We start from the raw sequence: 144,179 nt of genomic DNA, 5'->3' as shown, positions 1-144,179 counted from the left end.
CTAAAATAATAAGAAAAGAACTAAGAACCCAAATAAAAAAGTAGCTTAAATAATAAGACTTTAAAAAATCCTTATATAACAAGTTATCCCAAGATAGGGAGATTCCAGAATAGGTTAATTCAGCTAGTGAATCATATAAAGCACCAGATTCTTTCTACTTTTCTTTTCTGTCATTTTCAGCAGTTGGGTATCCTCATGTTCTCAATAGAGCTGCAGCAGCTCCAGGCCTTGCACCCTCATGCATCAATATCTAGGGTCAAATAAAGTGGGTATTGCAATACCTAGAGTTCTTCTTATAAAACCTAAGAACTGTTCTTCAAACTTTCTTCATCTTTCTCCATGGAGGCATTCTCTTACATATCTTAGCCAGAATTGGAACATATGCGCTTTCTCAAGTCAATCACTGATAAGCAGAATAGAATCACCAACTTTGGTTCAGACTAATCAAGATTCTTCCCTACTGGGCTGGGGCTAGGCTGGTACCTAGAAAAACAAAGCAAACTGAAAAAGCCTGGATAACCAAATTTAGGGCTTTTTTGGCAAGGAAGGACACTGATGGGTAGGAAATTGGCATTGTCTGCCTCACCAATCTTTATTTTTTGCCAATCTTACAGGCAAAAGTGAGATCATGTATTTTTATTTGTTTCTTTGCTTTTTTATTCAGCTGGGCATTTTCTCCCATGTTGCTTGGCCATTTCTGGTTCTTCTTTTATGAGTTGGCAGCTCATGTCCATGGCTTATTTGTCAATTGGTATGCTCGTTTTTCTTATTGGTTTGCAAGAGCCCTTATTATTTTTCTAGTGGGATTATTTTTTCTTTCTTCGTTCCTTTACTCTGAATAAGGTAATCCTGGGTTCTCTATTTTTCTCACACCTACCTTCCAAATTTACCTTCTTGGACATGTCTCAAAAACTTTCTTTAAAAACACACACAGCCTTGGTCCAACACAGAATAGTTATTCACTGACTAGTCATCCTCCACTGTTCTGGATTATTCTTTTAAAATAAATGTCTCATTCTTTTTCCTATCTCCGTTGCAAATGCCCCCATCGTTTCTCCCTTTGGACAGTTGCCATGGCCTCCTCATTGGTTTTCTCACCTTAGCGCCTTCCTTTTCATTCTTCCTGCAGACCCTAGGTGATGTTAATGTTACCAAAACACCAAGATGTGGATGACACAGCTTTGTACCCATTGTTGCTCAGGCTGCCCTCTTGCTATATAAAGTCTGGACTTCTTATCCTATCATTAAGCCCATTTCATTCATTTCCAAACAACTCTTTTCACTGTTGCCTTTTGTTGTCATTATATCAAGTGACCATGCCCAATCCTGCTTTCTGCTAGTTCCATTTTCCTTCCTCCCAAGTCCCCTTGGTGAAATCTCACTCATTTTTCAGCGGTCAGTTCAAAAGCTACCATGTTGGCAAAGTCTTCCTAGATGCCTCAAGTGAGAATGACCTTCTTTTTTCCTTCAGTCAACCTTTTTCCAGTTTGGGTTTATGTATTTGAGACATCTTGCCTGTATCACTATTCCATATGTGTGGAGCTCTCTGTCATGCCCTGAGGGCAGGACTTCTGTCTATGCTTGTGTCCTCTTCCCTCCTGGGGTTCATATGTAGTGAATGTTCAGTGTGTGCTTGTTGAATCTATTAGTGCTCAGTAAATGTTTGACATTAACAATTCCTCTTGGTGTACAATTAACCCAGGGGGCAACTTAAATTTCATTGCCATTTAGCAGTTTCTAGAGCAAGGCTGATTGCCACTATATGCACAAAAGCTTTGGGGGAAAGAGGTGTTTTCCACCATCTGTTTGTAGTATGGATTTTCAAGCCTTAGTTTTGATTTTTTAGAAGACACCTCTGTAATGATAATTCAATTAATCGATCCTTTTGTGGAAGGGCTATTTAAGTGAATTCAGCCTTTAAATTACTACTACAAACAAATCTGTATAAATCATGCTAAATTATGGGGAATGAAGTCAAACATAGAAATTTACTTTTCTAGTTGCTTTAAGAAACTTTAAAAGACTTATAATATAATAACCAAGACAACTAGCTCTGTGTCAGGTACTATTCTAAACACTTTATATGCATTTATTTAATCCTCATAACACCTCTAAGAGATAGGAACAATGATCATTTTCTACCATCTTATGCCACTCGTAGTCTCTTTGCTAGAATACCTGCTGATCCGAAAGGCACAGTCAAAAACCCAGAAAAATGATAAGATATAAATTAAAAGGAACATTACAGAGTTTAAGGATTTGTGCTGCTACTATAAATATTCTGTTGCATGAAGATAAATGATTTGTGAATTTTAGCATCTATGATGTCATTTAATGAGGATGTGCATTCTAATTTCTCTGCTGTAACATTCTAACATCCAAGGATTTATCCTAGTCTGATAAACCCTTATATATCTCTTTCAAAGCAGGAAATCAAAGCCTTTGATTAATTTTACCTACCCCATCTAGAACTTGTATTCTGAAATGTGTGGAAAAACAGTTCTCAAAGTGTGTCTGTGCATCCCTGGGGATCCCTAAGACCCATTTAGGGAGTCCATGTGGCTAAGACTACTTTCATAATGACACAAAGATGTTATCTGGCTTTTTCACTCTCATTCTTTCACAAGTATACAGTGGAGTTTCCCAGAGGCCACCTAAGGCATAATACAGTAACATGTTAAATGCTGGAGCAGATCTGAGAATCCAGCTGACTTCTATGAAGCCGAACATTAAAGAGGTTTGCAAAAATGTAAAACAGTGCCACTTTCCTTATTAAATTATTTTTGTTTTGGAAAAATAGTTATTCTTCATAAAAGTACATTGTTTGCGTTAATCCATCAACATATGATGAGTTTACTATAGTTATTTAAAATTGGAATTTTCAGTTCTTAATATAGTCAATATTGATAGACATAACCCCCATAAACAAAGTTCTTTAAGATGCTCAATAATATGCAAGAGTGTGAAGGAGCCAAAAAGTTTGAGAACTGCATGTGCAGAGAAACTAGGACAAATCCAAGTCATGAGTTGTATCTAGATTAGTTTCTGAAATCATAATTTCAATTCTGTATATGTGCTCAAATATTTATAGCTTGAAATGTATTTTACCTTGTTAGCTCATATAGCTTGACATTTTATTTATGTACTTGATGGATATTTGTTGAACACTTGTGTACCAGATGCTGGGCTAAGCATTGGAAGTACCATGGGAAGAAAGACTGCTCTCATTGAGCTTGGCTGTGGCATTCACTCCTGCGGCTCTCCCTTCAGTGGTTGTATTGCCCCAGGGAGTTCTGAATCTAGAGAGGCAAGACACTGGTGTGGAATCTTTAAGCAAATCAGAAGAATGAATACAGCTCAGAGGTTACTATGCACAGCTCTCAGGATGAAGGAGCTCAGAGGATGGAGAAATCAGCATAGGCCAGTATGATAAGGGTTTCTGGGACTGGAATTAAACTCAGGACAGACAAGTTTAAGAGAGTTGAGCTGAGTAGAAGAGGCCAGGCTGGGTGTGGGAAGAGATGAGAAAGCTGGTAGAAATGAGATCTTTTCTCACTGTGTAGGGATCTAGGGGCCTGCCTGAATGGAGAAGGAGGATTCCGGTGAGGAACTCCTAGTCTAAGGCTGAGTTTTCTTCTGTAGCTGATGAAACCTTCATTACGTCTTCTAAGCTACCGGAAAGCAGCTCTCTTGGGTGTGCTTGGAAGTCTATGCTATCACCCAGTGTTTCCCGAACTTGCCAGATCCTCAACTTTCCCAAATAACAAGAATTATCTGGAAGTATTTCTTAAAGACACAGATTCCAGGGCCCCAGATTCCAGAAACAGTGATCAGGGGAGAGGCCTGGGTTTCTGTATATTTATCAAGTACTCTAGGTAATTTTCTTTTTTAAAAATTACAGACAAGGTTGGGAAATACTATTGCAACCCATTACCAGCCCTGAGGCTGCACTCTGGGAAACTTTAAAAAATACCATTGCTTAGGCTCTACCCACAGTGACCTAATTTAACAACAACAGAATGATAAAAATGAAGATAAACTCTCAATAATCAAAATTAAATTATAAGAGTTTTTGATCTATAATTGTTCCTTTAGTGGCCCTATGTTCTCCATACCCCCAGAATCATTACTTAGCTAGGAAAATCACATCTGGCCTCGTTAATGGTGTTTTTCTAGTTTTTAGATGCCAAGAATACAACATTGTGAACTAGGGCTGTGATTACTAGTGGTGGGGGAAGCAGCAGAGTAACCACTTGCTTTGGAAATAAAACAGGAAACATTCATAGTTGCTTTGGGCTGTAAATGTGTGTCCAGGTTACAGCAAAGGCTAAGAATAGCCCACAAAGGACAAGTGGGAAGTAGCCCTCATGGATCCACTGAACTGGAAACCTGGAGAGGAAGCAGAGAAACAAAATCACACCAGGGCTTTCATTGCTCCAGATAACTTTCTGAGTAAATGCAAAGTATGTACTGTTTGATGCCACAGTAAAATCAACTAAATTCTTTTTTTTTGAGATGGAGTTTCACTCTTATTGTCCAGGTTGGGGTGCAATGGTGCAATCTCGGCTCACCACAACCTCAACCTCCGGGGTTCAAGCCATTTTCTTGCCTCAGTCTCTCGAGTAGCTGGGATTACAGGCATGCGCCACCACGCCTGGCTAATTTTGTACTTTTAGTAAAGATGAGGTTTTACCATGTTGGTCAGGCTGGTCTCGAACTCCCGACCTCAGGTGACCCACCTGCCTTAGCCTCCCAAAGTGCTAGGATTACAGGCGTGAGCCACCGCGCCTGGCCGTCAGCTAAATTTTTACTGAAGAAAGTGTTTGTGTTTTTCCACTTATGAAACCATGGACTCCAACTTTGGGGAGGTGACAGAGCCAGAAGACATTTGAGAGGTCAGTTGGCTCTACCGCCTGCATTCTCTGTCTCTTTCTCTTTATTCTTCCTGATGCAATCTGGACCAGGCACTAGGAGATGTGAAATTTGGGCTGCCTCTGTCACTGACTGGCTGTGTGATCCATGCACAAGTCACCTGCCCTCTCTGGGCCTCAGCTTCCCTATCTGTTTAAAGAAAGGCATACTTTAGTCTGTTGAGCCCTTTCCACCTAGATCATTGCAAAAATATAAGACTCTGTCATAACATTGTTCTGGCATCTTCCTAGACAAAGGACACCTAGTGTATAAGAGGGAATGGTTGAACTCCAGCTAAAAAAAAAAAAAAGAAAAAGAAAAAGAACAAACTATACTTATGTGGCCAAACTGAACAGGATCTGCTCAGGGACCTAGAAAACAACCCTTAGCATTCAGGAAAACATAACTTATATACTGAAAAAGAGGAAGGGTCTGAAGCTTGATCTTTGTTTATGTATTTGCGTGTTTAAGTGTTTACTTTTTAAAATTTGAAATATTTTTTCCCAACTTTATTGAGGTACAATAGACAAACGTTGTTTATATGATCCATCCTTCCTTCCTTCCTTCTTTTTTTCTTTTCTTTTTTATTTTTTTGAGATGGAGTCTCCATCTTTCACCCAGGCTGGAGGGCAATGGCTTGATCTTGGCTCACTGCAACCTTCGCCTCCTGGGTTCAAGCAATTTTCCTGCCTCAGCCTCCCAAGTAGCTGGGATTACAGGTGCCTGCCACAGTGCCTGGCTAATTTTTTTGAGTTCTTAGTAGAGATGGGGTTTCACCATGTTGGCCAGGCTGGTCTTGAACTCCTGGCCTCAGGTGATCCACCTGTCTCAGCCTCCCAAAATGCTGGGATTACAAGCATAAGCCACCACACCCGGCTGATGTTTTGATATATGAATACATTGCGAAATGATTACCATAATCAAGCCAATTAACATACATCATTTCACATGGTTACCATTTTATTTTTGGTATGGTGAGAACCCTTAAGATCTGATCTCTTAGCAAATTTCAAGTATACAATACAGTATTATTAACTATAGTTGCCGTGCTGTACATTAGGTCTCCAGAATTTATTCATCTTAAAACTGAAAGTTTGTATGTTTTGACCAGTGTTTCCCTTTTTCTCCCATCTCCCAGGCCCTAGTAACCACCATTTTACTCTTTGTTACTATGAGTTTGCTGTTTTGTTTTTTTTTTTAGATTTCACATATAAGTGAGATCATGAAGCATTTGTCTTTCTGTGTCTGGCTTACTTCACTTATAATATCCTCAAGGTACATTCAAGTTGTGGCAAATGGCAGGATTTCTTTATTTTTTTTAGGTTAAACATATTCCATTACGTGAATATATATATATATATATATATATATATATCTCACAATTTCTTAATTTCTTTATTCCTTCATTGATGCACACTTAGTTTTTTTTTTTTTTTGAGATGAGTTTCACTCTTGTTGCCAGGTTGGAGTAAAATGGCGTGATGTCAGCTCACCGCAAGCTCTACCTCCAACTCCTGGGTTCCAGTGATTCTCCCGCCTCAGCCTCCCAAGTAGCTGTGGTTACAGGTGTGTGCCACCACGCTCACCTAATTTTTGTATTTTTAGTAGCGATGGGGTTTCTCCGTGTTGATCAGGCTGGTCTCGGACTCCTGACCTCAGGTGACCGGCCCGCCTCGGCCTCCCAAAGTGCTGGGATTACAGGCGTGAACCACTGTGCCCAGTCGGTTGTTTTTATATCTTGGCTACTGTGAGTAATGCTGCAGTGAATGTGGGAATGCCTGATTCAGCTCCCCGCTGGATGGTATGGTCTTGGGTTCGTGAAATATTCTCTAAGATCATTTTCTTTATCCAGGTCTCTGGATGAGGGATTATACTCCCCCACCCCCCAGTGCTATTCTTTATGACCTGCATTTCCTGAGCAAGAACATTTTGTGCAAACCCTTGGCCTGAATCATTCAGGTTCAAGAACATCTTGAACCTCTTCTTCCTTCTTCCTCCATCTTCCCAGCCCCGGTCCCTTGGAATTGAGCAGTGACAGTGAGGAGTCCAGAGCTGCCACACAGCTGCCATATGTCAGGCCTGGGAGTAAGGGCTTGGGGTCTGGTCCTTGTTCTTCAGCCTCTTATTCTCCCTGGGTCCTCAAGTGGGTCACTTGTCTCATCAAACCCAGACCTTTGAGTCAGCAGGTTAGAATGGATATGCAGTTCCATACATTAGGACTTCTTAAGGATATTTTATGAAAAATATACAGGTCCAGACCTCACTGTCAGAGATTCTGGGTCAGATAAATCCAAGACAAGTTGTGAATCACTGTTCTTGACCTGAGGCAACTGCACAGATAATTCTAGATGTCTTCCATATGTGCTGTGTGGCACCATTCACCCACCTATTGGAGCATGAGAGGATTTAAGCAAGTTTCCTCTTGCATGGAACTGTTGTCCAGGCCCACGGTTCTAAAAGTATGCCTATAGGTCTCCAATGGGCCATGAAGATCTGCCTGAAGGCCTCAGATGGAACCAAAAGTGAGCTCTTTCTTCACTGTTAGGAGGTTAATGACATCCATTTCCATCAAATGATAATTGGTATATTTGCATGTGATTAAGAGCTGCTTGCTAATATCTACTATCTGGATTTAGGGTCCCCTGGAAACAAAGCCTAAGGCAAGGACTTAGATGAGATATTTCCTTGGGAGGTAACCCAGGGAGTAGAAGAGGGGGAAGTGAAAAGCCAATAAAGGATGTCTTACTCCATTTTGCATTGCTATAAAGGAATACCATAGGCTGGGAAACTTATAAAGAAAAGAAGTTTGTTTGGCTCACGGTTCTGCAGGCTGTACAAGAAGCATGGCACCAGTATCTCCTTCTGGTGAGGACCTCAGGAAGCCGTCACTCATGGCAGAAGGGAAAGTGGAGCCAGCATTATACAGCAAGAGACAAATGGAAGGGAAGGGAAGGGAAGGGGTGGGGAGAGGAGGGGAGGGACTTTTTAACAATCAGACCTCATGGGAATGAATAGAGTGAGAACTCCCTCATTTCTGTGGAAATGGCACCAGGCACCATGCTGTTCATGAGGAATCTGCCCCCATGACTCAAAGAAACACCACTCACCGGGCCTTACCTCCAATATTAAGAGTATGTCATTGAATTGATCACTATTACGAGAAGCCGGAGCTCAATCCCTTTGGGGACCCTCTGTCAATCCATGTTGTTCAGTGGCTCTTAACTGGAAGTGGTTTTTCTTTCCTCACAGCATTGGCAATGCATGGGGGCATTTTTGGTTATCATAACTGGGAGATGCGACAGCATCCAGGGATACTGCTAAACATCCTACGATGCACAGGACAGCCGCCACCCCTACAACAAAAAAATTATCCAGCTCCAAATATCAATGTTTCCAAGTTTGAGAAAACTGTAGCCCATGCCTCAGAACTGTCTCTCTGAAGAACGATGAGCCTGGAGCATTTATCCATCAACTGCCATCCATCTCTGGGTCAGGCTTGACTCTGCAAATGTCACTATTTTCAAACTGCCAGGCTGCACTTGCATTAGGGCTTAGCAGACTTCCATGGTTTTGGAGAAATCCTTGAGGCAGAAGAGCAGAGGCATCATGACACACATAGGCAAGAACCTGTCCACATGTGTGAAACAGCCTAGTATGTGCTGAAATCAGGGCAATGCCCAGGGGCTGTGGCAAGGTATGATTTTCCCAGCTTAGTAATTATTCTAGGGCTGTAGAGAATATGGTGTAATTGCAGAAAAATTATGGACACAAAGTGTCATAATTTAATTCTAGACAGAGCCAAAGGCTGGAAATCCAGTATGGAACAAAGTGGCTCTATGGTGAAATTGTTAAAAACATGGTCTCTGGTACAAGCCCAAATCCTGTCTCCAACACGTCTTATATTTGTGACTTTGAGCAAGTTAACTAACTTTTCTGTCTCTCAACTTCCTCACCTAGACAATAAATTGGGGTTGATAATTGTTCCCACTTCATAAAGTTGTTGTGAGGACTAAATTGTGTGTGTGTGTGTGTGTGTGTGTGCATGTGATTATATATACATTTGATGTCACACTAATAGTGTCTGAAATTTGGTGAGCACTGTTTAACTGGTTGACTGTTTACATCAACCCAGGGCTGGGATTCTGGACTTGGGAGCTATAACATCAGCCTATCTTGGCCTTTTTCCATTGGTAGTACACATAGGAGCTTAGTTAAATGGAAAAATTCATTGAGCTCCTATAGAAGCCAGCCACTGTGCTAGGCTCTTGGCCAAGCTCTCAGTAATAAGAATAGGACTCTCTCTTTTTCCTCTTCTACTCTTTGTCTATGAACTGCTTTCCTTCCTTTGATTTTATGAAGTGGAGGTGAAGAGGAAGGAGCATAGGACTTGGAGAAATGAATTGCAATTCCTGGCTATACTTTATCAACCACTGGTTGTGATTTGGGAAACCACTTTGCTTTTGAATTCTCACATTTATAAAGTGAATATAATCTAATCTTGCTTCACTGTGTTGCTATGAGAATTAAATAAGGTGATATAAGCAAAATATTATAAAATTGATACATATGCTAAAAATTTTGTTTTAGTATTAGGGTGTACAAAAGTAATTGTGGTTTTACGGTTACTTTCAGTGGTGACAACCACAATTAATTTTTCACCAACCTAATAGAATGTCAGTGTTCTCAATTCTGTCTGGGCCTGTGGAGTTTTAAAATATACAATTTTTTGCATTCTAGTCCCAAGATCGTTGAGTGTACTTGGAAGGGGACCAAAAGGCATCATAATTAAAAAAAAATCTAGTCAATTTTGATGATCAGCCAGATTTGAGAACCATTAAACTATTCTGTGCTATGAAACAGGGATTATGCCTTATTCAACTTGGTATTCTCACTGGCTAACACAGTTTAGTATACAGTGTAATCAATGAGTGCTTTTTTATTTTAAAATAAAAGGGCAAATCTCGTTACTTAGAAAAACAGAAGAAAGTTACAGCACTCCAGGAGTTGCTCCACTCTCCGAAACTGCGAAACTGCATATTTGTCTTGAACCACCTTCCTTACATTGAATTTTTGGCTTGTCACTTAAGTACCTGAGCTAATTTATACCCACGAATATAATACTTGAGCAGTTTACACTACCTTATGCTCACAATCAGGATGAATGACAATCTTTGCCCTTTCTACTTCAAAGATGGCTGTGAAAATTAAGGAGACAATAGATAAGAAAGTGATTCTCGCTGGGCGCGGTGGCTCACGCCTGTAATCCCAGCACTTTGGGAGGCCAAGGCAGGTGGATCACGAGGTCAGGAGATCAAGACTAGCCTGGCCAGCATGGTGAAACCCCGTCTCTACAAAAAATACAAAAATTAGCTGAGCGTGGAGGCGCATGCCTGTAATCCCAGCTACTTGGGAGGGAGGCAGGAGAATTGCTTGAACCCAGGAGGCGGAGGTTGCAGTGAGCCAAGATCACACCATTGCACTCCAGCCTGGGTGACAGGGCGAGACTCCATCTCAAAAAAAGAAAAAAAAAAAAAGTGATTTTCAGGCTACAGAATGCTATAAATATATAGGGAATTCATGTTATTAAAAAGGAATATACACTAAGTAAACTTGTAGTTCTCTAAGACTCAATTATATTGTGACTGTTGAAGAGAGAAGATTTTTTTTTTTTTTTTTTAGATGGAGCCTTGCTGTTGTCAGCCCAGGCTGAAGTGCAATGGCATGATCTCAGCTTACTGCAACCTCCAACTCCCATGTTCCAGCAATTCTCCTGCCTCAGCCTCCCAAGTAGCTGGGATTACAGGCGCATGCCACCACACCTGGCTAATTTTTGTATTTTTAGTAGAGACAGGGTTTCACCATGTTGGCCAGGCTGTTCTTGAACTCCTGACCTCAGGTGATTTGCTTGCCTTGGCCTCCTGCAGGAGTGAGCCACAGTGCCCGGCCGAGAGAATATTCTTTAGTCAGATTCTTTATACTCACAGATTCAATACTGAGTTCAGTAAAGTGATTCAGAGACATGGAATTCTTTAAAATAAAGAAACATGGGAAGTTGAAATTATAAGATTGGGCAGAGGCATACTGGCTAAGACAACCCAAGAGAATATAGAAAGATCACAGTATTAATATCAGGAAAGTAAAATTCAAGGCAAAAGTTGTTGAATAGGTCAAAAAGAAATGCTGTATAATGATAGAATTTGTGACTCATAATGGAATATAACTGTCATGAATAGTTATGCACCAATGAACATAGCACAAAATATTAGAAGTAAAATCTTCAGAAAATATGAGAAAAATTTGACAGAATCAATATTGTAGTGGAAACATTTATTACACCTTTTTGGAACTTTGGCAAATCCAGTGGATACCAAGATAAAGAGAAAGTGAACATAATTTAGAAGTTATTTTTATAGAAATAAATTGAACCCTAAAAATAGAGAATAAACTTTTGATAAAGTGCTCATGGGACAAAACTTTATCATATCTTAGGCCTAGCAATGCCCTAATAATTTTTCCAAAGAAAAAATACTACTGATGTGGGCCGTTCAATATTGTTGCCACAATTCACATCTGGCTATGGAGCACTTGAAATGTGGCTTGTGTGAATTGAGATGAGAGGTAAGTGTCAAATACACAACATATTTCAAAAACTTGGTGCAGAGATTGCTGGCAAGGTGGCCAAATAGGAACAGCTCTGGTCAGTAGCTCCCAGTGAGATTGACACAGAAGGCTGGTGATTTCTGTATTTCCAACTGAGGTGCCCAGTTCATCTCATTGGGACTGGTTGGACAGTGGGTGCAGCCTACGGAGGGCGAGCTGAAGCAGCGTTGGTGTTGCCTCACCCGGGAAGTGCAAGAGGTTGGGGAATTCTCTCCCCTGCCCAAGGGAAGCCATGAGGGACTGAGCCTGGGGAACTGTGCACTCTGGCCCAGATACTGTGCTTTTCCCACTATCTTCACAACCCACAGACCAGGAGATTCCGTCTAGTGCCTATGCCACCAGGGCCCTGGGTTTCAAGCACAAAAATTGGGCAACCGTTTGGGCAGACACTGAACTAGCTGCAGGAGTTTTTTGTTTTGTTTTGTTTTGTTTTTTCCCCATACCTCAGTGGTGCCTGGAATGGCAGCAAGACAGAACCATTCACTCTCCTGCAAAGGGGGCTGAAGCCAGGGAACCAAGTGATCTGGCTTGGCCGGTCCCACCCTTATGGAGCCCAGCAAACTAAGATCCACTGGCTTGAAATTCTTGCTGCCAGGACAGCAGCAGTCTGAGATTGACCTGGGATGCTCGAGCTTGGCTGGGGGAGGGGCATCCACCATTGCTGACGTTTGCGTAGGTGGTTTTACCCTCACAGTGTAAACAAAGCCTCCAGGAAGTTTGAACTGGGTGGAGCCCACTGCAGCTCAGGAAGGCCACTGTTGCCAGACTGCCTCTCTAGATTTCTCCTCTCTGGGCAGGGCGTCTCTGAAAAAAAGGCAGCAGCCTCAGTGGGACTTATAGATAAAACCCCCACCTCCCTGGGACAGAGCCCCTGGGGGTAGAGGCAGCTGTGGATGCAGCTTCAGCAGACTTAAACATCCCTTCCTGATGGCTTTGAAGAGAGCAGCCAACCTCCCAGCACAGCATTTGAGCTCTGCTAAGGGTCAGACTGCCTCCTCAAGTGGGTCCTCGACCCCCATGTATCCTGACTGGGAGACATCTCCCAGTAGGGGCCAACAGGCACCTCATAGAGGACAGCTCTGGCTGGCATCTGGCAGGTGCCCCTCTGGGACAAAGCTTCCAGAGGAAAGAACAGGCAGCAATCTTTGCTGTTCTGCAGCCTCAGCTGGTGATACCCAGGCAAACAGGGTCTGGAGTGGGTCTCCAGCAAACTCCAGCAGACCTGCAGCAGAGGGACCTGACTGTTAGAAGGAAAACTAACAAACAGAAAGGAAAAGCATGTCCGCTCAGAGACCCCATTCGAAGGTCACCAACATCGAAGACCAAAATCTATGAAGATGGGGAGAAACCAGCACAAAAAGGCTGAAAATTCCAAAAACCAGAATGCCTCTTCTCCTCCAAAGGATCACAACTCCTCGCCAGCAAGGAAACAAAACTGGACAGAGAATGAGTTTGACAAATCGACAGAAGTAGGCTTCAGAAGGTGGATAATAAACTCCTCCAAGCTAAAGGAGTGTGTTCTAACCCAATGCAAGGAAGCTAAGAACCTTGAAAAAAGGTTAGACGAATTGCTAACTAGAATAACCAGTTTAGAGAAGAACCTAAATGACCTGATGGAGCTGCAAAACACAGCACCAGAACTTCGTGAAGCATACACAAGTATCAATAGCCAAATCGATCAAGAGGAAGAAAGGATATCAGAGATTGAAGATCAACTTAATGAAATAAAGCGAGGAGACAAGATTAGAGAAAAAAGAATGAAAGGAGTGAACAAAGCCTCCAAGAAATATGGGACTATGTGAAAAGCCCAAATCTATATTTCACTGGTGTACCTGAAAGTGATGGGGAGAATGGAAGCAACTTGGAAAACACTCTTCAGGATATTATCTAGGAGAACTTCCCCAACCTAGCAAGACAGGCAGCATTCAAATTCAGGAAATACAGAGAACACCACAAAGGTACTCCTCGAGAAGAACAGCTCCAAGACACATAATCATCAGATTCACTAAGGTTGAAATGAAGGAAAAACTGTTAAGGGCAGCCAGAGAAAAAGGTCAGGTTACCTACAAAGGGAAGCCCATCAGACAAACAGCGGATCTCTCAGCAGAAACTACAAGCTAGAAGAGAGTGGGGGCCGATATTCAACACTCTTAAAGAAAAGAATTTTCAACCCAGAATTTCATATCCAGCCAAATTAAGCTTCATAAGTGAAGGAGAAATAAAATCCTTTACAGACAAGCAAATGCTGAGAGATTTTGTCACCACCAGGCCTGCCTTACAAGAGCTCCTGAAGGAAGCACTAAACATGAAAAGGAACAACTGGTACTAGCCACTGCAAAAACATACGAAATTGTAAAGACCATCGACACTATGAAGAAACTGCATCAACTAATGGACAAAATAACCAGCTAGCATCATAATGACAGGATCAAATTCACACATAACAATATTAACCTTAAATGTAAATGGACTAAATGCTCCAATTAAAAGACACAGACTGGGTATATACCCAAAGGATTATAAATCATGCTGCTATAAAAACACATGCACATGTATGTTTGTTGTGGCACTATTCACAATAGCAAAGACTTGGAGCCAATCCAAATGTCCATCAATGATAGACTGGATTAAGAAAATGTGGCACATATACACCATGGAATATTATGCAGCCATAAAAAATGATGAGTTCATGTCTTTTGTAGGGACATGGATGAAACTGGAAACCATCATTCTCAGCAAACTATCGCAAGGACAAAAAAACAAACACTGCATGTTCTCACTCATAGGTGGGAATTGAACAATGAGAACACTTGGACACAGGAAGGGGAACATCACACTCCGGGGACTGTTGTGGGGTTGGGGGAGGGGGGAGGGATAGCATTAGGAGGTATACCTAATGCTAAATGACAAGTTAATGGGTGCAGCACACCTACATGACACATGTATACATATGTAACAAACCTGCACATTGTGCACATGTACCCTAAAACTTAAAGTATAAAAAAAAAAAAGACACAGACTGGCAAATTGGATAAAGAGTCAAGACCCATCAGTGTGCTGTATTCAGGAGTTCCATCTCACATGCAAAGACACACATAGGCTCAAAATAAAGGGATGGAGGAATATTTACCAAGCAAATAGAAAGCAAAAAAAAAGCAGGAGTTGCAATCCTAATTTCTGATAAAACAGATTTTAAACCAACAAAGATCAAAAGAGACGAAGAAGGCCATTACATAATGGTAAGGGGATCAATGCAACAAGAAGACCTAACTATCCTAAATATATATGCACCCAAAACAGGAGCACCCAGATTCATAAAACAAGTTCTTAGAGACCTACAAAGAGACTTAGACTCCCACACATTAATAATGGGAGACTTTAACACTCCACTCTCAATATTAGATGAACAAGACAGAAAATTAACAAGGATATTCAGGTCTTGAACTCAGCTGTGGACCAAGCAGACCTAATAGACATCTACAGAACTCCACCCCAAATCAATAGAATATACATTCTTCTCAGCAACCTCATTGCACTTATACTAAAATTGACCACATAACTGGAAGTAAGGCACTCCTCAGCAAATGCAAAAGAAAGAAAATCATAACAGTCTCTCAGACCACAGTGCAATCAAATTAGAACTGAGGATTAAGAAACTCATTCAAAACCACACAACTACATGGAAACTGAACAACCTGCTCCTGAATGACTACTGAGTAAATAACGAAATGAAGGCAGAAATATAGATGTTCTTTGAAACCAGTGAGAACAAAGACACAATGTACCAGAATTTCTGGGACACATTTAAAGCAATGTGTAGAGAGAAATTTGTGGCACTAAATGCCCACAAGAGAAAGCAGAAAAGATGTAAAATTGATACCTGAACATCAAAATTAAAACAACTAGAGAACAAGAGGAAACAAAATCAAAACCTAGCAGAATACAAGAAATAACTAAGATCAGAGAAGAACTGAGGAGACAGAGACACAAAAAACCCTTCAAAAAATCAATGAATCCAGGAGCTGTTTTTTTGAAAAGATCAACAAAATAGACCACTAGCCAGACCAATAAAGAAGAAAGGAGAGAAGAATCAAATAGATGCAATGAAAAATGATAAAGGGGATATCACCACTGATACCACAGAAATACAAACTACCTTCAGAGAATACTATAAGCACCTCTACACAAATTAACTGGAAAATCTAGAAGAAATGGATAAATTCCTGGACACATACACTCTCTCAAGTCTAAACCAGGAAGAAGTCGAATCCCTGAATAGACTAATAACAAGTTCTGAAATTGAGGCTGTAATTAATAGCCTGCCAACAAAAATAAGTCCAGGACCAGATGGATTCACAGCCGAATTCTACCAGAGGTACAAAGAGGAGCTGGTACCATTCCTTCTGAAACTATTCCAAACAATAGAAAAGGAACTCATTTTGTGAGGTCAGCATCATCCTGATACCAAAACCTGGCAGAGACACAACAACAAAAAAAGAAAATTTCAGGCCAATATCCCTGATGAACACTGATGCAAAAATCCTCAATAAAATACTGGCAAACTGAATCCAGCAGCACATCAAAAAGCTTATCCACCACAATCAAGTCAGCTTCATCCCTGGGATGCAAGACTGGTTCAACATATGCAAATCAATACACATAATCCATTATATAAACAGAACCAATGGCAAAAACCACACTATTACCTCAATAGATGCAGAAAATGCCTTTGACAAAATTCAACACCTCTTCATACTAAAAACTCTCTATTAAACTAGGTATTGATGGAACGTATCTCAGAATAACAGCAATAAATATACTAAACCTGAGTAAACTAAAGTCTACCCAAGAAATCAGAAAAACAAAACGCATATTATTCTCAGAGGTCTTATAGTCAAGTTTAGGAAAGTAGTCTCCAGTATAAAATGGATTCCCAACTGTCTCAGTACCAAGCATCTACTGTGAGCCAAGCAGCAGGATTACCCTTATTATCATTAATCTTTCCAAATAAAATACAAAGTTGCACATTATTGCCTACTTACTCCCATTTTACAGATGGGAAAACAGACACAGCAAGGTTAAGTGACTTGTTCAAGACCTTAAAACAAAATGAAAGATGTGTGATTAGAATTTTAGCTCTCATGCTCATGGGATTTCCAGTTCATCACACTGGTGCCATAAAATATTCAGCTATAGGACTGAGTGTCCATGGGTTATAGAATAGGAATGAAAGAATGGAAAAGCCTAAACAATTACATTTGACTTGATTTGATTGGCATCACTTGGTTTAGTTTTAGGAATGCTAGTCCCCTTCTTTATAAGACAAGGGAACAGCAATAGGTGATTGTTTAAGACCTTTTTTGGAAAGTAGCATTGAGAGGTGCTTTGGACAGGTTAGCTTTCCTGGTGTATGACAGTTGTTACTTGTTTCTGGTAGAAAAGTCCTCCTCCCATCATGGTACATTTGCACTAATGTGCATAGGGCACTCTGGGCATATGTCCCATTAAGAGATCTCTGGAATTTGGGTTGTTTATCCGAGTAATACTCTGTATCAGTCCATTCTCATGCTGCTATAAAGAACTACCTAAGACTGGGTAATTTATAAAGGAAAGAGGTTTAATTGACTCCTAGTTCTGCAGGGCTGGAGTGGTCTCAGAAAACTTACAATCATGGTGGAAGGGGAAGCAAACATGTCCTTCTTCACATGGCTGCAGGATAGAAAAGTGAGTGCCCAGTGAAGGGGGAAGCCCCTTATAAAACTACTAGATCTTGTGAGAACTCACTCACTGTCATGAGAACAGAATGGGGGAAACAACCCCGATGATTCAATTATTTCTACCTGGTCCCTCCCACGACACATGGGGATGATGGAAACTATAATTCAAGATGAGATTTGGGTGGGGACACAGCCAAACTATATCATTCTACCTCTGACTCTTCCCAAATCCCATGTCCTCACAATTAAAAACACAATCATGCTCTTCCAACAGTCCCCCAAAGTCTTAACTCATTCTGGCATTAACTCAAAAGTCCAAGTCCAAAGTCTCATCTGAGACAATGCAAGTCCCTTCCACCTATGAGCCTGTAAAATCAAAAGCAAGTTAGTTACTTCCCAGATACAATGGGGGTACAGGCATTGAGTAAATACACACATTCCAAATGGGAGAAATTGGCCAAAAAAGGGAGCCACAGGCCCTATACAAGTCCAAAATCCAATAGGGCCATCACTAAACCTTAAAGTTCCAAAATGATCTCCTTTGACTTCATGTCTCACATCAAGGTTACGCTGATGCAAGAGGTAAGCTCCCATGGCCTTGGGCAGCTCCACCCCTGTGTCTTTGCAGGGTACAGCCCCCATCTCAGCTGCTTTCATAGGCTAGCATTGAGTATCTGTGGCTTTTCTAGGTATATGTTGCAAGCTATCAGTGGATCTACCATTCTGGGGTCTTGAGGATCGTGGCCTTCGTCTTATAACTCCACCAAGCAGTGCCCCAGTGGGGACTCTGTGTAGGGGCTCTGACCCCATGTTTCCCTTTTACACTGCCCTAGCAGAGGTTCTCCATGAGGGCTCTGCCCCTGCATCAAAATTCTGTCTGGACATCCAAGTACTTCCATACATCCTCTGAAATCTAGGTGGAGGTTCCAAAAATCTCAATTCTTGACTTCTGTGCTCCTGCAGGATCAACACCACATAGAAGCAGCCAAGTCTTGGGGCTTGCACCCTCTGAAGCCATGGTCTGAGCTGTACTGTGGCTCCTTTTGACTATGGCTGCAGCATCTAGGACACAGGGCATCACGTCCCTAGGCTGCACACAGGAGTGGGGCCCTGGGCCTGGCCCACAGAACCATTTTTTCCTCCTAAACCTCTGGGTCTGTGAATGGTAGGGGTTGCCGTGAAGGCCTCTGACATGGCCAGGAGACATTTTCCTCATTGTCTTGGTGATTAACATTCGGCTCCTTGTTACTTATGCAAATTTCTGTTGCAGGCTTGAATTTATCCCCAGAAAATGGGGTTTAGTTTTCTATCGCATTGTCAGGCTGCAAATTTTCCAAACTTTTATGCTTTGCTTCCTCTTGAATGCTTTGCTGCTTAAAACTTTCTTCTGCCAGATACCTGAAGTCATTTATCTCAAGATCAAAGTTTCACAGATTTTTAGGGCAGAGGCAAAATGCCAGCAGCCTCTTTGTATAGCAAGAGTGACATTTACTCCAGTTCCCAACAAGTTCCTTATCTCTCTATGACACCACCTCAGCCTGGACTTCATTGTCTATATCGTTATCAGCATTTTGGTCAAAGCCACTCAACAAGTCTCTAGGAGTCCCAAACTTTCCCACATCTTCCTGTCTTCTGAGCCCTCCAAGTCTCTAGGAAGTTCCAAACTTTCTCACATTTTCCTGTCTTCTTCTGAGCCCTCCAAACTGTTCCACCCTCTACCTGGTACCCAGTTCCAAAGTCGCTTCTGCATTTTTGGGTATCTTTACAGCAGTGCCCCATTACCCAGTAGCAATTTACTGTATTAGTTCATTCCTCATGCTGCTATAAAGAGCTGCCTGAGACTGGGTAATTTATAAAGGAAAGAGGTTTAATTGACTTACAGTTCTACAAGGCTAGGGAGACCTCAGGAAACTTACAATCATGGTGGAAGGGGAAGCAAACAAGTCCTTCTTCACATGGTAGCAGGAGAGAAAAGTGAGTGCCCAGAGAAGGGGGAAGCCCCCTATAAGACCATCAGATCTTTTGAGAAGCAATTATCATGAGAACAGGATGAGGAAAACTGCCCCCATGATTCAATTATCTCTATCTGGTCTCTCCCATGACACATGGGGATGATGGGAACTACAATTCAAGATCAGATTTGGGTGGGGACACCGCCAAACCATATCATATTCTAATACTGTCTTCACACTTAGACACATTGCAGCTAAAGCTTCATTAGCCGTGAAATGGACTTCACTAGAATTGATTCTCTTTTTCTGCTAAAAGAAAGGGGAAAGCCATAAAAAGTCCAGAAAAATTTCAATTCATTGGAGAGTTCTGATCTGTTGAATTCATTTCAACACACATTTTTCAGGTTCCTAGTGTGTGCCAGCACCAGAAACAGAGCTATGATGAACAAGACAGAATACCAGCCCTGGGAGGGATCATACAGACTCCTAATCTGTCATTTTTCCAGTTGTAAGAATAGAGACCCTCCCAGTCAACTCAGGAGATAATCAACATTAGAGTGTTGTTTGGGTAGACAACTGATATACCAAGGAACTCAGAAGATCCTTCAGCCTGCTGTAAAGATAAACATAGCAATAAGGAGGAATAGAATATCAAACAAATATACCTCAAAAGACTGGATCATATGGGGTCACTGGAAGCTTCAAGGCCTTTCCAGAACACTACATGAGTACTGCAACTGTCTCAGCTACCAGCAACAATTTCTCTTTAAGGCTCAGATACTAAGTCAAACACTTTTCAATTCTAATAATTTTCTCTATTTTTCATATTGTCTACTCCTCCTTGGCTGTTATTTTAGCTTTCTTTACTCATGTGCATTGGTTTCTGGCTCTCTTACTGATTTCTTAGCCCTTTGTTTCTGGATTTTAAATGATCGTGGGATACCCTAATTTGTCCACTTCAATGATTCATTTAACTAATATTTAAAGTCCTCCTCTTAAGTGTCAATGTTGAGCTAGGTTCTGGGGATTCCAGATATAGTGAGAGAGTTGTGGGTCCTAGAGTATGTAAGAGAGAATAGAGAAGAGAGGAGAAGAGAGAGAGAGGAAGAGAAAGCAAGACCAACCAATAAACCAACATAATCCAATTTTTTATTTTAAGATGATTCTTCTTGGTGTGTCAAAAATACACCAGGGGTGAGGGAGGAGGCAGCAAGAAAGAGATAAGAACAGGTGGGAGCCTATTCCAGCAATACAGGTGAGAATGATGGTGTGGATTACAGTGTTAGCAGTAGAGATGATTCAAGAGAGGAAAAATGAGACAGCATATTAGGTAGTACAAGCCACTTACTGGTTGCCTAGATGCTGGATATTAGTGAAAGGGAGATTTCTGGTTTGATCAACTGAATCGATGGTGATAAAAGTTACGGCAGAAACCCAGAAGAACCGAGGTAAGTGGGGGAAGATGTTAAAATAATGAGTTTTGGGCATTTAAAATTGGCAATATCAGAAAAAAATGTTAAATAGTGTTTTTTTGACAGAGTCTTGCTCTGTTGCCCAGGCTGGAGTGCAGCGGTGCAAACTTGGCTCACTGCAACCTCTGCCCCCTGGGTTCAAGCAATCCTCATGACTTTGCCTCCTGAGTAACTGGGACTACAGGTGCACACCAACATACCTGGTTAATTTTTGTATTTTTGGTAGAGACAGAGTTTCACTATGTTGGCTAGGCTGGTCTCGAACTCCTCACCTCAAGTGGTCCTCTCACCTCATCCTCCCAAAGTGCTGGGATTACAGGCACAAGCCACTGTACCCTGCCAGAAAGTGTTAAATAGTTGAATTAGGAAGATTGGAGCTCAGAGGAGTTATCTGGACTGGAGATGTAAGTTTGGCAGTTGATATGGTTAGGCTATGTGTCCCTTGCCAAATCTCATCTTGAATTGTAGTTCCCATAGTCCCTATATGTCATGGGAGGGACCTGGTGGGAGGTAATTGAATCATGGGGGTGTTTACCCCCACACTGCTGTTCTCATGATAGTGTGTTAATTCTCACCAGACTTGGTGGTTTTATAAGGGGCTTTCCCCCCTTTTGCTCATTCTTCTCTTCCCGCCGCCATGTGAAGAAAGATGTGTTTGCTTTCCCTTCCACCATAGTTGTAAGTTTCCTGAGGCCTCCCCAGCCATGCTGAACTGCAAGTCAATCAAATGTCTGTCCTTTATAAATTACGCAGTCACAGATATGTCTTTATTAGCAGTGTGATAATGGACTAATGCAGCAGTTATAGCCGATAGATGGTACTGGAAGCCATGATCATAGAAGAGATAATGGAAGAAAAAATCCTCCCAAGAATGCTAAGTTCAGGTAGATGAGGAGGAAATGGCCAGGTAACTAAGAAAGGTGTCCCAGCGAGGTGGTATATGGAAGCCCAGAGAAAAGCATGTGCTAGGCACTGTGACAGACACTGGGAGGCTGAGTAAAACAAAGACCAAGTGATGTCCATTGGATTTGAAAACATGAGGTTTGTTGATGGATGATTGTAACAAGGTCAGTTTCCACTGGGTGTGGAGGTGGAAGGCAGAGCAGAGAGCATCATTGAGAATAAAAGGATGATGCTGAAGTTCTCTTCTGTGTTATGCTTCTAGTTTTATTCTGCTGCGCCCACCATAGTGGCAACCTCTGTTATGCATTTTGTGTGTGTCTTTTTAAAATTTATCAAAAAATACACAGGTAAATATCCAATTCCTTCTCTATTTTTTAATTTTCTAGAATAACATAGTAAAAGAGGAATAAGGTGAAGTGAGAATTTACACATATTGTGTAGATATATTTCTTGGTGAGTTTGGCTGTGAGTAAGGGATAGAGAGATGGTACAGAAACTGGAGGGGTGAAGATTTGCCTTTTCAAAAAGGTAGGCAGTAGAGCATGTTTGCTTGCTGATGGGAGTGGTTTTGTAGGGAGAAAGGAAGGACTGACTCTATTCCAGGAGAGAACATAACTAAGGAGGTACAGTCTTTTAGAAGGCAGGGATGAATTCATGGGATGGAATTCAGCACCCAAGAGGAGAGTTGGCCTTCATTAGGCCTGGGGACACTTCCTCCACCATAACAGGTTAAAAAGAAGAGAAGGTGAGTACAGATATTGTAAGCTTGAGCATGGGTGGTGAGAAGCTCAGAGTTTGCTTCTGGTGAATTCTGTTTTTTCTTAAGTATGAGGAAAGAAATGATATATGTAGGAGGAGATGTGGGAGAGAGAAGTTATTCACCTTGGGGAGTGGGAAGGTGATCCTGTCAGAGAAAGATGATCAGCTCTCTGGGCAGTGGTAAAGCCCTACTAATTCTTGGGATCACCACATTAACAAGAAACCCATCATCTCAGTTGTGCAATTGTTTCCTCTAGCAACATACAGCTGCTTGGGGACAGCCTCAAGGAGGAAGATGTCTGGTGTTTGCAGGAAAGTATGATGAAGGAGGATATGAGTGAATGAGTTGGTAGGATTTGCCAGGAAGTAACTGAAATGATTATTCATGAAATCTAGGATGAACAAGAGGGAAGAGAAGTCAGGAGAGCCATGAGAAAATTGTGGGGACGGGAGGATGACGTCAAAGACTTGTGGTGGGAGTGGTGGGGCTGTTCTGGAGCATGTGATCTGGACTGATGGAAGGTGGTGGTCAGGGAGTGGGATGTTTAAGCTGACATTTCACAGGTGATATTGTTTCTGCTGATGAGAAGATTCAAGCTGTGACTGTTGGAGTGGGCAGATGAGATAGAGTGGAGGAAAAGGTGGAATGGGAATGGCAACACCAGGGTGCTGGATGTTGAGACCAGTGATGATAATGACAGGAGTTGGGGTGGACAGAAAACTGAGCCAAGAGTTCAGGTTGTCAGGATTAGGGGTTGTGGTCGGGATGTCAGTAGTTTATAGCAACAATGAGAGGCTGTGAGTTTGCAAGAGCTTGAGTGTTTTATAAGAGCAAGGGGGAGAGATAGTATATACGGAAGAAGAAATGCAGAGCACAGACAGCTACCCCATCTCAAGACTATGAGGTTGTGAGTTATGAGAAAACAAACAACCTTCCTTTTGAGAGGGCTACAGGAGAAATGCTGTCTCAGAGAACAGCCAGATTTCAACTAAGGCAAAATATGTAAAAAGAACTTACTAAGAAAAGGGTGGAAATTTAGGGTGTTTGCTGATCCCAGAGCAGGCATCCAGAGGGTTACAGTGAAAGGATTTGTGGGGCAGGAGTTGGGTTAGGTTAGAGTTAGGTTAGAGGATGTTACAAAGCACCATGAAGATGTGAGTCCACTTACTCAATGTTTTCACTGTGGAACCAAGCTTACAAACTAGACTAACTCATGGGTAACTGGCCATTCTGTAGGATTGGTTAGGAGTAATCTGTTTCTGGTCAAATTCTCTAAAAGTCAGGCCGTGATGATGTGAATATAGAGTGTGGCTTTCTATGCTTAGGAAGTTACCCAGAACTATTTCCCTCAGCAAGGGTTGTGGACAGGGCAACAGGGTACTCCTGTGGACAGGGTACTCCTAGGGCAAATGAATTCCTGTGCAAAATGTAACCAGTTCCAACCCCTTTTCAAAGCAGAATTTTTCTCTATGGCATGGTCAGTATCTTGTGTTTAAACATATTTAATTAATGTGACATTATTAGTAGAGTCTAGTTCATATTAGTGTTGGCAATTATCAGCATAAATGTATTATTATGTTATCTTAAAAAGGCCATATAAAATGTCAATAAAACACCATTTCTCCCTTTAGATTAGCAAAAGTAATAAAGATTGGTAGCATCCATTACTGGTGAAGGTGTGGGAAATGGATTCCACTATATACTACTGGATGGGTAGTGAATTGTTTCAAAATTGTGGAGAATAATTTGTGACATCTGTTACAATTTCAAATGCCCATATCCACTGACACTGAATTCCACTTTGAGAAATCTAATCTACAAAAAATTCTCATTGTATTTTAGGTGCATAAAGTTATATTTTGGGGAATGCTGATTGTAGTACTGTCGAAATAGCAAAAAATTGAGAATAGCCTGCTTGTCTATCAATGGAGGAATGGTTTTAGAATTATGTCTTTACCAAGAAATGCTAGAGAGCCAAGAATTTGATGCACGACAATTATGGTAAAAAAATTTGCTTGTTCTACAGAAGATCATTAATGTTTTGTGACTATATAAGCTGTAACAGTGGATTGTTTTCATGTGTAGGTGCTATTGTTAAATACAGGGACTGTTTCCAGGTACAGAATATGAATCATAAGTTTGGATGGGCCAGGCACGGTGGCTCACTCCTGTAATCCCTGCACTTTGGGAGGCCAAGGCGGGCGTATCACGAGGTCAGGAGATCGAGACCATCCTGGCTAACATGGTGAAACCTCATCTCTATTAAAAATATGAAAAAATTTGCCAGGCATGGTGGCAGGCACCTGTAGTCCCAGCTACTCAGGAGGCTGAGGCAGGAGAATGGCATGAACCTGGGAGATGGAGCTTGCAGTAAGCCGAGATGGTGCCACTGCACTCCAGCCTGGGCGACAGAGCAAGACTCTGTCTCAAAAAAAAAAAAAAAAAAATTTACGATGGACATTGGATATGATTATGATGAAGGTCTGCGGTCCTAGAGCTACAGATGCATGGTAAGAAATTAGAACAAACTGGAGATGGGCCATGGACTCTGCCTAGGAGTGTTAGGAAAATACTTTGACTCCAAGCCTTAAAATACTCACATGGAGTTGGCGCTCACCTCATTCACACAATCATAGAGCTCCCTGGACACTGAACCTCTAAAGGGAAAAGGTCTACCTTGGAGCAGGAGCATCAGGGTTTGCTTGGGAGCACGAGAATCGAGCTCAGGGCTAGGCCTGGGCCAGGCCCCGGCAGCACTGCTACTTGGGAGGAGCCACTTCACTTTCGTATTAGTTATTAAAAATAGAATTTAGGCCTGGCACGGTGGCTCAAACGTGTAATCCCAGCACTTTGGGAGTCTGAGGCGGGCGGATCACTTGAGGTCAGGAGTTTGAGACCACCCTGGCCAATATGGTGAAACCCCATCTCTACTGAAAATACAACAAAATTAGCCGGGCCTGGTGGCACGTGCCTGTAATCCCAGCTACTTGCGAGGCTGAGGCAGGAGAATAGCTTGAACCCCGGGAGGCAGAGGTTGCAATGAGCCCAGATCACGCCACTGCACCCCAGCCTGGGCAACAGGATGAGACTCCGTCTCAAAAAAACAAAAACAGAAACAAAAACAAAAAACATAGAATTTGGATCCTTCGGTCAGGTTCTCCGAAATTCTTTTGAGGTGTCCATGGTCAACTGCTTCAGCTTTGTTTTGGTAACCCCCTGTCTGAAGTTGCATACAGGCTGTTCTTCACCTTGTTTCCAAGGCTGAGGAACAGAAAGTAGCCTCTGTTTTGAAGAGGTGGAAGTTAAGTATACATTTATTTTTTACTGTGACTTGTTCACGACCACATTTTACAAAATGCCTTGTTTCCTTTATTGTTTTTGCAAAGGAAAGTTCTATTAATATTGTTTTACTTTGAATATAGAATAGTCTTTTAAATTAGGGCTTATTTTGAAAAATTCTGACTTTAATTCAAATGTATGCCAATATCTTCCAAAGTAAGGTAATATTCAGAGACAGTTGTTTTGCTCAGAAGCTACAAATATTATTCTACCCATCTTTTTTGTTGACATATGACCTCACTTCTACAAATATGCCTCGGAGTAGCATGGTTGGATCATAAGGCAAGCATATGTTTAGCTTTAGTAGGTATTGCCAAACAGGTTTCCAAAATGATTGTAACACTTTCACTTCCTCCAGCAATATATGAGGTTTCCAGTTGCTTCACTTCCTCACCAACACTTGATATTGTCAGTCATCTCAATTTTAGTAACTTGGTGGGTGTGTAGTAGTTTTAATTTGGTGGTTATATGGCTTTAATTTGCATTTCCCTGATGACTAATGATACCATCAGGGAATCATTAGCTACTGGACATATGGATAGTGTGTTTTTTGAAGTCCTATTCAATTGTTTTGCTCATTTTAAAATTAGGTTGATTTGTCTTTTTAATTGATTTATAGGAATTTTTATACATAATATTGTGAATATGACTCCTTTGTCACAGAGCAAAGTTTTTTCCAATCTGTGGCTTTTCTACTCACTTTCATAATGGTGTCCTTTGATGAGCAGAAGGTCTTAATTGTAGTGAATAGCATTTCATTACTTTCATGGTTTGTGTCTTTCATATTCTGTATAAAATATTTTATCTATTTCAATATTACAAAAGTACTCTCCTATACTTTATCTCAGAAGCTTTATTGTCATGCCGTTTACATTTATATCTATAATCTATCTCAAATTAATTTTTATGTATGGTGTAAGGTGGGGGAGTCAAAGTTGATTTGTTTTACAGATATAATTATTCCAACAGCATTTATTAAAAAGGGCATTGTTTCTACACTGAGACTTTTGTCACAATTCAGATGATAATACCTGTGTTGATTTATTCCATTGACTATATTTTCTATTCTTATGCTAACACCCACAGTATTTTGATTACCTTTGCTATATAGTTAAGTTGACATCTGATAGTAATGTTACTGGCAGTGAACCCATGTAGGTCTATAGAATCCTCAATTCTTGCCTCCTCAGAAGAAAGAATTCAACAGAGGAGCACAAGGCAGGAGAGACTGAGGCAAGTTTTAGAGCAAGAGTAAAAGTTTATTAAGAAACTTTAGAGCAGGAATGAAAGGAAGGAAAGACAGTACACTTGGAAGAGGACCAAGTGGGCGACTTGAAAGACAAGTGTGCGGTTTGACTTTTTGACGTTGTTTTACTTTGGCATACTTTGGTTTTATGTTTAACTTTGGCTTTATATGTTGGCATACTTCCGGGGTCTTGCGTCACTTCTCCTTTGATTCTTCCCTTGGGTTGGGCTGTCTGCATGCACATGCTTGAGTCCACTTTCCCAACTCCAGGAAGCTGCTGATCACTAGTTTCAGGTGTTTTCTATGTAGCAGGAGATGGCCTTTCCCTGGCACTGGCTGTGACCAATTATTATTTTAGAGAGACAGTTAACAACGGCCTGACCATTACTGACCATTACCTGATTGTCACCTGACATTCCTGATGTGTGTGGCAGGAGGTGGGGGGGAGTGTGAAGTCGGGGAGAGCCCTCTTCTACCCTGCTTATGCCTGATGAGCTACCTACTATAACAGTAAGACTTGCAATTTGCTCATTTTCTTCAAACCTATTTTGGCTATCCTAGGTTCTTTGTATTTCCAAATAGATTTTACAAACATTTTGTCATTTTCCATACAAAAAAACCTGTAGTGATTTTAACTGTGATAACATTGATTCCATGGATCAATTTGGGGAGGATTTACATTATTTTATATTTAATCTTCCAACTCATGTGTGTGCCATCTCTCTCCATTAGGTCTCTACTTTCTCTCAGCAATATTGTATAATTTTCAGTGTAGAGGGTTTTACATTTTTCATCAGATATATTCCTAGGTATGTGATATTTTTGAGTGCTATTGTAAATGGTTTATTTTTCTAAATTTTATTTTCTAGTTGTTTGTTGATAGTATAAGAAATAGAATTAAGCAAATAACACAGGAACAGAAAACGAAATACCACAAATTTTTACTTATAAGTAGGAGCTAAACATTGAGTCCACATTGACACAAAAAAAGGGAACAACGGGCACTGGGGCCTACTTGAAGGTGGAGGGTGGGAGGAGAGTGAGGAACTAAAAACTACCTTTGCCTAGTACCTGGGTGACAAAACGATCTTTGCACCAAACCCTCATGACATGCAATTTACCTGCATAAAAAACCTGCACATGTACCTCTGAAACTAAAATAAAAGTGAAAAAAGAAACAGAATTGATTTTTGTATATTTACTTCATATCTAGCAACTTTGCTAAATTCATTTGTTTATAAATCTTTTGTATTATAATTTTTTAACTATAATATTTGTACCATCTGTTAATATACAAGTGTCACTTCATTTATCTTTATATAATTTATTTCTTTTTCTTTATTTCTCTGGCTAGGACCTCCAGTTCAATGTTGAATAGGATTGATGCTAACGGACATTTTTATCTTGTTCCTAACCAGAGGGAAAACCTTCTATATTTCACCACTGAGTATGATTTTAGTGTAAGTTTTTAACATATATGGTTCTTTTGTTTCTTAGTATAAACTATTTAAAGAGGGATGACTGTTGATGAGAAACACTTCTTCTGTTTTCTAGCAGTTTCTTTCACATGAAGGAAGCTCAGTTAGTTTAACTCCATGTCTTTCTTTGCTTTTGTTCACTTTGTCACAGGGATGGTGGAATAACTTATCTGCTTCATAAATCTGGGAGGAAAAGAGCAGGCATGTTCCTTTCAACTACTCTCTTTATCTTTCTCTTAGGAATCCCCTGTACTTGCCCAGGATTCAGTAATGCTATGACAGGCAAGCCTACCTAGATCTGAGATTCAGCTAGCAGAGCTGGTCTTTCTGGCTCTGAAGCTAAGCTGCATCCTCCAACTTAACCTTTCATAGTCATGAAGTTGATATTTTAATTTCCTATCTGCCTTAATATTTGTTTTACTCTTCAGTTTGTTCAAGAGCCTGAATGCAGAAAGAGGTAGCTCTTACAACTTCTGAAACTTTAATAGCGGTATTAAGAGATACTTTTACCTTTATTAGTTGCATTATATTCAGTATTTTAAAATAAAACAAATTTTAAATAAACTAGTCACAAAGAAGTTTTAACATCTGTCAAAGAAATATATTTTTAAAGTATGATCTTCATGGGCCATTTAATCCTCCTTCCTCTTCTGCTTATCCAGCTCTCTTTCCATTACCCTTTCCTTCTCCATGTTCTTCCTGCTGTACCTTAGCCAAGCTTCATCCCTGACAGAAAGCTACACAGTACCCTTCTCTCTTTGAAGTCCTAGACTTTTTTCTCAGCACCATCAGATCGGCACAGCTAATTTCTCCTGTAGATCTTTCTTCCCTGGCTGGCCAAGGGTGAAGCCCTCCAAAGCCAAACCCCACAGGATTGCTCCCTGGACTTACCACAGGAGTTCTACCACTTCGACATTCCCATAACATTCCTTGAATTAAATTAGTCCCTCAGGTCCTCTTTATCTTATCTTTGCATTGGGAATAATCATAGGATCAATCTCATAGAATACCTGTGAATATTGAAAGAGTTATTTGAATGTAAAAGCACGTAGACCAGTGAGTGCCTGGCTCTCAGTAAACTCCTATCACATGTTCACTATTCTTATTAGCTTATATTATTGCATTTATTGGGCTTTTAAATATGTTATTTTATACTTTTATCAGGATGTTTTGTGATAAAAATGTGACTTATTTTGCAACTTATTTTTTAAGCTTCATTAAAAACACATCTGGGTCTTGTGCTTTTCTTGCATTTCCTTTGTGCTAGTTGAATTTGCTATCTGAAACACCATAGCAAAACAATAATATTGAAATTTCAGTGTTTTTTTACCTGTGTTTCTGAAATACTATTAGTCTGATGGTTTTTGAAGTGTTGATATTCTAGATATAATAGATCTATCTTTATCATACAGAGATTTTACTTCTTTGAGTATTTGGAGAAAGAGATAAAGAAAGCTTCCCTCAAAAAAATAGAATGTAACTAATTTGGTCTCTGAAAATCTGGGTTAGTGTCCTGGCTACTGCATTTATTTATCAGGTGGGTGATTTTCATTTCTGATTCTGTTTCCCTACGTCAATGAAATGGAAACAATGATGCCTCATTTTAAATGCAGCATTTAGTTTTCTCCTGCATTTCAATATTCAGATTAAAAATACCAAAACAATTGTATTTACTTAATAAAAATACTATTTAAAAATAGTCAAACCACTATTATACTATAAATTGACTTTGTAATCACTGGTGTGTATGTGCTTGTATATGTGTGCGTATATGACATTGTTGAGTTAGTAACTGCACAACAGAGTGTGGACCAAAAGAAGGTTCTCTATAGATAGTAATAGGTGCTGCTGAATGGAATAGGGGTTACAAATAGACAGAAACTTGCAAAACTGGTCAATATTTACAGAGTGGTAATCAGTTGCATCACATGGGACACAACTTGCATATTTACGGACAAGAATTATTTGCATTACTATCTATTTTCTGCAACTTTCAGGGCTGTAAAACAAATCCCAGAGCCAATGAAAGCAAAAAATAACCAAAATTAAAGAGCTAGTCAGTACTCTCACTAAATTTCAAAGTCTCACAATTTTTCCCTATACTACATGTTTACTCAAATAGAACACTATTCTTATTAATCCTTTATTTAAAAGAGGGCTTGAGTTAATTATTTAAAAATATATGCCTATGTAGCTCATTTAAGGAGTATTTGGGTACAGTATTTTTGCTTGGAAAAGAGCTTGAACCAAGAGGACAAAATTTTGGATAGAAATTTTTTTAAAGGTAATTGCAGCTTCTATTCAAATCAAGGGATGTGGAGCAAGATGGCAGAATAGGAGGCTCCACTGATTGTCCTCCCCACAGGGACGCCAATTTAACAACTATCTACACACCAAAAAATACCTTTGTTAGAACCAAAAATCAGGTGAGCACTCACAGTACCTGGTTCTAACTTCAAATTGCTGAAAGAGGCACTCAGGAGATAGAAAAAACAGCTCTGAATTGCTGATGTCACCCCTCCCCCACCCTGCAGCAGCCGTGGTGTGGAGAGTTTCTCTGGGTGCTGGGGGAGGGAGAGCACAGCAATTGTGAGGCAATTGAACTCAGTGCTGTCTTGTTAGAGCAGAAAGGAAAACTGGACAAAAATCAGCTGATGCCCACCCACCGAGGAAGCATTTAAACCAGCCCTAGCCAGAGTGGAATCACGAATCTTAGCAGTCCAAACTGGAGTTCCTGCAAACCTCACCACTGAGGGCTACAGTGCTCTGTGTCTCCAAGTAAACTTGAAAGGCAGTCTAGGCCATAAGGCCTGCAACTCTTAGGTGAGTCCTAGTGCCAAACTGGGGCCAGAGACAGCGGACTGGGTGGCATGTGACATAGAGACACCAGCTGCATCAGCCAAGGGAGTGCTGGCATCACCCTTCCCCTAGACCCAGGCTGCACACCTCCTGGCTCCAGAAGAGACCGCTTCCTTCTGCTTGAGGAGAGGAGAGGAAAGAATAAGAAGGACTTTGTCTTGCATATTGGATAGCAGCTTAGCCACAGCAGGAGAGGGCACCAGACAGAGTTGTGAGGTCCTTGTCCCGGGCCCTAGCTCTCAGATGACATTTATAGGCATACCCTGGGCCAGAAGGGAACCCAGTGCCTTGAAGGAAAGGACACAGTCCTGGCAGAATTCATCATCTGCTAACTGAAGAGCTCTTGAGCCCTGAATAAACATCGGTGATGTCCAGGTACTACTTTGAGGGCCTAGGGTAAGCCTCTGGGACTTGCTGGGTTCAGGTGAGACTCAGCACATTACCAGCTGAGGTGGATATGGGGCAAAACTCCTTCTGCTTGAGAAAAGCAGAGGGAAAAGTAAAGGGGACTTGTCTTGCACCTTAGATACTAGCAGTTGGGTAGAGCACCAAGTGGGATCCTGGGGTCCCCGATTCCAGGACTTGATTCTTGGATGGTGTTTATGGACCTGCCCTGGGTCAGAGGAGAGCCCACTGCCCTGATGAGTGAGTCCCAGGCCAGGCAGCATGCACCACAAGCTGACTTAAGAAAACTTTGGCAGTAGTCTGGCAGTACTCCTCGTGGTCTGGGGTGGTGGTGGCTACTGGGTGGGGCTCCCCTATCTTTGGAAAGGAGAGGGAAGCATGGAACGTACTGTGTCTTGTGGTTTGAGTGTCAGCTCAGCTACAGTACAATAGAACACCAGACAGACATTTGTGGTTTTTGACTCTGATTCCTGGACGGCACCTCTGCACTCATCTGGGGCTTGGGGGACCTCACCACCCTGAAGGGAAGGATGCAGGCCTGGCTGGCTTAGCCACCAGCTGCTTGTAGAGCTTCAAGTCCTTGAACAAACATAAGCAGTAACCAGGGAGTGGTTTCAGCAGGCCTTGGGCAAGAGCCAGTGCTGTGCTGGCTTCAGGTCTGACCCAGTGCAGTCATAGTGGTGGTGGCCTCAGGGGTGCTTGTGTCACTCCAGCCCCAGCTTTAGGTGGCTCAGAACAGAGAGACCATGTTTACTTGGGAAAAAGTAAAGGAAGAGAACAAGAGTCTCTGCCTGGTAATCTACAGAATTCTCCTGGATCTTGTCCAAGACCATCAAGGCAGTACCTTTAGGAGTATTTAAGAACCACAGTGTTACTGGGCTTGGGGTGCCCCCTAAAGCAGATACGGCTTAGATTATAACACCCAAGTCCTTTCAAATATCTGAAAAACCTTCCCAAGAAGATATGTACAAATAAGCACAGACAGTGAAGACTACAATAAATACCTAATTCTTTAGTGCCCAGACACTACAGAATATCTGCTAGTATCAACACCATCCAGGAAAATATGACCTCACCAAATGAACTAATAAGTCACCAGGGACCAATCCTGGAGAAACAGAGATATGTAACCTTTCAGACAGAGAATTCAAAATAGCTGTGTAGAGGAAACTCAAAGAGATTCAAAATAATGCAAAGAAGGAATTCAGAATTCTATCAGATAAATTTAACAAAAAGATTAAAATAATTAAAAAGAATCAAGTAGAAATTCTGGAGCTGAAAAAATGCAACTGGCATACTGAAGAATGCATCAGAGTCCCTTAATAGCAGATCTTATCAAGAAGAAGAAAGAATTAGCAAGCTTGAAGATAGGCTATTGGAAAATATAATACACAGATGAGACAAAAGAAAAAAGAATAAAAAACAATGACACATGCCTACAAGATCTAGAAAGTAGCCTCAAAAGAGCAAATCTAAGAGTTATTGGCCTTAAAGAGGAGTTAGAGAAAGAGATACGGGTAGAAAGTTTATTAAAAGAGATATTAACAGAGGAAGTCAAACTATTGCTATTTGCTGATGACATGGTTGTGTACCTAGAAAACCATAAAGACTCATCCAAAAAGCTCCTAGAATTGGTAAATGAATTCAGCAAAGTTTCAGGATACAAAATTAATTAATGTACACAAATCAGTAGTCCTGCTATACACCAACAATGACAAAACTGAGAATCAAATCAAGAAATCAACCCCTTTTATAATAGCTGCAAACAAACAAACAAACAAACAAAAAAACAACAACTTAGGAATATACGTCACCAAGGAAGTGAAAGACCTCTACACGGAAAACTACAAAACACTGCAGAAAGAAATCATAGACACAGCACTGTTTACAATAGCTAAGATTTGAAAGCAACCTAAGTGTCCATCAACAGATGAATAGATAAAGAAAATGTGGTATATATACACAATGGAGTACTATTCAGCAATAAAAAAGAACGAGATTCTGTCATTTGTAACAACATGGATGGAACTGAAGATCATTATGTTAAATGAAATAAGACAGGCACAGAAAGACACACATCACATGTTATCACTTATTTGTGGGGTCTAAAAGTCAAGACAATTGAATTCACAGACATAGAGAGTAGAAGGATGGTTACCAGCTGCTGGGAAGGGTAGTGAGGGGCTGAAAGGTAGGTGGGGAATAGTTAATGAGTAAAAAAAAAGAAAAAATAGAAAGAATGAATAAGAACTACTATTTGATAGTACAACAAGGTGACTTTAGTCAGTAATAACTTACCTGTACATTTAAAAATAAACAGTATAATTGAATTATTTGTAACTCAAAGGATATATGCTTGAGGGGATGGATACCCCATTTCCTATGATAAGCTTATTTCACATTGCATGCCTGTATCAAAACTTCTCATGTACTTCATAAATACATACACCTACTATGTACCCACAACAACTAAAAATTTTAAAAAGAGAAAATAAATATATAAATGAAATCTACTGTTAAAAAGTAAATATTTCATAAGTATCTACCATGTTAGATGAATAATAATGATACCTTGCCTTTATCAGGCATATCCCATACTTATCCACCCACAGTGTTGTGGTTTGGCCCTGTGTTTGAGCAGAGAGCAAACTCATAGGATACCTGTGAATATTAAAATTATGTCTGATAGTATATTTTCAGAAGTCTGGGTAATTCAGTCCAGAGAATAGCTATATATGAGGTTTTGTGATTTATTAGAATCCACTTAAGTTCCCTTTTTTCATATCCTTCTTTTTTTATTTTTATTTTTTATTTTAGATGGAGTTTCGCTCTTGTTGTCTGGGCTGGAGTGCAATGGCGCAATCTCGCCTCACTTCACTGCAACCTCTGCCTCCTGGGTTCAAGTGATTCTCCTGCCTCAGCCTCCCAAGTAGCTGGGATTACAGGCGTGCGCCACCATGCTTTGCTAATTTTGTATTTTTTTTTTTTTTTTAGTAGAGATGAGGTTTCACCATGTTGGTCAGGCTAGTCTCAAACTCCTGACCTCAAGTGATCCACCTGCCTCGGCCTCCTAAAGTGCTGGGATTACAGATGTGAGCCACCGTGCCCGGCCTCATATCCTTTTAAGGCACCATCTGGTCTCTTCTAAACTCCCTTGAGTGGTTGATTGAAGAAAAACATCTAAGAACAAATAATTTTCTTGGAACAGTACATTCTAAATCTATATTTTAGAGACATTTTGATTAAAATTATTTTCATTATTATGAAGACATTCAAATCCTCACATGTCTCTGGTTTACTGGTTGTAAAGAAAAAAATCCTCACATCTCTAACCTCCTTATTTTAAAACATGATCTTTTTGGAAGCTATTCCTTTCTCACTGCTTTTGGTGGATTTGCCTCTGAGGCCTTTTCTTTTTTAAGTTTACTACTTCTTCATATTGTTGGATAGATATTATCAAGTCCATGGTCAAAAATCATGCATTAGCCCATGGAATCCCTTAGCACTCAGAGGCATGTTCTATACATGATTCCAACAAAGTTGGTACTCCCCTCTCACAGCTGACAATATTGAAAAGGTCAGATAGACAGTGATCATATGGTTCTCTTTGTGGGAAAATTTATGATGTATGTGTGTGTGTGTGTTGTAAGTGTGTATATCTAAACATACCTGGAGTCACCAGCAATATATAGCAGGTCCATCAGACATTTTCTGTAAACAGCTCCTGGACTCTGGGGCAGCTACTCAACTCTGCCATCACAGCATAAAACCAGCCATAGACTGTACATAAATGAATGAATGTGGCTGTGTTCCAATAAAACTTTATTTACAAAAGTAGGCAGAGTCGCCTGAGGTTGTAGTTTAGTGACCTCAGAATATAGTATAGTTCTAGACAAGAAATCAGAATACCAGGTGCTCCCACTCTCAGTTCTGCTTCTTCCCAGTTGAGTACACAGCTTAGTTCTCTCTTGTACTATTTGAAAGAATAGTGGTGTAAACTTTAAAGCACTATGCAGACATCTAAGATGGTATTCATTTAATCTTTCATTTAATCAAGAAATATATCTCAAATGCCTGCTGTGTCAAAAACTTTCCTAGAACAACAAAGTGATTGTAGATAAGAATGAGTCACCTAAACATTGGAAAAGGTACCAATAATGGGCTGTTGCATGATTGTCAGGTTGGGGTCATAGGGTAAGATGACAGCCTGAGAGGTGGGAGTGGGGTTTTCCCCTGAAGGGAATTGATGTTCACACAGTCATACATTTTGGGAAGTGATTAATTCTGGGAAGGAAATGAGTTGGCACTTTGAGTAGGGGGTGGTCAGACTTTTTTCTCTCTCTGGGGCCAGGAAGTGTTGGGCCACGATTCCAAATCATGGACAGGTCTAGATGATTCTGTTTGTTGGGGGTGAACCGTTTCCTGGCTATGTCGGTTTAGGCCCAGAGTGACTGGTACCATCAAGTTCATGACTTTCCACTTAGCAGTGACAGTGACCCAGGGTAGAAGCAGTTCTTGTCTGCAGCAACCAGCATCAAGGTTCAGGGTTGTAGAGTTTCAAGGCAGCAGTGTCCCTTCCCAGAGTCCAGGGTAGAGTGTGAATGGTGGAGGATCATGCCACAGTAATCTGGAAGAAACAATAACTTTACTTTGTAGATATCGGCAGGAGAGATGTGATACATTTTGACGTTGTTGTTACTCAGAAGCCCACAGTTTAGCAGGGAGGCATATGTACAATCATGCTGTCATAGTGAGTGTAGTAAATTTTTAGACAGAAGTGAGAATATCAAGGTCCAGGTTGGATGTCTAATTTAGCCTGGGAATGGTTCTTGAGCAATAATGTCTGAGTTGAAATTTTATGAATGAGGTCAAATTAACAAGATGTGAATGAAGGGCAAGGACCTTGTGGACAAAGGAATCAGCAGGCACCGGGTCAAGTAGCCTCAGGGTAGTGCAGTGTAGTGTGGTTAGAAATATAGCTCTGGAGCCAAACTGCAGTGGTTACATCTTAGCTCTTCAGCTCATGAGCTGATGAAACTTAGACATACTTAAGCATTTCTTCGAGCCTCTGTTTCCTCATCTGCAACATGGGAATGGTCATCTCTATCTCATAAGGGTGAGATGCAGTAGACTACAGTATTTGAAGGCTTCCATGTGGTGCCTGAAACCTGGCAAGCAAGCGTTCAGTAAGTGTTAGTAATTATATCTATTTACGTAACATAAAGCGGTTTAAGTAAACACATCAAAGTAATGAATGAGGAGGATGAAAAGACCAGATGCAATTGAGGACTGTGTGAGTGTATGAGTGTAACGTTGGTGGTAGAAATGAAGCCTCCTTCAGTGTTTTCTTGCTGTTTACTCATCCCATTGTATTGATCCTGTGATGGATTGTGACCTTTCTTCCCTTGAGTACTGTGCCATGTGCTGACTGCATCAGGCCAGCTGGTAAAATGAGACTCATTGTGAGAACGGAAGGCATAGTCAGAATGTCAAGGAGGTTAGGTCATCTGCGTCCCTAGCAATGGAAAGGAAATGATGAAATACTTCAGCTGGTTTTTGTTTGGAGCCTCCTGGTTGTGAAGGAGGATCAGCCTTCAAATCAGCTTGTTCCTGACTAGTTTAGCTGATATCCCTGCCTGGTAATTCCCTCTTCCTGTTGCAAGTGAAATCTAAACATTTCCTGAGTGCTGACTTTGTGTAGGACACTGATTTGGGTGCTGGGATTTGGAGATGGATTCTTCTTGTCTTCTAAGTGCTCATTTCTAAGTGAGAAAAGTGTTCATTTCCAGTGCAATCAGTGCTGCTTCTAGAGAGGCACAGGGAGAGGACCTTGATACTGCATCTCGCAAACAGTCAGTTGGTTATCTAGTCCAGTTTTCCCCGCAGGATGAAACCATCCTTTGAGAGTTGGCCTGACAGAGACCTTTGTTGATCCAATGGCTGGCTTTTCTGAATGCAGATGGGAATAGGCTTCAGTGGATTTGAGGAACTTTCACTTTTCTCAAACTTGCATTGATTCATTTTTTCCTACTCCTCTCCCCAAGGTCTAACTCCTTCACAGACACTGAATATGATAAAATACCCCAAGAGTTGTACACTTTCCAAGCTTATTCTATGTGTTTGTTCTCCCAACAGCTTCCCATTGTACAGCTGAGAAAATTTAAGTTTACAAAGTCCGTGTGACTTGCCAAGGTCATAGAGTTAGTAATTGCTTCAGCTCAGATTCAAACTGGCTTCCAGTTGCCAAGGCCACTATTCTTTCCCATCTGCCACCCTCAGACTTGTTTTTTTCTCTTTCCTTGGCTATAGGGAAAGTACAGCCCCCATAGAAGTTTCTAAACTGCATCCAAAGCTTTCAACATATTGTCCAGATTATTCCTAGTGTTGCCCAATATTCCCAAGGGAGACAGTTGGATCAAAAGCAGTTGTTAAAAATTCAGTGGTGATCATTACAAATGAATACCATCACGTTGACTTGATGGTTTTGTAGTGTTTAGACCCTCACATTTGCATAAGCAGCAGACAAGGAAGACCAAGCCAATTCATGAAAGTCCACTTGGGGGAAACAGAGAAACATAACGGATTACCAGCAATCTTCTCCACTTACCAGAAAAAGTCAACCAACTAGTGTTCTTCAGATTGTAAGGTGCACCTGAATCTCTTGGATCATATTAAAATGCAGATTCTGTTCCAGTTTTTAGGTATGTATGAGATGCCTGCATTTTTAACAAGCTCTCTGGTGATACCAGGCACCAGGACATAACTTAGAGAGCAAAGATTTAAACCACTGACTCTTAATATTTGGCTTAAATTTGGGAGCTTAAAATAATCCTGATGCCTGGGTTCTAAATCTGGAGATTCTAATTTAATTGCTCTAGGAAGTGGCCTGGGATTTCAGGATTCTAAGGTATACTAAGGTTTGATTTAAACTTTCTAGTGTATTTCAAAATATCTAGAAGAGAGGATTTTGAATGTTCTCACGTCAAAGAAATAACTGTTTAAAGTAAGGGATATGTTCACTATTGCACAATGTATACATGTATTGAAATATCACATTGTGCTACCTAAATGTGTACACTATTTTTGTGTCAATCAAAAATAAAATAAAACTTAAAAAACTTTCTAAGGTTAATCTCACTATTTCTAATCACAAAATGACTAGAATAGCATATAGATATCTCAGAGATAGGAAGGGTGATGGATTCTACAGCAAATATACCACACCTTGCTCAGAAAAGGGGTTCAATAAAGTAAGCAAAGATTTATTTTTTTCCTTCCATGTTCTCAGATGGCACAGGTAGATTCTGCTTTCTAAAAATTTCACCTTTCTCTAATAGGCATTCTTAACTCCTGAGCCCTGAAAATTCTTTTTTTCTTTCTTTTTTTTTGAGATTGAGTTTCACTCTTGTTGCCCAGGCTGGAGTTGCAGTGGTGCAATCTCGGCTCACTGCAACCTCCTCCTCCTGGGTTCAAGCGATTCTCCTGCCTCAGCCTCCCGAGTAGCTGGGATTACAGGCATGTGCCACCACGCCTGGCTAATTTTGATTTTTAGTAGAGACGGGGTTTCTCCATGTTGGTCAGGCTGGTCTCGAACCCCTGACCTCAAGTGATCCACCCACCTTGCCCTCCCAAAGTGCTGGCATTACAGGCATAAGCCACTGTCCCCGGTCTGAAAATTATTTCTAAGAAAAATAGAGGCTTTCAATGAACATTTCCATATTTTGAAAAGAACTGTTTTTTTTTTCTTTTGTTTTGGTATGGCTTATTTGATATCTTTTCCTTAAAATGGACTTATGTTTAAAGTGGTTTTCTTTGATTATTCATTTAAGAAATATGTATTGAATGGCCATCTACTATGTCCTAGGAATTGGGCTGGGTTGTGACTACCCAGTGCTAAATAAGATTGGTAGGGTTCCTGCCTTCTGGGAATTTGAATGTTGGAGAGGAATGATAGAGAGAACCAGGGGTGAAGGGTAAAGTGTCATGCAATTAACGATGGGGAAGCATGGAAGGTGACAGCAAGGCATTAAGTGAAGCCAGCAGAGTCAGGAAGACTTCTCTGAGGAGGTGACATTGAAATGGAAATCAGAACAATGATAGGAGTTAATCAGGCAAAAGAGTGTGACAGGAGTATCCTAGGCAGAAGGAAAATTATCTGCAAGCTTCTGGTGGCTAGGCAGAGCATGGAAGATTGGAGGAACTGGAAGGAGTGCAATGTGATTTGATCATAGAGCACAAGGAGGTGGGGCTGAGCACAAAACTAGAGAGACATTCAGGAGATAGATAGGGAGAGACCTGGTGGAAAGAGCTTAGAGTTTAGGAAGGCTATGTTCATAGTGACTGGAGCATGGAATGTGGAGTTAGGCAAATTTGGTCTTAAATCCCAACTCTACCGTCCATTGACTGTGACATTGGCCATGCTCCTCAACATCGCAGACTCTCAATGTCCTTATATAAAGAATGGGGATAATGATGCCTACTTTTTTTTTTTTTTTTGAGAAAGAGTCTTGTTCTGTTGCCCAGGCTGGAGTGCAGTGACATGATCTCAGCTCACTGCAACCTCTGCCTCCTGGGTTCACACAATTCTCCTGCCTCAGCCTCCCAAGTAGCTGTGATTACAGGCGCACACCACCATGCCCAGCTAATTTTTTGTATTTTTAGTAGAGACAAGGTTTCTCTATGTTGGCCAGACTGGTCTCGAACTCCTGACCTCATGATCCGCCCGCCTCGACTTCCCAAAGTGCTGGGATTACAGGCGTGAGCCACTGTGCCCGGCTCAATGATGCCTATTTCGTTGGATTGCTTTGAAGATTAAATAAGTGAGTGCAGGAAAAGTCATAACATGTAAGAGCTTGATAAATGGTTATTATCACTATCAATTCCAAGAACAATCGGGAGATGCTATTGCTGTCTGGAGATGGGATTTATAAGGAGTAAGACTGGAGGCAGTGCTGTGAGTTAGGAGGTATTGAGAGTGGTGGCTGGAACTAGGAAACTGGAGGAATTAGTTGGGTGTTAATTGAGTAGGAAGTGAGAAGAAGGATATTCAGAGACTGAGATAGTCCTTGAGATTTGGAATGTAGGAATAGTGTTAAGTTCAGGATGAGTATGGTGGGGTTGGTTTGTACATAATGGTGAGGTCAGTTTGTACATGTTGTTATTATATTCATGAGGAATCAGTTGCAGAGAACAGACTTCACGTTAGCTTGTTTGGCAGGAAGGGGTTTATCACAGGGTGTTAAATGGCTTGTAGAATTGTCAGGAGGTCTGAGGAAACAGAATCGAGATTGAGCTTTCAGGAGAAACCTATAATGCGACTCCTAGGAACTGGGCTGCTATAGTAGCTGCTGTCTCTTCAATAATCTTGCAATCAGGAAGCCTGCCCCTCTAGAACCACAAAACTGCTGCCGCGAACAGGAAACCACTACAATCAGGAAGCCGCTACTGCTGCCGGGCTCCAGAACCAGTGCACATCTGCAACAGACTACATCAGCAGAACGGATGCTTCTCCCCCACCACCTAGGCTCACCCCAACTACTAAGCTCGTATTTGAACATGAAAACCTCTGCAAACGAAGCTGCAGAAAAACCAAACACCTCCACAGCTGTCCTTGCTAGCTGGATGGACAAACATTCCAAAATTCTGTCCATTTCAGACTAAATAATACTAGAGCCTGAGCTGCAAAAGAATAAGGAAAGTATATTTTTAGCATTCCAACATGTGGAGCAGGAGAAGGCACACTAGAATAGTATTTTGGAAATGTGGGTTGTGACTTAAGAGAGCATCATAAAATCAATTCAGGTCTTCACAGTAAGTTTTTTTTTTTTTTTTCTTAGTCCTCTTTGGCAACATGACATTTCTTCTTCTGGGTCATGGTAGAAAAAAAACCTGGAAAGTCATTATACTATACATTGAGTGACAATCTTCCATTGCAGAGTTTCAGGAGAGAACTGTGAGAAGAGCCCATGAGGAATACAGACATTTGATCTTGGGGGAGAAATCTTCTGGAGCTGTGCTTGTCCTTCACGCTTTCTGGTGTTCGTTTACTCTCCAGGAAGAGAGCTAGATCCAGGGAAGCCCCAGAGTGCATTGAAAGGCATGTTTCAAACCTATGCTAATGAGGGCTGATTTCGCAGTGGCTTGGCAGAGCTGTAGCACACACCATGTTGGATTGTAAACTGACCTGGCACTCACTGGCACTTGGGATATGTGTGTTGAATGAATGTACAGAGCAGAGAAGTACTTAGAAAGTATGGAAGGAGCCATTCAGATTCCAGAGACTAAGCTCCAGGTCATGAGCTCTGATCACAGAGGTGTCTAAACCCTCGCTAGCCATGGTTAACTCAGTGTCTTTGTGACACCATTTATAATTTTCCAAGAGTATTTTTGCTCTATAGAAAAATGGCAACTAGGGGTAGGAGGTGTGCAAGAAGAAGATGTGCTTATTGTAGCTTTGTGCGTAACAGCAAAAACCTAAAAGCAAATTAAATGTTCTTGCATAGAAGAATGGACAAACTATGGTATATTCAAACAATTAAATATATAGTAGTTACTCTACAATAACCCTACTATCTAATTCCTTCTCAGAATCTCCAGTCACATAAAGGATGGCTCAGAGAATAGCCTAGTGCCCTAAGAGGTTTTGATGTGGACAAGAACTAAAAGGAGGAAGTGCTGAGGGAAGCTGGCAGAATCTGTTAGACAAGGGAGCCTCCCACAATTCCAGGAATACCACTTATTCTGGGATGGAAGGGACAAACCCTTAAATTAAGAGGATGGAGAAGTCAGCCTGTATCATCTCTAGAACACTCCTGAGAGATCTGCCAGGCTTGATGGAAGTCCCATTGGTTGGAAGCCCAGCAGGGAGCAGACACTTGTGAAGTCCTCTAGTGTGGTTAGTGAGAGAGCTGGCATTTGAGCCCAGTCTCATATTCCAATCTCCATTATTTCCCACCAGCCTTGATAGGGCCTCCTATAGCCTTTCTGCAATTCCTCAGGTCACGTCTTTCCAACCTTACTTTGGACAGTCCCCACATTTGGAGGTTTCCTCTGCTCTTCCCTGCTCTCGCCCCGGTCACTCTGGGATGGTGATTTGAATGTGAGACACAGGTGGTCTCTATCCTCTATAGACTCAGTACATGGTCAATATATGATTCAGAAAAGGGTTAGAGGCCAGGTGTGGTTGCTCACGCCTGTAATCCTAGCTCTTTGAGAGGCCATGGTGGGCAGATTGCTTGAGGTCAGGAGTTCGAGATCAGCCTGGCCAAGATGGTGAAACCCCGTCTCTACTAAAAACGCAAAAATCAGCTGGGTGTGGTGGTGCGTGCCTGTAGTCCCAGCTACTCAGGAGGCTGAGGTAGGAGGATCACTTGAACCCAGGAAGGGGAGGCTGCAGTGAGCCAAGATCGCACCACTCCACTCCAGTTTGGATGACTCTACATTGACTTGTTATGTTTTTGTCAGCTCACTTACCATCTTCCTCTACAAGTTCTGCAAGTACACTGAGTGTGTGTGTGTGTGTGTGTGTGGTGGGGAGGTGGGGTTCAGAGGGTAGGAGGAAGGGAAGGAGCTCAAGTTGAGTTTTTACCAAAGAGGCATATGTTTTAGGTAGCCTGAGTTCCCAGTTAGATAAATTATTTATTTTACTTGCATAGATATCATTTTACTCATGGAGTATCATTTGCTCATAACATTCCCAGGGGCTGGTTAACCCTCAAGAGTAACAGAATTTAGTTTTAAACTTCCTGGGTTGCCTACTCCCTACATATCTATCAGTTGAGTTATTAATGATTATTCTCTTTTTTTGTTTGTTTGGTTACATTATTCATTTAAATGATGTACCCCTTGTGTCTTTAGGTGTTGGCTTTCTTAGCATTGCTTGACAGAGACTGAGATTAGAAACCACTCACAGTGCAAAAGTCAGGTACCTCTGCTCAGAGAACAGTTGGTGAAAAATGAAAATGGAATCTTTCTCGAGTTAGAATGTGAGATGGCAAAAAAATTGCTTAGTTAACACACAGTTGGGTTGCATATACCTTTTCAAGAATGCATGAGTTGGTTTAAGCAAGATTCATTTGTCCTATGCAATTAGTGTGTGACTCAAATGCCAGCCATTTCCCTGTTTTTTTAGCCTTGAGTCTCAAAGTCTGTTTTGTTTTTTACCACAGACCATTTGGCTTGCTGAATTCAACACCTCTTCCAATGCCTGCTTCTCCCAAAGAATCTACTCACAGAAAGAGTTAAAGAGAAATGTAGACTTTACTAAATATTTCATAGAGGAGACCTAGGAGGAGGTTGACACAGCACACTGCTCAGCAGATGACTTAAAATTTTCCCTTAGCCATTTTTGTTCTCTCAAGTCCCTCTCATCCATACCACCACTGCTGATTTGTTCTTTCTTTTTTTCTTTTAAATCTTTTCTAGCTTCTCTTCTGACAAACTTTGCTGGAGTCCTACTCCTTTTCTCTCCTTCTTGAGAAAAATGCAAATTTTGCTCCATGTTTTGGTATAGCAGGGAAGCTTCCATCTTTTTTTACTGAAGCATAATATCAGGGCCTACATTCCATCTCAAACGGCTTGTCAAGGTCCTTCCGCAAATAAGATGTTCCTCCAAAGATGATGTACAGATGCCAAGTTGGATATAGCTAGAGAAATCTCATGGCTACCCCAATCAGGAGAGAGGTTGTTGTTTCTCAGAAGTCCCCCTCCCCACTTCCAGGGTCATCATTGTCTCTCAACAACTTTGTGGGGATATAAAAACCCTCGCGGAACTGGTTTTCTGAGAGGTGTTTGAAGCAGGAATATATTATGCAGGGGATGGAGCAGCCATTCCCTGGCTAGATGACCACATCACTGTTGCACACTGATTGTTTGCTAAAGGCACAATGCTTTCCTGACCAGAAATGAAAAATGCCTGCTGCTCAATTATTGTCAATCTAACTGGAATAGAGTCAGGCCTTGTCAGATGGTTTCCCGAACACCCAGATGGTCTCTTAGATTCTGGATGGTCAGTGTGGTAGTTCTTTCCATTACATCCTTGAGATCCTGCTGTTCACACCATTCAGCAGGGCACCCTGAACCTTGTCCCCATATTCTGGCTCTGCTGAGATGAGATGCAGTCAGGTGCTACTAGTGTCTTCAATTGTATACTGGGGTAGGAGGGCCTTATTTTGGTTGGAGAGCTTCCAAAATTGTGTCTGGAATCTCAGTTCCCAGGGTCTGGTCTTCTGAGATGGAAGAGGTTTTGAAGCAATTCAAACCCAGTCCTTTCATTTTCTAGACTTGGATCCTGAGTTCCAGGGAGGGGAAGGTATAGTGAATTCTTATAATTTTATGTTGCCTTGGCAACCATTTTGTATACAAGTTTAATTTCTCATACCAGAAGCCGGGCTTAGTCACCCTTGATATGGGTTTCCGGTTCTATACCACACCTCTGGCCAGAGACAAGAACTTAGAGGCAACTTTCCTGCCTAGCAGACTGGATTCCCCACTTCTCTGTTGCTTCCTTCAGACAGACCATTCAGGCATTTGCCAGTGAATTGAGAGTGACCACACCCTTTTTCTTTACCTACATTGTTAACTGTCTTGCTGTCTCTGTCTGACTTCTTATTCCTGCCTCATGTAACCTGGAGAAGGAGGACTGCCCTTCAGACTCATTATGCCCTTTCTGTCCAGGATCTGTAAGTAAAAGTCTTTGAACTTGTTTTCCATTGTGGTGGTGTATTAAATTTGTGCTTTCCATCTCAGGAACAGGGGGCTGTCCCAGCCTGGTTTTCCCTGGGGGTTCCTAGGGGTGGGGTCATATGGAGCACAAGATCAGCCTCCCAGTGCCAGAGTGACAGTCAGACAGGCATAAACTGGGCATGGTTCAGTCACAAGTGTATCTGCCAGTATAGGGAAGTTTCCTGTGTGAGAGAGTCCTTGATCGCGACTTGGACAACTAAGCATTAGGCCATCTGCAGATAAAAGAAGTATCCCGTGAAGGGCACAGTGTAAACACTCACACCCAGCTCCCCTTCATTTCCCATTAGGGCAGAGTTGCTAGCTGCTCTGGTACTGGAGCCCCATTTTAACTGGAGGCTCTCAAAACAGAAGAAATAGATCAAGACCATACAGTGAATTAGTGGTTGGGCTGGGACATCCATTCATCCCTTCTGATTCTGTGTGGGGCTCTGCCCACCACACTACATTGCTTCCCTGCCTGCTATCTGAAAGATACTTCACTAAAAACTCTCTTTTTAACCCTGGAGCTGTATCTTTCCAAGAGACAGAAGGAGAAGTGTACTATTTAATACCCTGTGTAGTTTGTCTTGGTCTAAAGTTTTCTTTTTGCCCAAGTGTTTGGAGGGATGAAATACTGTATGGTAGAGAGGCGCTTTCTTCCTGAAGGCCAAGAGAAACTGTTCAGTCTGAATTACTGTATAAGAAGATGGACAACACATTCTCAAGAGGAAAGGTGCTTGTATCTATGTACTGGAATGTATCCACATTGACTGATATGGTGGTGTTGACCTGCAGGTAATCCAGCAAGAATTGAGAGAGATTCTGGTATACGTGTTTCGTTTGCATTCCAGACTCACACACTGTCACCAGGGCCTGTTTTTTGATATGCTTGTTGATGAGAAGCTCCAACTTCAGATCGACAGAATTATTTGGGCATTGTACGAGAAACTGCAGTTGGCAAATGATGAAGTACAAACCAGGGAATTGGATCACCAGATTCCCATCCTGATATCTGACTCCATGGAGAATGCCATCTTTGTTCCAAGACAACTTGGTTTTGTTTAGATGCTTTGCCACTAGAAACAGAAGTATAGAAAACAGAATTATTGAGAAGATTGTAGGTACGCATTGCAAAATTCTAAGTCTTTATTCAGAGTTTCCCATTCAAGACCCATGTTTTCTGTAATGTTCCAATCATCTGAATATCTTCCATGTTACTCCCTCTAGAGTCTACTTATTACTCAAGGCACACGTATAAAACCACCCCTCTTCCTTTTCTTCAATGCTCAAAGCTGGAGGTTCAGAACACACATGGTACTTTACTTCTACCTCCTATAGAATGGTTTTCCACTGAATCATTATCATATTATATTATTCTATGATGAATATGATGATCTTTCCCTTTTCAGACTATAAGCTCCTGGACTCTGTTCTCCACAAGATTGGAACTATTATGTTCATTTATCATGAATGGTCATTGCAAAAGGTATCAGAGATAGGAAATTCAATAATATTGAGTTTGATAGGCATTGCAGAAAGTACAAGGTAGGACATTCAATAATATTATTCAGTTAATATCCAATTTAGGTTTGAAGATGTCCAGGAGAATCGCCATTAATTTTCACATTAAGATGTATCCTCTAACGGTTCATTGTCTGAATTTTTGAATGCCTTTTTCCCTTCAAAGGGCAGCCAAAAATAATTGTGTAGGTCCCCCATGTGCTTATTAAGGGGCTCTTGCCATCTGGGATTTATTGAAAAGCAGAGAATTAGCAGACCCTCTAAGCTGACAAGTTTGTGTTGGAAGGTGAGTCTCTAAGTCCTAACACGTGAAAATTAGCACTGACTGGTAAGGGTGACTTTCAGGGCCAGGAAGCTGGCCTGCTAGTTTTAATTGCTTCCATGCTTTCCCTTTAAACCTCGCTGCAATTCAACTGAAGAGTGAGAACTAATCTAACTGCAAAATTGAATTTTTAAAATGAGCAGGATGGCTATTCAGAGAATCTTGGCCATCTCTTTCTCACTCTGCAGTCTAAAGTGCCTCTTATTGCTTCATTTGTAAGGGGCCTCTTACCTGAAGCACACTGCAATATGCAAATCGGCCCTGTGCTGACATGTTCATTAAGCTGTCAATCTGGGGACAAGGCAATTTTATGGTTCCCTTGTGAATAACTTCATAGAGGCAGAGATTAAGTGCCTGCCTCCCTTGCATTAGGAAAAGGACTGTGTACTTTGCTGAAACTGGTAGGTAGCTGAATAAGGAGGGGTGAGGGGTGAGGGGTGGGGCTGGTGGTGGCAGTTGTGGTGGGGACCATGAATGCCCACAGAGGCCAGGTAGGCAACATAAAGGAGTGAATGGGGCTGAGGAAAGAGAAGCCTTGTAGCTTTGGAGAATAACGCTCTCCCCGCTAAGACATTCAAATTCAAATTACAAAAAAATATCCTGCAGACTAAACAGTACACATCTGCAGGTCACATTTGGCCATGGGACTCTAATTGTGACTTCTGGCTTAAAAGTTGCTGAAAAGCCACAGAAGCGGTTTTCATATGTTTAGGTTTCCTGGGCTTGGTTACTGACCTTGGAGGTAGGCCCATGACTTCTTGAATGGAGCCCTTTTCAGGATACATAAAAGGTCTTCTGAGCAATTTCCTAAAAATAAGGAGACGATGCATTAAAATGTCTTTTGCCGTTTTGGGATCTGGAAATATCTGATCTTTTTCTACAACACTTTGATGGAGACAATTACCATTCTGTTTTCCATTTTCAGAATAAGGAGAAAAGCTCTTTATTTCTCATTTTGCCATCAGGTATTTTAGGATTTTAATTTTTTAAATTTATTTTTATTGATTGCTTCCACTTGGACTTTTATGGAAGACTGTGGAAATCAGGGAAGGAAACAAATATGACATCCATTCCTGTAATGTGTCAGGGGCCATTTTTTGGCACTATACGTATTTCATCTCCTTAATCTTTGCAGCAACTCTGTGAGAGGGGTATTATTAAGCCCCTTTTACAGATGGGAAAAAAATCTGGGGGCCACGCAGGTGAAATACATTGTTTCGTGGTGCCTTGCCAGGCAGTGGTAGTGAGAATGATAATACTGATAGTAAATACTGTCAACTTATCTACCACACACCAGAAACTAGTCTGGGTACTTTTACAGCTGGGTAATATATCAGCTAATCTAGTTCTCAGACTAATCCTGCAGGGTTAACTTTGATGCCTAGAGGTGGTCAATACCATCGCCTAAGTTCAGACAAGTTTGTGTAAATGCTGGAATTGCCCATGGCTAATTCCAGAGGCCAGGTTTCCTGTTCTAGGCTATTTTGCTAGACAACGAAGATAAAAACATCTTGGTGTTCAATTTTAAGAGGACACGGGGTTAAAGAAATCTTAGCAGAAGTCCTGCTATTTGGAGCTTCCTTGGCAGAGGCAAACATAATATTATGTTATTATGGTATTTAAGAAATAAAAATATTTTTCATATATTCACTAGTGATGGTGGCTTAGCGTTTTTTTATTACAGTAACTACTTAATATTTTGTATGCAAAGATTCAAGTTATACATTTCCTGCAATGACACTTGAATTCAACTTATTCAGAGCTAATCTCTTCTTTGATCCTTGGTTTCCCCATGTGTAAAACTGGACAATCTTTGACCTGACATGGACATCTTCTCAAAGATGTCACCAGAGATGACCATGTAGTCCATCCATCAGACAGTAGGCAGCCAAAGGCCCATTCAATGGAGCAGCCACACCCTGGGATGTTTGCTCACTGCATTGCCGAGTAGTACCTGCTGGGCTCACAACCTTTCCCATTGCAATCTCTGCCCAGCCCTGAGAAAGTCCCTCCTGGCCATCCTCATAGCTTCATGGGGGCTTTGGAGTGGTTGAAAGTTAAATGAAGAGTTCCCTCTGCTGTCTGAACAAGCTCACTGCGAGAGGCACTCCGGGCAGAAGCAGGGGCAGTTTTCCTCCTTATCTGCTGCATCCACATAGAGCTTCTTGGTCCAAAGCTCTCTTGGTGGTGAGGGCCAGTGGGTCAGCTGTCATTCCCTTGGTTTCATCCTCATGCATCCTCTGATCAGTGCTCTGGTCCTGCCTGTTGCAGCCCACAGCCCACACTCTTGGGGTTTGTAGTCAGAACCCCAACACTAATGGCTGCTTATGCTCCTAATGGACTGTGACTATGGTTAGAGAGTCCTCCTGGCCTAGCCTCCTACTCTAAGCTGCAGAACATCAAGCCACGGAGACAGACCTGGCTGTCTGTTTGCATGGAAGCCCTTTCTGACTCCTTTCGCCTGCAGGATCAGGCCCAAGCTCCTCAGCATGGCTTTCATGGTCCCCATTGTTCTGACTCCTACTGAACTCTCTGGTCTCACCCCTCCCCTTCCCTCCTCCCCTTTCCCTTTATGTTCCAATAGTAATAATAACGAGGAGGAACAGTGATAATAATATGAATGATCATAACTAATACATGTTGAGTGATAGCCATTTTCCAGGTACTCTGCTAAGTATGCTACATGCATTATTTCATTTAATTCTCACAATAACACGATGAGAGAGGTACCATAATTAAGTCTATCTTGTACATAAGGAAATGGACCCTTTTAAAGGTTAACTGACTTGTTCACATTCACACAGGTAGTCAGGGGTGGAGTAGAGATCTAAACTCAGGCTGCCTGACCGCTGCCCGAATGGATTCCTGACTGCTGTCCTGGAGTTTGGGGCTTTGCAGTCCCCCTAAACATACCATTTAGGAATGTTGATTTATCATTACACCTTGGCACTTGCTGGGCTCTCTACCTGGACTGCCTCCTTCACCAGGCAAGTTTTTCCTTGTTTGAAACACAGCCTAGCAGTCAGCTCCTCCAGGATACTTCCTTTGCCTATTTGCCCATTCTATCAGACAGTGAACCCTCAGGGCAGAGACTCCTGTTTATAAACCCCCACTGCCCAGTCTAGCAGATGCTCTGTAAATATTTGTTGAATTGAATCACCTAGTTCATCTTTCTTGTTTCCCTCTGTGGATACAGAGTAAGTACTTAGGACAACAGTGAGGTGAATCAGGACGCTTGGCTTGCCTTTTGCCTGAGGGCTAGAATAACACAGGGCCTCATTCTCCCACTGGCTTTGCAGGTCAGGCTAGATTAGATGGGAAGATAAGATTCATGCCTTAGGCTGAGGCCAGCACAAAACATCAAGAACAGGCTCTGCTCATTGGCCGAAAGCCCCCTCACACTGTTCTCCTTACCCCTTATGGCAGGTGAGCCTCTGTAAACAGGTGGCTGGAGAAGTGCAAGCCCAGGCTTGCCTCTCACACGTTCTGGTTCTTTTGTTGTTTTTTCCCCTTTGGGTTGACCTCAGTTGTAATTCTGAGAAACCCGAGGATGGAAAAAAAAAACACCTTATTTTGAAACATTTGCATTTCCTGAAGTCAAATGGCATGGTATATTTTAGTTTTTCTTTAAAAATCATTCAGATGGTTTCTAGCTAACGGGAAAAACACAGGCAGCCCTTTTAGGAATGATGTTGCCAGAGCTGGTTCAGAAAGGGGCTAAAAGCAGGACACCAGAGGAGCTATTGAGGGAATGGGCTGTTAAACTTGGAGAAGACCCCAGAGAAGGGCACAGCCTCTGTCCTTTAATGCTTGATGAGGCTGTCGGCACACCGTGGGGCCCAAGCACTAAACCTCCAAGTGGAAGAGGAAGGAGATGAAGCCCTCAGCTAAGAGCTAACACTGCTCTAATCCCCATTTCTCAGATGCAGCAATGGAAAGACGTACACTAAAAACACCTAAGTCACACTGTGAGTCACAGTGCTGGCAGCTCACAGAGTTGACCAGTCAGTGCTGCTCAAAAAAGAGGTGGGCTGCTTTGGAGGTCAAGAGGCTCTTATCAAGAGCTAGATGAACATTTCATGGGTCATCAGCCGTGTGGCCTGAGTCTTCTCATCACCCTGTGAGTCTATGATATAACTTTCTTTTTTGGTTATGAAGACAGAAAAACGTGACTTATAAATAGTGGCATTACATGCAGCTGAAATTCTGCAATGTCCCTGGAATTCTGAAGGCTGGGAGCAGAGGGAGCAAAAAGTGATGCCTGGAGAGGTTTAGTTTGAAGAACAGAGCATCAGAGTGGGGGAAATGAGAACTGTCTGCAAGTCATGGATGAGTTGATGACCTGGGAGTTAGAATCCTGGGATTTCTCCTCTCTGGGCTCTAGTGTCCCTATTAGGTTTGTGCAAAAGTAATTGTGGTTTTGGCATTAAAAGCAATAACAAAAACTGCAATTACTTCTGCACCAACATAATAGATGAAGAGCAGTGTGGATTTGATGATCTGTCTTAAAGGGCCTACCTAGCTTATTTCAGCAGGCTGTATAGACTCAGCCATCCCCTACCAGACCTGCTGGTGGTGGGGGTGGGAAGGTTTGGGGTGGGGAGTCAGTCCCAGCTGCACCTGTCTATCTTTATGGGCATGTTGCATTACCCAAGGTAGGAGACTGTGTCTTCACACATTCAGGTTTTCAGACACCTGCAGTAGTAGAACAGAACATTTTAGCTCTGAGGACAATCTAAGTTATGAATAGTCTGGTTCTGTAAGGATTTGCATAGTTTGGAGAAATGAAAGTTCCCTGAGATGGCCTGGTTCAGGCTTGGTGAACACATAACTCATAACTCATGTGCTCCTCAATGTTGCCCCTATGGCAGGCTGGTCCTAGGTCATCCAGAGAGTTAGTGAGAAAGACAGAACCAGAGACCAGGGCTCCTTACTCTTTCTGTAGGGCAGTCTATCTTTCAGACAACCCTAGCACTGCCTGAACTTCCCTGAGGACCAAAACCTTCAGATGCATCAGCTTTGTAAATCATCTTTCCAAGCTTTAGCCTCTTCTAGAAGGATCATGGGACTTTCTGTGGTTTTGTTTGAGAGGCTGAAGAGAAAGATGTGCCAACAAAACCCTCCTGGCCAGTTTCACACAGAGGAGAGGGATAGAAAGAGAGGTTGCTCGAGGTGGTGAAAGGAGCATATTCTAGAAGGTCAAGATTATGGAAACCTTAAGACTAGCTTTCACCTTGAGATTTCACAATATTAGACAGAAAGGGTCATTAAATGGCATGCTAACAGAGATCCTAGTTTTAGGAGTGGCGAGACTACCCAGAGACACTAGGGTCTGGCCCAAGACTCCACAGTAGGTAAATGGTGGAGCTGGGTTCAGAACACAGGGCTTCTGACTCCTAATCCAGGGCTCTTCTCTGACTTTCAGTATTCCTGTGGAATAGGAAGGGTTAAATGCAGGAAGAAGTGGGTTTGCAGCCACTACAGACACTGGAACTGAAAACTGACAAGACAGCTGGAGGTGCTGGGAAAACAAGCACTAATGAGCTCCTGGGTTCCATCTTGTGGGAGAATGCCAGCAGATGACTTCAGGCCCATGTGCTGAACACTGCCAAGTTACAAGTCATGGGCACATAAAGATGCAAATATGCTCAAGGCGGCTCTACCATGGCAAAACAAACCAAGCCAACCATCCCGGCCAGATGGTATGTGGTTTGAGTGCCAGGTACCTTCCAGATGTACAGCACCTTTGATATAAGAACAAGGAAGACACGATGCATCGCAAAAAGAGCACCTGAATTCTGGTCAGAGCTTTTAGCTCTGGATCTGTCATTTCCCCTTACTGAGCCTCAGCTGCCACATCCATTAAGTGAGAATTAAAACAATCAACCTAAATGTATGGATGTCATGAAGATGCAATGAGACCGTGGATGTCAAGTGATCAGTGCGGCCTGTGGCTAGACGAGACACTCAGTAAAGTAGATTCTTTCTGCCTTACTCCTCTTTTCTTTGTTGTTATAGTGGCACAGTTTAGCAATGCCACTTAGCAGAGTGAATTGGCAGATGAAATGCTCATTAAAATGAAGCTCATGACATTATTTGATGGACGGGAGCCTCTCAATTAAGTATCTAAGTGTTTAAGGCTATCTGATGCTTCCAGGAATGTGTGCCGAATCCTCTTTACATTTGTTGAAAAATGTTTTAATCCTTCCAAGAAGGAAAGGGATTATCCTAATGACTCTGCATCTGCCATGCCCTGGCTTCTTCATTCCAGGCTTCAGGGAGAATATCCAGGAGAGTCCCAACAGTGACATCTAGAGGACAGTCTCTCCCCTCTGGATAAAATTTGGATTCAAAGTGAGTCCTTAACCTGAGCAAGGGTCATTTCAACTATTAGGTTGATGCAAAAGTAATTGAGGCTTTTGACCAATTCCTTGATATCACTAAGCCAACTAGTAATAGAGAGATAAACTGCAGGATGGACCATTTGTTAAACAAAGGACCACTAGGTGACCCTGATTTCCAAAGGATTTGGAGAATGCCCATATGAATACACTTAGAGCTGACTGAGCACATAGGAAGTGATCAGTAAATATAAATTAAGGTCAAGTTGGAATTCATTTAAATAATTTAAATCCTGCCTCCCCCCGCCCCCTGCCCCACCTACTTTCCTTGGGATGTTAAGGTCTTTTCAGTCCTGACTTGTTGCAGTGTATCTGCAACAGTTAGTAAACCTGTCTGACACTATGGGCATTTCCTTGGAATTCATTTATACTAAACACAGGTTGAATTGACATTACTGTGGGTAAGTAAGAAGCATCTTTAAAGTCTATAATTTAAAAGGAAAGGTGAGTCTGGAGACGTAGGGTAAAATCTGCTAACATTTTAATAACCTTAAAAAAAAAACACTCCCTACCTGTTCAAAATGCAACAGTATGGCAGCAATTTTAGAAAGTTCGTTTTGGGTTCAAATCAATTTTAGAAAGTTAGACAGACTTATGTTCAAATTCCACCTCTGCCATTACTAGCTGTGTGGCTTTGCAAAAATCATGCAGCCTCTTTGAATTGTCCTTTTTTCTTCTTAAAAGTGAGAATAATAAAATAACTATCATGGAGAGTTGTAGGGAGGATTAAATGAGATAATGCATAAAAATGAGCCTGGTGTCTACCACCCAAACTATACCAAACAGTGGTTGAGTCCTGTGCCCTAGTCCATGGTTTGTGCTGCTTGAAATGTAGAAACTTAAGCCAACACATGTTGTGTCTAGATAGTTTGAATGAAATACATAACAAAACAATTTCAAGGAATGGGCCTGCTTTCTCTCCCTTACCCTCCCTCACTCTGTTGCCAGGCTGGAGTGCAGTAGTGCGATCTTGGCTCACTGCAATCTCCGCCTCTGGGGTTCAAGCGATTCTCCTGCCTCAGCCTCTTGAGTAGCTGGGACTACAGGCGTGTGCCACCATGCCCAGCTAATTTTTGTATTTTTTTTTTTGAAGACGGGGTTTCACCATGTTGGCAAGAATGGTCTCGATCTCTTGACCTTGTGATCCACCCGCCTCGGCCTCCCAAAGTGCACGTTGCCTCTTGACTGCTTCCAGTGTGGTGTTCCGCTAGGGCTGCTGTCATCTGATTGTGATCATGGGACATGAGGGATAGTTGGGTCTTAGTGAGAATCTAGTCTTGGCTTAATGTCACTGCCTTCAAGGTGCAGCTTTTATTGTTTCTTTGGGGTGGGTTCATTTGGTAAAATTAGAGAGCCAACCTCACTTCGTCTTCTTTAATGCCATTTTCTTTTTAGCAGGTGGAGGGGCAAGGAGGGTAGCTGCCACGCCTTATAAAATTGCAAATGTTAGAATGTTAAAGTGGTCAAAGAATCCTAAGATATTTGTTTGATTCATAGAACGCTATAATCAAGGCAAAATCCATCTCAGGGTTAGGACATCTGGCTTGTTCCCCTCACTTCTGATATTTTAGAAAACAGGAAACCCAAGGCCCTGAGAGGGAAAGTGAATTGCTTCAAGTCCCAAGACTTGAATGTCAGCATTCCAAATTCCTGGCCAGTCCTCTGCATTTCATACCCCAACTTCGGCTGGAGACTGAATTCAGGCGAGGGTGGAGTTGTCAGGACCCACACGAGGTCTATCCACTGTTGCAACTTCCTTAGGGCCTCCAGGAACCTTTGGGTGTTGGAGGCTACATTACATTTGTAGGAAAGACAAATCTGTCTTAACTGGTAGGCAGTGGGGAAGGAATTGTCCCAAGGCACATGACCCTTCAGCTGCAAAGCCAGAGCTGAAATTCAGCCTCTAGAACCCTCGCCATGGACCATGTTTCCCCTCAGCACTTCACCTCATTCAAACCCATGCGTGTGGCCCTCTGTGACCCTGAACTTGGTAACAGAGAGTGCACTTCTGAGACATGAAAGCCAAGAGCTGGGGGCCGCAGGTGCCGAAGAAGTGATAGAGCTGATAGAGCCCTGGAAGGGGATATGTAGACTTGGCCAGCAGGTAAGGGGCACTGGAAGGATTTGCAGTACTGAGTTTTCCCAGGTGGTCTACAATACAATCCCAGCTAAGCACAAGGGCTGCAAGGTGGATACGCTGGATTTGAGGTCTCACCCCTCCTAACCAGCTCTGAAATTTTAGGCAAGGCAACAAGCCTGTCTGTGCTCCAGTTTCCTTACCTAAAAAATGGGGCTAATTATGATTCCTGGGTGCTTATTGTGAGAACTGCATGAGTGAATTACTAAGTACTCAGCCAATTCTTGGCACATAGTGATGCCTGTCAACGTTCATTATTCTCACTCTGCCGTGGCCTCATACGGATGCAATGAGGGAGTACAAGAAAGAACACTGTCTACAGAATTCTTCTAGCGCAGGTAAGAGCTATCATTTGGTGGGGTGATTTGTTATAAAAAGGGCCAGGGTATATTGAGAAGGCCCAGAGGTGAGACCAAAGGACCAGAATCATTCTGCAAATCAAAGTCAGAACAATTTGAATTTCTGCAGAGTTTATGAGGGAAGTGGAAAGTGGAGGGGAAATGGGAGAAGGACATTAAAACAGACAGGAAGGAGAGTGAGTCAGTTCAGGTGTCAGAGGGCTGGACCCCAGGGAGGATAGCTGTCCCTTGAGAAATTCCCAGTGGCTGGAATAGCTGAGGCCTTGCAAGAACAGAGGGACCTAATATTCAATTCTGTGTCATCTGCTGGGCTGCACTGGGATGTGCTACACTGCCCTACCAGCTTCTCTGCATACCCCAAATCCTTCTGTAGATGTCGCTATTCATAAATGTGGGTTACTATTCAAACTTGGAAATCAAGGCAAAAGTGGCTGTCTTCTCTGATTTGGGCAAATAAGCCAGAAACCATGTGCAGACATGAGATTCAAAATTTGGTGGAAGCAGAAAAGTGAAACAAGGAGTGATGAGGAGAAGGATGAGCTTCACTCTCTTTACAACATTCTCCTTGGTTCCATGCCATTTGTGAAATGAGATGGGAACATTTTATCTGGATATGAAAGAACAGAGTGGATCCTATGCCCAAAGGACATAGGTTCAACCAGGTATCAGATGAGGGTCACATTTGCTGTCCCATTTCATCCTCATGGTGGCTTCAAGCAAAAATCATTATTAACTCTGTCTTCTGGGTGAGAAAACTAAAACCCAGAAAGGAGAAGGGTGTGGGGGAAAGGTTCTCCTCCCAGGCGCTCTTCCTGGCTTACTGCCTGTGAGGTGTCAGTTGGCTGGGGGCTATCCTGGCCAGGAATGGGAAGCTTGTGATAGGACTCAGAAATCCTTTCATTACCCAAAAGGGTTTGATTTTTGGTGTTTCCTCTGTAGCGAAGTGTATCCTGTGTTTTTTCTTTAGCATGTGCACATAGCTCTACATCCCAGGCTCTGAGCCACTGCTGATTTTCTGCTGATGGTGGAAGATTTTCAACAGCCAGTGACAAAGGGCTCCCTAGAAGGTGTCTAGCTTCTGCCCTTTTCCTTTCTAGTGACAAACCACATGCTGCCCCTGAAGCTTCCTCCCAAGAGTACCTGAAAGATGGTTCCCCTCTGCCTGGAATGTCTTGCAATGGCTTTTTTCAAAAGGGACAATTTACTGCTTCTGTGCCTGTTTAAGCTGGGTTCATTGGGGAAGGAAGCTGTGACTTCGGATTTCCTTGAGATTTTTGTTAGGTTTTTTTTCTTCTATTTTTACATATTGTACAAAAGAATTATAGTCTCATAAAGGGTCAAAGCTGGAGAGACTCCTCCAGGGCATTTAGTACATTGCTGTTATATTACAGATGAGGCTCAGAGAGGAGAAAAGACTTGTTGATGTGGTCAGTTCTGGAGCCCAGGAATATTTTTTCTACCTCACCCTACTACAGTGTCTCTGCAGATTGCTGAATTAAGGGGATGTTGACTTGCATTAAAAGCAAGAGAAAGTCAGGTACTGCCTCCAGCAGGTCACTGGCATCTCATGGTGGAAGCCGGTCATGCAGGGAGAAGAGGGAGGAGCCCCGGATTCTCACTTGGCCATTAACTCCTTGTATGACCTTGGGCAAATCACCTGGCTTCTTTAGGCCTCAGCTCATCATCTGCAAAATGGGAAGACTATTCCCCATGTTGCTGTGGCTTGCTCACAGGGTTGAGGTGAGAATGAACCCAAAGGAGGTATGGGAAGGTCTTTAACAAAAGTTTCACAGTCCCAGTGGGGATTATTGAGTTGGTGCAAAAGTAATCATGGTTTTTGCCATTGAACATAATGGCAAAAGCTGCAATGTCTTTTACACCAACCGAATATGATTAGCATTTAAAAAAATCTGGTTGTGGAAACATTGAATTGTAAACTGAGGTTGGTTTTGATTACTTTGTGTTCTGATATTCCCATTCACGGTCCAGATAAGAAGAAATGTGATAAGTGATTTCGTCCATGGTTGTGAAAAGTTTGGACTTTATAGACCCAGGAAATTTCTCCCCAGAATGAAAATTCAGAGACCAATATGAAGTGGACAGCTTTTTATTTTGCCTATTGTGATGATTAAAACAAAACAAAATAACTCTGGCAAAAAACAAGCCAACTTAACTCCTGTCTATATCAACTTCATGTTGTAAAAAAAGGACATTTTGACACACAAAAATGAAGGACCGTCTCAGAGGAAGAGTGCCTCTTACATTAGATATAGTTGGCCCTGTGAAAAGGGGGCTACTGTGTCCTTATTTTTGTACTTCACTTTGGACTGATGAAAACTTTATCAACTTTATTATGGTACCAGAATACTAGTTAGAGCCCCTATGCTTGGCGACTTTGCATTGAAGTGCTCTTTAGGCGAGGAAACTGAGATCCAGAATGGCTAAGGTCTTATTACCTAATCAAAACTATCCTCGTCACTGAGACCGTGTTCATGCTAAAAATCCCTTCTCCCTGTCAAAAAATGAAAAGTTTCCATCTTCCTTGGAAAGTCTGGGTGGAGGTGGTGGTGGAACAGTGGGAGTGGGGAGGGGCAAGTTATATCCACTCGGAGCCTTTTGGTTTTTCCAAAGCTCCGTGTGAACGTGCATTACATGTTTAACTGAAACATCTGTCTCCAAAGCCTGCAGTGACTCCTCCAATTCATAAGCCAAATCCAGCCCACCACCTCATTTGATAAATAACGTTTTATGGAAATGCAACTGTGGTTACTTATTTGCGTGTAGTCAGCCTGGCTCAGCACTACAACAGCAGAGCTGACTAATTGCAACAGACACATAGTGGCCCCCAAAACCTAAACGTTTACTATCTGGCCCTACGTAGAAAAAGTTTGCTTACCCCTGCATTCTACCATGCTCCTTTTAATATTAATGTGACTGTTTACATAGACATGGTAGGAACTGAGGTCACATGCTAAGTAATTCCAGCCAAAATGAGATATTGTTGACAAGGCTGTGATTATTAGTCTGCCTTGAAAGATCCAGAATCCCTGTCTTTTGGGGACTTTTGCCCCTATTTTTGAAGTCTCTGGGTGATAAACCACAGGAAAGGCATGGCCAAGGGAAACTTGAAGGACACTCCAAGTGTGATGCTGTGAGTGTGAGGAGCTGTGTCCAGTCATCTGTGTCCTCTGGTCTCAAGGACACTCTTGTGCCCCTACCCTGGTGCCTACATTAACTCACTTCCTTACTTTTTGCTCTGAGCTTTCTGGCTATCCAGCTGTGTTTGCCATCTAGGTTCTAAAGGTTACAGGACTGAGATGGGAGTTGGTGTTCTTGGGCAGAAAAGACACTGTATCAGAGATGAGGACATCTTTCTGGGTTCTAGGCTTGGCTTTGTATGACCTTGGACGAGATACTTCACTTTCCCTCTCTGGGTCTTCCTTTTCCTTCTCTGAGCAATAAAAACATTAATCAGGTCATCTGAAAATTTCTCATCATCGATGTTAACTGAACTCGGCGTATCATCTCTCTGAGGCTAGTAGAGACGACGTGTCAATTAGTGACTTCAATGATTGGAAATATAGGAGTGAGGAGGAAGTCTGTTTTCACAAGTCCTTGACTTCATTATGCATTTTAGCTATTACTAGTTATTTAATGATTACTATGTGCTGGTTGCCATGCCAAGCAATTTACAGATGAGATCTGAATGGCTTCTCCAATACCTTGATGAGGTGAGTATTATTATTATTCCCATTTAACAGATGAGGAGTTGAGGCTCCCCGGTGGGAAGTCAAGCCAAGATTCATTCCCCCATTTATCTGATTTCAGGTTTCAAGCATTTAACACAACACTGCCTTGCAGTCCTGCCTATGCCAGAGGTAGAATTTTCATTAGTGGGAGTGTCAAGAGCTGGTGGGAGACTTGTGGGGATGAGTTCAGGAGCTGCTAAGATGAATTCAGGTGCATCAGCTCAGTCCTGAACAGCCCTTGCCTCCACCCCTACCCACTTTACTGTTGGGTCATGTCATAGAGTTGTTTCTGGTTGATAATCAGGTTTCACACTTTATGGCATTTATCTAGATGACTTACTACACATTTACACCTAATTCCAAGATCTTACCTCCTTTGAGGGGGACGTTGTCAGGTGAGTTGGGAATGGAGTCCTGGAAGAAAAGAAAGAAAAAAGCAGCATGAGGTGTGACATTCAGTTGAAACAACTTTTTTTTTTCTTTTTCATTTTGTTGTCCTTAAAGTACTATGCAATTTACAATTCATCCTCCACCTGAATTTTAAAAATTAATTCACTGATGTAGTTTCCAATGGGCTTTCTATCCATTTGTTTGACAATCTATTAGAAATGCAAGATGAGGATTACTGTCCCCGTTCCACAGGCAAGAGACACGGGGTTGAGTGAGATAAAATGACTTGCCTAGGGCCACATAGTTAATTTATAGAAGATCAGGGACCAGAGCTGGGACTTTTTTTTTTTTTAGACAAAGTTTTACTCTGTCACCCATGCTGGAGTACAGTGGTATGATCATGGGTCACTGCAGCTTCATCCTCCTGAGTTCAAGCGATCCTCTTGCCTCCGCTTCCTGAGTAGCTGGGAGTACAGGTGCACACCACTACACTCAGCTAATTAAAAAAAGGAGTCTTGCTCTGTTGCCAGACTGGAGTGCAGTGGCACTATCTTGGCTCACTGCAACCTCCGCCTCCCGGTTCAGGTGATTCTCCTGCCTCAGTCTCCAGAGTAGCTGGGACTACAGGCACCCACCACCACACCCAGCTAAGTTTTGTATTTTTAGTAGACACAGGGTTTCACCATATTGGCCAGGTTGGTCTCGAACTCCTGACCTTGTGGTCCACCCGCCTCAGCCTCCCAAAGTGCTGGGATTACAGGTGTGAGCTATCACACTCGGCTAGAGCCAGGACTCAACTCCCAATCTGGTGCTTTTCCCCCCTCCATATGTTTGGGTGTTTTTTTCTTTTTTTTTCCTTCTGTTCAACATGAGAATAATCAAGTATATCATAAAAGTAGATGTGTTTTTTTTTTCCATGTTTGATTCATCTGTGAACGTATGTTGTAAACATACCTGGGAAGGTACATCTCTATGTCTCCTGTGGTTGGAAATTCTGAATTAATTGTGTGTTTATATGCCAAGCATTGTGAGGACACCATACATAATTAAATTGGGTCCCCACCCTTATGGATTTATTACAAGTTTATATTTAAATATACAAATATATATACACATGTAGTATACATACAAATGCATATTATATATTTAAACATTTACATAGTATTATATATTATTTATTCTGCAATAAATATATACATAAATATTTACACAAATAAGAGGTTGATAGAAACAGATTGTCTTTTGAAGGAGGGAATCCTGGGCTGGGGATTGAAGGTGACTAAAGGGAGGTTCTAGTTCAAGGACTCTCAACAAGGAGTTAACAGAAGCAGAGAGGCACAGTTCTTTTCCCCTAATAAATTCTTCAGACACTAAGTTTCACACCCTGATTGTCCCTCCCCTTTCTCCCCAGCCATGGAGACACCCATACAATATTCTGCCAATAAGGAATGAAGTATTTTATTCATCTTTTGACCTGCCCAGGTTGGAATCTCCTGTATTGCATTGAATTAAAATATTAGTAAAGACCTAGAGAGGTGTGAGCGTGTGTATGCGAAAAAACCAACTTCCTAACCTCTACCAAAGCAAGAAATTAGCAGCCGCCCATAGCTTATTTTCTTAGTGTTCTGTATGAACACTAGGACCATCTGGAGTTCCCCTATTATTGTAACATTTCCCTGGGAGCTCTGTCATTTGCCTTCCGCTGAAAGCTTGTTTTCTTATGAATGGATCTCTTCTCTAGTGCAAGAGGTTGGTAGTGAGTCAAGGAGGTCTCCTGAAGGCAAAGCCCTGGCACAGCACCAATCTGGAGATGGGGGAAGTCAGCTTAAACATTTGGGCCCTACCTTCTCAGGGGAAGGGAGGCAAACTTGTCCTGGAAGGCCCTTCCTACTGTAACAGTCTACGACTTTGTTGCCTTAGTTGAAAGCTTTTAACCTAACAAAGCTAAGTTTTTGTAGTCTTTCAGTTATGCATGCAGTTTGCAGGAAAACTTGATATCCCAAAATTCCCCTTTATGTTGCCCTTGTGAGACAACACACAACATTTTAAAATTTAATAAACAACTTACAACTTACTGCCAAGCGTGACCATTGATTAGCATGATGTGCAAATGCACTAAGAAAAATATCTGCATTGAAATGTCTTACCACAATCATCAAATTCATCAAGCTGCCCAGGGACATATACAGGGACAGTGAGAGAGGCTAGAATAGCAAACCTGGTAGAGCTATCATTGCAGAGGCTGCTAGCAGTTCGGGAAGTCCTAGAGAATCATTCATGCAGCACACCTTGAATGAGCACCTGGTCTGTGGTAGGGACTACGTTAGTCACTAAAAGACATCTTATGAATTTTATGCTTTAGTCATTAAGGCAGCCATTTAAAAAATGTAAATAAATGTGTAATTAGAATTGCAGGTTGTGGCAAGAGCTATGGAGGAAAAGAATCATAGTGCTTTAAGGTAGTGCTGTTAGAACTTCAATGTGCATATGAATCACCTGGGAGTCTCGTTAAAATGCAAATTCTGATTCTGCAGATTTGGGAGGAGTTTAACATTCTGCATTTTTTTCTTTCTTTTTGAGATGGAGCCTCACTCTGTCACCCAGGCTGGAGTGCAGTGGCGCAATCTCGGCTCACTGTAGCCTCCATCTCCTGGGTTCGAGCAATTCCCCTACCTCAGCCTCCCCAGTAGCTGGGACTACAGGGGCCCACCACCACCCCCGGCTAATTTTTGTATTTTTAGTAGAGACGGGATTTCGCCATGTTGACCAGGCTGGTCTTGAACTCCTGACCTCTTGAGATCTGCCCGCCTGGGCCTCCCAAAGTGCTGGGATTACAAACATGAGCCACCGCACCTGGCCAACGTTCTGTATTTCTGGCAGCTTTCGAGTAATACTGATACTCCTGGCCCACAGAACACACTTTGAATAGCACAGCTGTGAGAAGCAGTATCAGAGAGGAGGACCTAATTTATATGGGGGTCAAGGAAAGCCTCTTTTCTCTCTGTCACTTGAATGCTTTCTGGTTTCCTAATTTCAGACACGGGATGTCAAAAGCAGAGCATCTCAAACAGGAAAGAAACCTGTCATTTAAACTTTCACCTAGGGCCCAGGAAATCCATGACAGAAGCGTGACTATTCCTATTTTGAAGAGCTCTTGGGATGAGGTCTTTACAGCTTCTCCTAGCTACCCATGGTAGTCAAGATTAGACAATCAAAGCCAGAGGGAGATTGAGACATCTTTCAGTCCATCAAGCTAATTTTATGGAGGAGGAAACCAAGGCACTCATGAGTCAGAGGCAGATCTTGGACTGAAATTCTCTGGTGTACTTTCCACTGCCCTAGGAGAGATGCTGTTTCCAGAAACAAAGGATAGAAGAGCTCATTCCTCCCTCCTCCCCTCTCCCATAAGCAGTCCCTACATTTGGAGGTGGAGAAGCAGTGTCTAAGGAGATGATGGCTGTTGAAATTCAGTGAAGACTGTTCATAAACAGGTATTATACTAAGTGTTGTTCACCAACTCCTCTTTGGCAAGATGTCCCCCAGTCCTAGAATTCTCTCCCTAATCTTGTCTGGGGATCTGGGTCCTAGCTCAGGAAATGTGAACTATCTTGCTCAATGACTTGGCTTTGTGTAAGGTAGTGCCTAGGCTGAACGCAGGCACAAACAAATGGACTCTCCCAGGTTTTCATTCTCAGCTCCACCGAGTAGCTCAGGAAACTTTGTCTCCGTGGTTATCAACGAGTTATACTTCCTTAAGTGTACTTCCTCTGTTTTTGGCCTCTGTAGATGTCTGATGAGTATTCCCAACAGTAATAAAGTTATTTTCATATATGGAGGGAGGAATGGTCATGTTTAACCTGTTTGTCTCCAGGTAAAATGACCCCCATCCCAACCATCTTCCTTGCCTTGGAGTGTTTTCTTCTCCCTTAATCAGTGGTTAGATGGCTAATAATCCGTCTTTCCACTGGGTTATTGTGGACATCATAAGATATTATAAAGTGTTAGCAAGTATTTGAAAAGCATAGCTATTTTGAGCACTGCCTTGGTGTTAATGATGTGCTTAATTTGCCTCAATACCTTGAAAGGCTTGTTTCTTTTCACAGAGGAATGATCAGCAGATGCAATCAGCTCCTGAATTTGCTTTGGACACAAAATGCCCTCGTGGACCCAAAATGATCAAAGGCAGCTCTGTTTGGAATATGCCAGGGGAAGTCCACATTCCTTTCCTTGTTGCCCTCACATAGTCTTGTAAGGTGGGCTCTGGCTCATGGCCCAAAGAGACTTTTGCCAAGGATACCTCTTATTTTCAAGCTAATTCGTTGGGCACTTAATGAGGGTTACTCTACATGCACTATTTCATTTGGCCTTTAACTTGACCCCAAGAGTTATGGATTCATTAAGACTTAGAGAAGTGATTTCATAATGTGATAATGTTTATAGAAGGTCCCACAGGTGGCGAATAACACAGAAGGGATTCAAACTTAGGTGTTTGACTTTGAAGGCACTGCTCTTCAATGTCCTGCTACATTGCCTCTCTAGATGAGGGCAGGATAAAACTGAGCAGAAAAATCTCCTGAAATTTCATGGAAAAGTGAATAGAAGTCATAGAAAATCCTCAGGGGAAGACTATTTTTACTGGGAGCACATGGTCTGCCAAAGTGAGAAGTGGACCACAGTGGCTTAAAGCAGTGCTTCTCCCACTTTAAAAGACTGACCAGCATCTGGGGATTTTGGTAAAAGCAGATTCTGACTCAGTAGGGAGGGGCCCTTAGGTTTTGCATTTTTGATGAGTGTCCAGGTGATGCCTATGTTGCCAGGCCATGGACCACACCTTGAGTAGCAAAGTCTTAAATACACTACTCAGTAGGCAATCAGAACACCTGAGATCTTGAGAGATGGCTGTAGGAGGCTGAGTATAGATTTGGGCTCAGATATGGGCTTAGGAAATCTTTCTAGTTTGAAGATGGCAGTGACATCCTGTCCTCTCAGTCTCTTCTATCAAATCTTTTTGTCATCTAGTTCCGTTTCTTCTCCTCTGTACAATCTGGATTGACTTCTGGCCCTACCACTCCTCTCCTCACACCTGGGCTTGCCTTCCTATGGGCTGTGCCACTGCTTTCTCTTTTGCCTCACCTGGAATATCCTGCTCCTCCCCCTCCTGCCGCCATCTTTCCAATGGGGAGCTCTTCTCTACAGAAGAATGACAGCTAAAAAATTTGGAAGGAGTGACAGACTTAGGCATTCCCTCTTTTTCAACCCTCAGTGCATTAGCTGATTCAGACAAGGATCATTAAGAAATGGCAAAACCACCAAGTGAAGGGTATTTATGTCTTCAGAGTATTATCCCATACATAGATTACTTTTCTTTCTTTTTCTTTCTTTCTTTCTTTCTTTTTTTTTTTTTGAGATGAAATCTCACTCTGTCACTCAGGCTGGAGTGCAGTGGTGCCATCTCTGTTCACTGCAACCTTGGCCTCCTGGGTTCAAGAGATTCTCCTGCCTCAGCCTCCCCAGTAGCTGGGACTACAGGTGTGTGCCACCACATCCGGCTAATTTTAGTATTTTTTGTAGAGACAGGATTTCGCCATGTTGGCCAGCCTGGTCTTGAAATCCTGGCCTCAAGTGATCCACCCGCCTTTGCCTCCCAAAGTGTTGGGATTACAGGCATGAGCCACTGCTCCTGGCCAGATTACTTGTTAATGAGAAAGAAAAAATGTTTTACAAAGGCGATAGTTGGTGGTCACCGCTTTAATCAAGTGACTAAACCTATAGTCAAAAAAAATGGGACAACCTGACATATGTCTCTAGCTGTGCTACAATAAGACGTATATAGAATTACCTATATACTATTCTTACCAAAAATGTTTCATCTGAGTATAACCATGAGTTAATACTAAGACAAATCTAGGCTATGAATGGATTTCTACAACAGAATTGGCCTGGGCCGTTTAAAAAAAGGTCAATGTTATTTAAAACAAACACCAAAGGGCAAAGGAGATTTTAGCTCGGTGCTTCTCAAACTTTAATGTGCATACAGATCACCTGGGGAGCTTGTTAAAATGCAGATTCGGATTCAGGAGATCTGGGGTGAGCCCTGAGATTTTGAATTTCTAACAAGGCCCAGGACCACACTTTAAAAAGCAAAGTTCTAGATTAAAACAGATATTATCATAACACAGTATGTGACCCTAGATTGGTTCAAACAAACAAAAACACAACAGCCATACCTATAAGACATTTTTGAACAAGTAAAGAAATTAAAATATGGACCATATATTATTATTAGATGATATTATTGAATTAATATTAACTCTCTTGGCTATGATAATGGCATTGCAGTTAGTTAAGAGATGGGTACTGAAGTACATGTGAGTGAAAGGTCATGCTGCCTACAGCTTACTTTCATATCCTTATATAGAGAGAGCAAAAATACAGCAAGATATTGACACAGCAATCTAGGTGCCAAGGTTATATTAGCATTTGCCATTCCACTTTTCCGTAGGTTTGAACATTTTCAAAATAAGACTTTGGGAATAAGCCATGACTGTTGTAATTCTTGGAAGCCTGGCTTTTGTTCTAGCTCTTCTACAAACTCCTCCTTCATCCCAAGCAGAAATGACTTCTCCTTTGCTCTGTGGCATTCTGTGCCATTCTGCCCGGAACCCAAGAACTTGGTGTTTGGGCTTCATCTGCTCAATTTAACAGAGTTCCCAGAAGACAGGGTCTTGCCCCTTCCACTTGGGACCTCCCCACATAACCTCACACAGGGCTCGCTCCTGGGAAGATTTACAGTGGATTTTTCTGGATTGCTAAATGGAATGAATGGCAGGTGGAGGGACTACCTTGGGTAGTGGGAAGTGTCATGGGGCATTCCAAATAACTTCTTCTTGTGCCGAACTCCTATTAGCCTCAACAGGGAAGGCACCATGTTCAAGAGGCTAAAGAAGAGGTGTAGAGTCAGCAAACAAGATGTGGGGTTTTATTGGGGGCTTACATACAGGGGAGAGAGTCCAGTGGCAGTGAGCTGAACAGGAAAACTGCTTTACGGACAGAAATGATCTCATGGCAGCAGGCTGGACAACATATTCACCTTATATACAGTCCAGTGGTCGTGGGCTGGGCAGGAAAACCATAACCACTTGCAAATAGCATGCAGTTTCTATAGCATGCTCACTTAACAGCCTCCCCTTAATGGCCTCCACCTGGCAGCCTTCATGTAACCAAAAACTCAGGCCTTAATCTCCTGTATGGCCCATGTTCCACGGGATGGGCTGGGGGCTCAGATGTTCCTCACAGACAAGGAATGAGTCTCCAGGTTGACCACTCCTGGACTCTCTAGCTTGGAACACCCATTCAGACGTGTCTGCCATATGTGGTTATTCTAAGGGTATGCTTCAGTTATTGCTATATCATGTGTGTTTACCCTACACTTCTATTTTGTATCTGAGCTTAAAAATAAACCCAAAATACCACACCACCATCACCACCACCAATAATTACTACCCTTAAACAGGTGCTCAGCTCCACTGTTGGTGTGGAGATAATTAAAAAAGAGTATTATTATTATTATTTTTAAAAAAGAATTTTTTTTGCTTATAAAGGGAAAAGAGGCAGCTTCTTTCTTGAAAGCCTACCGATTGTGAACCCTATACTCTAACCTTTTGGAATGTAACCCTTTACATTCTCCCCTGGGGCTAGAGAAGCCCAGTCTCCTGGTTTACAAAACAAAGACGTCTCTAAGGTTGAGGGCTTCAGAGCCTTTTTGAAATGTAAACACCTACCTGTGGTGTTAACCTAGGAGTCTATGTCATTGTCTATCTCATTAGGTATTCCCCTGTCTCTTCAGGAGATAAGAGAAGTTTTATTTTTTCTTCTTTTGCTTTGCTAGATTAATTGTGTGAAATTTCATCCTGACTTTGTAGTCTGTTGCAGGCTGCCTATTTGCATGTACACTTGTGCTTGCTCAACAGTAAATCATTTTTTTCTTTCCATATTGATGTAAAGAGGTGTCTGTTGGTAGGACTTTTAATTCCTCAGGGTACACTAGTACAATCTCTTTGGAGACAGACTGACATTTATTGAAGCGAAAATGCACATTCCTCCTGGCTAACACGGTGAAACCCCGTCTCTACTAAAAATACAAAAAAATTAGCCAGGTGTGGTGGCGGGCGCCTGTAGTTCCAGCTACTCAGGAGACTGAGGCAGGAGAATGGCGGGAACCCGGGAGGCGGAGCTTGCAGTGAGCAGAGATCGCGCCACTGCACTCCAGCCTGGGCGACAGAGCGAGACTGTCTCCAAAAAAAGAAAAAAATAAAATGCACATTCCATTCCTATCACTAAAAATTTATTCCCCACATATACTTGCAGACACGCACAGAGGGCACAAATTCTAGAGAAAACATTGATGTCTCTCACCAGGCACAGATAAATTATGAAGCATTTACACTTCGTACTATGCGACTCTTCAAAAGAATGAAATGAACTTCTATGTACTGACATGGAAGGATCTCTAAGATATACAGTGTGTTGTCAAGTGAATAAAGCAAGATGGAAAATTATGGGTTTATTATAATGACCCATGGGTTTATTATATATTATAATGTGTACTGTGTATTTGTAGATGCACAGATTTTTGGAAGGACACACAAGAATCTGTCAATGGTGGTTATCTCCGTGAAGAGGGATTAGTGGTTGGGTGGGGAAGGTGTGAAGATTTTTACTTTCTTTTCTCTTATTTGCTAGTTACTTTTCTTAAACCATGTAAGTTATAGTATTTTCTAATATAAATATTATAAAATATATCAATATATTATAAAATATTAAATAACATAAAATAAATATTATTTTATAATATAATATTTATAATATAAATGTTTATTTTATAATATAATATTTATAATATAAAATGTTTATTTTATAATATAATATTTATAATATAAATGTTTATTTTATAATATAATATTTATAATATAAAATGTTTATTTTATAATATAATATTTATAATATAAAATGTTTATTTTATAATATAATATTTATAATATAAAATGTTTATTTTATAATATAATATTTATAATATAAAATGTTTATTTTATAATATAATATTTATAATATAAAATGTTTATTTTATAATATAATATTTATAATATAAAATGTTTATTTTATAATATAATATTTATAATATAAAATGTTTATTTTATAATATAATATTTATAATATAAAATGTTTATTTTATAATATAATATTTATAATATAAAATGTTTATTTTATAATATAATATTTATAATATAAAATGTTTATTTTATAATATAATATTTATAATATAAAATGTTTATTTTATAATATAACATTATAATATAAAATGTTTATTTTATAATATAAAGTAATATTATTATATAAAATAATATTTATTTTATCAATATGCTGGCTTAAATGTAAATAAAACAAAATACAACCACCACTGAGACTTTAAAAATATCACGGGAAAGAAGTAAGTTCCATAGTAACTCAAAGACAGGGATTTTGTTGTTTTTTTTCAAGGCTTTAGAACAATGTCCTGCACACAGTAGATACTTAATAAATATTTGAGATAGAAACCTAAATTCCTCCTTTGTCTCTCCCAAGGAGTTTAAGCTTGCAGTTATCTGATCTTCAAGTCAAACCTCAAGGCAAGCTTTGTTGATTTCCCTACACTTTCTATGTCTTCTCTCCTCTGTCTCTTTGCTCATGCTGTTCCATTGGCTAGGAGTGCCTCTCCTCGGCTTTCCCTTCCCTGCCTGTTTGAAATTGTTCACATTTCTCAAGCCAACCTGAAACTAATCCCCAGGAGTTTTTCTTAAACCTGTCTGGAAAAATATATTCTCTCTTTAAGTTGTGGTGTCATGGTATCCCTTTAATCACGCATTATATGTTATGACTTAGCTGTTTTAAATTTTATCTATACATGTGCCTTGGGATAAGAATTGTGTGACTTCTTATGCCAGTAAAACCATTCTTATGGTTCTCCACCCCTGTTCCCATCACATACAGAGTGCTAATTGACCATTAACTCATTTCATTTTTAATAATGGTGATGTAAGTCTAAGCTCCTTGGCTTTCTCCCATTGATTTCTTTCTTAGAGTTTCTTTTAGAGTCTCTTCACTTGTCTGAGTTCTTCCTGTTTTCAAGTCAGTCTACATTCCATCTTCCTATAGGAAACCCTTCCTGATAACTCAAGTTAATGGGAAAATGATGCTTTTTTTTTTCTTGTTAGGTCTTACAACAGTTAAGGTCTGAGGAATTTATTGAAAAAGATATGTGCAATGCATTTGACACTTTATATACCACGGCTACTATTAACATGGCAAGCCTTAGTTTTAAGGAAGCAACTGATATTTCCTGGGCTAAGAAATCACAGCACACCGCACTGTACAATCAGATTGCACAGTGAATCTTTTCATATCCAAACATGAGGGGTAAGTCAAGGAAGTGGATGCACAAGAAGATAAAGCTCCCAAGAGAATAGTGGGTGCAATGTTTCTTAGTGCTTCTGTGGCTGTCTGTATTGGCAAAGGGGATGCTGCTTGCATCAAGCAATCAAGCAGTATTGGCTCTACCACTTTCTCAGGGTGACGTAGTTCAAGCCCTGTTCCCTCTCTGCTCCTCATTTTCCACATTTACAAAAATGAGGCAGAAAGATCTGCTCTGGTTCTTTTATAGAAGAAATCAATTCAACTAAAAGTTGGATATGAATGAGCTCTGAAGCTCTCTCTAGCTTTATATATCACCATCGCCACCCATTTTTCCACCATCTCTCTCTCTCTCTCAGTAGTTCTAGTTGGATCCTTTAACTAAAGAACTTCTTAAAGGACACTTCAATTTCTTTTCTTTGGCCATTGCTATAAAATGACATACCCTTGGTTCACTCCAAATTAGAATTACAGAAATTGCAGAGCCCCTACAGAAGAAAAGATGTCCTAAAGTGTTTTCAAGATTATTATACTTAGTAGATGTAGATAAGCCATTAAATTATGAGTTTTAAGAATTCCACTATCTAAATCAAATATTTGCGACTCCTTCTTTTCACTTTTGTAGAGATATGAGCTTCAAAGCTTCCATTTAATTTCAAAGCTTGATGACACTTGAGAAATAGATATCAAAGCCTTTTAAAGCCTAGTTCTTTCCAGCAATTGATAAGCTGTAGAGTATTTGGCCTAAGAAAACTGAAGAAAAACCAGAATAAATTCAGCAGGATTATAATATCATGAAAAGTAGGCGCTATGAAATAAGAAACAGAAATATTCTCACTTTGGCAGGTCATGTGGGTGGGTGCAGTTCTTAAATTACCCATTAACAACTTCATCAAAAAATTCGTGAGCAATATATGCTATTACTGCAGCATTTTCTATATAATATATACTGGTAGATTCTCTGTAAACACCAATTTTCTAAAATATGAAGAAGCTTCCTCTTTCTCCTCCTCTTTTGTTTTCAGAAACAAATCTTACCATTTACTTCAAAGTAAATCTCCGAAGACAGTCTGACCCTGTACAGTGTGTACCCAACGATTGCTTAGTATTGTGAGGAACATCAGAGAGAACAGGTGCTAAAAACCTTTCAACTTTCTGCTTCTATGTGCTGTTTCTTTTTTTTTTTTTTTTTTTTTTTTTGTGACGCCCTAACTTCTTCAAAGTTGTGGCTTAAGAGGAAGCTTTCGATTTGTCTTGCTGGCTTTAACACCAAAATGTCCAAAGCTCTAAGAAGCCATGGTCTTCTCTTTCGCCTCCTTTCCTTCTAGACCTTGGCCTCTGAAACTTAGCTCCTTGTATAAAACAAAAGCAAAAACAAAGCTCTTGGCAATGGGTGAGGCCTCAGAAACCTCCAGGACACTCGGACTTAGGATATAGAACCTCAGAATCCAGTCTGAAGTCCTTGAAGACATGATAACAACTTGTGAAAATGTGTTATCAGGTTTCTCTATTGCTTCCTTCCTTGATATGGGTCTCTGGCTCATTAAGATTTAAATCTTAACTTTAAAAGGCCAGTAGCTCCCCTCCACTGTTTTGCTCAGACAGATCTGCAAAGTTTTAAGATGATGGTCTAACAATATTTTTCTCAACAAGCCAAATTATTTTAGAGAGTTAAGTTCCTCTTTCTTTTCTCCCTTTCTCATATATAGATATATATAATATATACTGTATAATATAATATATATTATGTAACATAAGTGTATTACGTTATACAGTATATACTATAGTATATATATATATATAGAGAGAGAGTTTATTTATTTAATTTTATTTTGTGCTCTTAACCAACAAACGAATATCATTTGTTCCCAGGGCTCTTTCTCTAGGGAAAACAACAAGAAAAGGAAAGGGAGGAAGAGGAGTCCACTTACCGTCCTCTGAACTACCAACACCATAATAGTGGCCACCGTGAAGACAAGGCACAGAGCCAGAGTGGCTGTGGTCAAATAGAAATAGCTGCGGCTCGTGGTCCCCAGGTGGCTGGCCACGGAGCCCGCCGGCACATGCATGGCTGTGTCTCCAGGAGGGGCCATTCCGTTGAGTGCTTGCTGCAGCCCTGGGTCCATTCTTTATATAGTCTTCCCCACATCACACCTTATCTCTCTTCATCTGATTCAGTTCTGGGCCCGTCTCTGTTCCAAGAAGGATTCTCCCCTGAATCCTGAATCATGTGACTTGGAAAAAAACCTTCACCTGCTGCCTGGCGGAGAAACTCTTCTCTGGGGGCGTGAGGCGAGAGGCGGCAGCAAGGGTGGGGGAGAGGTTCATTTTTCATTGCCAGGGATTAAGTTGTGTGCAGAGAAACTAGCTACAGAGAAGGTGGCTGATGTCAGAGGGCGCGTAGGAAAATGACGGTTCCCCGACTCTGTGTGTGTGTGTGTGTGTGTGTGTGTGTGTGTGTGCATGCGTGCGCACACACAAAGCAACTTCTGTTTCGTTTAGACTCTGCCACAAAACGCCTTCCTGTTCAAGAAGCTGCACCTTCTTTCAGCGAGGCCTGTGGCTCAGAAGACCTCCCCAGATAATGAGTCCTTGCTGGGTCTCAGGGAGGCCGGATCCCTCGGACTGCAGTGGAATAACTCCAAAGGGTTCGGTTTGATAGGCTACTGCTGAAAAAGGGACATGCTGCAGGTTCCCTGGGGGAAAAAGGGCACACAAATGGAGATATTTCTCCAAAGGGGGACTGGCTCATGGCAGTATGAAATTTGGGGTTCAAAGATACTGTCAGAAAGCAGGAATCTGGAAATATCAATCTTTTGAACAAACACTCCTGCAGAAGTTTTGGGATCTGTTAAACTGGCAGAAGAACCTGGACCTGCCATAAAACTCATGAAGAGGGGAAGGAATTGGCAGTGAGATGGTGTGGTGTGGAATATGGGGGCTGTGTGTGTTCTGCGTGGTGTACTATGTAGTGTGTGTGTATTTGTGGTATGGGGGTATGTGTAGGTGTTGTGTGTTCTGTATGGTATATGTATGCAGTGTGTGTGTGGTGTGCATTTGTGATCTGCAATGCATGCCGAGTGTGGTGCGTATGTATGTGTTGTGTGTGGTGTGTATGTATGTGTTGTGTGTGGTGTGTTGTGTCTTGTGTATGTATGTGTTGTGTGTGTATATGACTACTATAATTGAACCTCTACTGTCTCAGGCACAGCGCTAGGAGTTACATGTGGCTTCACTCCACTTCCACCTCCACCCTCCAAGGCAGGCAATGTTTATTTTTTACAGATGGGAAAACTGAGGCTCAGGGAGGATGAAAACTATCTCAACCTAAGTCGCAAGTGTCGATCACTGAAAGAACTTGGGTGCACTTTGCAGCCTGCCTGGCTGAAAGCTCGTGCTAAGTCATTCAATCTTCACTGCACCTGAAAGCTAAAACCTGAAGTGTGGTCTCAGCCCTTTCCCTTCTTAGCCTTGGGCCATCATACAAGTCTTTATGGCTTTCTCTGTTCCCAGTCTGCATTACAGTCATCAGGAAGACCAAGCGAGATGATGTCAGAGTACTCCATGAATAAAAATAGATTTGGGGATGGTGTTGGACAATTCCTGTTAAACATCCCAAGCTGTCTACTGGGCCAAGTCTGGAATTTAGATACAATAGACAGATTACGTGGGGGACAGAGTTAGATCACATCTGTGGTTACTAATGATCTCCATTTCAAAATACCATTTAAAATGTTAATCACTGCATAGCTGCTGCCTCCAGATGTGGGCCTTTGAAAGCTCCATTTGGTATCACCGTGGAAGAAGCTCATTCTGCATAGCACCTCCTTTCCTTTCTGCTCACTTTTTGTCTGCAGCGCATCACTTTGAGCCAGCAGAGATCCCAGATGCCCCTAAGGAAATGTCCTGTGTCTAAAGCCAAGCTTGGATTATTACCACTGCTGTTCTTGCATAGAACCAAAACTTCTGAGCATCTCCCAAATTAGATCAGGCTTTAGGAGTTGGTCTGGATATTTCCTCCCAGTGAGTCTGTAAAAGCATAGATCCTGGAGACGAAAGAGACATCAAGAGATAAATTGTTTTCTTGGGCTAAATAGAGTGGGGGGCGATATACCCATTTTACAGTCAAGGAAACCGAGGCCCCCATGATCCCAATTGAGTTTGGTTTTGAAAACAGTGTGTTCACATTCGTTTGGTCCGGTAATTAAGGTGGGAATGAGGCAAGCCAGTGTTTTCTGGGGCATGTGCCTGGCTGATTTGGGGAGAAGGCTGTGTCCTCTGGTGGGCACGGACAGTGAGTGGGTAGCAAGGGCTCTGTGGTCTGCCCAGAGTTGCTGAGAACCAGCTGCTCCCTTGGCCCTCTTGTTCAGCCTCTTTGATCAAAGTGGAAAACTTCTGATTGTTGAATGGAAGCTGTGGGTGTTGAAAAATAAAAAGGCTTTGCTTGAAGTTTGGGTCTTCCTGAAGGCCTGTGGGGCTGAGAAGGGCAGTGGAAAAAAATGTTTGTCTTACAGTTACCCGTTTTGCATACAATACAATGTCCTGGGAGGGAAGGCTGACAAGGGGGAAAAATCACCCTTTGTTTTTACTCAACTTTCTGAGCAGTTGAGATTTTCAGATCAGTTCCTAGTACAGTAGTTTGTGGGCTCAATTCATTCTTTTGCTGTGACACTCCTCTACTCACAAACCTTCAGTGGCTCCCTATTTCCCACCCCCATTGCTCTAAGCCCCTCTCTGCTTTCCAGCTGTTCTAGAATCTAGCCTGGCCAACATAGAAATCCATGACCTGTGCTAACTGGCTTCTTTCTGTCTTCTACTCAAGCTGTACGATGTGCAGATGGAAGGAGCCTTTATAGAATTTCTTGTTGAGTAAGTTATAAATCCTTTCTGGAAGCAAAGCTGTATAAGGAGTAAAAAAACATAAGAAAACAGGGCTGCTTTGGCTGAAGCACAGGTGGGACAAAGAGAAGGGCTAAGCTTCACCTGCTCATTTGCCCTTTTCTGGCATGGGGTCTCTCCAAGGTGAATAAAATTTAGAAACTTCAGAAAATTTGGCTTGAATCCTTCATTCCACAAAAGGAGGAAACTGGGACACAGAAATGGGAACAACTAAAGGAAGTACATACCATCAGGGAGAGAGACAGGTGTAAGAGTCCCTTCTGCTCATTCTCTCTCCTTTTTTTTTTTTTTTTTTGACTGAGTCTCGCCCTGTCACCCAGGCTGGAGTGTAATGGCGCAATCTCGGCTCACTGCAACCTCTGCCTCCTAGGCTCAAGTGATTCTCCTGCCTCAGCCTCCTGAGTTGCTGGGATTATAGGCACACACCCCCAGGCCTGGCTAATTTTTTTTTTTTTTTAATCTTTTGTAGAGATAGGGTTTCACCATGTTGGCCAGGCTGGTCTTGAACTCCTGACCTCGTAATCCACCTGTCTCGGTCTCCCAAAGTGCTGGGATTACAGGCATGAGCTACCGCACCCAACTCCCTCTGCTTGCCCGGCCCTCTCTGCTCATTCTCATGTCGGCTCTGCTAATATTCCAGGTGCATCCAGGCTTCCTCTCGTGTTTTACTTGGCTTTCCACTGCTCCTGTTCTTCCTCTCCCTTCCAGCCTTTGCCAACCCGCCTCATCATCTCCAGGAATGCTTGCCCAGATCTCTCAAGTCCACCAACACCCTCTCTGGAATGCCTCTATTTTCATGCCACATAACCTAATTGTCTAATTATCTACTTCTCTTGATGTGGAACCCAAGTGTGTAAACACATGTAAATGTTGCCTTGCTCATAAGATGAGAGTCCCTGAGGGCGGTCTGCACTTTCCTAGTCTTCTAAGTCCTTGCATCCCACCTTGCGTTTCTTGCTGCTGGTCATATATGTAGGGTTGACCTTCAATCTATGCTTCATGTTTATGGAAAGAGAAAGTTCTAGAAGAGTGGCTTATGTAAAGGAATTGTGTGGTGGCATTCTTGCCTCTCTCTTCTCAACTGTACTCCGTGTCTCTATCTTTCTCCAGAGAATGGCCTCATGAGAGTGACCACCCCAGCCTCCTTTCAGCCTGGAATTGGCTGCTGAGATGTGGCTGCAGTGCCTGAGACTCAGTGGGCAAATAGAACTAACCTCTCATCCCTTCAAGAAGGAAAGCCATTTTGAAAAATAAAGGGAAGCCAGCAGTAGCCATTCCTCCAACATTGCTTTCCTATATAAGGGACTGGGAGATCTCTGTTGTAGAGACTAGAGGCCTTCAGGTGTAAGCCCACACCAGCAGTGGCAGCAGTAGCACCTGGGAACTTGGTGCCACTTTATGACCCTCTAGACCTACTCTAATTCAGAAACTCAGGCTGGGGTCTGGTAGTCTGTTTTAACAAAGCACCCCAGGGAATGCAGATGCCTGAGACCATTTGAAAAACACTGATTTAGGGAAACAATCTCCAAGAGATCATCTGGTCCAAAATTTAGCCTTTGGACAGGTAAACTACCACCTCTATTGCGTAGGTAGGGAAACTGAGGCATAATAAAGTTATTGTCTGGGGCCATGTAGCTGAGTCAAGTTGGTTTACATGCTAGTTTTTTTGCTCCCTTGATTGAGCCCTCTTTCTAACCTTGACTACAGCTGCAGGCTCTAGAAATACCTTCAGAACCTTTCTGGAATGCAGATATATTTGGAATAGAATGGAGACATTTTACTCCATTTAAAATCATTAGGTTGGTGCAAAAGTGATTGCGGTTTTTGCCATTAAAAGTAACTTAATAATTTTATTCATTTAAGGTTATCTTTTGATGATCACTGTACATGGTAGAAATATATTTTTTTTAACTATGGGTATATGTGAGACAAGGACAGACTCACCCAGGGTATATTCAAGCAATAACACATGTAACTAAGTGGCCTTTTGAGGAGGGAGGGTCCTGTCCCTTTAACTTTAGAGCTCTTTGTCTTGCTGGGGCTAACTTGAAGAGATTGGACGTTGGAGTTGAGCCACAGTGACACTTCACTGAGAGGGCCCAGTGAGGACAGGGGCAGTGGGAGGAAGATTTGGAACAGGGCTAGCAAACTGAACCATAGGCCAAATCTGGCAGGCACCTATTTTTGTAATTGAAGTTGTATTGAAATGTAATCATATCCATTTGTGTATACATCTATGGCTTCAATTCCACTACAACAGCAACTGAGTGGTTTCAACAGAGACCTCACAGCTGGCGAAGTCTAAAATATTTGCTATTTAGACCTTTACAGAGAAAGCTTGCTGACCCTCGGTTTAGAGTATTAAAATAGACCCAAGGCAGGGTAACCGAAAGAGATCTGGGAAAAAGAACAGAAATGCATTTCCTAATACACTTCCATGCGGAGAAAAAGGAACTCAATTCCCTATTGGTAGGAATGTAAACCAGTACAGCCACCATGAAAAATCATACAAAGAGTCCTCATAAAGCGAAAATAGAACTACCATTTGATCCAGCAATCCCACTACTGGGTCTCTACCCAAAGGAAAACAATCAGTATATCAAAGAGATACCTGCACTCATATGTTTACTGCAGCACTATTCACAATAGCAAAGATGTGGAATCAACTTAAGTGTTCATAAACAGATGAATGGATACAGAAAATGTGGTATATATGCACAATGAAATACTATTTGGCCATAACAAAGACTAAAATCATGTCATTTGCAACAACATGGATGAAACTAGAGATCATTATCTTAAGTGAAATAAGCAGGCACAAAAAGACAAATATCACATGTTCTCATTTACAAGTGGCAGCTAAAAAATTGGGTCACGTGGAGGTAGAGAGTAGAAAGATGGAGAATATAAACTGGGAAGGGTGAGTGCAGGGGGAGTGGGAAGACAAAGAGAAGTGGGTTAAAGGGTATGAATATACAGAGGATAGAAAAAATAAATTCACTGATTGATAGTAGAGTAGTATGACTATATTTAAACAAAAATGTACTTTACTCAGGAGCTGGACACCCTAAATACCGTGATTTGATCACTGTGCATTATACACGTGTAACAAAATTTCACATGTGGCCCATAAATTGGTACAAAAAAAATGACAACTCTATAAAATCTTCCCTAATGTCTAAAGTGTTAACTCATGCTTCATATGAGAAGATTCTTTTTGGAATTCACTAATTGTAGAGAAGCTATGTGTTCTGGTTGGTGGATGACAAAAATAGATTACTGAAGAAGACAGAGCTGATAGAAAGGTGGGACAGAAGCCATCTGGGAGTTAGATAGATATACTTCCAGTATTGGTGATATATATATGTGTGTATTTAAATCACATATTTATCTATTGATCTATCATCTATCTATCTATCTATCTATCTATCTATCTATCTATCTATCTATCATCTTCCTGTCAACCTTAAAAAGGTTTTGAGACAATGTAAAATAAATGCACAGGTATATACTGAAGCCATTAACACAAGGTAAAAGGTAGGAGTCAAGATATAAAAGTAGAGAGTAAAGTGAATGTATTAAGCAATCCTGTCTGATAACAGTTTTAATAGTTAAGCATAACATGTATATTTATGAGCTTCCTGGTAACCAGGGAAAAGAAGCAGATACATTGGATTTCATAACTCTCTTTGGTCATAAAAAGCAGATGAGCTTAAAAGGAGAAATGGATATATTGCTGGTTATATTAGTGCTTTGAGATATGCAACATATTCCAAAATACCAGATGAATGTAATGTATGAATTTAAAGCATGCCATTGCAATTAATTAGGATAATGGCAGATTTTACCAAGTGGAAATACTGAAACTTTTTTTTAATGTAGTTTTATGATTTTTAGTGATGCAGAACTAATGATAAACTAATACCAGGGAAGTAGGAGATTCAAGGAAATAAAAAATAAAAAAGAACATCACTTTTCTGGCTTCTGGGGGCTTCAGTATAGCTGAATGGCTAGAAAACTCTATTAGTTACATGGCCCTTAATAACTCCATTGTCATTCAAAGAAGAGAGATGAGTCTGCATTCTTTGCAAAGCTGGGGAAAGTCCTTCTATATCGATTAATAATGGATAAAGGAAGAGACATCCATTGGGTATTTGAGAGCTTAATATGTGCTAGGCGCTGCCCATGTAACAATGAGCAAGTCAAACATTATCTCTGCTTTCATGAAACTTACAGTAAGGTGGGTAAGACAAGAAGTTAAATAAGTAATTATTATATAATCTAATTTATATTAATAACAGACAATTCATGGTGTTACGTGTACACAGTAGGGAAATCGTAAGCTGATCTGTCATTCTCTAGGGGACTTCATTGAGGTTAACTCTTCTACCTCTACACTAGCTTGATGAGTAAGGCTCCAACCCAAACTCTTTCTAGTTCATTTCACTCCCTTCCTCTTCCAGTTTAAAATCTTTCAACATCTCCCCGTGCCTGCAAAATCCTGGTCATGTATCCTTGGAAGGCCTCCCTGGCCTTCCCCTTAGCTTTGTTTTCAGCCTCTGATTCCACTCCCTTGACTCCAGGCACACTTCTTTATTCCAACCCCAGTGCCTGACTCCATTTTTGTGCAGGCGGCATCCTCATTGTGACATCGAATACCCTTTCATACATCTTTCATTAAAAAAAAAAAAAAGTTACTGCTCATATATTGCCTCGTTTCTGTGCTTCCTCCCTCGACTTCCAGTAAGAAAGAAATCCTTCTTTCCTCTGTAGGGTTTCATATCATGCTTCTACCTGCAATCAATAATGATGAGAGTACTAATTATTATTTTACCGTCACAACAACGGCCTACCTTTAGTGAGCTCATATTACGATTTTATGTGCTAAGCACATGATGCTCATAATTTCACTTAGTTTTACAATAACCCCACTAATGCTATTATTCGCATTTGGCAGATAAAGAAACTGAGACATGGAGTGGCAAAATGGCTTTTCCAAGTTTTTACTGCTACTAATTGACGGAGAAAGTAACAAAACAAAAAAAAAAACTTTACATATACCAACTCAGTCCCCTAAGTAGCTAGGATTGCAGGCATGTGCCACTATGCCTGGCTAATTAAAAATAAATTTTTGTAGAGTGGAGGTCTCGCTATATTGCCCAGTCTGGTCTTGAACACCTAGGCTAAAGCAATCCTCCTGCCTTGGCCTCCCAAAGTGCTAGTATTTCAGATGTAAGCCACCACACTTGGCCAGGGGTGAGCCTTTCTTATGTTGACTTGAAGTGTGAGACTCCAAGCTAGCCAAATAAATCATTGGGCTACATCTCCAGACAAGAACAACTCTCCCTTCTTTCTTCTCAAACCATTGTTGCACAGGTCTGCCTGATTCCAGAGAAAGTTGCTGTAACCACTATGTAATTATATTACCTGTATTCTAGGTAGCTATGTAGGGCTCTCCCCAAATGCAGTGTAAGCACCTTGAGAATACAGCATGTGGTTTATACATGTTCATGACTAGCAGGCTCCTAATAAATGTTTAAACTGTACATTTACCTAGTAATTTTAAATACAAAATATCAGGAAAAACACGATTTGTTTTAAGGCTTTTTTTTTTTTTTTTTTTTTTTCGTTTTACAGAGATCCAAAAACATAGGACCATCCCAGAAAAGAGATCTCAGCTCAGGCCTGGCTTTTTCTCTGGTTCCCTCTTGCTGACTTCCATCCTCCAAATATCTGTCTCTCCCCACTCTGCCTTTTGCCTCTAAGTGCATGTACTCACACATGTTTTCGAACCAGAAGTACACAGAAAATGTTGCACATAGATGTCTCAGGGGACTGGTGCCTTCTTGGAATGGTTCCTGGAACATAATTGGTGTGCAAAAAGTTTGGATGAACAAACGCTATTTCAAGAAAGAAAGAAAGAGAGAGAGAGAGGTCTGAATCTGAGTACATTTTAGAAGTTCAAAATCTGAAGTTTTTTGAAAAGAAGAATGGCTAATTTCTGAGTACTCAAACTTTTCACATGTACAATCAATCAGGCATCTGTCCTCTGGTTATGCTAGATTTATGGGCTTTGTTGGGGATGGAGGCAGGTACTGAAAGATCTAAAGCTTTGTTTCCTGATGTTAGCAAAATCAGGAAGTGACCTTTTCTCTTTAAAGTGGGCTAACTTTTTCTTTTTTTTTCAATTTCTATGAAATAGGAAGCTTGGTGGTGTTGGTTTTGAAGTAAAAATCAATGTATCTCTGCATGGATAGGGCAATTGAGTAAGCTATATCAGATTGGACAGGTACATTAGCTGTGCAGCGGTGCAGCGGTGCATATATTCAGTTGTGAAAAGACAAGCAAAAGAGAAACAGGTGAACCACAGCATAGAGCACCAATTCATTTTACAGTGATTTTTTTTCTTTTTATACTTTTAATTACTTTGCCTTCTTAACATTGAACTTTCAGCTGTGCAAAGAAAGGGAGGATTGGAAGACAGTAGTTGCCCAAGTGTGGGTGTTTGCTTGATGCCTATGGGCAGAGGGGCCAGAGAGGGGATAGTCAATGTGGGGGATGCAAAAGGTGTTGAAAATGGAAAGACTGAGTGGAGCAAATTTCTCTGGGAAATTTGTCCTCAGTGAAGCTATAGAAGACTGAATATTTGAAGAATAGTTCAAAGAGGTGTCTAGGAAATGCAGATCTGGCTTCAACTCCCCTTCCACTTTCTTCTACTCCAAAACAAACATTTATGAAGCCCTGCAATAAGGTAGGTGCTTGCAGCCTTTAGGGGGGCCACTCAGTCACCCCAAGTCTCAGTTGTTTCCACTGGTAGCGTGATAATAATCATTTTCACTTTTAGAGTGTTTAAAGGATGGATATTGTGTGTTTAAAACACCTGAATCTCCTTGTATAATACATAGCGGGCACTTAATTTACATTTGTTGAAAGGATCTGAGCCTTTGCTTTCATTTTTCTTTTCTTTTTTTTTTTTCTGAGGTAGGGTCTTGCTCTGTTGCCCAGACTGGAGTACAGTGGCATGATCACTGCATGCTGCTCACTGCAGCCTTGACCTCCGGGGCTCAAGCCATCCTCCCACCTCAGTTTATCAATCAGATGGCATTTTCCTCATTAACAATGCCATTCCACCTTTATCGGGGAATAGCTTCCAGGGAATAGTGCTATAAGGTTACTCCATAGTCATTTTCCTAAAGAGAAAGCAAAGGCATTTTATTAAAACTTGACGTATACCTATGTCTTTATAGCAAGAAAATAAAATATAATAATAGTAACAAAACAAAACAAAAACTTTACATATACCAGCTCAGTGCCCTAAGTAGCTAGGATTGCAGGCATGTGCCACTATGCCTGGCTAATTAAAAATAAATTTTTGTAGAGTGGAAGTCTTGCTATATTGCCCAGTCTGGTCTTGAACACCTAGGCTAAAGCAATCCTCCTGCCTTGGCCTCCCAAAGTGCTAGTATTTCAGATGTAAGCCACCACACTTGGCCAGGGGTGAGCCTTTCTTATGTTGACTTGAAGTGTGAGACTCCAAGCTAGCCAAATAAATCATTGGGCTACATCTCCAGACAAGAACAACTCTCCCTTCTTTCTTTTCAAATCACCCAAGACAATCTTTTCACTTTTCTCCCATCTTCCACACTCCCAGTTATCCATTTGTAAGCTGTTGATTTCTTTGGGGGCATTGTCCCCATAAACTTTTTGTAAAGCATCATTGATTTCACCATTCTTCCACTCAAGCTTCACCAAAAATTTGATGTTTGTTCTTGCTTCCATTCTAGCAGAATTCACTTCATTCTGATATGGGAGCTTTTCAAACTATATTTCCTTTTTAGTGCCTCAAACTAAATCTGTTTCAGACATGTTATAACAAGTTAGTATGAGTTTATTTTGGTGCAAAACATTTTTGAACTTCATGGAGTTTGTTCACAATATGCATTTTTCATAAAGTTTTTTGAAGACCTCTTGTATTTATCTCTTTTGTTTTCACATTTTATGTATTTTCATTTCAAATAAAAAATGTATGATTGTATTATTTTTATAATACAATGCATTATATTATATTATGTGTTATTTTTTATAAAGAAGGTACTGGAAACAACTCATAATCCTTACCCATAGAGAAGACTATAAGTAATATCTTGGGACCATATGGAATATATGTTATATGGTTGTTTTCATTTTTAATACATGTGGTTTCCTATTTCTCATAGGAAAATCTAGTATTTCCTTATCTAAACACCAGGCATGACTTCTCACTACCTCTTTCCAGGGAATGTGAAATATATAAAAATAAAATTAAATTTCTCCCTCTGAAGCCAGCCCACAGAGTAGTTGACCCAGCCCTGTGTGCCCTTTTCTTTGTTCTCCAAAAAGTTGCTTTCCGGGGTAGCCCATTCTGTTCTTCACTTCAAAAGATGTTAGTATAGCTGATGAACAGCTGGACAGAATGGGAACTGGGAGAGAATAAAGTATCTGTCTAAGGGCCTCACTGTGCCAATTTGGCAACACTATAGAAGACAATTCCTCTGCTCTCAGAGAGCTGGAACCCATGCATGGCTGGAAAAGCAGGAAGGACTCTCTTGGCCTTGAGCTTCTCCCATGAAGTCCTGCCTTTAATTTCCCTGTAGATGTTTATTGGAGGGTCCAGGCTGAGCGAAACTGGCCCAGCTCTCCTGGACTTCATGGGACCAGGGGAGCCTTGTGTTCCAGTCTACATGGATTTTCTCTTATTGTCTTTTTCTCTTGCTTTCATGTGATGGAGCTTGGTAAACATTTCTGAGGGAAGGTAATAAAGCGTAACTGTTAATACACTTAAAACATTGAGGGAAATTGTTGTCTAGGCTGTGTTGGGACTGGAGGCTATTTGATTAGCCATAGTCCTGGTTCATTCATACCGCTGCTGCCTCTCAAACTTTAACTGTGCGTAAGAGTCATGGTGAGACCTTGTTAAACTGTAGATTCTAATTTAGTAGGTCTGTAGGGGAGGAGGTTGACTGCATTTCTCACAAGTCCTGGGAAAATGCTGATACTCCTTCTCCAAGATGCATACTTTGAATAGCAAGGAAAAGTAATCAAAGTCACATGACCACAGTGGTCAATTTCACTTAGAAGAGTGTTCCAGAGGAAACACAGCAGGCCAAGAGGGCAGCATCAAGCATATCATCTTTTTGGTGTGAGTCTTCACGGCAGTCCAAGGGCCAGGCTCCTCCTCCCACCAAAAACACAGGTGTTGTTGTTGTTGTAGAGACTACAAGATTAAGTATGGGAACCATCCTAGCTTAAAAACTCAAAGCTCCATAGGAACCAATATCTGTTATAACAGCATCCAGGTCTTGCACTGTGGGAAGCTCAAATCTATGCCTTCCCTCCAGGTATTCATATTCATTCACAATTTGCCCAGTGTAGAATCAGTTTATCAATCAGATGTCATTTTCCTCATTAACAATGCCATTCCACCTTTATCAGGGAATAGCTTCCAGGGAATAGTGCTATAAAGTTACCCCATAGTCATTTTCCTACAGAGAAAGCAAAGGCATTTTATTAAAACTTGACATATACCTCTGTCTTTATAGCAAGAAAATAAAATATAATAATAATAACAAAACAAAACAAAAACTTTACATATACCAATTTGTTTTAAGTTCATGAGCATACAAGGCCACCAGGAAGTCTACAATAACCTGTCTGCCTTGCAATTAGAGTGAGGCCATGTGGCCAGTTTGAGGCCATGGAATATGATTGTGAGTTAGGTATTTCTCTGAGCAATTTCTCAGCTAGCTAGATGGCTGCAGGCAGATGATCCAGTAAACTTTACTTAGTAAAGGACTCCAGGGAAGACTTTTGGGGATGATGAAGCCTCAAGGTGGAGGGAGAACAATAGAATGGGCAGAGAGGTGTCTGGTAAGAATTGTGTATGATATAATTACCTTAACCCCATAATTTATTGTTTAAACCAGAATGCCTAAGAGGCAAATGGGGGGCTCTTTTATTAATAACCATAATGAATTACACTGAGACAACAGGCATAAATGGAGATTTTCCTAGCCAAACCATGACATATAAGGTCATTCTAGCTATAAACCCTGTTGTTATCATCCAAGAAATTCGTCAGTGAAAAACAATGTGATTTATCACTGCGTTTAGGACTGTGTGTATGTGTGGGAGGGAGGGATATAATGAAGCATTGAATCTGGCTTCCAGGTAGATATGGGGCAAAATCAGAGACCGTTCATGGTGATCTAGTCACATTTGAGTAGCATGAATGAGAAAATTCAGGGCTACAGAGGAGATATGTTCCAATGTCACATCACAAGCTGATGGTTGAACCAGGCCTCAAACCCTTGATCTCTTTCTTTCTTTTTCCACTGTTCCACTCTGCCTCTTTGCATTAGTCAGGAAAATACCAGGATATGCAGCAGTGACAAATAAGCCCTGAAATATCAGGGACTTAATAAAATAAAAATGTATTTCTCACTTGTTTGAAGTATAATAGGTGACAAGTAGCCCTGTTAACCTACAAGGTGGTAATGGAGGGGAAGACTGTGGAATATTGCACACGGGATATTTTTTGGGTCAGGCATGGGAATGACATATATATATATATATATATATATATATATATATATTTATATCTGTATATATAAAATCTTTCTCTCTCTAGCACTGCTGTCTGCATTCGATTAACCAGGACTCAGTCATGTGACCTGCATCCAAGTACAAGTAAGGGAAATGTGCTCCTTCTGTGTGTCCAGGAAGAGGAAATAATGTGGTGGACATAAAGCGTTTTCTTTGCACACTTTTTCAGAACTATGCTTTAACAATTGTGTAAGAAACTATATAAGTAAGATTGAAGTATCCATGAGTGCAGCAAATTGTCCCCCACCCCCACTCCCATCCATTGCAGGAGACTGCATTAGTCTTCTTGGGCTGCTATAATAAAATACCTTAGACTGGGTGGCTTAAACAACAGACATTTATTTCTCACAGTTTTGGGGGATGGGAAGTCAGAGATCAGAGTGCCAGCAGGATCAGGTTCTGATGAGGGCCCCCTTCATGGCTTGCAGATGGCTGCCTTCTTGCTGCATCCTACATGGTGGAAAGAGAGGGAGCAAGCTCTCTGGTCTCTTCTTATAAGGGAACTAATGCCATCACAAGATCCTTCCCCTTATAACCTCATGTAAATCTTATTACTCCTAAAGGCCCTACCTCCAAATATCATCACGTTGGAGGTTAGGGCTTCAACATATAAATTTTGGGGGGACACAAGCATTCAGTCCACAACAGATAGCTTCTTTCATTTCCTTCCTATGACCAGGATACTCTGCAATTGGAACTATGCACATTTGGGTTGTGGCCCACCTGTGAATCTGGGAGCTGGGATCTCTGGTCATGTGTCTTCTTGATGCATCAGCTTCTTGAAATGCCTACCTTTAGAGCTCTGGAAATAAGGAGGATGAAGGAAATTTATGAAAAGTGATTACTATGGCACAAAGGGAGAGACGTTGTCTGTTCATTCATTTAACACATTTTTTGAGCACTAAATGCAAGACATTATTCTAGAACTAGAGACACAAGGGTGAACAATAACAAACATGCTTGCTGCATGTTTGAGAAAAACATCCTCAAGGATTTTTTTCTCTTAGTTGGCAACATATACATTATTTTTGTGTTTATTTGAATAATATCTAATTATGGGTTATAATTAGTGCTATGAAGAAAAGGTACTAGTCATATGAATGGGCACGATCGGGGCATCCAATCCAATCTGGGGTATGTAAAAACTTCCTGGAGCTAGTAATATTAGATTAGAGATCTGAAAGATAATTTGGAAGTAGAGTAGTAATTGATGATGTGGTCAATGATGATAATGATGATGGTATTTATTGAGACCTTACTATGTGTCAGGCTCTGTTTTATGTGCCTTGCATGTATTATCTTGATTATTTCATACAGCAGGGGTGTCCAATCTTTTGGCTTCCCTGGGCCACACTGGAAGAAGAATTGTCTTGGGCCACACATAAAATATGCTAACACTAGCGATTGCTGATGAGCTAAAAAAATTGCAAAATACCTCGTAATGTTTTAAGAAAGTTTACAAATTTGTGTTGGGCTGCATTCAAAGCCATCCTGGTCTGCGGGCCATGAGTTGGACAAGTTTGCCTTACAGTCATTCTACAATCTAGTTATTAATATTACCCCCTTTCTGTTTTTTTTTTGTTGTTGTTGTTTAAAGACAAAACTAGCTGGAGAAAAGAGAGTTGCATTTCCTACCAAAAAGGAACAAGTACAAAGACCCTGTGGTTGGAGAGAACATGGCATATGACACATTTGAGGAACTGAAGGAAAGTATTTGGAATTATGCTGTGTACGATGCTAAAGGAAAAAGACTTCCTCCTTTCCTATCAAAGTGACAATGTGTTGGGGAGGGAGGAGAGAAGGAAATGTGGAAGTTTGTGTTTCGGTGTTAAATGTAATGGTCTATAAATCATACTTCCATGTAATATGAACTTATGGAAATTTTGATTTAAAGAGGTTGTGTCTGGATTCCTTGCAATGGTACTGCAAGATCTCAGAGAAATGTAGGCTTTTGGAAGATGTGTAAAACCCCAATTCCAAGAGAAGGGGACTCAGATTTTGCTAGTATTTTCCATCTTTTGAAGCTAAAAAGTTGGGTATGGGAGCTACTGAGGTTTTTTAAAGAACAGAGTTTAAGGAGAATACTCCCACTCAACCTCATTTAAATCTGCAATGTGTATTGGGGAAGATAACAATTTTGTATAATACAGTGATAGCTTATCTAGTCTGGCTCAGCGTGTTTCACAGGAGGTTAATGGGAAAGACTTTCTCATCTCAGAAAATGATCAGCTCTCTTTGAAGTTAGAATTTGAGTCTCTATGCTAGGCAGCATTTTGTTTTCATTTCATTGATTTAGATGTGAAATGTTCTGGCATTTCTTCATTCTGCAGAGGAGGTTTGTTTCTTTGAAGCTGAGATGTATGTGTGCATAATTATATGTGTCACACACATATTGACACATATCTACATATCTGATGGATCCATGTGTTCACTCATTTATTAGCAAGTATTTATTCAACATCTGTTATATGCTACATTCTGTGAATGCTTCAGTGAGCTCACTAAATAAGGTTCCTGTTTCATGGCCATGGAGTTCACAATCTGAAGGTGCTTATAGACATAAGCAAAAAGATAAATGTAGAATTAAAAATGTTATTGACTACTAAGAAGAAAAACAATAGGTTGGTATGTATGAGGCAGAATAATCAGAGTGTCTACCTAAGAATGAGTGGTGTGTTTGGTAGCTTCTGTTTGTCCCAGCAGCCCCTTTTCCCACCCTTCCTCACCCTTCCTGGGAGCCTTTCTGCATCGACTGCTTTAAAGGGTTCCTCTGCGTCCAGTGGGGATTGGCCGTTGAGATGGTGGGTGAAGAATGAGCCTGGGTTATTTACTTTCCTGGCTCTATCCATGCCATATCTCTATTTGATTGAAACTCTCCACCGAAGGCCATCAATTCTCAATTCTTTAAGGTGGCCCTTACACTTACACTCTCCAGGTTCTGGTACATTCCCTTCCCTCCTGCTTCCGGCCTCCCCAGCTGATGGTAGCCATAGGGTACCACACTATCTCTTGTTGGTGTCCCTAAACCCTGTCCATAACTTTGTATATGGCTTCTTTGTGAACATTTTACCCCATTTGGAATATGACACCTGTTTCCTGCCGAGGCCCCGACTGATGTATATCCAAAAGGGTATTTTTGAGGATGTGGCTTTTAAGTTGAAGCCTGAAATGTCAGAAATTGTGGACCAGACGATTAATGGGAGGAAGTGGGTTTTAGAAGAAAGGAAGAATATGTATGAAGGCCCCCAGGACGGAAATAACTTTGTATGTTCAAGGAACATACAGAGGAGGGACCTATATATAGGGACAAAGGGCAGGTGGTGCTGGATGAGGCTGGACAAGTGAATAAGCACAGCCACACCCAGCTTTGTAGATGCTGTTAGGGAGTATAAGCAGGATAATCAATGACACTGTGTTTAGCCGAGCTGAAAAGAATAGGGAAGACTTTCTGGAGGTGGTGGACTTTGAGTTGGACTTTAATGGACAGATAGAACTGTATTAGGCTGTGGTATTCAAAATAGCTGTTCTGAGATAAAAAAACTTGTGCTTGAATGTAAATCAATACATCACTTCTTCATCAAGGCAGCCTTGCAGTCGGCCACCTGGCATTCATAGGTAGGAGGTAGAGAAGAAGAGAGAGAAAGAGAAATTTGGTAAAGCAGGTGCAGTCAAACCAGATCACAGAAGGGTACAAATAGTAGGATAAGGAGTTGGGACTTTATGCTGTGGGCAATTGTGGGACATTGAATTTTCTTTTTAGAAGAATGGCAAGATTAGAGCTATAGTTAGAAAGATAATCTAGCATGATGTCACGGCTGGGTAGATCCAAGGGAGGAAAGTGTGGGGCAGTGATCAGAAACACTGTGGAAGTTCAGTTCTCTCTTTTGTGGTTTCATTAATCTAACAAGATTTGTTTTATCTTTGAAATGGTGGCTGTGGCCTAAAATGTGCTGTTATTTATTGTCATCTTCCCATGCTAATTTTTGGTGATGATGCTGACTTTTGATGAACAAAGCCAGGAGTCTTCAATAAAATAAAACAGAAGTCTTGAGAACAAAAGTCAATTGTGGTCTGCTAATTTTTAGCATATTTATTTATTTATTTTTGGAAGTGAGGAGAGTGTCTATTCTGTAAATGTTGACTTGGGCAAAATATGAAATTTTACACAGACCTATCACTTTCAGAATAATGTCAAAAGGATCATGCAGAGAAATTTGGTGAATTATCAGCAGGTTAGTTGTAGATAAAAGACAGCAGGCTGGGCGCGGTGGCTCATGCCTGCAATCCCAGCACTTTGGGAGGCCGAGGCAGGCGGATCACGAGGTCAGGAGATTAAGATCATCCCAGCCGGCCGGGCGCGGTGGCTCACGCCTGTAATCCCAGCACTTTGGGAGGCCGAGGCGGGCGGATCACGAGGTCAGGAGATCGAGACCATCCTGGCTAATACGGTGAAACCCCGTCTCTACTAAAAATACAAAAAATTAGCCGGGCGTGGTAGCGGGCGCCTGTAGTCCCAGCTACTCGGGAGGCTGAGGCAGGAGAATGGCGTGAACCCGGGAGGCGGAGCTTGCAGTGAGCCGAGATCGCGCCACTGCACTCCAGCCTGGGCGACAGAGCGAGACTCCGTCTCAAAAAAAAAAAAAAAAAAAAAAAAAAAAGATCATCCCAGCCAACATGTTGAAACCCCATCTCTCTAAAAAATCCAAAAAAAATCAGCCGGGCATGGTGCCGCACGCCTGTAGTCCCAGCTACTCGGGAGGCTGAGGCAGGAGAATTGCTTGAACCTGGGAGGCGGAGGCTACAGTGAGCTGAGATTGCACCACTGCACTCCAGCCTCCTGGGCTACAGAGTGAGACTCCATCTCAAAAAAACAAAAAACAAAAAAACTACAACAAAAAGAAACACCACAGCAATTACTTTTACTATAAAGGCTGCAAATAAGATTTATAGAAGAGAAAGGGGTGAGGTGGAGAAGAAGAGAACAACTGCAGGCAGTCTAGGGAAAAAGTGAATCTCGTGTGCACATTTTCTGGGTAAACTGCTTAGCTGGTATCAAGTAAATATTTCAGGGTGGACAGTATTTCTTTGAGAAGACAGGCTAGAGATGTCAAGGGGAACCATTCCCATTGTTTATGGATTCTCTGGAAAGCCTGGAGAGTCTGGCTGAGGCACACATGTGATGGGCTTCTTCTCTGTCTTCCTGTGTCCTTGCCACAGCACCTTCACGACTTTCTTCATCAGAACTTCTCAGCTATCAAACTGATGTTATCAAAGTGGTGGGAGTAACACAGTCCTGAGCATAGTGTAGATGCTCAGTAATGCTCTTTAAAACACATGCACTTATGGGCACACACAAATTGGAATGGTGACAAATGCCTAGTCACACGTCAAAGAAGCCTGTAGAGCAAGCATGTCCAACCTACAGCCTGCAGGCTGCATATGGCCCAGGACGGCTTTGAATGTGGCCCAACACCAATTTGTAAACTTTCTTAAAATATTATGAGATTTTGTTGTGATTTCCTTTTTAAGCTCATCAGCTATCATAAGTTAGTGTATTTTATGTGTCGCCCAAGACAATTCTTCTTCTTCCAGGGAAGCCAAAAGATTGGACACCTCTGCTGTAGACGGTTCTGTTTGGTGACTGCCTTTAGTTAAGGGAATAGAGTTATCATCAGACCTGATGCTCCAGGCTGTTTCCCTCCCAGCTTTGTGTGTGATTCCTCTAGAATATACATCCATGCTTCACTCACATCTGCCGTTAATAACCTGTCGATGGGATCTGTACTTTATGTGTTCTGTGATGTGAACATTTTGGACCTTTTTCATAGAATACTCTCCTATCTTAAGCCTGCATACATAATTACTATAATTTCTTTCCCTTTCTTTCTCTTTTTCTTTCTTTCTTTCTTTCTCTTTCTTTCTTTCTTCTTTTTTTTTTTGAGACAGAGTCTTGCTCTATTGCCCAGACTGGAGTGCAGTGGCGTGATCTCAGCTTACTGCAACCTCCACCTCCCGGGTTCAAGTGATTCTCCTGCCTCAGCCTCCTGAGTAGCTGGGATTACAGCCACCGTTCACCATGCCTGGCTAATTTTTGTATTTTTAGTAGAGATGGGGTTTCACCGTGTTGGCCAGGCTGGTCTCGAACTCCTGATCGCAGGTGATCTGCCCGCCTTGGCGTCCCAAAGTGCTGGGATTACAGGTGTGAGCCACTATGCCTGGCCTTACTATATTTTCTATAAGGCCAGACTCCAAAATCATTCTGAAGTCACTTCTTGAAGCCATTTCTTATTCCCTCCGTTCACAACAGTCTCCCTTCTCTAAATGCTTCTTAATAAATTTACCAACGCATCTCCTATATATTTATTACTTTTGTCAATTCATTCAGTAAACATTTCTTGAAAGCCTACTCTATTATTTAATGAATGTTTACTAAGTGCCTTTATTATTATCATTTTTTTGAGACAGAGTCTCGCTTTCTCGCACAGGCTGGAGAGCAGTGGCACAGTCTCGGCTCATTGCTGACTCTGTGCCCCTGGGTTCAAGCAATTCTCCTGCATCAGCCTTCCGAGTAGCTGGGATTACCAGCGCCCACCACCATGCCTGGCTAATTTTTGTATTTTTAGTAGAGATGGGGTTTTGCCATGTTGACCAGGCTGGTCTTGAACTCCTGACCTCAGGTGATCTGCCTGCCTTGGCCCCCTAAAGTGCTGGGATTACAGGTGTGATCCACCACACCTGGCCCTTTATTATTAAATATATTATTCCATTCATGACTTGAAGCCATTCTACAGATAGGGCTGTTATTGCCATTTTACAGATGAAGAAGCCTGCACTTGGGAAGATTATGTGGCTTTCTAGAAGCAGACAGCTAAGTGGGTTAGTAAGGTGACCAACCGTTCTGATTTGCCCAGAACAGAGGGGTTTCAGCAATTGTGAACTTTCAGAGTCTTGGGCAAGCCAGAATGGTCAGTCAACTGACCTAGATTTGAACTTTGCTCTTTGCCGACTTTGACCTTAGGCAAATTTCTTCACCTCTCTGAATCTGTTATTTCATCTGCAAATTTTGGTCCTGAGAAAATTAAACAGATCATGTGTATACAATGATTAGCACAAAGGAACATCTCAAAAAGTAGCAGCTATTATTATCCTTAAAAGGCTTTGGGCTGTTAGTTATTTGGGAAGTTTATGCCTGGGATCTGTGCTTTCAGCAAATCTAAATATGTGTGGCCTGAAGTAGAGGTGACAGCCTCAGAGGCTGTTATCACGTTCTTTTCCTTTGCAACTATATAGAAGTTAGAGAGAAAGGAGAAAGCAGACATTTAACAAGCAATTATACAATTGCTTCATTAACTGACAATATTATGAAGAAACACCGGGTTTTCTGTAAACCTATGGAGGGAGATAGGAGTGTGACTGATCTGGGTAGTCCAGGAAGGCATCTCAGAGGAGGTGATTTTTACTAGCTCTGAAGGGCAAACAGCTGGGTGACTGTGAGTATGGAGGGTTTTAGGTGCTTTCAGTCAGAGGGAATAGCATTTAGAAAAACCCTGAGGCTGGAAGGAGCCTGGCATGATTGAGGGTCTGAAAGGTGGCTCTTGTGGCTGGAATACAGATAGAGAAGGAAAGGAGAGGCTGTAGTTTCTGGCTGTGATTCTGGACCCTCTGTGGGTCCTTGAATCAACCTGACTGTGCCAATGTCAGGGGTATTGTTTCATCATCACTACTATAATCTGCGTGATCACAGCACTTGTCCATAGAGCTCTCACTATGTATCAGGCACAGTGGTAGGCACCTTCCGTGCATTATTTTATAGGAACTTCCCAACAGCCCTGGGAGAATAGCATTGTTATCTTTGTTTTACTGATAAGGATACTGAAGTTCATGGAGTTCCTTGACTTGCCCAAGTCATACAGTTAGTAAGTAGAAGAAATGAGTTGGAAGCTAATTCCATTTTATTGTACAACCCCAGTCTCTTTATACCACACTCATTGCTTCTTCCAGTCCCCCTCTTCCTCCTCAACTCCAACACTCAGCAAAGTGCAAATTGGTATTTGCTCAGCGGATTATTGCTATGATTATTATTTTGGTCAGCAGATGGCAGGTTTAGGACATCACCTCCCCTAAAAGTGGTACAAATAAGGAATAGGAAACAACAAAATAAGACATCCTGCATCATGAAATAGGCATCTACACTATAGGAAGCTGAAATAGAATTGAGATAAGCTATTGGATGATGGATCCAAATGAATTACCTACAAATGAATATTCAAGGACAGAATGAAATACTAAGTCAAAGTCTGTCGTCTTTGAGTGACATCACTTTGGCCACTGGATGTCGCACAAAAAGTTCCACACCCAAATCCTGGCTTATGCATTCAGATGTTTAAGAGCTGCTTCACTAGTTTACTGATGAACACTTTCTCATATGTAATTGGATATAACATATAACCTCCTTGGTTCGTTGGGAGGACTGAATGAAAGCACTCATATGGAAATATAATGTTTGGATACATAAATGAATTTTGCTTTATTATTTTAACTTAGCCAGTGGTTCTCAAAATGTGGTTCAGAGACCCTTAAGTATCCTTGAAACACTTTTAGTGAGCTCACGAGGTCAAAACTATTTTCACCGCAATACCAGCATGTTATGGTTCTTTTTCAGACTCATTCTCTCCTGTAAGTGGAGCTTTTCTGAGGTTGCATGATGTATGATATCTGCAACGGACTCAAGGAAGAAGCAGGTATGAAAATCCAGCTGTCTCATATTAAGCCAGAGATAGAAGAGATTTACAAAACTCTAAAACCAATGCTGCTCTTAGCATTTTTTTAAATGTTATTTTTTCATAAAAATATGTTAAACTATTTCTGTAACTCTTTACCTATTAATTTATTTTAAAATAATAATAACCCATTAATCCCACTGCAACAGGATTATTGCTGTTGTTTTAAAATAAATTAATAAGTACAGATTTTTTAAGTTTCTCAGTTTTTATTTCTAATAATATTCATAGATAAAGCCGTATGCACACAAGTTTTTTGGAGTCTTCAATTTTTAAAAGGCTACGGAGTTTTGAGACCAAAATGACTGAAAACTACTGACTACATTAACGTTTAGGACACATTGTTGATTCCGTGCTGCCTACTCCCAGTGCAATAAAAGTAATTTGTAATTAATCCTTAGTAATTCTGACAAGAAAATGCCAACAGCAATGATGTGAAGGCATCCTGCTGCTTTTAAAGGAAGCAAGACTTAATATGCAGAGAGTTAAGAGCTATTTCACAAAAATAATTACATCTGGGTACACTTTAACCCAAGGGCATGGATTGCAAAATGTAATTAGAGCACATTTTCTCAAATATTAATTGCTATTTCTTTAATAGAGGAAAATCATATATTAATAGAAAAAAATAAAAAAGGAACTCCACCTCTCGGAATTTCACTATGCCAGGCTTCTGGCCAAGGGCATGTGATGGCTTCTTTTCAGCAGTCTTGAAGGGGTCTCCTCACAAGCAAAGCAATGCAGCCTGCATTGTGATCCTGATTCTGCTATCAGCTTGCTGCTCTCCCTGGGTTCCATTTTCCTCATGGAGGTAGGGAGAGAGTATCTCTTGGGTCCTTCCTTGAGAGACTCATCTGTATTGAGACATCTGAAACAGAATGAGGAGCGGATAAAGAGGGCATTTAGGAAGCCAATGCAGTGATGGCCAAGACCAAGACTTTGGATTTAGTCAAAGAGAGGCACATAGGAGCCCAAGGAGAGATTGTAGGAAATCTTGCATCCAAAATTCCAGGAGGGATTAAGGGAAAGTAGTGGGTATGTATAAGGAGCAAAGTAGGAGTTTACTTGAGAAGAAGAAGCTGTCACATAGTTGATGAGAGCAGGCAATCCCTGAGTAGCACATGGCCACTTCCAAATCCAGCAAGGACATTGGGGAGGTCCCCTTGCTGGCTTATGTCTAAGCTTGACTTGTCATCCTACAGGAAACATACAGTCTGTCTCCACTTTCTGACGGTACGGTAACTTCTTTTGTTAGGTTATGGACTGGAATCTGTTTACAGGCAAAAATCTTAAAAGGAAGAAACATATGCCAAATGTTGGTCTCAGTCTTGCGACACATTCTTGTGTTTATGGCATCATGCAGTAACTCAGCATTGCTTTTTGGATAGGGTACAAATGCTTCATGGTCTCTTTCCTGCTGTCTTTGCAAGTTTGCTCCTGAGGGCTTCTGCAGGCACACTCTCCCCTTCAGTTGATCGTAACCACTTCAGATCCTTTAAGTCTCAACGGAGCTCGCTTTCACACCCAAACCTTTGCATATGCTGGTCCTTCTACCTGGAGGCCCATTCCCCTAAACTGGCTGACTGGCTAGCTTTCAAGTTCTCAGTTTAAATGTCATCTTCTTAGAACCACCTTCCCTGCAGACTAAAGTAAGCTTATAGTTTATCTACCTCCATTATTCTCTCTCATGGTACCTTGTTTTGGGGCTTCATAATACCTATCATATTTTATAATTTTTGAGATTGAGTATTTTTGGAAATTAACTGCCACTTTATCAAGTTAAAAAACATGCTGAAGGTTTATAATGAAAACAGCAGGGCTCTGCCTATGAATCTCTACCTCACTTGGTCCTGCTCTCCAGAGAAATCACTTGGAACTGTGTTAGCTATCTCTTCTAATACATGCCTCAGTATTTCTAGCAAATATGCTTATATTGTTATATATTGATTTATTAATATTAGACTTCTACTGATTTTCTGCTATAAAAGGAAAATTTAGATCTTCTATACATCTCTTCATTTCTCCTCTTGCTTTAATATTCATTTCATAATTTTTGGATAAATCCAAATCAGTGTTTATGTTTTTATGATTATACAAAAATTATTTGCAGAGTCCAAGTAGTATACTAGGATCATATATTTTCTTGTCCAACTTTATACTTCCTAAAATTGCCTGTTTACCTCCAGTTGGTGTTGTTTGTTCTACATTTATTTTTATCTTTTTTTCACCCATTCCATCAGATCACTAATTAGTTTTTCCTTTTAAATCAGGTGTTGGCAAACTCTTTCTATAAAAGATCATATAGTAAATATTTTTAGACTTTTTGGTCCAGACAGCCTCTGTTGCAACTACTCAACGCAGCTGTTAAAGTCATGAGCAATATGCAACTGAGCTGCAGACAATATGTAAATGAATGGGGGCGGCTGGCCATGTTCCAAAAAACCTTTATTTACAAAAGCAGGTGGTAGGCAGGATTTGGTCCACAGACTGCAGTTTGCCAACTCCTAATCAAAATGATAAAATAGACCAGATATTATTTTTTTGTGATGCTTTACTTTCCCAAAGCCCTGTCCTAGAGCCTTTGCCTGCGTTGCTGTCTGTAGTGGTGGTTCTCTTTGTGTCCTACCCTGCTGGCATCCTGGAACTTCCCCCAACTGTTTTCCTGTTTTAGACCCCTTGTTTTTTGGGCCTCTGCACTTCCTTTTTCTTGTTTCATTCCTTGGTTTAGCTGGAGGATATTCTCAAGTAACTTCCTAAAAAAGAGGGTGTAAAAGGGAGGTAAATTTTCCGAGTCTTTCTATGTCTGGAAATGTCTATATGTTCCTCTTATGTCTTTTGATAGCTTAGCTAAGTAATGTATTCCAGATAAAATATTTTGTCAGAATTTTGAAGGCTTTCTTCAGTTATTTTCTGACTTCTAGCATTTCTGGCAGATGACTGATTGCCATTCTGATTCCTGTTTGTATATGATCTTGATCTTCTTCTCTCCTTGCCCCCAACCCTTTGTCTGAGAGGTTTTAGGAACATGTCTTTATCCCTGGAGTTCTGAAATGCATGATCATGTACCCTGGTGTGATCATTTTCAATCTCATGTCTCACTTGTGTCCCAGTCTGTGTCTGATGTACGTGAGTCTGGAATTTCTTCAAAAGATTTCTCCAGATGCTAGCTTTCCTATCTTCTGTCTGTGGGGTTGCCATCAGGCTCTGCGGGGCCGACGGAGGGAATCTACCGATTTAACTCTTCCTGCATGCAAATGTGCGGCCTCATATCTTGCTCCTTGCCTCTGTGGTCATCAGGTCTCTAAGAGCCACACTTTGCAGGTATGTGTAGGGTGCATGAGAGTGATTATGTTCAATATTCTCCTCTCCCGGCTCGTTAAGTTGAAGTTTTCTCAACTTTTCAATAAAGTTGATGATTACTCATGTATCTATTCCCTGTCTTTCAAAATTTGATTAAAATTTGTTGTTCATTTATACCTTAAAATAATTTTTTGGTTCATTTTATTGGGAGAAGAAAAAGATACAACTGCTTATGACCTATCTGTTGTGTTCAACCAAAGTTCACAATTTGTCTATATGTATGTGTTTTTTTTTTTTTTTTGAAATGAAGTCTCACTCTGTCACCCTGGCTGGAGTGCAGTAGTGCAATCTTGGCTCACTGCAACGTCCAATTCCCAGGTTCAAGTAGTTCTCATGCCTCAACCTCCCAAGTAGCTGAGACTACAGGCACCCACCACCACACCTGAATAATTTTTGTATTTTTAGTAGAAATGGGACTTTGCCATGTTGGCCAGGCTGTCTCGAACTCCTGACCTCAAGCAATCTGGCCTGCCTCGGCCTCCCAGGATGCTGGGATTACAGGCATGAGCAACCACACCCAGCCTATGTATGTGTTTAGTGGTCTAAAGCCTGTCTGCTTTCCTGCTAGGAAGAGGCTGTGTCTGTTTATTCACCCACTGTATCCGTCACACCTGGCTCCAAGTGGGTATTCTACACATATTTGATAAATGAGGGACTACATATTGAGTGAAATGGTTTGAGGAAGAGGCCTCAGGTGGGAGCCCAAGGAGACGATGCTGGGAGACACTGATCCTGTTTTATGAAGAGCCTTGAGTACTCAGGGCAAGGAGAGTGAATTTTTTCCTGGTTGGGAGCTTGTTAGTATTTTTTCAGTGGTGGGAGAGGTGGTGATGGTAGGGTATTTTGATCAAAGCAATTTCAGAAATAATTTTTCTGGTTGTGGTATGAAGGCTAGTTTGAAAATGGTATACATGTAGGAAATAAGATGCTATGAACTGACGAGAGCTTTTGAGAAAGGAAGAGTGGGATTGTAGAGAGTTTAGAGGAGAAAAATCAATAGGACTTTGGCTCTGATTTAATATAGGAGGTTAAAGGTGATTCTCAAAAACGCTTCCATCCGGGCATGGTGGCTGACACCTGTATTCCCAGCTCTTTGGGAGGCCAAGGTGGGCAGATTGCCTGAGCCCAGGAGTTAGAGACCAGCCTGGGCAACATGGTGAAATCCTATCTCTACAAAAAATACTGGTTAAGGACATGGTGGCACGTGCCTGTAGTCCCAGCTACTCGGGAGGCTGAGGTGGCAGAGTCACTTGAGCCTGGGGAGGTGGAGGCTGCAGTGAGCAGTGATCACACCACTGCACTCCAGCCTGGACAGCAGAGTGAAACCCCATCTCAAAAGCAAAATAGAACAAAACATGATGGTTGTCTTAGCAGAAAGAAAGAATATGAAAGATTTTGGGGGGATAGGGGAGAATAGATAATGGTTTTCATTTTTCATACTTGAGGCAATAAAGGAACGTCCAGGTGGAAATGTTTAGCAGCCAGTTGGCTATATTAGAGGTGGGAAATGAAAACAGGTTAGAGAGTTGTTCTCACAGAGAAATTCAAGAAGAGAATGACATGAAGAAAGATGATTACTTGCTTAAGGTCATAAAGCTGATAATTGGCAGGGCCCACACTGGAAGTCAGATCTGGCTAAACTCATGCCTCATGTTCAACCACAATAGTGTTCTGACTCTACAACTTTGTTGAGATGCAGCCAGAAGAACAGAGACTTAGCACTGGCCTTGGGGAATACTCACATTTAACAAGGCAAATGACTTCTTAAGAATGAAGGTGCAAAATGCAATCGAAAGCTAATGAAGTATGAGGGGAGAATACTGATGCTCCAAGAATGCCCTAAAATCTGGACAGAAGGGTAGGACCTGGTACCTTGGGCCAGGAAGCTTGGCTAGGCCCATTTGGCTTTAGCGAGGGCTGAAGTCTCCCACAGGCGCCTCCTGCTTTCACTCTGAGGACTTCTCCAAGACCATCAGTTGCACTTTCTTTTCATACACTTTCCATTCTGCCCACTGCTATGGTTCAAGCCAGAGAAAACTGTGGCCAAGTAGCAATTCTGAGAACATAAGCACGGCTGACATCCTGCCTGGTTTCTTCCACTCTTGCTCAGCCCAGAGCAGCCTGAGAGAATTTTGGTGAAGTGGTGTTTGGGGATTTTCAGAAGTGCCCTTGCAGGGAAGGGCTCCTGGTCTCTTCTCTCCCCTAGACCCCCTCCCTGTCGCATGCCTTCGGGTTCATGGCATGGGCTGGGGGAGGAAGAGGAAGCAGACGCCATGAGAGTGGGGGCGTGGGCATGTAGGTTGTGAAACAATATGAGAAACCTCCAGAGCCAGCAAAGAAAGTTTTATTTTTGGAATTTGGAATTCAAAGTTTTTCACACTCAACATTTCTGTGACTAGCAGGTGAGATAAAAATCTATGTCATTCCACTGGTTTTCACCTTTGTTTTAAATTATCTGATTTTAAACAGAAATTATTATCAGTCTGATATTGTTTCCTTTTCTAAAATGTGGTTTAATTTCGTAAAGAGCCGAGTAGGACGGCAGAGCTGAATCATAGGAAATGTCAGCATGCAAGCTCTACACCCATGATTACAAAACCGTGTTCTAGTAACCTTGGTGCTCTCCTTGAAAAAGCGTTCCTTAATCCTAGGTTTTTGTTTTCCACTGGGCAAATTTTCTCTTTGTTTGTTCTACCATATGATGTCTTTAATTTCATGCGAGAGAACTAATCATGGATCCTGAGTTTGAATCCTACCTTCTCCTCTTCCTTCCTGGGTAACAGTGGGACAGTTACATAACCTCTGAGCCTTAGTTGTCTCCCTATAAATGCAAATAAGAAGATGGACGACACACACACACACACACACAGACACACACACACAACTGGCACTTAGTAGGTGCTGAAATCTTCTTACTTCCTATCATTGAACAAGATTGGATAATTTTTTTTTCCTTTTGGCGGTCACTGACTCACCAAAGAAAAAAGAAAAAAAATCAATTTACTGTATGTTGTTAAATCAAGAGAGACAATTGTGGGTGTTTGTGTTTTGGATCTTATTTTTAGACATTACAAAAATGTTCCATGCACTGGATTTTGAAATTAAGAATGAGGAAACATTATTTATATCTGAATCATAAATTACAACAAACGAAAATATTACACATATGATTTCAGTTCTATATTACAGGTATTTAAAGGGAAGGGAGAGAGGGAAAAGGAAGGGAAGGAAAAAAGGGGAGGTAGCAAACACACAAAATTGGCAGAGATATGAAAGACATGGCAAAGGTAAGAGACAGTGGATGTAGGTGCCATTGTTTGCAGATAAATATTTTTGGTTTTCCCCTAATTAATACTTGATCTATGGGTACTAGAGTTATGTATTTGCTGCTATAACTTCTCTTTGAAACCCATCTATTCATCCATTCATTTATCTGCCCCCCTTTCATTACTGTTTGATTTAATAAACAACTACTCAATATATCCTTTGTGTTTGGCCTTTTCCTAGGTGCTAGCAAGGCAAGAAATCAAGCCAACCTTGCTTTCCCAGAGCTCATAGTCTTGCAGGAGAGACAGACAAGTAAACAAATAGCAGCAGAGAATAATAAGTGACTGACTTGGATTTGGGGTGGTGGAAAGGCTTCATAGAGGAGGCAATTCTATGCTAAGACAGTGTGGTGGGTAGTTAAGAGCACGGATGTTACAGGCAGATAGATATGGGTTTAATCCTGATTTACTAGTTGTGTGGCCTTGGTCAAGCTGTTTAACCTGAGTCCTCACTTCATATTTAAAAGGAGGATAAAACACAGAAACATAAAGTTTAGGCGAATTGTGAATAATATACGTAAAAGCTTTGTATGTTGCTAGGCACACGATAGACCCTAAAATTGAAACCATGATTTTCATTTCAAGGTACTGGATCTTTAGTTTATTAGAGTCTTAGAGGCACTCTGGGAAAGTTGGATGGGGTTGAGAGAATGTGTCTCTGTGGAAAAAAATGGGTTATGTACTATTGTTGACTTTTCAACCCTTCTGTTGAAACTTTTCGAAAACTTTTCTGAATCACAGTAGCTTAAGTATCAATGTTGAAACTTTGCTTTGGGGTGCATTCCCCTCTGTATTTCCTAAGGTTGGAAGAAATCAAACCAAGGGTGGGAGATTGACTATCTTTATTGTAGATTACCTCTTGGTTAAAAGACCCTAAAGCATTAACTCCTGAGATTAACTCTAAAGCATTAACTTCCAAAGCTCTTTGGAAGGCCATCAGCAACACCTGCAGCGCAAAGCTGTTGTCAAGCCTGTAATTATGAGTAGCACCAAGGGTACCAAATGGTGACGATATTCTAGATCTGGTTTCACTCTCTTAGCACAGACACTCATATACAGGATGTAGAGAAAGCAAGTAAAACCCTAAGATTAAAATAGAAATGGAAAGTAATCATTTTTTAACAAAGACCACTCTGAAGTTAGCTGTTTCTTCCACAGGAATAACATTAATCACTAGGGGATAGAAGTGTAATTCATATCAACTCATTGGCTCTCCAGTTTATAGTTGTTTCTTCTCATGTAATGGCCCCTGTAACGCAGTGGCCAGATTTCCTCGTTATCCTTGTGCCCATGGCCACAGTTGATTCTAAGGCAGTTGTTCTCAAACAGGAGTGTGCATCAGAATCTCCTTGTTAAAATAGAGTTCTGGATCCCACCACCAGTGTGTCTGACGCAGCAGGTCTAGGGTGGAGCTTGAGAAGTTTCATTTCAATAAGTTCCCAGGTAATGCTGATGCTGCTTATCTAGGGAGTGAGCCTTGAGAACCACTGACCTAGGAGAAGGTAACTGAGCTCTCTGTGTTCTTCCAGTTCACCCACCACCTTCCATCCTCATCCCAACCCCACTTTTCACATGTTTTCCAGGTATATTTTCCATTCGTTACAAATACAATAATTTTAATAAGTACTGGAGGGGAGCTTGTCTACAGCCTGGAGAAGAAAGGGAATCAAAGTGTGAGGGGAACATCAAGGTGTTCTCTAACATCAGAAATCTGTGTGTCAAAACAAGAATAGGAGGTAGATCTTTTCAACCTGCCAATTTTCCCTCCCTCAAAGGAAGACATTTTTAACAATTTTTAAATGTCTGAAAATAGGCAGCTTTTGGTTAAAGATGATATATTAAACAAATTCATTTATCCTTGCACCTTCTTAAATAACAACACAATGCTAGCAGCTAAACTTTTGGCATAGTGTGCAGCATAAACCCTCAAGGACAAAAAGAAGGGTAGAAGGGATGATAAGAATATTGAAAATAAGAAAGCAGATAGGCAACTGTTCCAACTGGCTTCTGTAGACCTGGGAATTCTGAGCTGTAAGCAGCAGAAGCTGGAGAGTGAGGGGATTTGCACACCAGAGCCCCAGAAATGTTCTGGATTCTGGAACTTCTGAATGAGGTAAAATTGGGCCTAAAAGGAGGAGTGACTGAGAATCTGTATAAAGAGCAAGAGAACTTCTAGGTCCACCTTACCCACTACATCAGGTGATGTCTTCTCCTTTGCCCTGGCATGTAGCTGGAGGTTTACTCTCAGAAGGCAGTGAATCAGAAGAGCTCTGGACTGGTGGACACCAGGCACAGTTGGAAGAAGGGGTACTTTATAGAAAATGGTTGGGGGATTAAATGAAAGTCAACTTATGGAAACTTTACACTTTAGTCTTCTTCCCAACTTGAGCTCCCAGAATGTTGGCCTTCAAGTGTGTGCCTTCCAGATTAGTAGCATAATGCTGAGATTTTAGAAGGTACAATCTTCTAACAATCTGTAGCTATTTTCACAAAAAGATTGAGGGAGAATGGAAGGGGTTTGTGGTGCAAGAGAGGCCTGCAGAGGGTGTCCAAGCTGAGTTTAAAGTCAGCCATATTTACTGAGCAACTATTCTGTTCCAAATAACAAGCTGTGAGCTCAGATGATTCCCCAATAAGAAAGATTCAGTGTGCCCATCCCTCATTGAATTAGATGGGAAGGTTGGAGGAAGGAACAGTGCATACAGAGGGAGATGGTGGAGAAAGGACATGCTGAGTTTATGGAACAACAAACAGTTCAGTATTGTTGGCATGGAAAGTATAGATGTGTAGGGAGTATGGGAGGGAGGGAGGGAGGCCTGAAAGATGCTGCTTTGCTTATGTCCCTCTCTTTCTTTGTATGTGTTCTGTCACAATGCATATTATTTTATATGCATCTATTTTGAATCTTCATAAATGTAATCCATTCTCATTTTTAACTTTTTTCATCAACGGCATTTTTTTTTTTAGATGGAGTTTCACTCTTGTCACCCAGGCTGGAGTGCAGTGACGCGTTCTTGGTTCACTGCAACATCCTCCTCCCGGGTTCAAGCGATTCTCCCACCTCAGCCTCCCTAGGAGCTGGGATTACAGGCGCCTATCGGGGGAACCCACCCCCAATATTTCAACGTAGGTTCTTTCTATTTTCCATAAGTGTCGGCTGGCTGAGAAATAAAGAGTAAGAGTACAAAGAGAGGAATTTTATAGCTGGGCCGCTGCGGGTGACATCACATATCAGTAGGACTGTGATGCCCACCTGAGCCTTAAACAAGCAAGTTTTTTATTAAGGGTTTTAAAAGGGGAGGGGGTGTAAGAACAGGGAGTAGATCACATGCTTCAAAGGGCAAAAAGCAGAACAAAGATCACATGCTTCTGAGGAAACAGGACAAAGGGTAAAAGGCAGAACTTCTGATAAGGGTCTAGGTTCAGTGGTGCGCATATTGTCTTGATAAACATCTTAATAGAAAACAGGATTCGAGAGCAGAGAATTGGTCTGACCAAAAGTTTACCAGGATGGAGTTTCCTAATCCTAGTAAGCCTGAGGGTACTGCAGGAGACCAGGGCGTATCTCAGTCCTTAACTAGACCGCATAGGACAGACATTCCCAGAGCGGCCGTTTATAGACCTCCCCCCAGGAGTGAATTCCTTTCCCAGAGTATTAATATTAATATCCCTTGCTAGGAAAAGAATTTAGCGATATCTTCCCTACTTGCATATATGTTTACAGGCTCTCTGCAAGAAGAAAAATATGGCTCTTTTTGCCCGACCCCACAGTCAGTCAGACCTTATGGTTGTCTTCCCTTGTTCCCTAAAAATCATTGTTATTCTGTTCTTTTTCAAGGTGCACTGATTTCATATTGTTCAAACACACATGTTTTACAATCAATTTGTACAGTTAACACAATTATCATAGTGGTCCTGAGGTGACGTACATCCTCAGCTTATGAAGGTAACAGGATTAAGAGATTAAAGTAAGACAGGCATAAGAAATTATAAAAGTATTATTCAGGAACTGCTAAATGTCCATGAAATCTTCACAATTTATGTTCCTCTGCTGTGGCTCTAGCCGGTACCTCCGTTCGGGGTCCCTGATTTCCTGCAACAGGTGTCTGCCACCACGGCTGGCTAATTTTTTTTTTAATTTTTGGTTAAATACAAAGAGATGGGGTTTTGTCATGTCAGCCAGTCTGGTCTTGAACTCCTGACCTCAATTGATCTGCTTGCCTTGGCCTCCCAAAGTGCTGGGATTACAGGCGTGAGCCCCCATGCCTGGCCAAGGGAAATCTTTTTTTTTTAAAGATCCATTTGTGTTGCTATGAAAGTAATCTAAGCCATTTCTTTGAACTCATGCCTGATATTTTATGGTATTTTATGATGTGGCTTTACTGATTTTTACCTACTCATTCTTCCAGGCATGGTTGTCAAAGTGATTTTCCATCTCTCCCCTGACTCCCCAGCACTCGCTCCAAAAAAAGAAATATAGCAATGGAAATCCCCAGGAATGTCCTCTGATAAAACTATATGAGAATTCCTTGTGTTATATACCCTGGAGAAAGACTGCTGCTGTGTGCATATGGAATGAGGCTAAATATTGACAGTTTGTCCTCTAGGATGGCTGCCTTCTGGGTGGTCCACCATGGAAATGGTGGCCATGATATTCCCCATTGCTGCTAATCTAGTTTTTTTCACACAGTTTTAGATTTTTGGCTAGTGCAAATGTCATTTTCTCTGGGTCCAAAATATCACTTGCACTTCTCTAATTGCTAACGATTTTGAACACCTCTTCATAAACTTGTTAGCTTTTGAGGCTTTCTCATCTGTAAACTGACTGTTTATATCCTGTTACCATATTTCTATTAATATTGGGGCAGCTATCTATTTCTTCCTGATTTACAAAATTTTCTTATATATTTTAGATATTATGCACTTGTTGACTTTAGACCTTAAAGATGTATTTTTTCAATCACTCATCTATTTGTTAACATTGTCTTCTTCAACTTTAATTATCTTCTTCATTAAACAAAAATCCTTAGTTACAATATAATCAAATTTGTCAATTTTTTATGGTTTGCGCTTTTGGAATTTTAGCTTTTGCATACCTAGGTTACAAAGACATTTTTCCGTATTTTCTCCTACTAACTATAGTTTTAGCCTTCATATTTAGATTTTCAATTCTTTTAGAGTCCACCTTTTGCATGTGATGTTAGGTGGGGATTCAGATATATTTTTCTCCACATAGTAAGTATATCAGTCAGACCTATTCAGAAAAATGCATGTCATTTTTAATGTTTACAACAAAAGAAATTTAATGCAGGGACTTCGTTACGTGAATGATGGTAGATCTGGTGAGTTAACCAGGAGATGCTGAGGCAACCCAGACCTTAGCAACAGCAAGAAGCCACTATCACTCTTAGGCTTCGTAGTGAAGAACAGGAGGAGCCAATGTTACTGGAACTTGGGACTACTTGGTAGAATTGGAATTCATGAAGGAGTTTTTGGAGGGAATGGGAATGAACAAAGGGATGCCACTGCTGCCATAAATGTCATCAAATGCATGAAAAGTAGGAGAGAGTACCCTGGATTATTTCTTCCTCTTTCTCTGCAGTCTTCTCCATTGCCTCCCGTGGCCTCACTGGATGAAGGGCAGGTGACAGGAGAGACTAGGAATGTAGCCTGCAGCCTGTGATATAAAGCAGAGGAGGGCAAGAACTGTATTTGGGGTCAAACAGGCCCAGGGTCAGCACAGTGGGCTGATATTTCCCAACATCATCTGCTAGAAACTACTCTTTCCCATTGATGTATGGTGTCACCTTTGTTATATATTAAGCCTTCAAATGTACATGAAGTCTATTTAGAATCTATCTGTAAATATAGACTAGATTCTAAATAGACTTCATGTACATTTAAAGACTTAATATGTAGACTCTAAATTAGAGTCTATTTCTAAACTCTCTATTCTGTTTGATTTGTCTATTTATCTGTTCTCATGCCAATTCTATTTTCTTTTAATTACTATGGCTTTATAGCATGTCGTATCTAGTAGGGGAAATCCCCTTTCTTTACTCCTCTTTTTTTAAGTCAACTTAAATATTCATGGACCTTTATTCCTCTATGTAAGTTTTTAGAATATTTCCATTTTTCAGCTCTTCTGTATCTATCATTATTTTAAAGTTTTCCTCATGGAAGTCTTAGGTATGTAGCAGCAGAAGAAAAAAGAAGTATAAGTAGTATACTGTCTCGGAAGTGAGAAGGGTCACTTTCACTCACATTTCTAGTCATAGTAAGTCACATAGTCACACTCAATTTCAAGAGGATGAGGAAGTGCAATGTTTCTGGTAGGAGAATTGGAAATCATTGGTGGAAAACATTAATAGTGACCAAAGTCTGCTATTCTGGTCAGCAAATATTTAGTTCACTGACCTTCTTACATGCAAAAGACAATCATGCCACCCCAAGACAGAGAGAAAACACAACAGTTCATACAGTCTCTGGAATCAGCTAAAAGTCCAAAGTAGACTAAGGGATGCTAGGTGGCCTCTTTACTAGATCTGGATGTGCCTTCTCTCACTCTGGTAATTTGTAAACTAAAAGGAGGGGTTTTCTATGCTCCCCTTCTCACATACCTAATATACAGAGACCACAAAACCAAAATAACTCTTCCCATTGGAAAGGAAAAAGAGAGGAGATACATAACTAGGTGTATTCTTAATGAAATGAAAACATATATCCAACAAAAGCAATTGTACATAAATGTTCCTAGCAGCATTTTCTATAATGGCCAAACATAATGTTAATATTTAACAAATGTTAAAAACATTATATTATGCTAAGTGAAAGAAGCCAGTCACAAAGTACCGCATATTGTATGAATCCATTTATATGAAATATAAGGATAAATGGGTGAATTGTATGGTATGTGAATTATATTTCCATAAAGCTCTTAAGAAAACAAGCAAACAGACAAAAACAAAACAAAACAAACAATTATTGGTCTACTGCAGTTTAAATGAGACATATTTGGCTGGAGCATGAGTGATTATATCAGAGCTGAAGACTGCCTTTCAATTGCAGGTCCTGCCTCAAGATGTAGCCACCGAGTCTCAGAAAAAGAAAAATGACCTTGAGACTTGAGATGGCATAACCTGGTGGTGAGTCTCTGTGTCATATATGCTCACTTATGGCCCCACGGACCACTGGGGTTATCTTGCCATTAAATCTCCCTGACTTCATTCACAAACCCCACCCTTAATTATTTCCTCTGCTGGGGATAATCTTCAGTTATAAGCACACGTTATTACTATTATTATATTTTATTTTATTAGATGAGTAAGAAGTGTTTTACTGTTGAAAAATTGGGGCTGAATGTGATGGCTCATGCCTGTAACCACAGCACTTTGGGAGGCCAAGGCGGGAGGATTGCTTGAAGCCAGGAGTTTGAGACAAGCCTGGGCAACATAGCAAGACCCTGTCTCTATAAAAATAAAAAAATAAAAAAAAAAAGAAAGAGAAAAATAGGAAAATACTCAAAATGACAACAAAATTATTAAAAATCACTTACAAGTCTGCACCTAGAAATAACTACAGTAAATCTTTCAGGATGTATTTCAGTCTCTGAAACGGAAAGGCTAGGAAAATGTAAGCAACCTTATGACAAACAACACTCCCATTTTTACCCCAGTGTTCTGTATTAATCTCTCTTGTAGAACTTTCTACATTTTACTATAGTTATTTTTCAGGGATTAGTAGAACAGGAGTCAATTGACTTATGTTTTAGTTCCATCTTTGATTTGCCAAATCTCCTTTTTTTTTTTTTTTTTTTTTTGAGATGGAGTCTCCTTCTGTCACCAGGCTGGAGTGCAGTGGCACGATCTCAGCTCACTGCAACCTCTGCCTCCCAGGTTCAAGCGATTCTGCTACCTCAGCCTCCCAAGTAGCTGGTACTACAGGTGTGCACCACCATGCCCAGTTAATTTTTGTATTTTTAGTAGAGACGGGGTTTTGCCATGTTGGCCAGGATAGTTTCGATCTCTTGACCTTGTGATCTGCCTGCCTCAGCCTCTCAAAGTGCTGGGATTACAGGCGTGAGCCACTGCGCCCGGCCCAACTTTTTTTTTTTTTTGTAGAAAAAGGGAGAAGAAATTGAAAATTATGCCAGTGGGTTTGGAGTTTCTCCTGTAAGTGATTGGGAGCCATTGAAGGATTACAAGTAGTTGAATAAATCAAAATAGTTTTTGAGAAGGAAGTTTCCCTGGAAGAATGATGCATGAGTGTAAGTGAAGAAAATAACATTTACAGGTATGCTATTGTACTAAACTTATTATTTATGATATTTTACTTAATCCTTTTGGTTCTATAGCATAGGGGTAATCATCCTAAGGACTAGGCTCTGGTTTTTTTAATCTTGCCCAAATTCCTATCTAAGGAGTCTGTGGAGTCATGCCTGACAAACCATAAATTCTCATCAGATGGGTTTTATTTAACCCTATATATCATGACTGACTTTCCAATATGACTCTGGCATAACATTATGTGACAAAGAAGGAAGTAAACATATTTTACTTTGTTTGTTTGCCATTTTTTGAAATGGTCCTGCAAAGCTGTCCTTTGTAGGGGAAAATGTGCATCTGTAAAGAATCTCTATTAACATAGCCAGATATTTTTCTTTCAGGCCCTCCCAATCCTGAAGAGATTAAGTAAGGCTCTAGCACCTTTTAAAGGTCTGAATAAAAAACACTTGTCATCTATTGTCTCTAAGGGCAGCTACTATATGACTTCAAAAGAACCTTGGTCTCCACAATCTTTTATCTTAACCTGAACATTTCCTTTCTATTGATCCCAGGTCTTTAGACAAGCTCAACCAATTGTCAATCAGAAAATGTTTAAATTTACCTGTAGCCTGGAAGCCCCGCCTCCCCTGCCCTTTGATTTGTCTGTCCCACCTTTCTGAACCAAACCAATGTATTTCTGAAACGTATTTGATTGCTGTCTCATGCCTCCCTAAAATGTATAAAACCAAACTGCACCCTACCCACCTTGGGCACATATTCTCAGGACCTCCTGAGGGCTGTGTCATAGGCCGTGGTCACTCATATTTGGCTCAGAATAAATCTCTTCAAGTGTTTTACAGAGTTTGACTCTTTTCATCCACAATCCCCAAGTTAGAGATAAGAAATTTAAAACTTGGCTGGGTTAAGCAATGTGCTCAAGGACACACAGCTAATAAGTGTTATAGTAGGGAATTAAATCTAGCATGTCCAACTAACTGGTTTCTTTCTAGGCACAGAGGTTGGCTCAAGAGGTATTTCAGCAGTCTGGGTGGGCTCTGTTCCCCTTGCATAATGAGAAATTATAGTAGAATATTTAGCAAGCTGCATTGTTGAAACAGCAGATTGGTTGATGGCTGTCCCCAGGGGTTTTTCCCTATGACTCATATACAGTTGGGGAATCATGAGGAAAGCTCAGCTTTTACTTCTTGAAATTTAAAGTCCTGACACTCTGAGGTGATTGCAGACAGAGATCTGAGTCGTTGACAACAAAGAGATTAAGGGAGGGACCTTGGGTAAATCCCTTTGTCCCTGGACCTCAGTTTTCTTAACCACAAACAATTAAATGATCTCTGAAGCTTTCTTTTGTTTTAAGACTCAAGGATAATACTGAGTGCCTAATGTAATGTGAAGTTCTATGTAGAGGCTTAATGATAGCGTTACTCATTTTTAGGGATTAAACAGAATGTCCACAAAGAACTGGTTGAAAATAGGCTGCAAAAATGGTACAGAAGATATGTGTTCTTAGTTACTGAAGTTTTATGCATTCACTAGACTGTAAGATTCAGATGGGGGTGGGCTGTATGCTTGTTCATCCTACATCTTAGGGGCCATCACTAGTGTCTTGTAGATAGGGAGCCAAACAATTTTGTTGAAAGAAAGAACAAATAATGCAGAAAGGCTGCTTGTCCCCCAGTATTTGTTCTTCACTTCTTCCTCAATAATGCACCACCTAGAATCACCTGGATACAGAAGTCCAGAACAAACTACATTTCCCAGACTTCCTTGCAGCTAGATGTGCTCAATTCTGACCAATGGGATGGAAATAGAATTAATGTTGACTTTTCTTTTTTTTTCCAGGAAATCTTAGAGTGAGAGGACATAATTTTCTCCTTCCAATGTCTCCTTCTGGCTGACTAAGACAAAATGGATAAATGGGTAAGATATTTGGAACTTGGATCATAAAATGGAGTTACATGTTGAGAATTGCAGTGCATTGAGAAGCATGGTGTCTAGGTTATCTGACAATAGTCAAGCCTCTATGCAGGCTTTTAACTGTGTATGTTTACATAAGCATGAGAGACAGATATATTTCTATTTTGTTTAAAACACTCTTATTTTTGGTTTACAAATTGTTGTAGCTGAACTTAATACATGGGAACATTTTCAAAAGAGGGCTGGGCACAGTGGCTCACTCCTGTAATTCCAGCATTGGGAGGCAGAGTTGGGAGGATTGTTTGAGGCCAGGAGTTTGAGGCCAACTTGGGCAACATAGTGAAATCCTGTCTCTGTAAAAGATTTAAAAATTAGCTGGGCATGGTTGCATATGCCTGTAGACCCAGCTACTTGGGAGGCTGAAGCAGAAGGATCACTTGAGCCCAAGAGGTTGAGGCTGCAGTGAACTATTATTTCACCACTGCATGCCAGCCAGGGTGACAGAGTGAAAAAGTCAAAAAAAAAAAAAAAAAAAAAAAAAAAGAAAAGAGTACACAACTTTCATAATTTCATAATTTTTCTTTCAAGAACAGCTAATAAAAATATTTTGAGCTTGCTTACCATAAACTTCACAATCATGTATGGTAGATTTGATTTTGGGTGATGATCAGGGAGTGCCTACCTAGTTGGCCACTAGTTAATTTTTGTATAAATACAGGGTTTGCTTGATCAACAACTTGAATATTTTATACTAAGTGTCTAAACTAATCCTTTTATTTTTTAGATTTCCATTTTTTACATGAGGTTGTTAATATAAAACCAATTTATTTTTGTGAATGAAGTGAGGAAAAGATCTATTTTTTTTTGAAAAAAGAGATAGCTCATTATTCCAAACCACTTAATTTATAGCATTTATATGCATATTTTTGCTGCTGATTTAAAATGTACATTTATCAAATGTTAACTACTTATATCAACATTTATATTTGAAGGACAATGACTAGGAATTTTATGAATTTCATAAAAAATATAAATTCACAGATCCAAGATACTCAATAAACCTCAAGCTGAAATAACACAAAGAAAGCCACACAAAAAACCCATATTAATTAAATTCCTGAAAACAAGTGAAGAGAAAAACCTTAAAAATAGAAAAAAATATGTATAAAGAAACAAATATACAAATTTAATTTCCCCTCAGAAACTATGTATTTCAGAAGAATGGAAAAACATCTTTAAAGTGCTGAAAGAAATTATAAACTTAAAATTGTATATCTGACCAAAACATTATTCAAAATTAAAGGCAAAATAAATTTTTTTTTTCTGGAAAAAAAAAAAACAGAAAATTTGTGGCTAGGAGACCTGCATAACAAGAAATGTTTTTTTTAAATGTAAGTCCTTAAATGGAAGAAAAATAAGTGATGAAAACTTGGATCTACACACAAAAATAAAAAGCTCCAGACATGGTAAATATAAAATACTTTTTTATTTGTTAAATTTATATAGCTCTTAAAAATAATTGATTGTTTAAAGCAAAAATCATACCAATGTATTGAGAATTTTAAGCTGTGTAAGAATAAATTTTATAATAAAATAACTCAAAGTATATTAGGAAGTGAATACTGTTGCAAGATTTTAAACTTATATGTGAAGTGATACAATGTTAATTGAAAGTAGACTGTGATAAAATTAAGATGCATATTATGAACCTTAGTGAACAAAGAAATAAACAAAAAAGTATAGCTTATAAGTCAATAGTGGATTTAAAATAGAATGATAGAAAATACGCAATTAATCCAAAAGGAGGTAGGAAAGAAGAAAAAGGGGAAGAAAGAGCATATGGGATAAATTCAAAACACATAACAAAAAGATAAATTTAAACCCAAATATGTCAATAATTATATTGAGTATAAATAGTCTAAATGCTCCCATTAAAAGGCAGAGATTTCAGACTGGATAAAATGCAAGACCAACTATATGCTGCTTATAAGGAAACTATTTATAAATATACAGATAAGTTAAAATGAAAAGTACTGAAAAGGATACAATATGCATATACCAATCATAAGAAAGGTGGACTGGATATATTAATATCAGATAAAGTAGAATTCAAAGGAAGGAATATTATCCGGACTAAAGAGGGATACTTTATAATGATGTGAGCATCAAGAAAACATAACCATCCTAATTTGTACCCAATTAACAGAACTTTAAAATACATGAAACAAAAATGAACACAACTCGAAGAAGAATTAGACAAATTCACAATTATTTTTGTAGTCTCCAACATTCCTTTTCAAGTAGTCGACAAAAAAAGACAGAAAATCACCAAATATAGAAGAATTGAACAATATCAACGAAATTAATCTAATTGACATTAATAATAGAACTCTCCACCCAACAACTGTAGAATTCACATTCTTCGAAGAGCTCATGAAACATTTACTAAGGTAGACTGTACATTGGATCATGAAATAATTCTCAATAAATTTAAAAGAACTAAAATCAGGCAGTGTAAGAGCATATTATGTATCAATAGTAGAATTAAATTAGAAATGAAAAACAAAATGATAATACCCAAATTATCATTTTTTTGTCCAAAAAACGACACACTTCTAAACAATCCATGGGTCCAAAAAGATGACACAAAGGAAACTAGAAAATATTTTGAACTGTAACTTAGAATTTTATCTCTAAATGTTAACATTAGAAAATAATTAAAAATTAAGCTTCTACCTTTAAGCACTGTGATAGCTGCTTCCCTCAAATTTTGATATGTTGTGTTTCATTATCATTTCATTCAAAATGCTTTCTAGTTTCAGTTGATATTTCATGTTGTGGGGAGTGACAGAGATCAATGTCACCGTTAAAGACCTAAAGGACACAGGTTTGGTGGTCTCCATCATATCTGCATTAATTCATCAGGTGGTTCCCTATAAAATCCAGGTGGTTTCCGGAGAATGACACACAGTACTACAAATTCAGCATAGCAGGAAACTTTATTTCAGCTGTTTTACAAGATGTTGCATGTTTTATAGAATAAATTAACAAGGTCTGATATATGGCGTGTAGCCACTGGTATGACAAACGTGTTCTTTTCCATTCCTGTTAGAAAAGGGAATGAAAAGCAGTTTGTATTCACTTGGAACATACAGCAGTATATGTTTAGTCTTGCCCCAGGGCTATGTTAACTCTTTTGACCTCTGTCGTAATGTAAGTCTGAGGAAATCTGAACCATCTGGACATTAGAAAAAATATCACACTGGTGTATTTACGATGTCGTGATAATTGGGCAATATAAGCAATAACTGTTAAGTACACTAGAGGGGCTGATTAGACATGCACTCCAGGGAGTAGGAGATAAATCCTATGAGGATTCATAGGCCTACTCCATCAAAAAAATTCTTAGAGGTCTAATTTATTGAGTATGCTCAGACATTCCCTCCAAAATGTAGTTAGAATGATTGCATCTCATACTTCCCACCACAAAGAAGGAAGCATATCTGCCCTCTTTGGGTTTTGGAGGCAGTATATTCCACACTGGGAATATTGCTATTGACTGATACAAAAGGCTTCTGGGTTTGAGGGGAGCTTGCAGCTAGAAAGTGCTGTACAGTAGGTCTAGATTTTGGTGCAAAAGGCCCTGATGCTTGGACCATAAACTCCCACAACTATGCCATTTGCAATGGAGAATTACACTCCTAGAAAGACAGTTCCTGTTTTTCTACTTGGAAGCCCATGTAGAGATAGTACACTTTACCGTGGGTCAAGTGACCTTGTGGCCAGCACTGTCATCATGAAATGACGTCCTGATTTCTGTCAGACTCATCAAGTTATAAGGTTGTGTGGACCCAGTAGCAATCCATTGTAAGGCAGAAGTAGTAGTGTGGGATAATAAGTACCAAGGCCTGAGTCTACTTACACATAAGCTACACAAACATGTGACTCAGATCCCCATGCCATGTACCTTCATTGCATTAGCATCTCTCCCTTAGTTTACACCTATGGATGCATAAGGGCAGGTGGATTGTGATGAGGAAGTCTCTTATGATAAGCTCAGGAAAGAAGTAAAAACCTCAGCTTGCTTTAATGATGGGTGGCTTGGTACACAGAAGCAAGCTAAGATGGACAACAACTGCATTATACCCTCACCCAGCAGAAACAGCAGTGAGAGAAAGCCCTCTCACTGTTTTGAGACAATGTCTCAATGTTTTGAGACGAAGTCCAATGCTCTGTCTCAGTTCCATTCAATGAAGCTGCCTACAGCTGAAAGAAACCAGAAGGAGCGTGCTATGAAATCTGTTAATTTGAGTGTTCAGTGGAAGGTGATTGGGTGAAAGCAGACTTGATGGGATGACATGCTTCTGAGTTTAGGAGGGGCTTCTGAGCAGAGCCCCAAATGGTCCGGAGTTGTGGCTCAAGTCTGGCTGCTTGCTGCTCAGAGACCAAAGACATGAAGTGAGATGTGGTGAAAGGAAAGGAGTTTTATTAACCAAATGCCAGCAGTTGAGGGATGGCCAGGCTCATGCCTTTGAAAGACCATTCCAACATTTTCGGCTGAGTGAAGGGGTTTAAGAAGGAAAAGGTGTTTCTAGGTATTTTATTTTCTTTGAAGCAATTGTGAATGGGAGTTCACTCATGATTTGGCTTTCTGTTTGTTTGTTATTGGTGTATAAGAATGCTTGTGATTTTGCACATTGATTTTGTATCCTGAGACTTTGCTGAAGTTGCTTATCAGCTTAAGGAGATTTTGGGCTGAGACAATGGGGTTTTCTAAATATACAATCATGTCATCTGCAAACAGGGACAATTTGACTTCCTTTTTTCCTAATTGAATACCCTTTATTTCTTTCTTCTGCCTGATTACCCTGGCCAGAATTTCCAACACTGTGTTGAATAGGAGTGGTGAGAGAGGGCATCCCTGTCTTGTGCCAGTTTTCAAAGGAAATGCTTCCAGTTTTTGCCCATTCAGTATGATGTAGGCTGTGGGTTTGTCATAAGTATCTCTTATTATTTTGAGATATGTCCCATCAATACCTAATTTATTGAGAGTTTTTAGCATGAAGGGCTGTTAAATTTTGTCAAAGGCCTTTTCTGCATCTATTGAGATAATCATGTGGTTTTTGTCTTTAGTTCTGTTTATATGCTGGATTATGTTATTGATTTGCGTATGTTGAACTAGTCTTGCATCCCAGGGATGAAGCCCACTTGATCATGGTGGATAAGCTTTTTGATGTGCTGCTGGATTCGGTTTGCCAGTATTTTATTGAGGATTTTTGCATCGATGTTCATCAGGGATATTGGTCTAAAATTCTCTTTTTTGGTTGTGTCTCTGCCAGGCTTTGGTATCAGGATGATGCTGGCCTCATAAAATGAGTTAGGGAGGATTCCCTCTTTTTCTATTGATTGGAATATTTTCAGAGGTACCAGCTCCTCCTTGTATCTCTGGTAGAATTCAGCTGTGAATCTGTCTGGTCCTGGACTTGTTTTGGTTGGTAGGCTATAAATTATTGCCTCAATTTCAGAGCCTGTTATTGGTCTATTCAGGGATTCAACTTCTTCCTGGTTTAGTCTTGAAGGACTCTTCGAGGAGAACTACAAACCACTGCTCAATGAAATAAACGAGGACACAAACAAATGGAAGAACGTTCCATGCTCATGGATAGGAAGAATCAATATCATGAAAACAGCCATACTGCCCAAGGTAATTTATAGATTCAATGCCATCCCCATCAAGCTACCAATGACTTTCTTCTCAGAATTGGAAAAAACTACTTTAAAGTTCATATGGAAGCAAAAAAGAGCCCGCATCGCCAAGTCAATCCTAAGCCAAAAGAACAAAGCTGGAGGCATCACACTACCTGGCTTCAAACTATACTACAAGCCTACAGTAACCAAAACAGCATGGTACTGGTACCAAAACAGAGATATAGACCAATGGAACAGAACACAGCCCTCAGAAATAATACCACACATCTACAACCATATGATCTTTGACAAACCTGACAAAAATAAGAAATGGGGAAATGATTCCCTATTTAATAAATGGTTCTGGGAAAACTGGCTAGCCATATGTGGAAAGCTGAAACTGGATCCCTTCCTTACACCTTATACAAAAATTAATTCAAGATGGATTAAAGACTTAAATATTAGACCTAAAACCATGAAAACCCTAGAAGAAAACCTAGGCAATACCATTCAGGACATAGGCATGGGCAAGGACTTCATGTCTGAAACACCAAAAGCAATGGCAACAAAAGACAAAATTGACAAATGGGATCTAATTAAACTAACGAGCTTCTGCACAGCAAAAGAAACTACCATCAGAGTGAACAGACAACCTACAGAATGGGAGATAATTTTTGCAATCTACTCATCTGACAAAGGGCTAATATCCAGAATCTACAAAGAACTCAAACAAACTTACAAGAAAAAAACAAACAACCCCATCAAAAATTGGGCAAAGGATATGAACAGACACTTCTCAAAAGAAGACATCTATGCAGCCAACAGACATATGAAAAAATGCTCATCATCACTGGCCATCAGAGAAATGCAAATCAAAACCACAGTGAGATGCCATCTCACACCAGTTAGAATGGCAATCATTAAAAAGTCAGGAAACAACAGGTGCTGGAGAGGATGTGGAGAAATAGGAACACTACACTGTTGGTAGGACTGTAAACTTGTTCAACCATTGTGGAAGACAGTGTGGTGATTTCTCAAGGATCTAGAACTAGAAATACCATTTGACTCAGCCATCCCATTACTGGGTATATACCCAAAGGATTATAAATCATGCTGCTATAAAGATATGCACACGTATGTTTATTGCGGCTCTATTCACAATAGCAAAGACTTGGAGCCAACCCAAATGTCCATCAATGACAGACTGGATTAAGAAAATGTGGCACATATACACCATGGAATACTTTGCAGCCATAAAAAATGATGAGTTCATGTCCTTTGTAGGGCCATGGATGAAGCTGTAAACCATCATTCTCAGCACACTATTGCAAGGACAAAAAACCAAACACCACATGTTCTCACTCATAGGTGGGAATTGAACAATGAGAACAGTTGGACACAGGAAGGGGAACGTCACACTCCGGGGCCTGTCGTGGGGTGGGGGGAGGGTGGAGGGATAGCATTAGGAGATATACCTAATGTTAAATGACAAGTTAATGGGTGCAGCACACCAACATGGCACATGTATGCATATGTAACAAACCTGCACATTGTGCACATGTACCCTGGAACTTAAAGTATAATAATAAAAAAAAAAAGAAGGAAAATGTGTGTGGAACATGTGGGAGTGGTGCACTAGGGTGCAGGTGCAGGTTTGCACGTCGTGTTCCAATGGCTGTCTTCAGTAATTGCCCATCTGGAGGTCTGGTTTGAGTCACCCTGACTTCAGCCTGGTAGTGATGGGCTAAATGTTTGTAACTCCCCTTAAGCAGGAGGATTCTGTAGCTGGGTCTTTCTGCCTGGTTTGTTTCAATATTGGCCTTTGGAATTTCTAAGCAAGAACAGAATTAGGTAAGTGAGTACTGTTCACGAATGTACCTGGTGGAAAAGGGAGAAACAAAGAGCTTCAAAATATGTTTCAAGGCTGAAAGCAAGATAGGAAAAAATTGGCTTTTGGGACTACTTGGGATAATTGGTTACAGAGTTACACTTAGAAAACTAAAGAATAGAATCTCCAAATAAAACCAAATAAGAACCAGAGAAGTACCTTAAAAAGATTAATGTCTATTAGGCAAGTAAATCCTAGTCTGGGGCTTAATCTGAAAGAGATCTTAATGGGTCTGAGCACATGTATTTCTGGGAATAGCCATAGCAGAATTGCTTGTGAGTTTGATGCAGTGGAAACACCTTAAATGTCTAATAGGAAATTAAAAAATAAAGTATGACGCAGCTACAAAATAGAATATTATATAGTCAGTAAAAACGATGATGGGTCATTTGTTCTTAATAATTTTTGGTTCATAGACACCCCCCCCCCCCTTTAGAGACAGGGTCTTGCTCTGTCACTCATGCTGGAATATAGTAGTGCAATCATAGCTCACTGAAACCTCGAATTCCTGGGCTTAAGAGATCTTCCCACCTCAGCCTCACCAGTAGCTAGGACTACAGGTGCCCACCACCATGCCCAGCTAATTAAACTTTTTTTGTCATAGAGATGAGGTCTGGCTATACTTTCTAGGCTGGTCTCAAACTTCAGGTCTGAAGTGATCCTACTGCCTCGTGCTTACAAAGTTTTGGGATTACAGGCATGAGCCACTGCACCCGGCCACATGGAACCTTTTAAGGCTTCAAAAGCCATAGAACTTGTCCCCAGAAAAAGTTATGCACATACACACAAATGTCAGCTTACAATTTCAGAAGGTCCTTCAATTTTCCTGAAGCCAGTCCATGGGACACTATGCTAAGAATACCCATGTAAGATATATTTTTAATGACTTGGACAGGTGTTTGTGACAACATAATTTTTCCACAAAAATACAGTTTACAAAATGGCATATATGGGATGATAGAATTTGATTAAAAATGTAAATATCTTTCTGTCTATGCAGAAAATGAATCTGGAAGAATATCAAAATGCCAGTAGTGTTATCTTTAATGGTGAGATTTTTGGATGATATTTATTTTCTTCTTAAGCTCTATTTGTATTTTATAGGTTCTATAATAATTGTGCATTAATTTGTACAATAATTTTAAATAGTCAATTTTAAAAATCTGAGAAACAGTTGAAAAAAGTTGGCAGTTGTGAAAGTAGGGTGTACAGGACAGCTCAGAGCTGTGAGGACTCTGGAGGAAGCCAGGTGCAGGGCAGGTGTACCCAAGGGCCCTATAGGGTACACCTGTGGAGGTAGGTCTAGAGGTCTATCTCGTCCTGATCTGAGCTACCCTGTCTCTGCTCCAGTAGGGGAATGAAATCTTGAACAATTAGTTAAGCACAATAATTTATCTCTTTGAGGTATGGTCCTTGGGGCTCTGCAGAGCTCTCTCTGGAACATGACATTGAATCCCATTTATCAGAGTGAGTTAGGAAATAGAAAAATATCCAGGTAAAGAAGACAAAGATGGAGTCCATGCTACATAAAGACCAGTGGAAGGTACTAAGGGCTGGCCAGAGAAGAGATGACTAAAGATGGGCAAGGTCATTGTTTTTGTGTGTTTGAGGACTGTCTTGGAGAAGAGGGGATACTGTCATTGTGTAACAATCCAAACCAATGTATCTTAGGCACTGTATTTTAGGCTGTGTTCTGAGAGCTGGAGAAATAGGTGATGCAGTTCTTCTGCAACAGAGGATTTAAGGAAGCATTCCAATGTGGTCTTGTGTGGGCTATAATGAAGATTTGGAGGAGGAGCTCTAGGAAAACAAAGGGGCAAATGAACTACTCTGCCTGGGGAAGTTGCAGTACATTTTATGGTATAACAGAATTTTTCTAGTTTTAGAAAGGTGACAAAGAATTCTAGGCAGGGCAGAAACAGCAACGTATACAAAAATGAGAGGCATGAAAAGGAGGTTACAAAGGGCAGGAGATGCAGACAAGGCTGGAGATTTGGTGGTCTCCAAAGTGTAAAGAGTCTTGAATTCCATGTTAAAACATTTGGACCTATGCTATGGATATATTCTATAGAAAGTATCCATCTTGTGATGGAACTAGGTCCAATGATAGAAGATACAGCAATTGCCTTGGGAGAGAATGACTGTCCATCAAACAGAGGCCAGTAAGCCCTTTGTTGAGTATAGACTGAAGAGAAACAACCACATAACAGGGCATTTGTCTGGACTTTGTGTTCTCACCCACCCTCTGGGAAATGTCCCAGACTTAGCTTTTCAGGAGGTATATTTGTGTATTTCCCTCTGTGAAAGACAGAGCCTGGAGGTACTATATATTTTTGCTTTCTAAGTTAGAGAAGTTTTTAATATCTTGACAGCTTATACCAAAATTCATCTATGAAGTGTATCTAAGTCTGCTTGGGCTGTTATCACAGAATATCACAGACTGGTAGCTCATAAACAACGAACAGTGATTTCTCACAGTTTTGGAGGCTAAGAAGCCCAGGATCAAGTTGCTGGAAGATTTGGTGTCTGGTGAGGGCCTCCTTCCTCATTCATGGACTGCTGTCTTCTCACTGCATCCTCACATGGTGGATGTGGCAAGGGAGTTCACTGGGGTCTCTTTTATAAGGACACTACTCTCATGCATGAGGGTTCTACCCTAATGACCTAATAATCACCTTCCAAAGGCCCTACATGCAAATACTATCACACTGCAGATTTGGGTTCAACATATGAATTTGGGGAGGGGGCACTAACATCTACTGACATTAGGATGTAGTAGAAGGAGTCCTTCTTATTTGAAAGATCATATGTGAAGCCTCTCTGAGTAGCAGGTAAGACCCCAAAGGGGTTGTCAGGAGTTCAAGCAAAAGGAAAGCTATAGCTAAGCTGTCCAACCTGAGAATATAAGAGGAGTTAAGAGATATATCTCATCTCTGTATCACTGGGGAATAGGAGAGATCAGTGGTTTATAAGGGGATGAGAGAAGGAGGGACTAGAAAGATGGTATATGGCTGAGGACTCCACAGGGTAAACAGAGGTAGAGCTTTACAACAATATGCATTGTTGTGCAAGTTGCCTTTGCTCAACTGGCTGGCTGAGGCAGCTGGCTGGGTTTGCAATGAAACCAGTGTCCTGATCCCTAAGTCATATTTTCTGGGTCTGCACTTGAAGGAGGTGTCCCTATGGCCTAGTAGTGACCCTGGGAAAAGCATCTTATGGAATTGCCTTATGATAAGGTAGTTGTTATGGATTGAATATTTGTGTCCACCTCAAATTCACATATTGAAATACTAATTCCCAATGTGATCGTATTTGGTGGCGGGACCTTTGAGGGGTAGAGAAGGTTAGATGAGGTCATGAAGATGGGGCCCTTATGATGGGATGAGTGCCCTTATAAAATAAGGAGGGAACACAAGATCTCTGTCTGTCTCTGCATGTGAAGATACAATGAGAAAGTAGCTGTCTGCAAACCAGGAAGAGTGTCCTCATCAGATACCAGCTTTGCTGGTACCTTGATTTTGGACTTCCTAGCTTCCATAACTGTAAGAAAATGAGTGTTTGCTGTTTATGCCATCCAGTCTATAGTAATTTGCTATGGCAGCCCAAACTAAGACAGTGGCCAAAGGAGGGCTTCACAAGGGGGATGCCTAATGTCCAATTTGAAGTTGTTGTGATATAATAATCCTTTTTCTAGCTACTAAATAAATCTTCAAGTAAGTGCACTATACTTATTAGCTCTTTGTGCAAGATGAGTGTATGGATGTGTAGAAATTGAAGAAGGGTGGGGTTTCTCGTCTGGATTGTAGCCATGTGGACAAAACAGCATTTGCAGAATCAGAAACCTAGATTTGGAGATACCAGAATACAAATCCCCCATGCTCCCGTCTCCCCTTTTTCTTTCCCAGAAATCTGCAGGCTTTGGTCTTCCATGAAGCATGGAGTTGATCGTTTGAGCCAGCCTTATCTGGATTTTAAAGGGCAGGGAGGTAGCAAGTGACATCAGGATTACATTTTATTGTTTTAGTGCCTCCAGCGAGATGTCATGAATAAGTTTATTTTATGACTGTGTGTCTCTCGCTTAAGTAAGCTAATATTGCATCATGGGTAGTTTACACAAATCATTGTTTTAAGGATGCAGTTCAAAACAAAAATATATGAGCAAACTGAAATTCTTATCTCTAAGATCCAAAGGATAATTGTTCATTTATGCATCACATCTTCTGGAATGTATTTTTATAGACTGTAAATTGGATAAGATAGCTGAGTGCAATGCATGGTAGGGAAGGATAAATAATAATAAGCTTTAGGTTCAAGACCCAGCTCATGCTAAGTTGCTGTGTGAATTTAGGTAATTGTAGTCCTCTCTGATATATAATTATCCTGTAATGTTGGAGTGTTGAACAAAAACGACTTCCAGGATCTGTATTAATTAAGACTAAATTAGTTGTATTAAAGGAAGATGGAAATGTCCTTCTTCCTCATGTAGAGGGCTCAAGATAGGCTATAGGTGTCTCTACTCCAAGAAATCCTCCAGGATCCAGGATCCTTTATATTTTTCCTAAAGCAGGAAAACATACAAAGCCAAGCAAAATATCTAATGATTAAGTATGTAACCTGGAAGCTGCACATAGTACTTCAGCTCACATTCCCTTGGCCTGAAGTTTGTCACATGGGCTCACCCAATCTGCAAGGTAGATTAGGAAATACAGAAATAGAGTCTATATTCTTAGCTGATATACGTTGCCAGCTAAAAACTGGGGTTCCATGATTCCAAGAGAAGAGGATAATGGGTATTGTAGAACAATTAGAAGTTTCTGCTGCAGGTTCCTTCCAGAACTAACAGTTTAAGATTCTAGGTGTTGTCAACAGTTTTGATGATCAGATATCAAATTACTCTCCATCTTTAGGGCCCTTTCTGCTGGGTGATAGTTGAGATGACTTGATCACAGAATTAGCAAGTAGTTTAGACCAGTGCTGTCCAATAGAAACATAAGCCACACAGAAATTAAAAAAAAAAATTCTAGTAGCCACAGTAAATAAAGGAAAAAGGAGCAGCTAAAATGAATTTTAACAATTAATTTTATTTCATCTAATCATGTAAACACTATTAACAAGTTATTTTACATTTATTTTTTCATACTGAGTCCTTGAAGTTTATTTTGTAGTGTACATTACAGCACATCTCAACTTGAACTAGCTGCATTTTCAGTGTTCAGTAACTCCACATGTCTAGTGACCACCCTGTAAGACAGTAAATTTGTAGACTGTGTTGGCTAGAATGATAGCACCACAGTGTACACCATAAATTTTTCTATTATAAAGGGAATCCACTAGTTAATTAATTTAGATTTAACTCCATATTATAATATTCATTAATATGAAAGAGAGCATCATCTTTTCACCTGAGGCTTTCCTATGAATAAGTTAACTATGGACTATTCGCTTTCTGGATCATCAGATCCAGCTAGTCAAGTCAGATCATCTATCCAACTAGTCAAATTGGATAGAAGCTGTTGGAGTCCAGCTCTGCCACTTACCAGCTCTGTCATCAGAAGTAAGCTGCCTAACTCTTCTGAGCCCAATTTTCTTTATCTATGAAAATGTCACATGTTAAAGTATTTTTTATCTGTATTTTTTGGAAGCTGGACTCAGCAGAAATAGCACTGGATAAAGAATAAAGAATTTGGATTTTAGGTTCAACTTTCCCCTGGTTCTGTGAAACTAGCAGCATCTTCTCTTTAGATCTTACTTTTTCCATTTTGAAAGGTGGGGTGGTATGTTAGGTGCTTATCAATTCCTCTTCCCTCTTTTCAAATGGAATCACTTGACGTTATACTAAAAGGTTCAGATTTCTAGGGTATCATTAGGGAGGTAATTGCTTTCTCAACTTTCAACTACTCTTAATAATTCCATAAAAGGGAGAATTGGAATCTGGAAGGCTGAGGCAGCCATAGTAGCACAATATTTCTGAATAGATGCATTCTTTGGAAGAAAGAGTGGGAAGGATCAGGTAGAAAAATCTTTTATGGTAGTGACTGGTCCCTTAGCATAAACATTGAAAAAAAAAAATCCCAAGGACCCTCTATCAATTCTGTTGGAAATGTATATTGGGGAGTCTTTCTGAAAACTGATTTGGCAACATATATCAAAAGATAGAAAACATATATGTCCTTTCATGTAACGATTTTATGTCTAAGAATTTAAGGAAACAACCTGATGTTCACAAAGATGTATTGATAAGTGTTCATTGCTCTATGGCTGACAACATCAGAAAATCAGAAACACTCTGCCTTCAAAAAATAAGGACTTAGTTAAAAAGTTATGGTACAGGCATACATGAAGATATTATTAAACCATTAAAAGCCATGTTTTCAAAAAATATTTAATGATGTAGGCAAATGCTTTACTACAATGTTGACCATAAAACATCACTAATAATATGATGTACTCAGTCATATGGTCGGTCCCAGACTTCTTTTTAAGTTGGCCCCTTCCCAGGGGGTCCCCTCATGGTTCCTAACTTTGCTTTCTTGCCCTCTGGTCCCTGTTTCTCCTTTCCCTCTTCAAATGTCCTCAGAGTGAATCTTCATTTTCTTACAGGTCAGAGTCTCTTACCTTGATTTTTTTGATATTTTAGCCTGGATAATTCTATGTTGCAGGGGTGGTGGTCTGTCCTGTGCTATGTAAGATGTTGAACAGCACTCCTAAGCTATGTGAATTAGATGTCAGAAGCACCTTTTCCCGGTGAAGATAACCAAAAATGTCCCCAGACATTGCCAAATGTTTTCTTGGGGCTCAGTCACTCCTCCACACTGCTACTGAGTTTGGTGGTTGTTTAAATTGGGTGATCAGGGACTAGGAACCAAGGTCCAACATGACTTTACCGTTTGTTCCAGAAAATTCTTGCCTAGGAAGATAAAGCTGTAAACCAGTAAATAACTTCATTGTTAACCTCAGGCACTTCATGAAAACCCATTTATTCTGCCCAGGCCAATTGGATGCTCATCTGGGTAGACATCATCTCTCTTAAGACAACAGGTTGCCCAGCTGGAAAAACCCTCTTGCTTATCAAACATCCATTTACTTAGGAAGACTACCTCCAAGCCTCTAGCCTCTCAGTGTCCACCAATCCTAAGATATCAGATGACAAAACCTGCCTGCAACACTGGAATCCAGACCCCCAAACCCTGGACCTCCTCTTTCTAAGACAAACTAAAACTTGTTCAAGGCAGTACTCTCCCATATTTGGTCAGTAAAAACTGGTCTTTGCTGATAAACAGTGGTCTATCTGGGGAATTGGCAGTCCCCCAGAGCCTTTCCCCTTTATTTATTTATTTATTTGAGATGGAGTCTTGCTCTTGTCACTCAGGCTGGAGTGCAATGGCACGATCTCGGCTCACTGCAACCTCCGCCTCCCGGGTTCAAGCAATTCTCCTGCCTCAGCCTCCCAAGTAACTGGGATTACAGGCGCCCGCCACCAAGCCCAGCTAAATTTTGTACTTTTAGTAGAGACAGGGTTTCACCATGCTGGCCAGGCTGGTCTTGAACTTCTGACCTTGTGATCTGCCCGCCTCCACCTCCCAAAGTGCTGGGATTGCAGGCGTGAGCCACCGCGCCCGACAGCCTTTCCACTTTTAAAGAAGGGGACACAATTATAAAGCCCTCAACCCATGATGCCCACAAAAACCAGGAAGAAATTTTGAAACAGCCACTTTTCTGCATCTAAGGCCACATAAGATTCCTAGGCATGGTGTCCCCGCACTGCGCTCTATAAGTAGAAAGGAAGCCACATGAGGATTTGTGTTCCTCCTGCCCATGGAGTGTGAGCATGTGTGGAAGAGGGTTAGGACCACAAGCTTCATAAGCACAGGAAGAAGAAAAGCACAGAAACACACCCACGCAAATACACACATACATACATATATAAACGTAGATACATACACACGTACACATAAGGTAGAATTATGGGTGATTTCATTTTTATATTTTTCCATATTTAAAATTTTTTCTTAATGAACATGTCTTCCTGTTAATAATTACTCTTCTAATCTTAGATGAAATAATATGTTAATATAATCCTATCTTGGAATATATCGGGAGGTCCAGTATATTGGCTCTGAGGAAGTGCCAAAGAGGTGAAAGGCTGAGTCCTTGGGATCTTCCTTTTTTCTACATGGCTCAGGAGACCAGTAGCAAACTCCGCTACAGAGTTGGGAGTGTATCATTTGTACCAAGTGTTAATTTGAAGTGTGAATGGAAAAGATTATAATTACCTGTCCTTTTAAACTTATGTTTTCTTTAATAATCTCATGGTTACTAAGAAATACACTCAGCAGTGAGATGGGATGGATAAGCTGAGGTGTATATGACAGGAAACGATGTCCAGGCAGCAAAATTAGTCATGCAGTTGTATGCTCACAGGCATCAATGGATGTCTAAGCTGAGTATGTCCTTGATACAATAGGTCAGTCTAGTGATGAACCCTCTGGGTTTCACCTTGACACTACCACATGCTAATTTTGTGACCATGAGCAAAATGCATCACCTTTTGACTGCAGTTTCTTCACCTGCAAAGGTAAGAGACTTGTACCTGCTCAGTGAACCCCATGAGTTTGTTACAAAGACCAAAAGAGATGATCCATATATACATGCTTAGGAAGTAGTTCAAATGCATGGCATTATGGGAATACCTCTCAATTTTTCAAGCACCTCTCTGATATTAACATAGATTATGATAAACAGCTCACATCCAATTTAAATGCTGGGGCTGTTAAGCTCTATGGAGTGCTTGAGGCAGAGGTGTAGGTATTTGGGGATCTCCACCTTGTCTTGGGGCACCCTGCCCTGGCATGGCACCGGAGACCTGGCTAGAGGCCCCTAGCTTACAGCCTGGTTCCCCCAGGGCTGAGTGCAATACCTAGGAGGAATGTTTAGGAATGCCTGCCACAGCTGCCCACCATCTCTTATTAACATTTCATGCCTAGCGTGTAAAACTCAAATTGAATTTTCCAGGGTGGAGTCAAGGAATTAAAGGAATGAGGAGCAGCAGATAGACAGATAAGCACATCTCCTGCTTCCATCCATTATTTATTTATTGGGTGCACACCATTTTCTGGTAAATATTATCTCATTTACTAGATGTTATCTCATTTACTAATACTCAGAGAAACACAAGTGTAAGGTCTATGTGATTGTAGCCATTTACAACCTCCATGAATGTGACCTAGGTCACAGAGCTCATCAATAGCAGAGCAAGAATTCACACCCAACTGCGTAAATTCCATACTGCCTTACCCTATCTGACATTTGGGATTTGTATATTCGCCACAGTGGAGTAGCACAACATTAAGTAGTAGATTTTCTACTGTATTCTTTATATCAACTACAGGTGGCCAGAGGGCAGAGGACAAAGGAGGCAAAAAGAAATAGGAATGTTAATATTTAGTGGTCTTATTCGTTCCCCCCAAGCAGAGTAAATTTATGCTTGACTATGCAAAGTGCTTAACTATACAAAACATCATGGAAGTGAGTGACATTAATATCAATTACTTCCCAGGGATTAATGCTTTCTGTTGGTTTTCTCTGCAACTATCCACATTTTGTTTCCCCACAATGTCATAAAACAATGTTAACTTAAGAATGCATGCATACCATTTCACAAAAGTAAGCAAAGATTACCTGTACTCCTTATATAAGTTGGTCCCTCTCTGGGTATACCCCCTTGCTTTGTGTACCCCTGCCTGGTCTCCCGAAGTGACAGCTCTAATGCAATAATACATGATTCTGTCTTGGGCTCCTCTTGCCCCACTGCAAGTATCACCTACATTTATGTAACTCGAGGAGCCCACAGAAGTGTTTTTTTCTAGGTGATGTCTTTTTTTAATATGTATATATCTAAATAGAAGAATGGCTAACTTAAATTTTAAATTCATCTTAACAGATAACGTGTTTGATGTCTTGGCAGGCACCCTACTATGAATATATTATATGTCATCATGGGGAAAAAAAAAAGGTTGGGGTTTGAAGCCAGAGCAACTTGGACTTTGAAGTCTGGGTTGTAGTCATCACTTGTGACCAGGCCATTGTTCTCTCAGACAAGGATGTGTCTCTCCTTGCCTCCTGTTTCACCTTCACTTACCTAACCTCCACACTGCAGCCAGAGTGATTTGTCTAAATCATCCCTCTGTGTAACAGGCTTTAAAGTATTCCCCTTTTGTATATTCCAAGTTTTCTGGATTTGTCACGGGTGAGCAGTGACTATCTGGGCTGGTGGCATGGGGGTAAAAGAATTTACCAAGACAGCTGTAGATGAAGAAAGGCAGATTTATTAAAGAAAATATGAAAATAAGTTGCGAGTTTGCAACAGGCAGCTGGTAAGAGAGGAGCCGACTGCAAGAAAACAAAGGCTTGCTGGGGATTTTATAAAATGGTGTTCATGCTGTATGCTGAGGAGGGCTTTGTGCAGTGCTGATAACGCCAAGGTTGCAGTGAGCTAACTTGCAGGTGTCTGGTGATAAGTTAGGTGCAGGAGGGCTATATGTGCTGGACCATGGAGAGAGGCAGACTTATAGCTGATCTGCTTTCTTCTTTTTTCTTTCCCCTGGTCCCTCCAGCCTGACTTCCTTTCCCTAATTAGGACTCCACAGTATTGACCATGCATTTCTTTTACATTTATAAAAAGGCTGAGCATGAGAATGGGTAAGTAAAATGTGAGGGTACACCTTACAGCAGTTAAAATGAATGAAGTACGTCTTTATATGCAGTAGTGAAGGTACATCTCCAAATCATTGCAAGGACCTCAGTCCTTGTTGCAGAGCATGTTGCAGGTGGGTTACTAATATTCAATATATGTTCAGTTTTGGGCATACAAAAGAGTAAAATAAGACTCCAGGTTTAAAAGGTCCAGTAGATAGTATTCCCTTTACTTGCCAGAGTTCAAAACCGTCTCACTCTGGGGTCCTCTGGTCTAACTCTCTGTGTACCCTCTTAAAGGGCCCTTAATGTGGATTGAGGTGAAAAAAGGGCATCCCCTCCTATGACGGGATGAGGATGAGGAAAAGCAGAGCACCCCAGAAAATTCTTTCTTTTAAAAGAGAAAGGCAGGCTGGATGTGCTGGCTCACGCCTGTAATCCCAGCATTTTGGGAAGCTAAGGCGGATGGGTCACTTGAGGTCAGGAGTTCAAGACCAGCCTGGCCAACATGGCAAAACCCTGTCTCTACTAAAAATACAAAAATTAGCCGGTACAGGTGGTGCAGGCACCTGTAGTCCCAGCTCCTCCGAGTCTGAGGCAAGGGAATCACTTGAACCCGGGAGGTGGAGGTTGCAGTGAGCCGAGATCACGCCACTGCACTCCAGACTGGGCAACAGAGGGAGACTCCGTCTCAAATAAATAAATAAATAAAGCCAAACATACATAGGCACGATGGTAGACTTAGATGTCATCCATTTTGCCATGTGCTTGTCACTGTGTCTCAGGTCTCTTGTCTCTTTATTCTCTGGAAGAATTAATTGTAAGCCATTTCATAAAGCTTTTAGATGGGTGATGGGGTTATGTTGACCACTCATCCTCATGTCTACCACAGGATTTCTGTGCTTCAGAATATCCAGTATTTGATAGGTACTGCTTTGTAAGTGGTCTTTAGGGGTTTTTTTGGCACAAACTCCCAGGTGGTAGGAGATGTGAACATGGTTTTACACTTCATTAAGCCCCCAGGTAGGCAATGATCAGGCCCCACTATCATTCATCCAGAGCATGGGTCTCTGGTGCTTAGCCCTGCACTGGGCACTAAGACATTCACAAAGCCAGGCTTCCGGCTTTGGGGTTTTCATCAATGGTTTAAATTACCTTCCTAGTCAGCTCTCTGCAACTGTCCCTTATGAAAAAGCTAAGCCTCAGCCACAGGGTGACTCACCAGGATTACACCACGTATTTCCCCACTTTGAGGTCTTTGCTACCTATGTCCCTCTGCTTGTGGTGACCTTTCTTCCACCAATGAACACATACTCACCCCGAAGGCCAGAACGCCTTTGCTGATTCCCATTGCACCTCTCCCATCTTGACCATCAAATCCTTCCTCTGTGCACTGCTAACCCTTCTCCAAGGCTGCCAGGTATTGGATGGAGCTGGGCGCATGTCTGACTCTCCCAGTAGACTGGGAGTTCAGTGAGGGCAGAGGCCTTGGCTTTTTTCATTTATGTATTTTCTGAGATGCAGTGACTATCACATGCTGGAAGGGATGACACTTGAGTCCGCCATTGTGCCATGAGCATACTTGGCTCTTGGTACCTATAATTGCCGTTCCCCTGCTCCTTCTTGGGGTCCTCTCTTATCAAAGAGAGCTCAATTCATTTCTGGATCCTAGAGGGTTCTCAGGAAGAGTGACTATGTAGATGTGGTGGAAAGAGAACTGGCTAAAGAGGCCTGGGTTTGCCTCTCTCCTCTCTCAGCTTCCTGGGCATGAGCAAGCCACTTTTCCCTCTCTGGGCCTCAGTCTCTGCCTCTCAGTGGGGACTGCCACTCCCAGCTCTGAACATGTAAGAATCAGTTGCTGTGTGCTGTGCTTCTTTCAAGTCAACCTCCCCTGTCTTTCTGTCTCTGTCTCTCTCTCCCCTCTGTCCTTCCTCTTAGGTGCATCATAAACCAAGAGTTTACAGTAAAAGCACAGGAAGAGCTGAGTGATGTGTTCTCTTCAGGAAAGTACCTGGTCCCCCAGGGAGCTGGGGGCGCCTCCAGAGCCCCTGCCTCCCGAGCTGTGGCTCCTGAGGACTTTCAGTGTAGACCTGGCAACCCAACCTTAGCCTTTGATGTGGCTCTGACAGTGCTTAATGCACAAGCAGCTCAAATTCAGAACCGTGGAAAGGCTTGTTGCTTTCTGTCACTGACCCTGGAGACTGATCAGAGGTTAGGGTGATGGGGGGGACAGCCTGGGGGTCTCTCAGGGGAGTGGCACAGAGCATGAATCTTGATAATCACACACACATGATCCCCAGACTTCAGGTAGGACCAGATTCTTCTTTCACTCAATCTCTCCTAAAGAGGAAACCAGACCTGCCCTTGTAATCTTTGTGCATCCTGAGAAGCCATGCGATGCCCAGAGGAAGTCCCTGAAGGGCCATCGTATTGAACAATCAGCCCTTGAATCTTCAAGGGTGTCTGTGTTCTTATAAAAAACTGAGAAATCCTAAATTTGTTTGTTCACATCTTGTTTTTCTTGGTAGAAATAAAGATGATGGAGGATTCTGAAGATGTGGTTTCAACTCATGGCTTTCATTCATTCATTCATTCATTTTCTTGGCAAACATTGGAGGACCTATGTTATGCAAGGCACAGTGCTGGGCATCAGGAATACAAAGGCTTTATATAGGTAGGTTGGCAGATAGACAGGGATAGATAGATAGATCAGTGGAGACAGAGATATGGATCTAGTCTTAGATCCATATCTATATCTTGCAAGGCTTAGAGTCTGGTAGTAGATGTAGGCATCATACAAATAGTGACACAAATAACTGTGGTAACTTGCCAGAGGGAAAATGATGGTGAGCCATGAACCTATAAAATGAAGGAATCCTGATTTATCCTGGGAATTAGGCAAGGTTTCCTGCATAGGGCCATTTGAGCTGAGTATCAATGGAAGGAGACCTCCAAACCTCCTGCTACCAACACTCATCAAACTAATTGTAATGTGGGTTCTGGAATTAGGCTGCTTGAGTTTCAGTGTCTCTACTAAAAAGTAAATAATTTTACAAAGTCATTGAGGACTTAGTCTCCCTCCTTTTACAAAGTCATCCAACCCCAACCCTAGAGTATATCCTTCAGCCTCAGGTCATAAGATGGGTGCTGCTCCTCCAGCCATCACAATTATTTTCCGGTGCAAAGAAGGGCAGGACCAAAAGCCAGAGGGGACATTTCATTTCAAAGAAGTTAACCATGACCTCTACTAATTGAATATTACCTACAACGCACTGGGCAAAACTGGATCTTACAACTACTTCTATTTTCAAGGATGTTGGCGTGTGCACGTGCATGCTTTGTGTGCGTGTGTGTGTGTGTGTGTGTGTGCAGGGTTGGTAGGAGGAATTTTAAATAGAGTATTTTGCCTTTTTGAACCAAATCAGAGGAGACTGGGTGGAAACCAGCTCTGTCTGCCAAGGCTCTAGTTGACATTTATTTCCTTTATTTCCTTTTCATCACCTTTATCTTTTTCCTGCTCTTGGCAACACCGACTGAAATTACTTTTGGGAAATGAACGTGCTCCCAGATGGAAATTCCTGATGGTTTACCTTCTCAAACCCAAAGAATGAACCTTCAGGATTTTGAATCCTAAGCAGAAGAGACAAAGCTGGCAAAACAATGGGAGTACATTCATTTCAAGGAATGGTCAGAATTATGCCTTCATTTTCTGCTTCTTAGAACCCTGGAACTGCTTGATTCCTGTTCTTTTCAGATGCAGACTCTGTGTTTTTTGTTTGTTTGTTTGTTTTTGGTTTTTTTGGTTTTTTTTTTTTTGAGCTTTCTTTCAGATCCAAGGAGCTGAAGCCTCTGCTCCCTCTTCATAGATGCCTCCAGTCAGAAGTACCTTCTTTACCCCTGAGCACCCAGCTCTTCACTCAAAGCTCAACCTGGTGCTCAGGTCGGTTGGCTTTTCCCTTTTCCGTGGTCGCCTATGAGTCTGTCCCCCCGTCCCACCCCCATCTACTAGACTATAAGATCCTTGAAAGCAGGGGCTGGGTCTAATTCATTTTAAAGTCTCTAGCAACTAGTATGGTGATTAGCACATGTGGTTTCTAAATACATGTTTATTGTTGTTGGTTTTGGCAGGCCCAGCAGTGTGCTGGCACTATTATAAGACAGAAAAGCAGAAGTGGGTCTTGGCCGTGGAGGGGCTCCTGACCATGTCTCTAGACCTCTTAGAATCCTACTAGCTGATGGAGTTAGTGACTTCTTATTTTTCAGGAAGTTTTGACTCCTGGAGCCACCTTTCCCTCTATATTACAACAAATGCTGCTGCTGCGTTCTTCTTCTTCTTCCTCCTCCTCCTCCTCCTCCCCTTCCTCCTCTTCTCCTCTCCTCTTCTTCCTCTGCCTCTTCTTTTTTATTTTCTCTCTTTTTTTTTTTGAGATGGAGTTTCACTCTTGTTGCCCAGGCTGGAGTGCAATGATGTGATCTCGGCTCACTGCGACTTCCGTCCACCTCCCAGGTTCAAGTGATTCTCCTGCCTCAGCCTCCTGAGTAGCTGGGATTACAGGGATGTGCCACTATGCCCAGCTAATTTTGTATTTTTAGTAGAGATGGGGTTTCTCCATGTTGGTCAGCCTGGTCTCAAACTCCTGGCCTCAGGTGATCGGCCCGCCTCGGCCTCCCAAAATGCTGGAATTACAGGCATAAGCCACTGTGCCTGGCCTTTTTCTTTTCATTATCCTCTTTCTACCCCCTCCTCTTCCTTTGCTGTTATAATCTTCATCATCACCACTGTTAACCCATACCAAATACCGTGCTTACTATGTGTCAGGAATGTTCAAAGGATTACCGAAGAGGGTAAGCCCCTTGCCCAAGATTACAGCTAATTTATGGCAGGGTTTGGACTCAAACTTTAGTAAGTTTGGCTCAAAATCTGTGTTCTTGACCCCCCACCCCCTTAGTCACAGGTACTGACAGGGAACTCTGGGGAGGATGGAGAACCTCTCTGGCCATGTCCACCTCTGCTTGAACTCCTTCCATGGTCTGCAGTGCCCACTGTGGTGTGCACAACGGCTGGCCTGATGGCTCCTGCTTTCCTCCATATGCAGCGAGCTGCCTTTCATGCCGTTTGTTTTCTGTTCAACTTCACATGCCCCAGGTTCTAACAGAATCAACCTGCTGGTCACACCAGCATGCTCTGTGCTTGCCTGGCCGGATGCCTTTACAACGCATTCTGTCCACCTGAAACTCTCTTCCCCAGCCCGCCTGGAGAAATCGTACCCTTCATTTAAGTCCTATGTCAATGATGGAGGTACATGAAATCCTCCTGGATTCAGGCCCACCTCCCCATTTTCAAACCTTAGCTCTCTCTTCTCTAAAGCTCCATGGCACTTCTGATTTTCTTTTTGTGGCCTCAGGAAGCCATGCAGGGAAGGGACTAAGGCTTTACAGACACATGCACTCTGCTAAAATCCCTCTTCAACCCCTTGCTAGCTTCGTGAATGTTGGCAAGTTACTTAGCGTTTTAAGTCTCTTACGAGCTGTGAAAAGGACATACTTTGGGAATATGAGATGATTCTAATAGGATGGCTCATACCTCTGCCCTGACCCTGACACTGTTTTTCTTACATCTGCCACCCACCATTTTTCTGAGGCAAAGATGCTAGGCAGCCCACAGGCCTGACTTTCTATCCTGTATCTGCCAGGGAACAGATCATCTTCAGTGATAAGAACATTGGAAAATGACACCCTTGGCTGTATCGCTTCTGTCTCATCTGCTAGGGTGCTTATTGCCCTGACAGCAATTTCCTATGTCCCATTCCCTCTGTAGCTGGTAGGCAGCACCCTAGATATGAATATCTGCTCCATTGAGGATAGGAATTCTATTTCAATGGCTTTGCTACTGGTTTTTTTATTGGTAGGTCCACAAACCTTGCGTGGAGTGGGAGGGATGAATGTATGTGTGGAAGAAAAACAACCTAGTCCTAGTTATGGAATTGGCTTTAACTCATTGTGAGATCCCATCAAGTCTCTGCCCCTCTGTAGCCTCAGTTTCTCATCTGTATAATGGGTTGCTGTGACTCAATCCGTAAGCAGCTTCCACCTGGATCAACTTATTAGGGTCTATGAGTCTGTTTCAGGGGAGTCAGCTTGGCTTCTGATGCCCTGTGGTGTTGGAGGAGGGGTGGTTGTTGGTGGCAGGTCAGCCTGAACTATACGAGTCTGCAATGTGTGTGTGGGTAGTGGTAGAGGAGAATTGGACTGATGCAGGTTTCTGACAAGGGGATATGTGATGGCTATCTTGAGACAGTCACTGAGAATTCAGTACTACTTGGAATTCTTGAAGACATTGCGGGCAGCCTCTGTATATTTTCTTAAAGGCATGTAATTAGCGTTCACTGAGTATCTGTTGTATACTCATATGGTTGTTAGGAGCTTTACGTTTGTATTTATATTTTTCACATGGATAGTTGGTTTACTCACATACTTTATGTCAGGGCACAGCATCATCATTGGTACAAATAACATCTCTTGATTTATTTTTATTTTATTAATATTATTTTCTTCCCCATACCCTTGATCACCTTTCCTACCCTCTTCGAGCCCATCCTAAGGATATGCATATTTTTTAAAATGTGCAGTGTTTATGGTGGATGTATCATGTCTTAATGTACATATATGATAGTGTGATATAGATCTTATTCAGTTTCTTATTCCTTCACTTAACATTTTAAGACTCTGTCCGCATCAATGGATACACTTTTATCTGACATTTCTAACTGGTACATAATATCTCTCAGTGTGCAGCCACTACCTTGCATGCTTTCCTTCTCCTGGGAATGGTGTGTACATTGCCTCCAGCTCCCAGTGATCAGAAGCAGAGATGCAGAACTGCTCTGTGTATGTCCTACATGAACTTCTTCCTTCCTCCTACTCTTCTTTAAAGACAGCCACTTGCTACTAACAGAGATAGTTTCAGGTGCTACATAGTGTGGCTATTAGTAACATGGAAATATATTCTATTTGCACTGTGGAGATCCTATCAGTTCTATATTAGTAAGTTATGACTACCTCTCTTTGCTTGCTAAACTTCCCTTTTTTAATAGATCAGAAACAGGCCTCAGGCTAAACTATTTTCAGGCAGCACACTTTAGCTGAAATTTAATCATGTTGGAAATCTAATTAAAATGTAATTTAACAAATGTATTTATTTAAATGGTTTCTTTTATTTTAATAAGCAAAGCTGATTTTTTATTTAAAGAAGTGACACTTCATATTCAATAGAATCTAAAATGCCACTGATTATAAAAATCACTATTATATATTCCATTAAGAAAGAAGAATTATTCTATTAATTAAACCATCATATACCATTGCCTGTAAGAAGCATGCTGTTTTCAGAGAGGTTAAAATGTGTATAAATGTACATCTGCTTCTGTTGTCTTTGACAAAAAATGTTATTTAAGTAAAAAGAAAAAGATTGGCTTAATACAAAATAATAATAAATGACAATTTGGGCATTAATTGAATTTGGCAGGAATGATGACACTGGCAGAGGAATGTCTGGAGTCTGAGAAAGGACATTATGTCCTGGGGATGATCATCTCATCAGCCACGTAAGGGAGGTATTGTTATTTCTGTTTAACAGGCAAGAAAAACCTGGGGCAGAGAGAAGTGGCCTTCTCAAGGCCACAAGGTTAAGAGGAAATTTAAACTCAGGCAGGGAGGTCAGAAGGCCCACTTCTAGCTACCAAAGTCCGTAAGCCTTGTGACCCGATTCCAGCGTGGGCTGTCTCCTGCATCTTCTCTCTGAGAGGCGCTGACAAGTGCTCAAAACCTGGCCCGTTTCCCTTTAATCCCGAGCCCTTCAAAGCACCTGAACCCTCCCATGTTGGCAACCTCTTATCACTCCTACTCAAGTGTGACTTAGTGTGTTTGTGTTCGGGTACCTTTCTCACAGTGGCTACATTATTATCAAATGAGGAAGTCAAATGATGATGAATGGACGTTTCTCCACTGTGGACTGCACTAAGGGATTGCGACAGAGAATAGTAATAGTTGTAGTGATTTCTTTGTTAGTTACAGTCTCTTCCTTTTTTTTTTTTTTCTTTTTTTTTTTCAAGAGGTTCCTTCTGTCACCCAGGCTAGAGCACAGTGGCACAATCTCAGTTCACTGCAACCTCTGACTTCCGGGCTCAAGTGATTCTTGTGCCACAGCCTCCTGAGTAGCTGGGATTACAGGCATGTGCCACCACACCCGGCTAATTTTTGTATTTTTAATAGAGACAGGGTTTTGCTATGTTGGCCAGGCCGGTCTTGAACTCCTGCTCCTGGCCTCAAGTGATCCACCTGCCTCGGCCTCCCAAAGCACTGGAACTACAGGTGCGAGCCACTGTACACAGCCAGTTACACGCTCTTTCACTTATATTTTTATTTGATCTTTATCATGTTTACGTGAGTAGGCATTATCCACATTTCACAGATGTAAAAATTGACAATACTAACTTGCCCCAAATCACACAGTTACTAATTGGTAGAGTTGTACGTGGAGCTATGAAGACATTGCCTCTTCCTTTTTCAAAAATTAAACTTTTTATTCGGAGATAATTGTAGATTCACATGCCGTTGTAAGAAATATATCAGAGAGATCTGAGAGAGCTGGTGTGTAGTACTGGCTTTACCAGTTTCTCCAAGTTGTAACATCTTACAAATACAGTACAATAGCATAACCAGGTACTGGTATTGATGCAACCAAGATACAGAACATTTTAATAGATCTATCATCTGATGTTGCCCTTTTATTGCCACCTGGCCTCTGTCTCCTGAACCCCTCCCGTCCTGGCTCCTGGCAACGATGAATCTATTCTTCATTTCTATCATTTTGTCATTTCAAATGTGTTACGTAAATGGAATCATACAGTATGTAATCTTTTGAGATTGGCCTTTTCTCACTCAGCTTAATTCTCTGGAGATTGATGCAAGGTTTGCCCCTTTTTCTTGCTAAGTACAATTCCCTGGTATGAATAAATCACAGTTTGTTTAACCAGTTACCTGTTGAAGGACTTCTGGTTTGTTTCTAGTTTTTGGCTATCATGAATAAAGCTGCTGTGAACAATCGTGAACAGGTTTTTGTGTGAATATAACTTTTCATTTCTCTGGGATGAATGCCTAAGGGTACAATTACTGGGTTGTATGGCAGTCCATATTTTGTTTTATAAGAAACTTCCAGACTGTTTCCAGAATGGCCGTACTATTTTACATCTCCACCAGCAGTCATGAGTGACACAGTTCCTCTGCAACCTCACCAACATTTGTTTCCTTTCACTACTTTTTATTTTAGCCATTTTGATAGGTGTGTTGCTAGACCTCACCGTGGTTTGAATTTACATTTCCCTGATGGCTAATGATGTTGAGCATCTTTTCATGTGCTGAGTTGTCATCTATTTATCTTCTCTGGTGAAATATAGTCATGCACCGCCTAACGATGTTTCCATCAATGACGGACCACATACATGATGGTCCCACAAGATTACAATGGAGCTGAAAAATTTATATTCCCTAGTGACATCTTAGCCATTGTAACTTTGCAGCAGAATGCATTACTTATGTGTTTGTGGTGATGCTGGTATGAACAAACCCACTTCACTGCCAACTGTATAAAAATATTAGGTATATATGTAACACTTGATATGTGATAATTATAATAAACAACTGTGTTGCTGGTTGATACATTTACTAACGTTTTTATCATTATTTTAGAGTATACTCCTCTTCTCTTAAAAAACGTTAACTGTAAAACAGCCTCAGGCAGGTCCTTCAGGAGGTATTCCAGAATGAGGCATTATTATCATAGGAGAGACAGCTTCAGGTATGTTATCGCCCCTGAAGACCTTCCAGTGGGACAAGGTGTGGAGGCGGAAGACAGTGATATTAATTATCCTGACCCTGTGTAGGCCTAACCTAATGTGTGTATTTGTATCTAGTTTTTAACAAAAAGTTTTAAAAGTAAAAAAATAAAAAAATAGAAAAAGCTTACAGAATAAGGATATAGAGAAATCAACTATTTTTGTACAACTGTACAATGTGTTTGTTTTACACTAAGTATTTTACAAAAGACTCAAAAAGTTTAAAAAAATTACAAAGTTTATAATGTGAAAATGTTATAGTAAGTTAAGGTTAACTTACCGAAGAAAGAAAAAATTTAAAAAATAGATTTAGCATAGCCTAAGTGTACAGTGTTTATAAAATCTGCAGTAATGTATGGTAATGTGCTAGACATTCATGTTTGCTCACCCCTCATTCACCAACAGAGCAACTCCTAGTCCTGCAAGCTCCATTCATGGTAGGCACCCTATACAAGTGTACCATTTTAAAATCTTTTATAGTTTATTTTTACTGTACTTTTTCTATGATTAGATACATAAGTACTTACCGTCGTGTTACAATGATCTACAGTATTCAGCTCAGTAACATGATATACAGGTTTGTAGCCTAGGAGCAATAGGCTATACCATATAGCCTAGGTTTGTAGTAGGCTGTATCATCTAGGTTAGTGTAAGTGAACTCTGATGTTTGTACAACAACAAAATTGCCTAATGATGGATTTTTCAGAATTGAGTGTGATGCATGACTGTACTTTTTTCCTCTGAATTCCCTTCCATTTTTCCCCAACATCCTTCTTTTTAAAATGGAAATTTTTATTGAGATAATTATAAATTCACATGCAATTATGAGAAATAATAGAGATCAATAATAAGAAGATGAATAACCTAATTAAAAGGTGGGCAAAGAGTTGGAATAGACATTTTTCCAAAGAAAATACACAAATGGCCAATAAGCACATGAAAAGACGCTCAACCTCATTAGCCATCAGGGAAATGCAAATTAAAACCACAATAAGATATCACTTCACACCCATTAGGAGGTTATAATAAAAAAAGACTAATAATAACAATCGTTGATGAGAATATGGAGAAATTGGAATCCTCCTTCCAACGATGGGTATGTAAAATGATGCAGATGTTTTGGAAAACAGTCTGATAGTTTGTCAAAAGGTTAATTGTAGAGTTAGTTACCATAGATTCAGCAATTTCATTCCTAAGTATATGCTCAAGACAACTGAAAACATATGTCCACTCAAACACCTGTACATGAATATTCATAGTAACATTATCCATAGTAGCCAAAAATTGGAAAAACCCAAATAATGTCTGTCAAATGAGGAATAAATAAAAACAATGGATAATAATTTAGTAATAAAAAAATGAAATATTGACACATGCTACAATAAATGTTCAGTAAAATAAGTCAGTTATAAAGGACCACATAATTTTATGACTCTTCTTATATGAAATTTACACAATAGGCAAATCTGCAGAAACAGAAAGTAGATTAGCAGTGGCCTATAGCTTGGGAAATGGTGGGGTCAGAAAGTAATGGTTAAGGAGTGAGGGGTTTCTTTTTGGGATAATGAAAATTCTCTACAATTGATTGGGGTGATAGACACAAAACTCTGTGAATACACTAACAGTCATTGAATTGTAGAATTTGAACGAGTGAATTGTATGGTATTTGAATCAATAAAAAAACAAACTGTTTTTAAAAATAGAAATAATACAGAAAAAATCTGTGTACTCCTTGCCCAGTTTCCCCCAATGGTAGTATCTTGCCAAACTATAGCACAATAGGAAATTAAGACAAGGATATTGAGATTGATGCAATCCACTGGTCTCATGCAGATGTCCCCTGTTTAACTCGTTCTCTTTCCTCTATCTCTCTCTTTCTGTGTTTACTTCTATACATTTTATCACAAATGTAGATTTGTGGATCCACCATCACAGTCAAGATACTGAACGGAGTACTGCCTGTTTTAAAGCTCTGTTCACTGTAGGTTCTGTTTGAAGCAGCACTCCAGAGACCTTTAGTTTTTCCTCACTATTAATAATCAGACGTGAGGCAGCTCCCCCACTTGCCTCCACAGCTTCCCACCCCTCCTCATCGGTGTCAGAGGCAGAACTCACAGAGAAACATGAATTCTCACCCACACAGGAGGGATGCAAGTTTGGGATCTCAGGCACCATTCATCTAGATTCTAGAGTCACCCACACTTAAGAGGAGGAAAGTATCTTACCAAAGGAAGGAACGTGAATTCTGGAAGAGGGATACGCCCCCGTGTCTCCATACCTCGCTTTTTCCTCCCACCAATTTCGGAAGTGATTTCTATAACTCCCAGGCCCGGTCTGCAAATTGTCAGCGCTTTTGGAGATCCGGTATTTATTGGGTCGCCACTAGCAAACACTCTCAGGGAAAGGACTGGCAATGAATCATCTGTACTAATCCCTGTGTTTTCATCAGTCTTGCTTCGGTGCAAGGGGACAGCCCCGGTTGTTCTTCTATATCATCATCACTTTGGTTTCTCTCAAAATGTTTGCTCAGAAAAAGCCCAGAGTTTGGCCTCGGTTCACTTTGGACTTCCAGGGGAATTTCCCGTCCTCCTTGGACTCCATGGGTGAAGCTGTTTGAACATTCGCTCCTTACTCAGCAGTCCAGATGGCAAAGCCGGTGCCAGCACAGATGTCTTTTGGGATCAAAGACAAGCTTAGCAGAGTCACATAATTCGAGACAAGAGATGTGGGAAGGAGTAGTAGTCATTACTCTCCATCTCTCAGCTCTGATTCCAGTGACCCCAAATCACCTGTCCCATCATAGTTGACTACATGCTAATCCCTACTTCACCCCCTAACTGGATCTTATAATTCAGCCAAGATCTGGCTGTCTAAAACGTATCTTTGTGCATATGCACCCCATATGACCTTACCTGTGGCCCCTGAACTCTGACCACAACACCCCTTCCAAACCTTAGACCCCAGACCCATGATCTCAATTAAACTTAGCATCATGACTGGCACATGGCAAAATATCCAAAAATAAGTATTAATGCTAGTATTTATAATTATACCTCTGATTAACTGAGCACTAATTATACCTCTAATTGTGCATCAGGCAGTATGCCACCTCTTTTTAAAAAAATTTTATTTTTAGTTCTGGGGTAAATGTGCAGGATGTGCAGGTTTGTTGCATAGGTAAACATGTGCCATGGTGGTTTGCTGCACCTATCAACCCATCACCTAGGTATTAAGTCCAGCATGCATTAGATATTTTTCCTAATGCTCTTCCTCCCCCCACCCTACCCCCCGACAGGCCCCAGTGTATGTTGTTCCACTCCCTGTGCCCATGTGTTCTCATTGTTCAGCTCCCACTTATGAATGAGAACATGCAGTGTCTGGTTTTCTGTTCCTGTGTTAGTTTGCTGAGGATAATGGCTTCCAGCTCCATCCATGTCCCTGCAAAGGACATGATCTTGTTCCTTTTTATGGCTGCATAGTATTCCATGGTGTATATGTGCCACATATTCCTTAGTCTATCATTGATGGGCATTTGGGTAGATTCCATGTCTTTGCTATTGTGAATAGTGCTGCAATGAATATACATATGTATGTAATTTGTAATATAGTGATTTATATTCCTTTGGATATATACCCAGTAATGGAATTGCTGGGTCAAATGGTATTTCTGGTTCTAGATCTTTGGGGAAGCCACCTCTTTTATAAGCACATTCTCACAACTGTGTGAAACAAATAGAAGCTCAGAGATGAAAAGATGTGTCCAAGATAACATAATGTAATGGTGATAAAAATTGTAATAATAAATTAGAATTTCTCTCTTTTAGTCATAGTTTCCTGGCAACCTCCTACCTCCTTCAAATTCATTATTCCAGAGAACAGGTACTTGACCTCCTTAGTAAAACCATATCCTTGCGAACTGGTTCTTATAGAGAAGAAAATAATTTGCTGAATTCATGTATCTCTCATTTATCATATCAAATACTAAGCACAGAAGACTCCTCAACATTTACCTCTGTATACCATTAAGGCTCAGCATGAGGTTGGCTCAAGTGGTATTAGTCAGGGTT

General features: G+C 40.9%; 1 protein-coding gene and 1 long non-coding RNA gene across 4 annotated transcripts; both read right to left on the bottom strand.

Annotated features, from left to right (window-relative positions):
* Positions 1–36,103: 36,103 nt before the first annotated feature.
* Positions 36,104–73,170, bottom strand: TNFSF8 (TNF superfamily member 8). Of its 3 annotated transcripts, XM_009457161.5 has the most exons (5): positions 72,681–73,166; positions 60,285–60,327; positions 48,003–48,074; positions 46,402–46,500; positions 36,104–36,329 (listed from the first exon to the last, which is right to left on the bottom strand). In XM_009457161.5, exons 1-5 carry the CDS (start codon positions 72,873–72,875, stop codon positions 36,244–36,246), a joined length of 495 nt encoding a protein of 164 aa, XP_009455436.1. In that variant the 5' UTR covers positions 72,876–73,166; the 3' UTR covers positions 36,104–36,243. The 3 variants fall into 3 exon arrangements, with proteins under 3 accessions (XP_009455436.1, XP_009455435.1, NP_001315251.1); NM_001328322.1 differs by lacking the exon at positions 36,104–36,329 and having other exon boundaries at positions 46,106–46,500; positions 72,681–72,875; XM_009457160.5 differs by lacking the exons at positions 36,104–36,329; positions 48,003–48,074 and having other exon boundaries at positions 43,942–46,500; positions 72,681–73,170.
* Positions 73,171–86,631: 13,461 nt separating this feature from the next.
* LOC134807633 (uncharacterized) lies at positions 86,632–142,502 on the bottom strand. Its single transcript, XR_010148581.1, has 3 exons — positions 142,338–142,502; positions 87,013–87,091; positions 86,632–86,739 (listed from the first exon to the last, which is right to left on the bottom strand). It is a non-coding gene; the product is annotated as an uncharacterized LOC134807633 (long non-coding RNA).
* Positions 142,503–144,179: the final 1,677 nt, after the last annotated feature.

Source organism: Pan troglodytes, chromosome 11 (assembly GCF_028858775.2).
Source record: "Pan troglodytes isolate AG18354 chromosome 11, NHGRI_mPanTro3-v2.0_pri, whole genome shotgun sequence".
NCBI classification, from domain to species: domain Eukaryota; kingdom Metazoa; phylum Chordata; class Mammalia; order Primates; family Hominidae; genus Pan; species Pan troglodytes.
This window is presented reverse-complemented; position numbering and strand designations above follow the sequence as displayed.

What these genes read in the sequence shown, in the direction of transcription:
- TNFSF8 (NM_001328322.1), bottom strand. Translation starts at nt 72,875, where the DNA reads ATGGACCCAGGGCTGCAGCAAGCACTCAACGGAATGGCCCCTCCTGGA. An exon ending in TGTTGGTAGTTCAGAGGACG is followed by an intron (nt 60,328 to 72,680) that starts GTAAGTGGACTC and finishes CTTTTCTTCCAG; the next exon opens with GACTCCATTCCCAACTCACC. An exon ending in CAACGTCCCCCTCAAAGGAG is followed by an intron (nt 48,075 to 60,284) that starts GTAAGATCTTGG and finishes CCTTATTTTTAG; the next exon opens with GAAATTGCTCAGAAGACCTT.